The 144,179-nt window shown below is 39.1% G+C and overlaps 6 protein-coding genes and 1 long non-coding RNA gene across 24 annotated transcripts; 3 read left to right on the top strand and 4 right to left on the bottom strand.

The window, feature by feature from the left end:
• The first annotated feature begins 4,125 nt into the window (after positions 1 to 4,125).
• On the top strand, positions 4,126 to 4,347 carry LOC122015563. The gene is made up of 2 exons (XR_006120926.1): positions 4,126 to 4,175; positions 4,241 to 4,347. It is a non-coding gene; the product is annotated as an uncharacterized LOC122015563 (long non-coding RNA).
• A 3,934-nt stretch (positions 4,348 to 8,281) lies between these two features.
• Positions 8,282 to 11,244, bottom strand: LOC122017778 (pentatricopeptide repeat-containing protein At3g13880-like). The gene has a single exon (XM_042575468.1). The coding sequence runs from the start codon at positions 10,868 to 10,870 to the stop codon at positions 8,426 to 8,428; it is 2,445 nt and encodes an 814-aa protein (XP_042431402.1). The 5' UTR covers positions 10,871 to 11,244; the 3' UTR covers positions 8,282 to 8,425.
• A 595-nt stretch (positions 11,245 to 11,839) lies between these two features.
• Positions 11,840 to 19,244, top strand: LOC122014595. 9 transcript variants are annotated; one of them, XR_006120713.1, is made up of 8 exons: positions 11,840 to 13,358; positions 13,447 to 14,310; positions 14,392 to 14,492; positions 16,428 to 16,458; positions 16,651 to 16,723; positions 18,350 to 18,392; positions 18,494 to 18,701; positions 18,957 to 19,244. XR_006120713.1 is itself a non-coding variant. In XM_042570897.1 (4 exons), exons 1-3 carry the CDS (start codon positions 12,102 to 12,104, stop codon positions 14,419 to 14,421), a joined length of 2,151 nt encoding a protein of 716 aa, XP_042426831.1. In that variant the 5' UTR covers positions 11,840 to 12,101; the 3' UTR covers positions 14,422 to 14,431; positions 14,538 to 14,806. The 9 variants fall into 9 exon arrangements, 3 of the variants coding, with proteins under 3 accessions (XP_042426831.1, XP_042426832.1, XP_042426830.1); XR_006120714.1 differs by having other exon boundaries at positions 16,428 to 16,574; XR_006120712.1 differs by having other exon boundaries at positions 16,651 to 18,392.
• Positions 19,245 to 56,933: 37,689 nt separating this feature from the next.
• On the top strand, positions 56,934 to 63,286 carry LOC122014565. 8 transcript variants are annotated; one of them, XM_042570834.1, is made up of 6 exons: positions 56,934 to 57,226; positions 57,762 to 57,864; positions 58,609 to 58,776; positions 59,060 to 59,475; positions 59,547 to 60,520; positions 61,383 to 63,286. In XM_042570834.1, the coding sequence occupies exons 3-6, from the start codon at positions 58,676 to 58,678 to the stop codon at positions 62,964 to 62,966; spliced, it is 3,075 nt and encodes a 1,024-aa protein (XP_042426768.1). In that variant the 5' UTR covers positions 56,934 to 57,226; positions 57,762 to 57,864; positions 58,609 to 58,675; the 3' UTR covers positions 62,967 to 63,286. The 8 variants fall into 8 exon arrangements, with proteins under 8 accessions (XP_042426768.1, XP_042426767.1, XP_042426764.1 ...); XM_042570833.1 differs by having other exon boundaries at positions 56,935 to 57,226; positions 57,766 to 57,864; positions 58,654 to 58,776; positions 59,547 to 60,763; XM_042570830.1 differs by having other exon boundaries at positions 56,935 to 57,226; positions 57,766 to 57,864; positions 59,547 to 60,763.
• Positions 63,287 to 66,129: 2,843 nt separating this feature from the next.
• On the bottom strand, positions 66,130 to 70,927 carry LOC122017382. Of its 3 annotated transcripts, none has more exons than XM_042574980.1 (9): positions 70,756 to 70,927; positions 69,290 to 69,377; positions 69,059 to 69,197; positions 68,864 to 68,972; positions 68,701 to 68,786; positions 67,152 to 67,215; positions 66,953 to 67,070; positions 66,678 to 66,832; positions 66,130 to 66,331 (listed from the first exon to the last, which is right to left on the bottom strand). In XM_042574980.1, exons 3-9 carry the CDS (start codon positions 69,166 to 69,168, stop codon positions 66,269 to 66,271), a joined length of 705 nt encoding a protein of 234 aa, XP_042430914.1. In that variant the 5' UTR covers positions 69,169 to 69,197; positions 69,290 to 69,377; positions 70,756 to 70,927; the 3' UTR covers positions 66,130 to 66,268. The 3 variants fall into 3 exon arrangements, with proteins under 3 accessions (XP_042430914.1, XP_042430917.1, XP_042430916.1); XM_042574983.1 differs by having other exon boundaries at positions 68,701 to 68,783; positions 70,756 to 70,926; XM_042574982.1 differs by lacking the exon at positions 69,290 to 69,377.
• A 2,145-nt stretch (positions 70,928 to 73,072) lies between these two features.
• LOC122014353 lies at positions 73,073 to 77,641 on the bottom strand. Its single transcript, XM_042570569.1, has 3 exons — positions 77,571 to 77,641; positions 77,087 to 77,268; positions 73,073 to 73,490 (listed from the first exon to the last, which is right to left on the bottom strand). The coding sequence occupies exons 2-3, from the start codon at positions 77,266 to 77,268 to the stop codon at positions 73,304 to 73,306; spliced, it is 369 nt and encodes a 122-aa protein (XP_042426503.1). The 5' UTR covers positions 77,571 to 77,641; the 3' UTR covers positions 73,073 to 73,303.
• Positions 77,642 to 93,634: 15,993 nt separating this feature from the next.
• Positions 93,635 to 98,647, bottom strand: LOC122017147 (NADH-quinone oxidoreductase subunit B 1-like). The gene is made up of 2 exons (XM_042574683.1): positions 98,183 to 98,647; positions 93,635 to 94,072 (listed from the first exon to the last, which is right to left on the bottom strand). The coding sequence occupies exons 1-2, from the start codon at positions 98,593 to 98,595 to the stop codon at positions 93,838 to 93,840; spliced, it is 648 nt and encodes a 215-aa protein (XP_042430617.1). The 5' UTR covers positions 98,596 to 98,647; the 3' UTR covers positions 93,635 to 93,837.
• Between the last annotated feature and the right edge of the window lie 45,532 nt (positions 98,648 to 144,179).

The following is a 144,179-nucleotide window of genomic DNA, read 5'->3' as shown; positions in this document are numbered from 1 at the left end:
TTATTATGAACAATTCAATCCATATCAGAGGATGGTAATTGATGCAAGTTGTCAGAATTATATTCCCGAGACGCTTGGTGCAAGTTCTAGTTTTCCTCCAACAAGTGAACAAATGTTTGCCACTAATACATTGCCGTTGGAGGAGCCTGATGTACCAGGTCTGGATGAAATTTATTACAAATTTCAAGAAGTATTGAGTGCTGCAAATGAACCATTATATTTCGGTTGTGACAGTCAGACTAAATTATCTCTCACATCCAGATTATTAAATATAAAGGCAGATCATAATATGTCGCAAGATTGTTTTAATGATATTGTTCAAACGTTTGACGATACATTGCCACGTGATCACAATTTGCCTCTTGATTTTTACAGTATGAAAAAACTTGTGAAAGATTTAGGTCTTCCAGTTGAAAGAATTGATGTTTGCAGAGATGGTTGTATGTTATATTGGGGAGATGATGCAGATGTAGAGGTTTGTAAATTCTGTAATCAAGATAGGTATAAGACAACCAGAAGGAGTCAACAACGACGTAAAGCACACAGCCAGTTGTTTTATTTACCTTTAACTCCTAGGTTACAAAGATTGTATGCATCAAAGGCAACTGCGGAACACATGACTTGGCATGCAACTCATCAAACAGAAGAGGGTTTAATGTGTCATCCATCAGATGCAGATGCGTGGAAAAATTTTGATAGAACATATCCAGATTTTGCAAAGGAGACTAGAAATATTAGATTATGTCTTTGTGCTGATGGATTTGCTCCGTTTGGTAAATCAGGAAGAAATTATTCTTGTTGGCCAGTTATCTTAACGTCGTATAATCTTCCACCTGGGATGTGCATGAAAACACCTTATATGTTTTTAACATTGATTGTACAGTCCGCAAAATCCAAAGAAGTTAATAGATATTTATATGCAACCTCTGATAGCAGAACTTAAACAACTATGGGATGAAGGTGTTCCTACATACGATGTTCATTCTAACCAGATGTTTATACTGAAGGCTGCTCTTCTTTGGACCATAAATGACTTTCCAGCTTATGGTATGCTATCAGGTTGGAGTACTGCTGGGATCTTGGGATGCCCAATATGTATGGAGAGATCAAAGTCATTCAGATTGAAACACGGAAAGAAACCAAGTTATTTTGATTGTCATAGGCAATTCTTACCCACAAATCATAAGTTCAGAAAGAATAAAGATGAATTCACAAAAAATAGGATCGAAAGAACACTTCCGCCATTGAGATTGACAGGTCAAGATATTTGAGTGCATCACTTTCCTCTGTTATTGAACAACCATATGGTACAACATATGAATATGGGAGTACACATAAATGGACTAAACGAAGTATATTTTGGGATTTACCGTATTGGTTTAGTCATTTGATACATCATAATCTCGATGTAATGCATATTGAGAAGAATATTTTTGATAATCTGATAAATACTGTGATGGATATCACTGGAAAAACAAAAGACAATCTCAATGCAAGAAAAGATATGCGACTCATATGTAAAAGACCCACTCTTGATGTCGATGAAAATAGTAGAGGACCAAAGCCAAAGGCAATTTATACATTAAATAAGGATCAAAGACGTGTCCTATGTGAATGGTTGAAATCTTTGAAATTTCCAGATGGGTACGTCTCTAATCTTGGAAGATGTGTCGATATGAAAGAATGGAAGTTAATCGGTATGAAAAGTCATGATTGCCATATCATAATGCAAAGACTGATTCCTATTGCTTTTAAGGAACTCTTACCACAATTTGTATGGGGAGCGATTACGGAGTTAAGTATTTTCCTACATGATATTTGCTCAACAGTTTTGAGACGTTCACACATGGAGAAGTTAGAGAGAGATATTCCAATTATTTTGTGCAATTTAGAAAGGATATTTCCACCCTCTTTTTTTGACTCCATGGAGCATCTTTTGATTCACTTGCCATATGAGGCCAAAGTTGGAGGACCCGTCCATTTTCGGTGGATGTATCCATTTGAAAGGTAGAGTGTCTTATTTGTATAATTCGACTGTTTGAATGCAAAAAAAAAAATACTTCTACTCCTGGATCATTTATATATATATATTTAATATAATTTTATATATCTTCAACAGATTCTTATATCATTTGAAGAAAAAGGTGAAAAATAAAGCACGAGTTGAAGCCTCTATTGTTAATGCATACATTGTGGAGGAAGTCACCACTTTTGCATCATATTATTTTGAACCTCATGTTCAATGCAAAAGGCGAAGAGCGGGCAGAAATGATGAGGGTCCTATTGATCCAAATGTTACCTCATTTTCAATTTTTAACTACCTTGGTCGACCAAGTGGACCATGTAAACAAAGATACTTAACTGGTAAAGAATGGCGAGCAGCCCAAACATATATTTTACTAAATTGTCCAGAAGTATCATCATATTACGAGTAAGTATATATATATATATTTTTTTTTATTTTTTCAATTGTTTGTGTAACAATATGTTTTTTTTGAGTAGGATATTTACCAACTTATATTCTGAATTATCGACACAAGAGTTCGATCGATTTTGTGAAGAAGAATTTGCTGCATGGTTTAAATCATATGTAAGTAAATAATCTATATTTTGTTGATACATATGCATACTTTTAACAATTTGTGTTTTGACCTTAGGTTCAAGCTAATCAAGCTCACCTTGAGCAAGAATGGCTAATCCATCTGTCATGGGGTCCAAATTCATGCGTACGCACTTGGCCAGCATATTTCATAAATGGATATAATTTTCATACTCAAGACTATGGAATGAGCAAGAATACCATGAATAGTGGGGTGTGCGTATCGTCATCCAATGAAGGAGGTGCAAGCAGTGATTTTTATGGTTTGTTGGATGAAATTATAGAAGTAGAATACCCAGGACCACAAATGCAAGTTATATTATTTATGTGTCGCTGGTTTGACCCTGTTAGAGGGATGAAAGTGCATCCACATTATAATTTAGTTGAAATAAATCATAAGAGATTTTATAAGATATATGAACCATTTGTGTTGGCACAACAAGCAATTCAAGTATTCTATTCTTCATATCCGAGTTTGAAACGCGATAAGATTGATTGGTGGGCTGTTTGTAAAACTAAAGCACGAAAAAAAATTGAGGCACGTTGGGAAAATATTGCATATCAACAAGAGGAAGTTTCAAACACCTTTCAGACTGAGGAATATATTATTCCAACTTTACGAGATCCCACCGGTGTAGTAATCAACGTAGATAGAAGTGAAATTGATGATGATGATGAGGAGGAGGAGGAGGAAGGAGAGGAGGAGGAAGAGGAGGAGGAGGAGGAAGAGGAAGAGGAGGAGGAAGAGGAAGAGGAGGAGGAGGATGATAATGACAATGATGACTTTGATTTTTGATGATGGGTAAGTTTTGTTAGCTTATTTAAAGAAATTTTCCATATTTTTTTGTATATACTGTCTCTTTTATAATTTGATTTACTTTATCTGTTAACACATTGTATTTGTTCCTACAGTTTATCAGAGGTCACATTTCATAAATTTCCCCTCCACCATTTTCCATAATATTTACATAAAAATGGTAAATTTTTAATTATCCTTTGTTTTGTATCAGATCTGTAATTAACTTTATTAAATTATTGAAATTTTTAGCATATATTTCGACGTGGTGGACGTAGACGGCGACCACAGGACCAGACACATCCATCACCTGCCAGTGAACCTATGCCACCCCCTACTCAGGCAGGCCCATCCCATGTGTCTTCTCCACCGGCATCATATTCCCCTGCCAGTGTACCTATGCCACCCCTTCATCAGCCGGGTCCATCTCATGTACCTTCTGCACCGGTTTCATATTCGCCGCCACAAGTACCTTACCCAGAGCAGTTACCTGTCCACTCAGATCCTCCCGACTCAGCAAGAAACTCATTTGCTGAGTTTAGGAATGATAGAGCTCCTTTAGTCCCCATCGGTGATTCGTAAGTACTATAAAATATTTTATTTGTTAGACCTTTCTTAATTATTTAACATCGTTATTTTGTAATTTAATGCAGCTTTGAAAATCCGGTACAAGTTGTTCGAGAAATAAATAGAATTGTGAACAACCATTGGGGAGGGGATTCTTTGACATATTCAAGCACTCCATCAGCCACAAAACAACTTTGGTGGAGCGAGTTCAAAGTATATTTTCTTGAGTTTACTTCAATTTTATAGTGATTATATAATAAAATAAATTTCTATTTCAGCGCTTAAATAATTGGGACCCGAATGACGAAATGGAGATACGAAGAATATTTAAAAAGAAATGTGGCGATCACATTAGACATGTATTAAGCCACGCAAAGAGTCGGGGGAAAAAGCCAAACTTTATCACTGAAGAAAATTGGGAGAGGATCACTATATTTTGGGCAACGGAGGAAAGTAAACAAAGGAGTGACCTTAATAGAATGAATCAATTTCACAATTCTGGTGACTCAAGTGCTATATATGCGGGAGGCTCCATTAACATAGATGAGCATAGACGGAGAATGGTAATTGTTTCACTCTTTCATAAATTTTTAATATATATCAAATTATTTTATTATTTGAAATAATGTTTTTTTAGACCAAGGAGACAGGGAAGGAGCCTTCTTTCATTGATACTTTCACTCGCACTTTTAAAAAAAAAGATAATACATGGAGTGGGGCGAGAGCAAAAGCAGTCAAGGTAATATTTATTTTACCTTAATATATGGTTTAAATTTAATTAGTTATCTATCATTATTGTCTTAATATTATATGTGTTTCTATTATATCTAATCAATATCGTATGTGTTTTATAAAACAGGAAAAATATGATCAACTCGAGCTAGCTCAAACATGCTCACAAGCTGGTATCGATAGGCAGGGGTCGGAGGAGGCTGGTGGCAATAAGGTGAGTGTATGGTTAGAGGCCAGTGGGGGACCAAAAGGGGGAAGAATATTGGGGATGGGTTCCTTGAGTAGAACCCAAAGATTAGTTGGAACTTCTTCCTCCACATCAGCACTTACGACCCAAATAAATACCTTGACTGATGAGGTTAGCCATCTGAAGGAAATAATATCACAAAGAGACCAAGAAAGGGTGCAAAGAGACCTAGAACGGGCTAATTTGGAGAAAGATATTAGAGATATGCGCCGACAACAAGAATTAATCATGAAACACCTTCAGTTGAGCTCCGCTCAAAGTCAAAATCCTCCCAATGACGATGATGATGCCTACGATGATAACGATGATGGCGGTGATGATTTTTGATGATTTTAATAATGTATGATGAATTTTTTTTCTCATGTTTACTGCTTTACATATTAATCAATGGTTTTTTAACTTTTCAACTCTGCCATTTGTAGGTTAAGTCTGTTGTCTTCTTGCACTGTTCCACTGTCAATGTATGAGATGACTTATCTTTGACGTAGACTAATCTATATGATTATTAGTTGTGTACCAGTAACAAAATTAAAGCATAACTAGGCAATATGAATGGAGTCTCTAATACTCTGACTTTATTTTTGTCCTGATTTTATAATGTTGTTTGTGCAGGTCTCAATTTGGTGTGATCTCACTGTAGTTGAAGACAGCTGTATTTGTTCACTTCTTTTCGGTATTCCTAAGTTCATTAATATGCATTTACTGATCTATATATACAGTTAGCTTTAAATAATTATGTTATAGTTGTTTAATTATATAAAGTTAACTTTAAATAATTAAGTTAAAGTTAGCTTTAAATAGTTGTTTATTTGTGTTCCTTCTTTTTGATAAGCTGCTCTTTCTTGTTTTGTCTTCAATGATAATGATGCATAAAAGTTCTGAATTTGATATATCTACAATCTCAAAACTATATAAATACATAAAAGTTCTATATTTCATCTAGAATTACATCATACTATTCTAAAATTCTTTACTAGATAACGATGCATCCTTCTACTTTAATATTTTGTAAAGAGTTGTTAAAAATGTGCTAAAGTTATTCATATGAAATTGTCAACTAGTTAACACAATGAAAGGAACAATTATTTTAAACATCCTTTAGTTTACATTAAAATACCAACCAAAGATAAAACTATAAATTCAACAAATTAAAATGAAAAATAAAGTTAACTAAGTGAGAAATTTGAACCCTAATACCATACTTCACAAGATCTCTCTCTTTCTCTCTATATTATGTGCCAATTATATTAGGTTGTATCATAGTTACGATACATGTATTTAGTTTCAAAATAATTCTTATAATTTTATTTACCGTTGCTATGACATGGATGATTCATATCGTTGGTAAATTTGACTTTTATTAGAATTAGGGCTTTTATTAGAATGTTTAAGGAATTTCACATTTATGTTTTGTTTTTAATTATTCTTTTTACATGGCTATATCGTATAATATTTACAATCTTTCTTGTTACACATAATCTAGTTTATTTGTTTGTTATTATGTAGGCAAAGGAGATTTTATGGGGATCAAAGATTTTGTGGCACGAATATGACTTGGGTTGATGTGTTGGGGATCAAAGTTATGTATTCTTAGTGTTGTTAGATGGATGATGGACTTGGGTTGTTGAACTTGTAAACTTTGTTGAACAAGATGGATCTTGTATGTAAACTTTGTTGAAATCTTTATATTTCTTGAATTATGAGTTGATGTTAAATTAGGATGTGTTGAATGTTAAATTAGGATGTGTTGATGTTAAATTAGGATGTGTTGAATGCATATTATTTTTATGTATTTGGATTGTATTGCAGAAATAAATTGAAGCTGGAAAAAATATTTGATATAGGGACGAATTTGGCAACGAAAATGAGTTGTCCCAATTCTATCGTAATTTGGGACAAAATTATTTTCGTCCCAGAATTCGTCCCAGATTATGGGACGAATTTTGGGACGAATCCACAAAATTCGTCCCAAAATTCGTCCCAGAATCTGGGACGAATTCTGGGACGAATCTACAAAATTCGTCCCAGATTTTGGGACGAAAATTTATCATATGATTATAAAAAAATTTGGTAAGTTTTTGTTGCCAAATTCGTTGTCAATTTTGCAACAAATTTATTTTTCGTTGCAAAATTAGGAACAAAAATGGCAACAAAAAATCTGCGACGAATTCTGGGACAAATTAATCTGGGACGAATCACAAAATTCGTCCCAGAATTCGTCCCAAATTTCGTCCCAGATTTTGGAACGAATTTTGGGACGAAAATTTAATCAAAGAATTTGGCAACAAAATGTTGCCAAATTCATTGCCAATTTTGCAACAAATTTATTATTCGTTGCAAACTTAGGAACAAAAATGGCAACAAAAGAAATTTTGTCACCGAATTTGTCCCCAAATTCGTTGCAATATTAGGGACAAACTTGGCAACAAAATATAATTTGTCACCGAATTCGTCCCCAAATTTGTTGCAAAAATAGAGACAAATTCATTCGTCCCCAAATTCGTTCCTAAGTTTGCAACAAAAATAGTTTTCGTTGCTATTTTTTGCAACGAATTTGGGGACGAAAATTTTATTCGTCGCCAAATTCGTCCCCAAATTCGTTCCCAAATTTGCAACAATTCATAATTCGTTCCAAAAGTTGGCATCAACCATTTTGGGACGAAAAAATTTTCGTCCCAATTTTTGTCCCTAAAATTTTTGCAACGAATTTTTTTTTAAAATTCGTCCCCAATTTTGTCCCAAAATGTCTTTTTTTTTGTAGTGAGACCTTGCTACAAGGCTGTCGCAAAGCCATCGCTAAGAAAGGAGAGGGAAGGGGAGAGGATCGTGCATAGCGATAGGATGCGTGTCGGTGCCAAAGATCGAGAGGAGAGGAGTGTGCCGGAGATTAGAGAGGAGGTTGATTGAATAGGATCGGAAAGAAGAGGAAGATTTTAGGGTGCTGGGAAGAAAAAATCGAGAATGAAAACTTTAATTAGAAAGTTAATTAGTGAGAATTAAGTTTCCATCGCTAAAATAGAGGTAAAAACTTAATTTCGTTATTATTTTAGCAGCAGATTAAGTTTTCGTGACTAATTAAATAGGTTAAATAAGAATAGACATAAAATTAACAACATAATTCCATTGCTAATTCCATTGTTAAATTATTTGAGAGTTTTTGTAGTAGAATAAAAGGTATTTTGGATATAAAATATCTGATTAGATGTTTAGAATGACCTTTTAATTTTAATTTTTGTCCATTACAAATTAGAGAAATTTCTAATATAGTTTTTTCAAAATACCCCTGAGTTTTTGTTATTGTTAAAACGCATTCTTCCGGGATGATTAACTAAACAAATAATTACTTGTTGCACTTGGCTAGTGCATTCTTCACCAATTTACATTCCTTTTAATCAGTTCACAAAGTGTTAGCATCTAAAACAATTTGACTCAAATAAATGAACAAATACGTACACAATATCTACAAAACTTGATTGTTTGTGCTTCACCAATAGTCCCCACAAGAACAGCAACCATCTCTAAAATGATGAAACCGGAATGGATCTCTTAGAACAATCTCCCTCTTTTCACTCATCGAGAACATCTTCATCGAAGTGTGGCAGTCCATGCACACCCTCAAGTTTTTCATAACACAAATTGGTGCCAGTGCAGGTAGATGCATCATTCCAAATGCTACTGCCAACTTCTCGCTGTGATGATTCACAAAAGCTTCACACTGGTTGTTAGGAACTATCTTCTTGATCTTGGATAGCATTTCTTCTAGTTTCTCGTATATTGCAGGACTCTCGGGGTGAGAATTATCACCTGCAACAAAAGAATGGACAGATGCGCCAATCTCAATCCAACTAAGACCTGGTTCCTTCTTCACACCTCTTTCTTTCATCAAATTCCGAGTCTTCATGGCAAAGAATTTCCTCCCAGAATCGAGGTACATATTGTAAAGTATCACATATGGGCTAGAGGAATGAGGATCGAGCTCCATTATTCGTTTTGCGGCACTAGTTGCCATCGCAATGTGCTTGTGAATGCGACATGAACCTAGAAGAGCCATCCATAATGCGTGGTCATCATGAAATCCCGAGTCCAGGATAAACTTCTCAGCATCGACCAATCTTCCTGCCCGTCCAAGGAGGTCAACTATACAAGAGCAGTGTCTTGCATTTGGATCCAAATTATAATCGATTTTCATGCTTTCGTAGTATCGAAGACCCTCTTCGACCAGTCCTCCATGGCTACAAGCAGAAAGAACACCAAGAAAAGTGACATGGTTTGGCACAATTGGGCAGTCCTCCATCTCCTTGAAAAGCATCAGGGCATCTGTTGCGCAACCATGTTGTGCATGACTCGAAATCATAGCAGACCAAGACACTACATCACGATTCTCCATCTCCTGAAATGTGGTTTTAGCAGCATCAATATTTCCGGATCTAGCATACATGAAGATCTGGGAGTTATTCATGACGGCGAACCAACTGAATCCAGCTTTAACAGCATAACACTGGATTTGCTCACCGGACCTTGCCACTGCTAGATTAGCACAGACACTCATTAAGCATGATAAAGTGAAGTGATCAGGCTTTATGCCATTGCTCAGCAAGTCGTGGAACAATCTCAGTGCCCTTTCGAATTGTTCAGTTCGAACACATCCAGAGATCATGGAAGTCCAAGTGACAATGTCTTGCTTAGGTACAGAATTGAAGCATTTGAATCCATCCTCGATGGAACCTGAGTCAGTGTACATCTCAATTAGTGCACTTCCAATGAACTCATCATATTGGAGACTGTTCTTGAGTATCTGTCCATGTATTTGCCTTCCCACCTCAAAATCAGCAATTAAGCTACATGCTTTCACCATGCCCGACAATGTGAATTTTGAAGGCCTAATTCCTCGCCTTAGCATCTCGGAGAAGAGTCTTACTGCTTCAACTTCAACTTTATCTCTATCCATCTCTGACCTTGAAAACCCAGCAATCATGGAATTGAAGACGACGACATTAGGATCAGATAACGACTTAAACACCTCAAGTGCTTCATCCAACAAGCCATTCTTTGAATACAAGTCTATGAGTGCACTGCCCAAAAACACATTGGAGTCCAAACCAACTTTAGTTATGCATCCATGAATCATCTTCCCAAGTTCCACAGCATTGCTGATGTTTGAACAAGACTTGAGCACACTACCTAGAGCAAAAGGATTCATCTGTATTCCCAACCGATGTATCTGAGCAAACGTCCTCAATGTCTCCTCATCCCAACCAATTCGAACATAAGCAGAAATCAAAGAATTCCAAGAAACATCATCCACTTGAGTTGAACTAGCAAAAACCAGCCTCGCTTCACCAATTTTGCCACATTTTGAATACATGTCAATGAGTGAGTTAGTCAAGAAAACATGTCGGGATCCATTGACTAGAATCATCGCGTGAATCACTTTCCCTGTCTTCAAATCCTCAGTTCTAGAACACACATTTAGTGCACTGGCATAGGTGAAACGATCCAGCTTTGCTCCTGTACCTCTTGCCTTACAAAACACATCCAAGGATTTACAACAGAGACCAACTTGAAAATACCCAGAGATGAGTGAATTCCAAGAGACACTATCTCTTCTAGGCAATGTATCGAACAGCCGTTGGGCAAGTACCATTTCTTTGCATTTGCAGTACATGTTCAGGATTGTATTTTGCAAGAACAGACAAGGAACAAAGCACTGCTTGGTGATGTGCGAATGCACTTCTTTCCCATGGAGCAAAGATTGCGATTGTGTAGCAGAAATAAGGAGATCTGAGTACATAGCCTGAGATAGTCTGGGTTGGAGAGGAATTTGCTGTTGCGTTGGGAAGGAGTTGAAGTGCTGTTTGGGTAATCTGTAGAAGAAGACATGCTTCGAAACTTTTCTTAGGCGTGTATGAGTAGGATGCGCAGGTCTCATGGAGGCGGCTGATCGAACTTTATGGATCCGCTGAGCCGATCGAGGTCGGATGTCCTGGAAGTTATCTCCTTTCTTCTTCCCTCGTCGTTCTCGTTCTGTCTCCGGTTTGGACAGCCAGGATACTAGTGCCGAGGAGATATCGTCCCTAGTTTTCGTTCCTAACTCCCCGTAGAGGAAGCGACGCAGGGAGTTAGTGCCGTAGGTGAGTTGGACCGGCGGCGCGACCGCCAATGGGGGAGAGGAGGCAGGGGAAGCCTCGTTTCTTGGGAGTGCGGTTCCTCCCCCGGGGTGACGCGGCGGCCGCCGGCGCAGGGCGAGCGAGCACAGAAAGTAAGAGAGACGGCTCTGGCGGCGGTTACCGTTTTGAGCCAAGGGAAAGCAGGAATCAAATTTATAGCAGAGGCATTTATTAGGAGTTCTCTGTAAAATCCACTTGCGAGTCATTGGATTAAAATGTAAGATAATCTAAACCGTTGAACTAATCTCACTTAATTTATAATGAGTCCTATCGATCCAACCATGCAAACCCTTCGCCCAAGTTTTGTTTAGCAAAAAGGGCCTTTAGGAAGTGAAAACCTATCCAGCTGTATTTGACCAAGATTAAAATTCAACGATTGTAGGTCACCGGAAGAAATCAGAGGTCAACTCAAGAATAATCTATTAATTTATTTTTCTCAAAAATAAAGAAAAATAAAATTTCGACTTAATTAGATCTGTCTTAACAAATACACATCACCAACCTCGATATATTTCCCCAAATAATTAATAATTTCAATTAATAAGATGATTAATCAGGACATCCGTCTGAAAGCACAGCCCTGCTTGAATTATCGTATAATAACTACACGTCCCCAGCAATGCTCAGCCATGCAGCAGGTCCCCACATATGGTTGGTGACCATGTGGATGGTAAACTCTAAGTAAGCGCGTACGGGTTTCTATCTTGGCTATCTTCCTCACTCACACTTAGTTAGGTAAAGTCCCGCTGAGGACACTCCCAAACCACGAGGCTCTCCGCTTCGCTTTTCCTTCTTCCTCTTCTCGTCTCTCGAACGGTTCTGTTCTTCCATTCCGCCTCGCTTTTGATGTCAATTTGAGATTTGGTCTGCCCGCAAAGGTTTATCTGATATGTTTTTCGTTTTTGAGGGGATGATTTGATGTTTGTTGGATTGGATAGGAGGGAGGATTAGGGTTTTGGTGAAGATTGATGCGCAAGGGTGTTGAAGAATCCGATGGAGGAGAAGAAGATGGATCTCGAAGCACCGCTGCTGTCCGTTCGGAGATTCTCGGCGGGGCCGTCGGCTTCTCCGACGCTGCTACCGGAGGAGGAGGGCGAGGCGCGGCCTCCGCCGCCAAGGAGGGCATCGCTTCCGTACTACAAGTCGGATTTGAAATCGGGCCCAGTGCGTGTTCCAGGGGTCGTCCCGTTCGTATGGGAGCAGACTCCGGGGTTGCCTAAGAACGGGGCGCGATCGGCCGTGGACAGCGGTGGGAAGGTGATGAAGGTCCCCAAGCTTCCGCCTGGAAGGATCCAGAACGGCAAGGGGGGAAACTCGTTTCGGGATGCCTTGGCTCCGGCTGTGAAGGTTGGCAGCAGTGTGCGGACTCGTAAAGCTGTGACCTTTGCGCCCGATGCTGGAACTGCCAATTCTTACGAGTCTTCTGAGGACGTGCCTAAGATTGTCGTGGATGAGAGGGTAGAGAAGATTGAGAAGGAAAATAAGGTAGAAAATGCCGATAGGATTGAGATGCCAGTGAAGACAGAGAATATGGAAGAGATTGAGGTGGAGGAAACGGTTGAAAGTGAAGAGAGGATTGAGAAAGCTGAGAAGGTAGAGAAAAAGCTAGAAAAGCAGCCCGTTTCAGCCTCAGAGAATCATAATAAAGAAGACAATGTTGAAGAAGACGCCTTCTCTGATGCGCTTGATACACTATCACGATCGGAGTCATTCTTCATGAATTGTAGTGTCAGTGGCATTAGTGGAATCCCAGATGTGGCCAAGTTCTCGGGCAACTTTCTCAAGGATCCCGAGCTCAGGGATTTCATGATAGAGAGGTTCTTGCCTGCTGCACAGGCAATGTCTTCCGATTCACCCCATTATACCTTTAAAAAATCAGCTGCACCTCCACGAGCGGCTACGAAGCTTCTTGAGAGGGTTGAAACTAGTGATCCTGCCAAGAGGCCACCTATTCCCCTCCAGAAAAATTATGCTTATCCCGAACAGTATGCTAAGGAGTTGGAGGAAGAGGATACCTATGATGAAGACAATGAAGACGGTGAAGATGAGGAGTGCTATGATGATACTGGCCATTTTCCTTCTAAAGGTTGTGGATTGCTTCCTCAATTTTGTTTGAAGAGTTCATTCTGCCTTCTAAATCCAGTCCCAGGGATGAAAGTTCGAGGAAGACACTTGCCTTCAGCAAGGGGAAAGTCTGGAAGCCCACAGATCAAGAATGTATATCCAATATCTCTTGTTCAAGTTGAAGAGGTAAAGTATGGGCAAGATTATTTGTTACGGAATTTTTTTTTTCTTTGGCCTGTTATTGATTTGTGTTGTCTTAAATTTTCTTGTTTAGCTCTCATGGGAAGCTGTTTATGGAAAAAAATTGGGTCTGGAACATTCTCCCCAGAAAGAAGTGATAGGTAAATTGAGTGAATCTGATACTCTTACAGCTGATTGTTCATCTGCATTTGGTAATTCAGTGGCTACCGGAGGTACAACCCCTGATAAAAATGATGGCCATCCATCAACTGTTCATGAAAGGAAGGATTCTGTTGGAATTCTAAGCAGAGAAAGCAATTGTAGTAAGATTGATGGTTCTGATGCTGGCGAGAAAAGCAGCGGAAGCTACAGGGAAATAAATCACAGCAACCAAATAGGTTCAGAGTCCATGAGCTCTTTATTGGACAAAACTCTGCGTGTAGATTCAGGTAATAGACCAGGATCTTCGGACTCAAAGGCTAGTTCCTTCTATGCTGTCAGTGATACTAGAAGTATGATGAGTTCTGGTGAGATTGGTATAGATAGTTGGAGTAGAGAAAGTATAGTTGCTGGAGCTGATAAAAAAAATGCATTGCAACCAGAAGTCACCAAAGTTTCTATGCCCATTTCACTCTTCCCTTCAAAAAGATTAAATAATGGGAATATGGATGTTGATGATAATAGAAATCGTGGCAATGATAGTGAGCCATTGCATTTGAAGAGCGGCATTAATCCTTTGCTGTCACTGCTGCCTCCACCATTGCCGAAATCACCATCAGAGTCTTGGCTTTCTAGAACTTTGCCTTCTGTCTCATCAAAAAATCCAACTCCACAGTCATTATTAGGCATTCAACTTCAGAATAGGAAACAAACTGTGCAAACACCCTCTAATGACGTGAAACAAGAAACAAATATCAGGCCTTCAAGATCACGACGTCGACAGATTCGATTTGCTGAGGTAACCCTTTTAAAATCAAACAATAGTTATAATGAATTATGAATTTCATACGTTCTTTAATCTATCTACATATCCTTCTAGGTGCTGTCAAAACCTGACTCACAAATATAAGAAAAATGAGGTGTAAACTTACTTTTCTTCCACCATCACACCATATCTTATGATTACAGAGGATAGAGAAGGTAATACAGTTTAGTTTTTTTTTAACTCCCCTACTTTATTTATAGGTGGTTTGACCTCGTGGCGATTCTTCTGGCAATCTCAAATGCGCTTCCCTTATTAATTCCCGTATTATGCTGTATGTAACTTGAGCTATTGCTCGTTCAAAATATTTCATTCTTGTAAATTATAAATTGTTCAACAGGAGGACTAAACACATTGTCTTAACCACATGTCGATCACTTGTGCAGCAATATGCATGTTGTGTTAGTTCATTTGCCATTTCCAACAAGTGTATACATTCAATTAAAAAATGTAATATCATACTTTGCCATTAGTTCTTTATGTATTTATGAAGTATTTCATTGATCTATGCATTAGTTTTTTTTTTCCTACAGCAGAAACAATTTGCAGCTGTCTAGTAGTACAATTTATTAATTTTATAGCTGACTTTCATGCTAATCACAAACAATTCTTGTCTCGTGAGTGTTTTTATCTCTATAATATGATGCTGCATTATGTAACCATTTTTTATTGGTAGCTTTGGTTCAAGTTGAAACGAAGAATTTGATGATAGTTGGAGTGAATTTGTAAAACCACATTGGTTAATCTGCTGGAATATACTCCAGCTTTCTTTTCTTTGTCCTTTTGTAGCATAGAGATAAACCCTAGATCTTTTTTGTAATCTTCTTGATGTTTTATAAATGGAGTTAGTATATATACTTTTCTGTGAGCAAACTGTACAAATGTGCTGCTGACTCGTACAGTTCTACGTGCAAGTTTTGCATGTGAATATGACAAAGATTGCATGTCATGTCACTAATCAAACATCTGGCATTTCCTTTCTGAAATTGTCATTCCCGCTTACAATGTTCTTGTATTTGGTCTCCTTTTAATGATTGATAACAGATACTAGTCAAATTGTCTGTGACTCTGTATAAAACGCATGAATGCATTAGAATTGTTTTTGATATTTAAGGGTTCAGTATTAAACTCGATGAGAGGGTAAGTTGCTAAAAAGGGGTAGCTAAAATGAAGTCTAGGATATAACTAGTTTCTTTTTTTTTAATTTCATCATCATCATACCATATTTGTCCCAAGTTATTTGGCACCAGTTGAGGCTGGTTGCACGTATCTTATCTCATTATAGAACTCTTTGTGACACCATCATTAGTAATGTTCAAGTCTTCCTCTACTTTTCAACACATAAATCTTTCTTTGTTTGAGAACATGTCATGCAATCTTAGATATTTAATCTTTCTTATCTAACAAACAAAAGAATTTTTTTTGAATATTTACAGTATCCTTATGCAAGGCCTTTTTTGCCGCCATATTCTTGTTATTTAAAATAAAAATGTTATTTTTTTTTTACCAGAAAATGTATCTTTTTCATGTAAATTTGGCATTTAAATTGCATGATTATTGTTTCCATCATCTCATTTTCTGCCAGATATAAATTTTGAACTACCACAGAAACTTAGGCATAAAGGTCAGTGGTATTTTATGTGTAAGCTACACAACTCAATCAGATTTATGTCTCCTACTCTGGTTTCTTAGATTAATATTTCTTCAACCCTGGTAATGCTAGATTAACCCTACTATCTCTGTGTATGTTGTCTGAGTTCATATTGGTTGTTCCACATCCCACTCTGCTGAAGCTTCTAATAATTGAGGCTAGTTTAGTGTATCAGTATTTAGTGGCCACATGCCGGTTAGTAATACCCATGGCTGGAGTCAAGGTTGATTCCAGAGTTTGGTAGAAATCCTTGACTGTTTAAAATATTTTATCCATATCTTTCTAGTCAAAGGGAGGCATCTCACTGAGCGGTGTGGTAACTTAGACCCAACTTTTTAAAAATACTTATTTACTGGCGAATCTTATACATGCATCTTCGTTTTTTTAGATGTTCGCTTTTTGTTTTTCACACTGATATTGTACCGTGAATTTGCAATAGCAGGTATACGAAGGATCGGAATTGTGAGGGGAGGGTGAGTATCACTGGTCACAAATCGTTTCTTTTATCCTAAATCTAAGATTCATGATCCTTGATCGCACTGTTGGGTAATCAACTAGAATTTCTCTTTTCGAAATCTTTGAAAAAAAGGTAATTCGTATAATGAAGTTTACAAGGAGTATAAGATAAAGATTGTTGTAGCTCTTTGTTGATGTAACTTGCACAGATTTGAAGCATAGAGCAGTAGCAGCACGAACAGAGAGAAAGAAGACTAGAAGGTTGCACAGAAGTTCTTATCGGTATGTACTTTTATAAGCATTGTTCGATTGATCGAAAAAGTCGTCGATGGATCTTTTCGGTCGATCGATCTCCTTATCGGTTGACTGATCAACTAATCTTTCTTCTTCGGTGAGTTCCGATCTTTGTGTCGTTAATGTCATTTAATGTTTGATCGATCATCTTGATTGGTTGACTGATCCTTGTGTTTTTCAATTTTGCCGAGATCGAATCTGCCACTATGTTTATCAAATTAGGTTCGGTTGACCGATTCACCTAAATTCCAAATGTGTTCTGTGCGACTTGAACTTGTGTCATGTCAGCTTGGTTCAATCGACTGAACCTTCTATTCGGTCGGCCGATCCTTTCAATTTTTGCAAAATGGAGTTAGTTCGATATAATAATAATATTCTTGTATAACAAAGTTAGTATAATATTAAATAATGCATAAGTAAGAGAAGATAGTAAGACATGTTTGGATCTCAACTTGGAGACCTCCTGATTTCTTCAGTTGGATCAACGACCTAGGGTTTGTCCTTTCCTGGGACATGACCTCCCCATTGCTCCACTCTAGTTGCTTATCTCAACTTACAAACCAAACATTTATCCTCCAAATCTATTTTGGCTAAGATTGTTTTTGCAATACTAAATTAGCCAATAATAATAATAATAGTAATGTAAAATGTTATAGTAAAACTAAACTTAAGTTTACCGATCGGAAGCCTTTCGATCAACTTTGCTTGGAGTTCACTCCTCTAAAATTTTTCATTACCTAAGGTTGCCTCTTAGGGTTTTCACTTTTCACCACTTGATTTTACTTATCAGAACTTTTACTTAGACTTCACTCTTCCAAGACCTAGGATTATCTTCCCCTAAGGTTTTCCTCTTTACCTAGGGTTACCTCCTCCTAGGGTATTCTTCTTGCCAAGCATTAGTCACCTTTATCTGTTTGGATTTAGCCATTCGGTAGACTACTTACCATTTGTCAGTCATCTAGTCAACATTGACTTGATTAGACTCCATTTAATATATTGTCAAACAAACATCAAAATCTAAGATCTCGATTACACCAACCGTATACATCTATGTCCACATGGTTTAGGGTTTTAAGCATCATGGTCTCTGTTTCTCCAGAAAAGACTAGTACTAAGCTAGAATTTTATTCTCTTCTTTAAACTGTGTGCAGTCGCACATAGGCCGCCATATTTCTGTTTTTTGCCTCCACCATTAATTCAGTTTTTTGATCTTATACAAGGGATTTTTTATTTATTTAAACGGTTGGCCTGAGGCCTGGAACAAGAATACATTATGAGAACACTTAATTATTTTTCTTGTGGTTAGTTGGTGGTTGGCTTAGGATCAACACTAACATCAGCTTGACAAAGACCATCAAGCATTAATTTTGAGCAAATACTTAAACTGGTCCTTACCAAAATGTTTGGTGAAACAATTTGATGACCAAGTAGAATATTTTATTATAATAGGTGAGTGGATTTAAAGCGAATATTTTGAACTAGAAATTCTTCACTAGTAGGAGCAGATAAGGTATATATATTTGCCCATTAATTTTTGGTCTGGGGCTTGTTGGTGATTCTGATTAACTTACAGTATCTCTATCTTTTCCTCTTGCCTGAAAATGCAAGTTGCAGATTAGTGTCTACACCCATGCTGAAGATACTACCAAACCAGGAGGTAACACAAGACAAGGCTTATGCCATAATTTTGACCTTATATTCAACACAAATTTTGTTTGTTATATTTTGACGATTATGTGTGGGGTCGCATTATATCAGAGTCCAGCAAATGAAAGCGGCATAAAATGTTGCTATTGTCGATGGAGGTCTCTTTTTGTCAATGTCAAACTCATGAGGGGTCCATCTAGATGCTGCTCATTTCTAGTGCCTTTGACAAGCTTATGAACAGCCACGTATCTATCTCATGCCAAAGGAGAAAACTCTAGTTCTTGTCTAGTTGAAAGCGATCAGTAAATGGGATAACTAGGTGAGAAATTTTCACTTTACCTTCATTTTTTTCCCTTTTTTTATAAATACCTTTGAATTAAGGTAAACTTGCTCTAAAATCTCCATACAAATTTAAACATTTACATTCAGTCCCTACGTCAGATTTTTTTTCTTCCCGATACCTGACCAAACGTATTTGTTTGTTTCAACTCCCTAACCCATGCGAAATTACCAACTTGCTCTCTTATTAAATTAAAATTTTCAAATATTGCTTATTTCTCCTTTCTTTCCCAAGTGCCGACGCACTACCTCCCCTTACTTCGAGCCTACATGATTCCAAGCCATCGGCGACGCAGTACCCGACTTCCCCTCCAAATCATTGGCAGCGACTTGATCTCCCTTTACTTCAACTCTAAAGCATCTCCATCGATGTTGAAGACAAAAATCGGAGAACCGGTAGAATCCTACTTTCAGCTTCAACCCAAGAATCATCGGTAAGTTATAATTTTCTGTCCTAGATTTTGACTAATTTGTTATTCTTGTGTGAAAAATTGAAGCTTTAGGTCATGAGTGTTTTAGTTCATGGTTGTTTTCGATTTTGTGAGGTTGAAGTTGAATAAAATTCGATTTCTATTTTGGAGTTGTAAATTTATGAATGAATTTGTATTGCATCTTTTTCAATTCAAAGAAAGAATGAGATATGTGGGCATTTTGTAGTGTGGTATACAATGCACAATCTCTCAATCAACTTAAATTTGGATATATTATATATACCGAATCAAGTAGTGTTTTTAGTAGGGTGTCACAAGAGTGTCAAACCTTCGTACAAATGTACTCAATAGTTTGCAAATTATACTTATATTGTGCAAATATATATATACCTAAATTGAAGTCAACTGTACCTGATTTTTTTTTTATAATGACTTTTAAAGGAGCTTACTAAGTATGACAAAATCTCCATAAGCAAATGAGATGATCATATTCAGCTCCCGCAATCAAGAAAGGGTCAAGAAACAAGTTCATGCAGAAATAGTTATGGGTACATTCAGCCAAGTGTTTTCTATAAGAGATACATTCATCTAACTTAAACAAGTCTATTAATTAATCACTAACATGCAGAGAATCCAATTTGTTTATTAACTCTTCATACATGTCAACGATCTTAGATGCATTTTTACGGTACTCATAAGCTAACCCTAGCTGAATATTGATTAACTTAGATAGTTCTTTAGTTTGCTTCTTTATTTGACTAGAACTTGAAGAGGCAATTGAAGTTGACACTGAAGTTGAGCTCGAACATCTTTTGGAAGTAGGGGTGAAGAAAGCACATTGTCTATCCTTGTATGAATTAAAAGCTATCAATGCTTCCTCTTTACTCAGATATGATTTGTGCAATGCGCCGCTAAATTTGTTAACTTGAGCATGTGTTTCTTCCCAACTTTCATAAACACAAGGGTTTCATTCCAACAAAAACAACATACGTTTTCCTCTATATTTACAATAAACAAACATTTCAACCATAAATCCCTTCTAAATAGTATGTTGAAATAAAATCTTAGGGCTCACAATTTTAGCACTCAAATCTCTCTTTCCGTCGCCATCTATCTTGTTGTCATTGCCTCTATTGTCGTCGTCACCGTTTTTAGGATACAGATCGAAGTTTGCGAGAGGGAGTTGGGAGGGAGAAGATCGATTTTAGGGAGTTGGGTGGGAGGGTTTTACCGCCTCTGCTTTGGCTTTTAGGATTTTTTACCCACTCACGTGAGGATCATGTACACAACAACTGTTAAGTATTTTGTTTTAACAGCTTGGTAGGGACATATTTCAAATGAGGAGGTTGTGTACCTGGATACTTAAATCTTATATAATTATACTCAATTAAACTATATTTATACTCAATTAAACTACATTTATACTTTATTTAGGATAATTTGTACCTAATTAACCTAATTTGTACATATTGATGATTGATCAACTTATTATAGATAATGCTCAATTGGATAGAAAATATGCTTGATTTTGTTTAAATTGTTCTAAATTAATATGGAATTATAACTCCTTTTAGACATTTTTACCTAATTAAATTGTATTTATATGATTAATGGCACATAAATTTGGACATTTAATTATACCAAATTAACATACAATTATACTTAATTTTGGAAAATTTATACCTAATAAAGTGAAGCAATAGTGTCATTAACCTCTTCTAGAATTTGGTTATAAGTATATATCACATCATGTGAATATCCTATACATTTTCCTCCTCTATTTATGTTAATATAACTTTTGCCCTACCGATGGAAATAATCATCACTAGTGATGCTATTGACCACACTAAATGTGAAGTAGCAGATTCTACAACGTCCTAATTAATGCCTATATTGTGTCCAAATGTAACTGATGCTTTATAAATTGTACTAAAATTGTGTACATATATGATCAAGTGTGTACACAAGGTGATATAACCAAAACAACTCATAAACATTAATCTCTTCTAAAATTTGGTTATGGATGTATATCACATTATGTGAATATCCCATATATTTTCCTCTTCTATTTATGTTAATATTGACTCTCATATTGGTTCATCCATCATGTGGATATTTTGTGGATTTATACGTATCTTATACTAATAAAGTGGATTTATACAAGAATTTCTACAAGAAATAAGTTGAATTCATATCAAGTATGTACACAAGGTGATATGGTCAAAACAACTCACAAACATTAACCTCTTCTAAAATTTGATTATGGTTGTATATCACATCATATGAATATCCCATACATTATTATCTTTCAATACTTATGGACTCTCATATTGATAGTCCTATTGTAGATAATGCTCAATTTGATAGAAATTATACTAGATTTAGTAAACATTGGGTTAGATTTAGAAGGAAGTATACCTAATTTTGGACTTTTTGTACCTAAATTTTGTCACATGACTCTAATAAGTTTTGATAGTCCTATTGTAGATAGTGCTTAATTTGATAGGAATTATACTAAATTTAGTAAATATTGTGCTGTATTTAGAGGGAAGTATACATAATATTGGACTTGTTGTATCTAAATTTTGTCACATAGCTCTAATAAGTTTTGATAGTCCTATTGTAGATAGTGCTCAATTTGATAGGAATTATACTAGATTTAGTAATCATTTGGGTGAATTTAGAAGGAAGTATACCTGATTTTGGACTTTTTATACCTAAATTTTGTCACATGATTCTAACAAGTTTTAATAGTTTTATTGTAGATAGTGCTCGATTTAATAGGAATTATACTAAATTTAATAAACATTGTGCTACATTTAGAGGGAAGTATACCTAATATTGGACCTTTTGTACCTAAATTTTATCACATAACTCTAACAAGTTTTGATAGTCCTATTGTAGATAGTGCTCAATTTGATAGGAATTATGCTAGATTTAGTAAACATTGGGTTGCATTTAGAAGGAAGTATATATGATTTTAGACTTGTTGTATCTAAATTTTGTCACATGGCTCTAACAAGTTTTGATAGCCTTATTGTAGATAGTGCTCAATTTGATAGGAATTATACTAAATTTAGTAAACGTTGTGCTGCATTTAGAGGGAAGTATACCTAATATTGAACTTTTTGTACCTAAATTTTATCACATGACTCTAACACGTTTTGATAGTCCTATTATAGATAGTGCTCAATTTGATAAGAATTATACTAGATTTAGTAAACATTGGCTGGATTTAGAAGGAAGTATACCTAATTTTGGACTTTTTGTACCTAAATTTGGTCACATGGCTCTAAAAAGTTTTGATAGTCTTATTGTAGATAGTGCTCAATTTGATAGAAATTATACTAGATTTAGTAAATATTAGGCTAGATTTAGTAAATATTAGGCTGGATTTAGAAGGAAGTATACTTGATTTTGGACTTTTTGTATCTAAATTTTCTCACATGACTCTCACAAGTTTTGATAGTCCTATTGTAGATAGTGCTCACTTTGATAGAATTATACTAGATTTAGTAAACATTGTGCTGTATTTAGAAGGAAATATACTTGATTTTGGACTCTTTGTACCTAAACTTTATCACATGGCTCTAACAAATTTAGATAGCTCTATTGTAGATAGTGCTCAATTTGATAGGAATTATACTAGATTTAGTAAATATTGGGTTGAATTTAGAAGGAAGTATACTTGATTTTGGACTTTTTGTACCTAAATTTTGTCACATGGATCTAACAAGTTCTGATAGTCCTATTGTAGATAATGCTCACTTTGATAGGAATTATACTAGATTTAGTAAACATTATGCTGTATTTAGAATGAAATATACCTGATTTTGGATTTTTTTTGTAGTTATATTTCGTACCTAATTAATAGTTTCATCAATGACCATTATGTACAATTATGATCAATGACGTCTCTTAATAATATTTTGAGCAATAGTTAAGGTTATTATCGACCTATTGTTGATAATGCTTAATTGGCTACAAAATATACTAGAATTTAGTATAAATTATCCTAAATTTTGGAGGTGGTATACCTGATTTTTGACCTTTTGTACTTATAAATTGTGTGCTCAGGTTGTCATCACTCAACAGAATTTCTACAGAATAAAAACCATATATCTGTCATCATAATAGGACAAAAACCAATAGTACGAGAAGAATTAACCATCACATCTGTTTTTCCATAAACAACTCAGAGGACGAGAAAAATTAAATATTTTTTTCAATAATCCATTATCATATGATAATATCGTTGATGCAACACGTGCCCGATAATTGTTCATCTTCACGTTATTGGCAAATCTCCAGAAATCATCAGTGTTACGGGATGACATTAACCCACATGCAGGCATAGATACCACAATCAAGAGTGGCACCTTGATGACGACAATCTGCTCTGATCACCCCTGACTGCCTATGGCGAAACCTAAGAGATGAGCAATGCAACCAGCCAAAAACTGTGCCTACAAAATAGGAAATGCTTTAATACTCGGTCTTAAGACTTAATGTAGTAGAATATTGTTAAACTCACATATACTCTAGCTGCCCCAGCTGAAAAGGAATCATGGTTTGAATTCCATAATTTGAATTTTCCTTCAGATACTTCAAAAACCAATAGATACCAATGTCATCTATCATTAATAGGGAAAATTATATATTTGCATCTTGTAAATATATCTTCATTTAGATCCTGCAGTCTTCTACTGGTGGTCGATGTCAACCTGACAAGAAAAGGTTCGTATTCCATGTTCTGTAATTGTCATATACCTCTAAATGCAGCAACACTTCTTGCTAGATATTTAAAATAAGAGTACAAATGTTATCTTAATCTATCTTAATCTAATAAGAAGTACAATTAAATATCAACTGTGCTACAAACCTGCATAGTAGTGTCCATACAGTATATCTCAAACTCATAAGTTGGACTCTGTTTTTTCATAATCCTCATGTAAACGTTTATGATTTGACTATCAACCGGCTTACCAAATAAAAAAGGACATAATACAGGTCCAGTCAAGCTCAGGAAGTCATCTTGCCAAATGACAACACTAGATGGAGAGAAAAATTATTTCCATTACAAATATTGAGAAAGAAGTGTTAAGACAAAATTTAACATAATCAAATTAAACTTACTCCAATTCATCCCTAGACAAAAATTCTGTCAACACCTTTCTCTTTTCTTCTAATCCTTCTTTATGACCACATAAATCACCTCTGTCTTTATATGCATCCATTTTATTCTTGACAGGATTCTTGCCATCCTTCTCAACATCTACGATGGATTTTATCTATACGACAACATATTTAGTAATATAAGTTAAAATTCATACATGTTTAGCAATAATATATAATAACACACAAAAAATAGTAGACTTCAAAATAACCATTCTAGGTTATGCTCCATCTATCTATTTTTTTTCCCTTCCTCCTGCGTTTTGGTGTTGAGCTAGGGGGAGTTACAAACGTTGACGTCTTTCTTTTCGCGATACGATCAGCCCTATTTCTCACAGTATCCATAATAGAAGATTGAAAAAGACTGATCTTCTCTATTTTTGAAGTAGCAACGTCACTACCAGAAACATGCTCTTCACTTGAACCACTATTCTTTTCTACTTCCAATCCATCACCATCAGATCCTACCAATCTAGTGTTTTCTTTATTCAATTGAGAAATAACATCTTTTACCATCAAATCAACATTATCATCCAAGTTAGGAGTTAGATCTTCATACACTTCCACATTCAACTCAAATAACCCGGCAAGTTCAGTCTCACCACTGACTTGGACTTCAACTTTTTTATTCTCTTCAAACTTAAAATTTTCTGTCTCACCACTTATTTTTTCACTAACGGGTTCTGCTTCCACATCATCATTACTCTTTTCTTCACTGCTTGGTTCAGTTATTATCTTCTTATTAGCTAATCCATAACATCTCACACAATACTTTTACCATCAAAATAAGAGTAATGTAGTAAAAAAATGTCTTATCATCATTATTTAACATAAATATTATCATTATTTCTATATTTACCAAAGAACTTCCTTGTTTGCTGCTTAACAGAATCTCCTCATTTGGAAATAGTACTATATCCAACACCTTTTCATAATTATAAACAACAAAACATCACTTCTACAATCATATTTGAAAAAACATACTAAAAACATAGCAACTTACCCTGCTGAAATCAATACCGATAAATAATCTCTCGGCAGCATCACGTTGGATGGAAATCTTACTCCTTTCCCAACGAAACAACCGGGGAAAACACCATAACGATTGTGTATGGTCAAATGAAGGTATTCTTTCATATAACCAGGCATGAATACACAAAGATATTATTACAATAATATGAAATATATCATAATCGCACTTCAAAAAATTAAAAACTCACCATTATAACAACAGTACAACTATCTACATACTTTTTGCTTCCTTCCAGCCTATTGCCCTTATCGGCGGTATGTAAAATAAATTGGTGACACAAAAATCTATACGCGACATCTCCCTATGAGTAATCAAAGAACTTCGTCAGGTTACCAATGTAGGACATAATAAATCGAGGAGTGGAATAGTTACCAATAGAAAAAATAACACAATTAAATAGAAGATAAATAAACAGCCTAACAAAATCATCTACTTTAGAATCATTCTCTGATCCAGCTAATACAAGCATTTTATCATGAATTGTAGTCCTATTTACGTTGTTAACTTTTCCTCCAAATAACCGTGCCACAAATTTGGACTTCATGCTGACATCCAAATCAATAGGTTGGCCCACATGGGCCAAACCAAGGATGATTCAAAATTCGGTCTATGTGAATGGAACTACAATGTTGTCACCAAACAAGAAAGAATGCGAAGACTGCTGGAATCTGTTTAATACTAAATCTATTCTACTACTAATTGGCATCTCAGGAATCTCAAGCCATGGAGCAAGTGGAGTGCTTTTGATCATCTCTTTTTGCTTATTACCCAAATTGGGTAATACTTCATCCAACACTTCTTTGAAATATGTCGATGAACAACATGAACATGATTATTTACTGCTCTTGCTCTTGTTCTTCTCTACAGATTTTCCCTTAACCTCCTTTAATTTTATAGCTCTAGTTTTCTTTCCCATTTCTGTATAAAAATAAATTACTTAACAATTCATACCATAAACTATAATCCATGGAAAATATGGACATCAAAGCGAGTATATTATTCAGTTTATTGATAATCACTACACAACAACCACATATCTCAGTTAATCATTCAATTGAAGAAGATAAAACACAAACACAATCATAAAATAGGTTGCAATTAGAAATCCAGAACCCATTTTTATTCAAACTAACAAAATCAACTACACTCAAACAACAAGAACAATTTATAATTCATACCATAAAGTACAAGCTATGGAAAATATGAGCATCAAAGTGTTTAAATTGAGTATATTATTCGATTTTTTGCTAATCAATACACAAAAGTAACATATATCTTTCAATACTTCAATTGAAAAAGCTAAAATACAAACACATTCATAAAATTACAATTCGAATATCAAAACTAATTTTATTCTAGCTAGCAGATTGGACAACATTAAAAATTTAAACTATTTACCCATTCATATCCTAAAGTACAAATCCTAAACATTTTGGGCATCAAAGCGCTTAAATTGAGTATATTATTTAGTTTATTGATAATGAATGCCCAAAACTAACATATATCTTTCAATTCTTCAATTGAAAAAGATAAAACACGAACACACTCATAAAACTGTAATTCTAACATCAAAACTAATTTTATTCGAGTCAGCAGAATGGACAACACTAATAATTATAATAATTTACCCATTCATAGCCTTAAAATACAACCCTACAGATTTTGGGCATTAAAGTACTTAAATTGAATACATTACTCAGTTTATTAATAATCACTACAAAATTTACACATATTTCACATTCCTTGAATTGAAGAAAATGCAATAGAAACTCATTCATAAAATTACTGTTGATACAGTCTGACCTGGCTGTTGTTTTGATGTTGACACTGATTTAAGTTTGTATCAGATATTAATTAAACTCAGACTGATTAATGATCAAGGTTGATCATGTGGAGAGGAAAAGTCCAAGTACGGACACTTGGCACGCGAAGTCGGAGAGGGCTCGGTAGCTCGTTCTCCGGACTAGGTCAGAGAGGGCTCGGTAGCTCGTTCTCTGGACCGGACGAAGTCGGAGAGGGCTCGGTAGCTCGTTCTCCGGACTAGGTCAGAGAGGGCTCGGTAGCTCGTTCTATGGACCGGACGAAGTCGGAGAGGGCTCGGCAGCTCGTTCTCCAGACTAGGTCAGAGAGGGCTCGGTAGCTCGTTCTCTGACCCAGACGATGGAGTCGGAGAGGGCTCGGTAGCTCGTTCTCCGGACTAGGTCAGAGAGGGCTCAGTAGCTCGTTCTCTAGACCAGGAAGACGTTAGGGTTTAGGGCTGGGAAGCTAGAAAACCAACAGAGGCATTGGATCGGTCTGTTGACCGATCCAGTGATACTTTGGCTGTCTGGATCGGTCTGTCGACCGATCCAGTGATACCTTGGTTATCTGATCGGTCTGTGGAGCGATCAGTAACCACACAGAAACTTTCTGTGAGTTATCTGATCGGTCTCATGACCGATCAATAACCACACAGAAGCTTTCTGTGGGTTATCTGATCGGTCTGGTGATCGATCAGTAAGAAAACGATGAGATTTAGAGCAATAGGGGGATCAGTCTGTGGACCGATCCACCTATAAGCTGATCGGTCCACAGATCAATCAGCATCATCCCAGACCAATCAGGATGTCTCCTGATCGGTCCAGAGGGTTATGGATCGGTCTGTTGACCGATCCACAACGATGTCGTTTGTCTTCTGCTGTTTCTCTGCGATTTCTGATTCATCTGATCTAACCATCTGCTGTAAGCTTTTTGAGTTACAGATTGCAGGTGTCGTGCCAATGCTTGAATTCAAATTAAGCTCCATCAGAAGAATAAGACCAAGTGATCTTTCTGCTGTGTTTCGCTGCAAATTGTGCAATTGGAGCGTCAACGTTCACTGGCTGCGATCAGTTGGCAACAGCTTGACTCTTGCTTATTGGTTCGAGCTCAGAGACACCAGTGAAGACCATGGATGGTATTGGTATGAGTTCAGAGAACTAGATGAGGAGGAAGAGTGATTGGCGATGCCTGAGTTGGTCGCAGTGATTCGATACAGGTGACAGTGATTCGGCTCTGGCTGAAGACTGTGAGAAAGCAGAGGAATAAGAAGAAGGAAGAAGAGAGGTTTTGGAACAAGGATTTTGAAAAACTCTCTGTCGATCAAGCAAGGGGCTGTGTGTTTGAGCTCTTGGCTGAGGAAGCTTCTGTCTTTGCGCTTTGCTTTCATCGTGGCTGTAAGTTTATTGTTCATTCATTTTAGCCACTAAACTCTGTAAGTCTTGTGCTTCATTTCAAATCTTGTCTGAAACTTTGTGGAGAGGTTACTCCACCGAGAAGGAGAAATACTTAGCCGGAATTTGTCCGGGGTGTGATCTACCGAAAGATCAAGTGATCGTCCACCTTACGGACACGCCGATGAGTAGGGGCAAGTTATCCCCGAACCTCGTACATCCTTGTTGTGTTAGTGGTGGGTTGTTTCTTTCCTTGCATCAATTTTCCTCTTGTTTATTTCCGCTGTGCTAACAAATTTTTGTGAGGAATTAATTGAGTTTTTAGTGGAGGCTATTCACACCCCCCCTCTCTAGCCATCCGAAGGTCCTAACAAGTGGTATCAGAGCAGGGCGCTCTTCATCCGGATTAACACCCTAAAGAGCAAGAAGATGACTATGAAGGAAGGTTTTAGCACCAATCATCCACCCTACTTCGACGGAGCGGACTTCCAATATTGGAAGAGCCGTATGGAGTATTATCTCAAGATCGACATCTCCATGTGGTTCTCGGTCAAGGAAGAGTTCACACCTCCAAAGGACGAAGAAGGTAAGGAACTAGAGTCGTCAAGGTGGTCCGCCGAGCAAACTCGCAAAGGACAAGCCGATGCCAAGGCAGTGGTCACTCTACAATGTGGGATAGCCAAAGATCAACTTGTCAAGGTAGGTCCATTTGTGAGCGCAAAGGATTTGTGGAACAAGCTCATCGAGCTCCAAGAAGGAACCCGAGACTCTCAGATCGCCAAGAGAGACTTGTTCCTAAACCAACTACAAAATCTCACCATAAAGGAGAACGAAACGGTAAGTGAACTACACGGAAGGTTCAAAGAGATCATCAATGGTCTTCATTCCGTAGATGAACACGTAGAGAATCGTGATCTTGTAAGGTACGCTCTCAAAGCCTTTCCGAGGAATGCCTTGTGGTCATCTATGGTAGATGCCTACAAGGTCTCCAAGGACCTTTCAATTGTTAAATTAGATGAATTCTTTTGTGAAATGGAACTTCATGAACTTGCTAACAAGGGTCAAAAAGAGAAAGGTATTGCCTTAGTTGCAGGAGAAAAGAGCAAGGATGGAAGAAGGAAGAAAGAAAAGAAGAAGGAGAAAGAGATACCTACATCCTCATCCTCTTCCGAGTCCGATGATGAAGGTGGATCATCATCAAGCGAGATGGCCAACTTCGTAAGGAGAATCATGAGAAGGAGCCGGAGATACAAAGGGAAAGGTAAGTCTATTGATCAAAATGTTGATAAGACTAATGTTACGTGTTATGAGTGTAGCAAGAAAGGACACTATCGGAGTGAGTGTCCAAAACTCAAGAAGAAGGAGGAAAGGGCCAAGAAGAAGAAAGCTCTCAAAGCTACTTGGGATGAATCCTCCTCAAGCTCATCGGAGGAAGAGAAGGAGAAAAGCACTCGTCAATTAGCGCTCATGGCAAGGGAGGAATCGGATTCCGGAAGTGATACATCAGCCGCGGCTTCATCATCTTCGGATGATGAAGAGGTAACCTCTCCTCACTTAGAAAAATGCTATAAAACTATTGCACATTTATCTACTTTGCTTAAAAAATCAAAAACTGAAATCAAATCATTAAAAGATGAAGTAGAACACTTAAAGACTCTTAGGGAAGATGAGGTTGATGACCTACATCAAGAGCTTCTTGAGGATGAAAAAAAAGCCTTAAAGAGTGAAGTTGAGAAACTCAAGAAAATGCTTGAGAAATTCTCAACTAGCTCTAAGACCTTAGATATGATTCTAAATGCCCAAAGGGCGGTCTACAACAAGGCTGGGTTAGGATATCAACCTAAGGAGTCTAGTTTCATTTCCCTAGTGTCTAGAACCCAATTTCATAGATCACATGCTTCTAGGGTTCATGAGACTAGAAAGGGTTCCTAGATCACAACCAAGGCATGGATTCCTAGGTCTTTCATTGTAGATGCATTAGGTCCCAAGATTTGGGTACCTAAAACATCTATCTTTCGTGTCTTGTAGGCATTTGTCAAGGGGGAGCATCTATCAACTTGGTTTGTTGATAGTGGATGCTCCAAGCACATGACCGGGGACAAGTCACTCTTTACTACCCTTCAAAATAAAAATAGAGATAATGTGTCCTTTGGTAATAATGGTAGCCTTAAGGTTATAGGAGTTGGAGATATTCATATATTCGAATGTCTCCAAATCAAAAATGTCCTTCTAGTCAAGGGGATGACCTTTAATCTCCTAAGTGTCAGCCAATTGTGTGATATGGGTTACACAATTGAGTTTCATTCAAGTCAATGTCTGGTCAAACACATTGACACACTTGACACGGTACTAGTAGGCACAAGGGTAGATAACATTTATCAAGTATCTTTTAAAAGTGCTACTAATGTCTCTGCTAAGTGTTTCATGTCAAAAGAAGAAGAATCATGGCTGTGGCATAGGAGGTTGGCCCACGTAAACATGAAGAATATTCGAAAGCTGGCCAACAAAGGATTAGTGCAAGACTTACCGAGCATCAAGTACCAAAAGACAAAGTTATGTGATGCATGTCAAAAGGGTAAGCAAACAAAAGTGTCTCATAAAGGTAAAAGCGCTGTAAGTACATCTACTGCTTTAGATTTATTGTATATGGATTTGTTTGATTGCAGTAATGTTATTTCATTGAATGGAAGTAGATATTGCTTAGTGATCATTGATGACTTTACTATATATACATGGACTTTCTTTTTGAAAAATAAGGATCAAACCATAGATGTTTTTGTTTCTTTTTGTAGAAGAACTGAAAATGAAAAATCAACAACAATTAAAACAATTAGAAGTGATCATGGTGGGGAATTTCAAAACCATAGATTTTTAGAATTTTGTCAAGAAAAAGGATATAAGCATGAATTCTCTACTCCAAGGACCCCACAACAAAATGGGGTTGTGGAGAGAAAGAACCGAGTCTTGCAAGAGGCTGCACGAAGCATGCTCAATGAGTACTCACTACCGAGCTACTTATGGGCTGAAGCTGTAAATACCGCTTGCTATGTACAAAACCGAGTCTTGATACATAGGTTTTTAGGAAAGACTCCCCATGAACTTTGGTTTGGGAGAACCCCTACAATTAAACATCTTAGGGTGTTTGGTTGTAAGGTGTTTATCTTGAACACCAATGATCATCTTGGAAAGTTCACGGCTAAGGCTGACGAAGGGATACTAGTCGGGTACTCTCTTATCAGCAAAGTCTATCGAGTCTACAACAATAGGACTAAATTAATTGAAGCGTCCTCGGATGTAGCATTTGAAGAAATTCCTAAATCAAATGATCAATCAAGGGATGTAGGAGAAATTCAATTTGAACTTAGAAATCTAAGTTTAAATGATCAGAACATAGAAAGAGTTGAAATTGACTCCGATGATGATGAGCAAAGGCGAGAGAGGGCTCAGTCTGACCCTTTGCCTGATACTGAGCCCTTGCTTGTGTCTAGTGAGACCACTCATGAGGCACCGCCAACACCAAGGCAATCTAGGATAGCCTCTAGTCATCCCCAAGACCAGATTGTGGGAGACATTCAACAAGAGGTTAGGACTAGGTCATTCTTTAGAAATGAGTCTAATGAGGTCACCTTGATCTCAGAAATCGAACCAAAATTAGTTGATGAGGCATTGCACGATCCTGATTGGATTATAGCTATGCAAGATGAGTTAGGTCAATTTGAAAGGAGCCAAGTGTGAAACTTAGTTCCTAGACTTAAGAAGACCACCATTATTGGAACCAAATGAGTCTTCAAAAATAAGTTAAACCAAAAGGGAGAAGTCGTAAGAAACAAGGCAAGACTTGTAGCCAAGGGCTATAGTCAAGTCGAAGGCCTCGATTATGATGAGACTTATGCTCCCGTGGCTCGATTAGAGTTCATTCATTTAATGCTAGCTTTTGCTGCACATAGAGGCTTCAAGCTCTATCAAATGGACGTTAAATTGGCCTTCTTAAATGGTTTCATTAAAGAAGAGGTCTATGTTGAACAACCACCGGGGTTTGTGAATACCGAAGCTCCAAACCACGTGTACAAGCTCAAGAAAGCTCTTTATGGGCTTAAACAAGCACCTCGAGCATGGTACGAAAGGTTGTCAACTTACTTACTAGAAAAGGATTTTGTAAGAGGTCAAATAGACCCAACACTATTTCTGCGTAGAGATGGTGAAAACATATTTGTAGCCCAGGTGTATGTCGATGACATAATTTGTGGCTCAAATAATAAGGACTATTTGAATGAATTTATTACTCACATGGAAAGTGAGTTTGAGATGAGTTTGGTGGGAGAATTGACATTCTTCCTTGGACTTGAAATCAAACAAACTCGAGATGACATCTATGTCCATCAGACGAAATATACTCAAGAGATGCTCAAGAAATTCAAAATGAGTGACTCTAAGGAAGTATCCACTCCAATGGCGACGAACACTCGCCTTGACAATGATGAGAGTGGAAAACCAGTTGATCTAACGCAATATAGAAGCATGATCGGTAGTCTTCTATATCTCACAGCTAGTCGACCGGACATACTTTTTGCTGTGGGCATGTGCGCTAGATATCAAGTCTGTGCCAAGGAATCTCATTTAATTGCAGTTAAGAGAATTCTGAGATACCTTAAGGGCACAATTAAAGTAGGTCTTTGGTACCCTCGTACGGAGTCTTTTGACTTGATAGGTTATACCGACTCCTATTATGCTGGGTGCAAATTGGATCGGAAAAGCACTAGTGGGGGTTACCAATTTTTAGGTTCATCATTGGTTAGTTGGTCAAGTCGGAAGCAACATTGTGTTGCTCTCTCCACAACCGAGGCTGAATATATTGCCATAGGAGGGAGTGTATCATAATTGTTGTGGATGATCCACACCCTAGAAGATTATGGGCTTTCATATAAGGGAGTGCAAGTGTTGTGTGATAACATCAACACAATAAACCTAACAAAAAATCCAGCCATCATTCAAGGACCAAACATATTGAAGTGCGTCATTACTTCATTAGAGATCACGTAGCTAGGGGAGACATTGCACTCACATATGTTGAGTCAAAGTCAAACCTAGCCGATATTTTCACCAAACCTCTTCCGGAAAATGAATTTAGTCATTTGAGGAGAGAATTGAGAATGTGTTTGGCTCAATAGGTCATTAGGACCACGTCATGATCAATAAGGACAATTAAAACGATAAGAAAAAATGAGAAATTAATTTGGGCAACTTGGGAACATCTCACACAAATTATAAGGTTTAACAAATTATTTTTGTTTGCTAGAAATGGGGTGAGATGCTAGGATCAGCCGAATTATTCAAAATGTATCATGCATCCCTTGAATAATTAGGTTGAAGAGACATAAATTGAGTATGGGGAAGACCATTACATAATACATGTGTATTTGGTTCTTAGATCTTACTCATATATTCCAACCAAGGAAACTTGGTTGGACCTTTACCTAGAAATTATGTAACTTTGGTTGATGGACTGTTTGATACCTTTGATTGATACTTTTCATGATTTTGATTGAAACTAGGACAAGTCCTTGAAATAATGATAGCAATTTGGTTATATTTTGACAAACTTGAAACTAAACATAACAAGGTCAAAAATTTCAGTTTTCAAGCCTTGAGTTGTCTGCTTTTCTAAATGTCTGAAACTTTCGGGCTATAAACAATTTCAGACCATAATCTTTAGGAAATAGGTATGCTTGTAGATTGTTCAGGTCCTAGGTACTGAACTTGGAAGTTTTACTGGAAAAACTTCTACGAATTATCGAACACCTCTACGAATTTCAGTTACTGAAATTACTGGAGAAACTTCAGTATCAGACACTGATCGGTCTACAACCTGATCAGAAGAAGGTGGATCGGTCTGTCGACCGATCCAAAAATCTCTCCAGACCTTCTGTTTGTAATCTGATCGATCCAGGGACCGATCAGGTTCGTTTTGTACGCCAGGAAGGCTACTGATCGGTCTGCAGACCGATCAGGAGTTCCCTGATCGGTCCGGGGACCGATCAGGTCAGTCTTGTACGCAGAGAGGGCTACTGATCATCTTCTGATCGGTCCAGAGACCGATCAGGAGGTTCCCTGATCTGTCCAGAGACCGATCAGGAGGTTCCCTGATCGGACTGGTGACCGATCAGGAAGTTTCTGATATCTCCTGATCGGACAGCCGTCCGATCATTTCAACACCTGTAGCCGATCTCTCTTAAATCTTCCCGATCCTTTCTCTTCTCCTTTCACGCTGAAGCCCTAGCCGACACTTTCCTACACCTCAACTCTCCTCTTCTCTTTGCTCGCCGAAGCCCTAGCCAAAGCCCTAGCCAAAAGATACTTCAATGGGACCAAAGTAACTCCATACTTCCCTAGAACTACTTACCTTAGCTTTTCAGTTTCATTTCTCACCGTAGCTGTGCATTTTGTTTTGGCTTTCGGTTGTTGGTGGCTCTGGTGCTCACTTATTTGCCCCATTGTATCACATTGTTAAACCTTAGGAAGAAACAAGTGGGTGAAGGAACCTCTAAGTCACCTGAGAAGTCTAAGTCTAAGGCTCCCTCCCGACCTCAACCATCTGTCTCCGGGAGATTCCCAAACCACCATTATGAACAAGCCTTTAAACAACGGACCTTCAAATTGCTCCCTTGTAGATCTGTGGATCGAAAATTCATGGACGAATTTTGTCCGACTGTGTCTGAAATCATTGCCTATTACAAACTTGATTCACTTGTCTATTTAGAACGAGATATCAATTATGATTTAGTATCTGAGTTTTATAACAATCTTCATCAAACTAATGATGTAAGTTATAAAACAAAAGTTGCTAAGCAGACTCTTGATTTCAGTTTCTCAGCCTTCTTTGATTATCTAGCTTGCCGTAGGTGTTCTGGAAATGTCTTTTCCATATATCCTGACTTACCAGATCCCTTACCTTCTCCTTTTGATATCTCATCTGACTCCGTCTATGAGTATTTCTTCAGACATCCTAGACCGGGTGGGCTAGATGAATTAGATGTTGATTTTCCTACTTTTGCAGCCTTGAGATTATCTGCCCCAGATTACATTCTCTTTAAAATTGTCACCAACTGCCTTCTGCCAATCACATCTAAACCCTTGTTTGAGATCCGACCATATCATTGCCTGATGCTTTATGGATTGCGTCGGCGTCTCGACTTTGACATCATGTCTAGCATCTATTCTTCGATCATCTCCTATAGTGAGCCAAACAGCTTCACTGTTTATATGCCTTATGGGCATATAATTACATATTGACTCGAGACCCTTCAGATTGATGTCTCCAAGGGTAGAATAGTCAAGATGGTCAGGCAGGACTGCAGACTTGGGAAACGGGCATTTTCCAAGTCTGGCATCATAGGACAGAATGGGGAGGTTCGGTGGAAGGATGGGAGAGCACTAGGTGAGTTACCACGGACACCTCCACGACAGATTGCGGCTGCTCCTGTTGCTGCTCCTCCTGCTGCTGCTGCTGACGATGGAGAGGCAGATCCTGATCTACGCTGGCAGATCGCCGAGCTGGAGAGCCGCATTAATCAGCACGATGAGCTGCTAGTTGCTGAGCTCCACGGGCTACGCGTTCGGATTGACCAGCGCTACGATGATTTACACAGTCAGCAGTTGGCGACACATCAGGCGATTATGGGATGGATGGCCAGATACCCTCCTTCGCAGTATTTCCCGGGCTATCCATCCTCGAGCAGCGGCATGCCACCTCAGGGACCCACTCCTCCAGCTGATGATGCTGATGCTCCTCATGATGAGGAGGCTGATTGATACACATTATTCTATGCTGTCATTTTGATTATCTATGTTTTGGATGTTGTTTGTTGGATACTTATGTCTGACCTGGATACTTGCTGATTTCATATATTTATGCTGCTCAGTTTCTTGTTTTTCTTTATGTTTCACTTCCTATTGGCTATTAATATGTTGTTCATATGTCATGTCTTGTATGTCTCTTATTTCTTTATTACTGTCTTATAATGCAATTAGAGGGCATTCTAGGTGGATTAAGAAAAAGACAGTATGGGTTAAGGGGGAGTCCTTTAACGTTTTCTTACCTAATTCGCACCTTTTCGGTGTTTGACAAAGGGGGAGAAGATAACTAAGTTTAGAGATAAATGAAAGTTTGGTTTTAGGGGGAGGATCTTGATTCCCTTATCCTTACATGGTGTTGTATCTGTCTTAGGGGGAGGATCTTGATTCCCCTAAAATTAGGGAAATATGAACATTTCTGATCTAAACTTAAATCGTGTTGTCAAACAACAAAAAGGTGGAGATTGTTGATACAGTCTGACCTGGTTGTTGTTTTGATGTTGACACTGATTTAAGTTTGTATCAAATATTAATTAAACTCAGACTGATTAATGATCAAGGTTGATCATGTGGAGAGGAAAAGTCCAAGTACGGACACTTGGCACGCGAAGTCGGAGAGGGCTCGGTAGCTCGTTCTCCGGACTAGATCAGAGAGGGCTCGGTAGCTCGTTCTCTGGACCGGACGAAGTCGGAGAGGGCTCGGCAGCTCGTTCTCCGGACTAGGTCAGAGAGGGCTCGGTAGCTCGTTCTCTGGACCGGACGAAGTCGGAGAGGGCTTGGCAGCTCGTTCTCCAGACTAGGTCAGAGAGGGCTCGGTAGCTCGTTCTCCGGACTAGGTCAGAGAGGGCTCGGTAGCTTATTCTCTGGACCGGACGAAGTCGGAGAGGGCTCGGCAGCTCGTTCTCCAGACTAGGTCAGAGAAGGCTCGGTAGCTCGTTCTCTGACCCAGACGATGGAGTCGGAGAGGGCTCGGTAGCTCGTTCTCCGGACTAGGTCAGAGAGGGCTCGGTAGCTCGTTCTCCGTGTTAGAGTGTATACTAAAAGCCTAGCTTTTGGTATAAACATTTATCTAGAAAAAAGAATCACATTGGTCAAATGTCTACATTTATGATAAATGAAGTTGTTCAATTAATTTATATTGTAGATAACATGGTGTGTGGTGTCACACACAGAGGATCATGTTATCAGTACCTTATAAATTATAAACAGTAGCTCACGGCCATAATGGAAAGGAACAAACCATTGGAAGGTTGTAGTGTAATTAGGTATTAGTTTATCTTAACTATATAATTACACTAGTACACTTAGAGTGTATTGAGTAGGACCATTAGAGGTCGTTTCTTTTATACTGACTTTATAAAGAAACAAAGGCCTCAGTTATTATGGAAGTGTGTGCTCTTAATCTTATTATAATAATAAGCACATATATTTGATATTTATTTCTTTAATTTATCAATGGGTGAGATTTAGTTCGATGAATCAATAAACCCGATAAGTTGGGAAATGGTATCACTTATAGTGTGTGTTGTTGATTATAGAAGGAAACTGTGTCCTAGAGATACTAGGTTGATAATGTCCTCAAGAGGAGCTCATAAGGATTGTCATGTTAAACCCTGCAGGTGGACTTAGTCCGACATGATAATAAAGTTGAGTGGTACTACTCTTGGACTAAGATATTAATTAAATGAGTTGTCAGTAACTCACTTAATTAGTGGACATTCGATATCTTAAACACAGGGAGACTAACACACTCATAATAAGAAGGAGCCCAAAAATGTAATTTGGGATTGGTGCGGTAGTTCAATAATAGTTCTCTAGTGGAATGAATTATTATTGATAAAATTAAGTTGTGTGTTCGGGGCGAACATGGGATGCTTAATTTTATCGGGAGACCAAAACCAATTCCTTCTCTCGGTCCCTATCGTAGCCTCTTATTTATAGAGTACTATACCCACCTATACCCACCTTCTATACCCACCAATAGGGGGCCGGCCAAGCTAGCTTGGGAACCAAGCTAGGGCCGGCCTAGGTATAAAATTGGGTGGCCGGCCCTAGCTTGAACCCAAGCTAGTGGGGGCCGACCAAATTAAATTAAAAAGGAATTTTAATTTTAATTTTTATTATGTGGAAGAAATAATTTATTAAAGAGAATTTAAATTAAAATATCTCTCTTATAAAAGATCTACAAAAGATTAAAGAAAGAGATTAGATCTCTTTCCTTATTTGTAGATTGGTGAGATATTTTATTTTCTCTCTAAAAATTATTCACATGTTGTAAAATTAAAATTATAGAAATTTCCTTTTATCAACCATGAAGAGATTTTTGAAGAGAAATTTTAATTTTAAAATTTCCGGAGATAAATTAGGAAGTTTTAATTTATTGATTGAAATTCTCCTAATTTTTCTCTATTGATTGTGGCCGGCCAATACATGGATAAAAAGGAAGTTTTATTTAATACTTCAAATTAATTCATGTCAAGGAAAATTAAGGAAATTTTATTGTAATTAAATTTCCTAATTTGCCTAGGCCAAGAAATATAAAAGAAAGGGTGAGGGTGCCTTCATAGGTGATAACCTCTATTATTTTTCTCCCTCTTTTTTCCTTGGTGTGGTGGCCGGCTCTTCCCTTTCTCTCTTCTCCTCTTGTTGGCCGAAACCTATCTTCTTGGTGGAGTTTTTGTTTGTGGCCGGATCAAGGAAGGAGAAGAAGGAGAGAAAGCAAGTCTCATCTCTAGTATCCCTTGGAGCATTGGTGGTGGTCGAAATTCTTCATCCTTGAAGAAAATTATTGTGGCCGGCCATCCTCTTCCTTTCTTCCTCTTTTGTGGTGGCCGAAACCTATCTCTTGCTTGGAGTTCTTGTGGTGGCCGGATACTACTTGGAGAAGAAGAAGAAGAAGGAGAGAAAGCTTGTATCCCTTGGAGCTTGGTTGGTGTTTTGTTCTTCGTCCTTGGTGAAGCTTCTTTGTGTTGGCCGAACCTAGCTAGGAGAAGAAGAAGGTGCTTGGTGGTTTCTCATCTCGGAAGATCGTTGCCCACACAACATCCAAGGTTAGAAGAGGAATACGGTAGAAGATCAAGAGGTCTTTCTAGAAGGTATAACTAGTAATTTTTCTTTCCGCATCATGCTAGTTATTTATGGAAATAATACCAAATACAAGAGGCTTACGATTCTAGTATTTCGAATATGTTTTTCGAAGTTGTGTTCTTTTGTTTTATTTTTTCCTTGTGATTTGATTGTTCTTTTCGGTTAACCTAAAGTTATTTTAGGAAATTAAATATTAGATTTCTATAAAAGGTTTTGTCTAGTCGGTGGTGGTTGCTCCCATATCCAAGAAGGTCGTGTGCCTCGCCACGTCAGTACTGGGAACCAATTATGGAAATTAATATTTAATGGAATTAATAACTTAAAGCGATTCGGGTCGAACGTGTTAAGTTCCGCAGAAGATCCAAGTCAAAACCTAAAAGAACAAATAGATTAAGTTTTGGATCAAACGTGTTAAGTTCCGCAGGCGATCCAAAATTTAATTTAAAAGAACACATGGTAGCTAGGAAAAGGTTCAGACCTTTGTACAAAATTTTTGTACAGTGGAACCTCTAGGTTTTTCGAGTAGCAACCAACACTCCGGACTAGGTTAGAGAGGGCTCGGTAGCTCGTTCTCTAGACCAGGAAGACGTTAGGGTTTAGGGCTGGGAAGCTCTAAAACCAACAGAGCCATTGGATCGGTTTGTTGACCGATCTAGTGATACTTTGGCTGTCTGGATCGGTCTGTCGACCGATCCAGTGATACCTTGGTTATCTGATCGGTCTGTGGAGCGATCAGTAACCACACAGAAACTTTCTGTGAGTTATCTGATCGGTCTCATGACCGATCAGTAACCACACAGAAGCTTTCTGTGGGTTATCTGATCGGTCTGGTGATCGATCAGTAAGAAAACGATGAGATTCAGAGCAATAGGGGGATCGGTCTGTGGACCGATCCACCTATAGGCTGATCGGTCCACAGACTGATCAGCATCATCCCAGACCGATCAGGATGTCTCCTGATCGGTCCAGAGGGTTATGGATCGGTCTGTTGACCGATCCACAACGATGTTGTTTGTCTTCTGCTGTTTCTCTGTGATTTCTGATTCATCTGATCTAACCATCTGCTGTAAGATTTTTGAGTTACAGATTACAGGTGTCGTGCCAATGCTTGAATTCAAATTAAGCTCCATTAGAAGAATTGTTGGGGTTGCAATGTTGCAAACATAGTCCCATATTGGAAACACATGGGAAAGATCATGGGTTTATAAGAGAAAAGATATCTCCATTGACATGAGGCCTTTTGGGTAGAGCCCAAGAGCAAAACCATGAGGGCTTAGGCCCAAAGTGGACAATATCATGTCATTGTGGAGATATCTAAATTCTTTTCGATCCTGCAATTGGTATCAGAGCCCGGACTGCCAGAAGGTTTAACCGCCGACTGTGCACAAGAGCTATGGTCTGATTGAACCATGTGAGTACAATATTGACCTCGAACAAAAAAAAGTGGGGGCTCCTATGTTCGGATCAAGAGGACCAGACACCAGGCAGGAAGTCCTAGTAGGTCAGGTGGACCGAGGGGCAGGAAGTCCTAGTTGCGGCTAGGCATGGAAGTCCTAGTAGGTCGGGTAGACCGAGGGGCAGGAAGTCCTAGTAGGTCGGGTAGACCGAGGGGCAGGAAGACCTGGTGGGTCGAGGATCGAACGTGGGAAACCCATGGTCCTTTGTTTGAGGGGGGGATTGTTGGGGTTGCAATGTTGCAAACATAGTCCCATATTGGAAACACATGGGAAAGATCATGGGTTTATAAGAGAAAAGATATCTCCATTGACATGAGGCCTTTTGGGTAGAGCCCAAGAGCAAAACCATGAGGGCTTAGGCCCAAAGTGGACAATATCATGTCATTGTGGAGATATCTAAATTCTTTTCGATCCTACAAGAATAAGACCAAGTGATCTTTCTGCTGTGTTTAGCTGCAAATTGTGCAATTGGAGCGTCAACGTTCACTGGCTGCGATCAGTTGGCAACAGCTTGACTCTTGCTTATTGGTTCGAGCTCAGAGACACCAGTGAAGACCATGGATGGTATTGGTGTGAGTTCAGAGAACTAGATGAGGAGGAAGAGTGATTGGCGATGCCTGAGTTGGTCGCAGTGATTCGATACAGGTGACAGTGATTCGGCTCTGGCTGAAGATAGTGAGAAAGCAGAGGAATAAGAAGAAGGAAGAAGAGAGGTTTTGGAACAAGGATTTTGAAAAACTCTCTGTCGATCAAGCAAGGGGTTGTGTGTTTGAGCTCTTGGCTGAGGAACCTTCTGTCTTTGCGCTTTGCTTTCATCGTGGCTGTAAGTTTATTGTTCATTCATTTTAGCCACTAAACTCTGTAAGTCTGGTGCTTCATTTCAAATCTTGTCTGAGACTTTGTGGAGAGTTTACTCCACCGAGAAGGAGAAATACTTAGCCGGAATTTGGCCGGGGTGTGATCTACCGAAAGATCAAGGGATCGTCCACCTTATGGACACGCCGAGGAGTAGGGGCAAGTTATCCCCGAACCTCGTACATCCTTGTTGTGTTAGTGGTGGGTTGTTTCTTTCCTTGCATCAATTTTCCTCTTGTTTATTTCCGCTGTGCTAACAAATGTTTGTGAGGAATTAATTGAGTTTTTAGTGGAGGCTATTCACACCCCCCCTCTCTAGCCATCCGAAGGTCCTAACAATTACAAGGCAGATACCTAAACCTAATTTTATTTAACCTCAATCTTACAAAATCGAAAACACCCATGAACTAAAGCTTCAATTTTTCATAGAGGAATAACAAATTAATCGAAATCTAGGGCATACAAATTTTATTTACTAATGATTCAAGGGTTTAGTCGGGTTCTGCCACCTCTATGATTTTTGCCTTCAACGTCAATGGAGATGGTTTGGGGGCGAAGCTGGAGAGTGCGTCGTCGATGGTTTGGAGTCACAGAGGCAGAGTGTGTCACCGAGTTTTGGAGTCGCGGAGGCAGAGTGCGTCACTGAAGTTTGGAGTCGCAAAGTGATGCGTCGGACGTTGGGAGAGAACATATTCAATTAAGCATTTTAAATCCAAAGGACAATATAGTAATTTCGCCAGGGTTAGGGAGTTGAAACAAATAAAGTGACTTGGTCAGATACCGAAAACAAATATATACTGACACGGGGACTAAATGTAAATGTTTAAGAGGGTGTTTGGCTGAGCTTATAAGCTCTCCAAAACAGCTTATAAGCTATTTTAGAACTTATAAGCTTTTCAAATTTGTTTGATAAAAAAATTTTCAAACAACTTATAAGCTATCAAGATAAGCTGTTTTAGAGCTTATAAGCTGTTTTTAAAAAAGTATGGGAACCCTACTTTTTTTAAAAATATCTCATTTTAATAATTTTCTTCTCTAAAATATCCTTATATAATTTCATAAATCCCTATCTTATCCTCCATTAATTTTTATAAACCTAGCGCTTGTCATCGTCGACTTCTCTTCCAGCGTTTGTCATCTTCTCCGTTGACTTCTCTTCCCGCACTTGTCATCTTCTCCGTCGATTTCTCTTCCAGCGCTTGTCATCTTCTCTGCCGACATCTCTTCCAGGGTTGTGTCATCTTCTCCATTGACGCTCCTTTCCAATTTTTCTCTCTCCTGATGCAAAAATTCTCCAATGTATGGTTAGAATTTATTTTTTTCTATCAAATTTCTTTTATATGCTTATCTTCCAATGGTAGTTACAAGATTAGTAATCCTTGATTGAATATGCTTTGGTTCAATTTTTTTCTTGGATTTCAGTATTATTTTTGTCTTCAAATTTGTTTAAGTACCGATTTTTAGTCTTATGACTCATGCTTTGAAGATCTCTTATAGTTTGTGGTCAAAGTGTCTTTAGGTATGGATAAAAATATGAAGGTCTCTTCAAATTTGTTAAATTTTTTTCCATAGTCTTTGGTATCCAAAACATACTAGTGTGTTGAGAGGATTTCTCGTTGGGATGAGGAAATTATTTACGTGATCACCAATTGTAGATTTATCTCAGTTTCAAGAAGAGATGTCATGTAAGAACAAATAATTTCTTATAAAACAATTTGATACTATGCTGCTAAGGGAAATGCTTTAAATTCTCATCCATGACAAGAATTTCATTGAATATGCTTAATTTAGACCAACACATAAACCATTCATACACTATATTGTGGCATAGAAACATGAATCATAAATTAGCACAAATTAGCAATATCATCTTTTTAGTTTTATCATTCCCCTATCCAAGCTCCATTGTTGATTGTACTTCATCATTTATTTTTTTGGTTGTTGATTTATTTTTTTTAGTTTGGAAATGGAAAATCAAGACAATAGAAACAAAGGAGTCACGTCAAATCCAACTTTGAGTAAGAATACAAGTAAAAATTCAACTAAAATAAATCAACAAAGTGAAGGACGTTCAAATGCAAGGTGGACTACATTTTTATCCTTGAAATTTGTTGATTTGTGTGAAGAAGAAATTTTACTGGACAATCGACCAAATAGTCACTTTAATACGAATGGATGGAAAAACTTAATGAGAAAATTTAATGATGCGACTGGAAAAAATTATGTGTACAAGCAGGTTCGAAATCATTGGGATTCCATGAAGAAGGAGTGGTTATTATTCAAGAAGTTGATGCACATGGAAACTAAAGTTGGTTGGAATCCTACAAATAATTCAAGAAGTTGATGCACATGGAAACTAGAGTTGGTTGGAATCCTACAAATAATTCACTTGATGCTTCCGATGAATGGTGGGAGACAAAACTTAGGGTAATGTTTCTAATTTTATTTGCATAAAATTTTTTATTCGTTCATTGATAATAATATACTTTATTATTGCAGGAAAATGGAGAGCATGCCAAATTTAGAAATAAAGATTTATCACTCATGCGGTTTCAATGTGATAAATTATTTTCTGATGTTGTTGCCACGAGAGAAAGGGCAAGGGCACCAAGTCAACAAACTGTGCATTGCATTGATGACACTGAAGAGGTTATGAAAGAAAATGATGATTTTCCTGATTTTGAAGGGCATATTGGCATTGATGATAGTGAATATAACGAGGATAGGGGAATCGAGCATGATGTAAGCTTTGGAATGAAAGAAAAAAGTAATATGGATAATGACATTGTGTTTCCAGCTTTGTCATCGTTGAAGAGAAAATTTAATGGAGAATATGGTAAAGAAAGACGAAAATTTCTAGAGCAGTCTCACTAAAGGAAGATATTCACTCTCTTTTAAAGTATCTAGAAAATAAGAGCACGCAACTTCCATACCTTCAACAGAAAAAGACATTGAATATGCAATGGTGATACTAAAGAATATTCACGGAATAAAACATAAAACTGAGCTTTGGTGTTACGCTTGTAACTTGTTGAGCAAAAAAGAAATACGAGCAATTTTCTCAATCAACCTGATAATGATTGTCGTTTGGCGTGGTTAAAGTATAATCATGACATGAGCAAAGAAAATTAATGTCGTTGATAGTAGTTTGTACCCCTGATACGAGAAATTCAGTAGTTGAAGTTGATGAATTCTTTTCTAATTTTGTGACTTTATTAGTAGTTTTGCTATGTCTTTAATATTTAATCTTATTTGACTGGTAAACATGATGTAATATTTGTCGAAGTTAATCAATGTTTTTTGTTTTGGTATCTCATACTTGTTTTTTGTTCATTACTTCTATAGTTTAATGGAGTCTTAGGATGTTCGACACTGTGCTTTAATTGATTCAAATACATTTTATGAGGATGAACCAATTGAAGATGAAGATGGATTCCAAGACAATCTAGAATGGCTGATTGTATGCAAAATCATAGCACTTGGCATTTTAACATATTTTGAGACTTATATTTATAAAGTTTCATGTCGTACATCCGAGCGAACTGGTAATAAATTCATAGAAGAACTATTAAATGGTCATAGTAAACGGTGCTATCAAGCTTTTCGTTTGACAAAACCTGTATTCTTGGATTTATGTCATGAGTTAACCCAAAACTATGATTTGATCCCTAATAGGGGAATGTTTATCTATGAGGAAGTAGGAATATTTTTTTTTATGATTGTGCTCATGGTACAAATAATAGGCTATTGTAAGAGATATTTAATCATTCAGCTGAAACCATTTCAAGACATTTTCATAGAGTTCTGAAAGTTGTTGGAAAGTTGGCTGAAGATATAATTAAACCTCATCCTGAGTATAATGAGAGAAAAGGATACCACATGCCTCAACATCAACGATACAAGCCATTTTTTTGATGTATGTTATATTATTTTGAAGATAATAAACAACGCCACATGTTCATGTATTAAACTTATTTAGCGTTTGTAATCTATTAAATTGTTTGTTTTTAATGATTAATAGGATTGCATCGGGGCAATTTGTAACACCCCAAATTTCCTTGTTTTGAGTTCTAAAAGTGCTTATAAATATTTAGAAATATTCTAGAGATTTTTAGAAATTTTTAGAGTATTTTTACAGAATTTTCGAAGGTCGATTGGTATTTTTACCAAAAGAAATAAAGTTGCGGCAAAAAGTTGTCGAGCCAAGGTTCGACCCCAAAACCCCTTAGTAAGAAAAGTCTTAAGAATGTTTAGAATGACCAAGTGCCCCAGCAAGGGTGTGTTGAAAGAAAAGAGAGCAGAATAATTTTATGTAGAAATAAATACGTCCCTAGGCATAAATAGAAGAACTTAAGTGAAATAATGAGATTTCCTCGACTTAATCTTTCCTCTTCCTCCCGTGCGCCGACTCCTCCTTGGCTTGGGCAAAAAAAAAACAAAAGAAGCTTAGGGCTTCCTGTGGTGGCTGGCTAGGACGAGCTTCGAGGGAGTTTTAATTTGATACTTTCTGACTCGTCTCGACAAGAGGAACGCGTGGACTTAAGCAAAGCGCGAGGATCTCAAGTTTCACCGGAATCCTAGAGACGTTTCGCGTTAGTAAGTTCAAGATAACACTGTAAGTACTGCTCACTTGCAGTAAGAGGTGTTTTCCGTTAATTTCTCGTCGTAGAAATATTATATGTGCATATTTCTTTTGTGTTCTATGCATGATTGTGTGTTACCTAGTTGATTTCACTTGTAGATGCATATGGAAGAATACCCAATCAGTATTGTGGGTTTAGGAGAAGTATAAGAAGGATAAAGAAAAGAAAGAAAAACGCCAAGGCCTTAAGTAGATCCCAAAGTCAAGACTTTAGGGATTCTGGCACACAAGGTGTTGGAGGATCGGTGGCCGCTAGAGGGGGGGTGAATAGCGTCTCACCTAAATCGATGGCTTCTTACGTATTCGTTAGTGCGCAAGCGGAATAATACAATACAAATTATGAATACGAAAGCTAAAGATAAAGAAAAGAACAAGCAAACCAATGCACGTCGATGTAACATGGTTCGGAGATGATGCTCTTACTCCACGGCTGTTCGTAAGGTGGACGATCCCTCAATCCGTCGGTGGATTAGTCCCCGGAAACTCCGGCTAGCTCAAACCGCTCCTTGTGGGCGGAGAAATCTCACCACAACTTCAACCAAGAACACTTGGACACAAGAGATCCTTGAGCACTTTAGTGACTACTAATTAGGCTTTAACCAAGTCTAATTTCGTCACCTTGGCTGGCCATCCCAAGCTCCTTCTTATAGAGCTTGGAACAAATCAGTAAGCTGATTTGCCCGTTACCAGTCGACTGGTCCTTGCACCAGTCGACTGGTGTCATCCCAACGGCTCTCTCAGTGCACCAGTCGACTGCTACAGTCATCAGTCGACTGCTACAGTGCTGCTACAGTAACGCTACAGTATTGCTGCAGTACTGCTACAGTAAACCCTAATTTTAGGATTTTACCTCGAGTACATTCACTCAGCACTCGTTCTCGTCCGACCAACCTAGACCTAGCCTTCTAGCCTCCTCTATCAGCCTTGCGTCCCTCGGATGCCTCCCCATCCTTCATGTCTTGCCTTCTGGAGCTTCCATCGGCCTTGTCCATATTGTCGGGTCTTCCTTTGCCAAGAGGCTCCTCACCTCCGGGACTTCATCCATTGCCAAGTCACACTTGGACTTACGTTGCCAAGACTACATGCTTGGACTTACACCGCCAAGACTCATTCTTGGACTTTCCTCCTTTGCCAAGATCACACTTAGACTTTCCTTGTTGTACCTGTATCCTGCACACTCACAATGCATATCAAATACAACAATAAACCTAACTTAAACCTTTGCCCAAACATCAAAACCTAGGGCACCTAGATTGCTTCAACACGAGGTGCTTGTTAAAATACCAAGACATTTAAAGAAGAAGTAATTGAGATATTTTACTTTGAAAGGCCAGCACCCGACTTCCAAGGTTGTCGTACATAAATCCAGGTGTCCAATTCCAAGATCTTGGCCCTGGTATACCAATGTCTGCTCTTTTAGGATTGGTGGCTCGCTACCCCAACCTATTAGGGAACGCGCATAAGATGGTACTTACGCCTTAGAGATCCCAAGTGAAGCTATTTATTTTCAAGTATATGCTTTAGCAAAGTTTTCAAGTTGAAGAATTTCCAAGTTTCAAGTTAAGTTAAGAAAAAGCGAGTTTAAGGAAGTTAAATGCTTGTATATGTTTAAGAAAGTTAAATGCTTGTATATGCATGTTTCCTTGAGTTAAACCTGTTTTAGTTCCTCTATTAGTACGAAAGTATTTATGCATGTTTACATGTACCATCAGTGTAAGTAGTAGTAAAGATTCTGGGATGAAAAGTATTTTTAAAAACATACTTGCACATCTCGAGATTTTTGTGAGCTAGGTAGTACTTACTAAGCCTTGTTGCTTACTAGTTGCATTTCTTCTTACTGCAGACAAAGGAAAAGGAAAACAAATTTGAAGGAAGACGACAAGGGGGTGCGTGATGGTGTGTGTGATGCTTGGACTATGGAAAGCCTTGGGAATTTGCTAAGAACATATTAAGATTTTTCTTTAAATAACTAAGAAAATTTAGAGAGTTTACTTTCTATTCATTGTTAAGAAGATTTTATAAATTGTTAATTTTGCATATGTTGGATATTATTTAGTATATCTGTTGCTAGTGATGAAATAGATTAGTTTTAGTTAATGTTTGTTGGATATTATGATTCCATGTCTTTTAAGGAATATGCATGAGATTCTAAAGTAATAAAATGAAGAAATGTTTAATTAGTTTTACAGATTGATACTTTTAGCACGTGAGGTATGTTAATTGATGCATTGTATGTGGATTCATTTTAAAGAGTAAAAGAAATTCATTTAATTATTTTTTTATGATTGTGCTCATGGTACAGATAATAGGCTATTGTAAGAGATATTTAATCATTCAGCTGAAACCATTTCAAGACATTTTCATAGAGTTCTGAAAGTTGTTGGAAAGTTGGCTGAAGATATAATTAAACCTCATCCTGAGTATAATGAGGGAAAAGGATACCACATGCCTCAACATCAATGATACAAGCCATTTTTTTTGACGTATGTTATATTATTTTGAAGATAATAAACAACGTCACATGTTCATGTATTAAACTTATTTAGCGTTTGTAATCTATTAAATTGTTTGTTTTTAATGATTAATAGGATTACATCGGGGTAATTGATGGCACACATGTTAAGGCACGATTACTACAAGGAAAAGCAATCCCATATATTGGATGCAAAGGTTTTCCCACTCAAAATATTCTAGCAGTTGTAGACTTTAATATGTGTTTTACATTTGTTTGGGCTGGATGGGAAGGAGCTGCTCATGATAATAGAATATTTGGAGAAACTATTCGTAGGCCAAAACTTAATTTTCCTCACCCAAAAGGAAAAAATATTACTTGGTTGATGCTGGATATTCACATATGCCAAGATATATGGGTCCTTATAAAGGTGAAAATATAAGATATCATCTTGAAGACTTTCGCCGAGCTAGGACTTTACAACTACGTGCATCAAGAAATTTGAAAGAAAAATTCAACTTTTACCACTCATCATGTAGGAATTGTGTTGAATGAACATTTAGAGTTTGGAAAGCAAGATGGAATATTTTGGCTGATATACCTTATTATCATATTGATACACAAAGAGAAATTGTACGGGCAACAATGACCATTCACAACTATATAAGAAAGAAAAATATTTCAAATGAGACATTCCGAATAGTCGAGTATGAAAGTTATCAACCATCTACTGAACGCAATAAATTTACAGCAAACTCTATGGTGGAGAATGAAGATAATCCTGGCAATATATATTGGATGGTAGTGCGTGATTCAATTGCTATGGAAATTGCAAGAAGTGGACGATAATTTTAGTGTTCGATTTTTTTAGTCATGTATTTGCTATTCAATTGCTTAAATTATCCCGTCATATTTCACTTTGTTATTTTCATTAATATCATTTTTCTTTATATTGAAATGAGATTTTGTTCTGACACTGAATATTTATTAATCTTCGGTTGCATGAACTTGATTTTCAAGTCTGCCAAATTTTATGTTTAACTGGTTGTCCTTCATGATTATCTTATATGCTTAGCAAGTGTTTGAGCTGATGAGATTGAAGTTGGTCGTGGAGATCGTGAAAGCTAACAATTTGAAGCCCAAAACACTCTATTATCCGAAGGCAACGCAAGTGTTAAAGCAACGCAAATAATTAAGCATTTGTTGTGGTATATCCGAAGAAATCTAGTATATTATATAAGCCTTGGAGAATGGAGTTCCACATGAACGTGCCACGTATGGTTAAAGTAATATCTTTATTTTTTAATTATTTGTTGATTATTAGTTGTTATTTAACTTTTTAATTGTTTGAAATTTATGTTAACTTTATTAAAAAAATCGATGCTTAACATATGTTTAATTTAAGTTATTCCTTTGTAACTTTATTACATGCAATAATTAAAATGTACATATACCCTTTTTGATAATTTTATTAATAAAAAGATCTTATAATACCAAACATATTAATACCTTTAAGTTGATTATAATAAATTCACCCAAACATCTTAACAGTTTATTTTTAAAATAAAATCTAACAGCTTATAAGCTCCTAAAACAACTTATAAATTGTATGAGCTTGTAAGATATTTTTAATAAGTTTAGCTAAACATCCTCTAAATTTGCATGAGGATTTAAAAGTAATTTACCGTTGAATTAACCCGTCTAGTTGATATTTATTCTTTGGAGAATGGATAGTGCTGGAATAAATAGCTTGATTCAAAAGATAATGGACGAGTTATATTGCAAAGAAATTATCATTGCTAAAAATTTTTCAAAGAATAGAAAAAGCTACTGCCTTAAACAAAACACACCATTAATAGTTGCAAAACTAGGCAATAAAGTCATCCGAGATTTAAACATGGAATCAATTCATTCTTAAGCTTTGAGTCCCACTGTTATGTCTCATGTTTAGCCGTCACACTTAATTCCTTTTTCTGAAAATTGTCTCGAAAGCGCCTTTTGATGTCTTTCTTTTACTAACTCTCAAAAGTGACCACAAATTGCTCACTTGCTTAGGCTTCTTCCTTGGATATGCACCTTCCAGCATATACACATCCGGCAAGGAATTAGAGATCTGCGTCAAGATAGATAAGCTTGAAAAAAAACAAGAGGTATATTCTTTTCATCTCAAAAAAAGTTGCCAACCAAGAAGACTAATTACTACTATAGTTTGGAAAACTTTATTCTAATTGATATGATGAGCCATTGCTTTGCTAACGTTCTTGAAGAATACCTCGGAGTTGCTTGTAAAACAAAGGCGTGTTTGGTCTTGGTCTTGAGAGAATGGAAGGATCTTCAAGAACTCGGGCTACCTTACCAACCTCTGCTTTTGTTAGGAGGAATCACCTGGAATGAGATATAAAAATGGGGAAGAAATTATCTTCATCAGCATCTAAAATATTATGAGATCTATTGGTGGCAGAACATAACATACATGTATACCTAGTGAGAGGTAACGCAGATCATTTTGAGGGAATTTTATGTTCAGTTGCATGCTTGACAACTCTAGAGTTATGGCATTTTGTTGGCAAGCAAGAATCCTCTGGTTAATGAGACAAACCAACTCACCAGGTAAATTTTATACCTTGTTTTGATTTGATTAAATTTAGTAGCGTTTAATGAGACAATTTTGTCACCTGCTTCAAGCAATCAATCCTTTGCACATTCTGCTTAACCAGTGTTTCTGAAAGAACCCTCTGCTCGATCTTGGAAGATACACTTCCCAGATGGTCTACTACTGCCACAATTGCTTCACGTATGTAGTTCTTCGTCCCCGCCACCACTCTATTATTAATCAAGTTGAAAAAGAAACTCATCTTTAATTATTATGTAATTAATTAAATTAAATTGTTGTATATAAGTTCGATTGATCAGCAAGATTAAGTAGAAAAAGTGATTTATCAAATCCATAGCTGTAAATCTTTCTATAAATTGTTTTGATCCATGAATACAATAATATTATTGTGTTTTTCTTGAGTTCTTAGTTGGAGGGGAAGCTGATCACTAGTGTACACTTCTTTTTTATTTTCTCGGATGTCTCATTGATCCAACGAGCCGCCACCACCTCAACTTATCCACACCATCTTCTCAGTTGAAGCTCATTCTCATTGAAATGGAAGACTCCTAAGTGAAGCCTACCTTATGTCATTGTTAGCATCGCCACTTTCATGGTGGATCGACTCGCCTTTGAGCAAATCGACAACTTTTCCTACCAAGCACTACATTTGATTCACCTATAGATCAGACACACATCATCTCTTGATTATTCCTTTGAAATTGTCCCGTCATCTTAGACAAATCATTTGTGGACTTTTTGGATTCTCAAATCTGGTGTTTGGCGGCAATCTCGAATCTATAGATATGGATTAAATATTATCATCTTAAATAGTTAGGCATATGATTTGAGTTAGCCGGTGTCGTCTTCCCTTTTGTTTTGATAATTAATTATAGCATTTAGTGTTTGACATTCCTCATCATGCTTGATAAAAACTGAAGCTATTTTGACATCAAACGTGCCTACAAATCTAAGTGAAAGAAGAGACTTGATCAATTCTTTAACAGTAAATATTTTATGAATTATGATGATCTACAGATGCAAGAACATTTTTTCCTCCTACCATTTTACAGGAATGGTACAGAAAAATGGAAGAGAATGAGGTTCACATCTTCTGGTCAGACATGGAAAATGCATTCTCACAGTATTCTGCTGCATTGTAAAGCTGAGAGCCCTGCTCCTTCACTTCCTTCAGTGAATCAGATACACCAAAAACTTATCATCATCATCAAAATTCTCACTTATACAGCACAAACACACTTGTATTTGTTTTAGGGGAAAAAAAAAAGAAAGTTGCTTGCAACAATAAAAAAGTTGTCAATGAACCTTCAAGGCATTGTGGAATCGGGTCTTCCTCGTTCTCCTCCTGACTGAATGGTGATTAATTTAGTTAATGGAAATCCAGAGACTGCTGTTGCTGAGTGCTTCACATCTTTGCCTTTCTCCATTACTGATGTTAAAGAGGAGGAAGAACAGTCAATGGGTGAAGAACTGAGCACTTCGAGGGCAGAAGCAGATTACAAGAGAAGCAGAAAGAGGAGACGAAGAAGAAGACAACAAATGCAGAGCAACCAGTCACGTGATCACTCGCCCTGTTAGCTCAAAAAACTCTCCTGAAGCTAGAGACAAATAAACATAACTAAGAATGACAGTTCAAATTCTACTCTTTGCTTCACAACAATACTTCATCTGTGAATAAGGCCAGGGGCGTAGGTAAGTTGGGACGGGAAAGTGTGATTGCCTCCTTGAGATTCTTTTTTTTTTAAAATAATACTATACCTTATTGCTATTTTGACCGGCTAATTCTTCATCGTTCGTTGTAAGAAAAATTGAAATTGATAAAATCCTCTATCTAAGCCATTCATTGATATCATTTTTATGGAGAAATATTACGACTTGGGATGTTAAGTATTAAATTTTCAAAGTAAAATATATAATAATAAATGAACTAACTAAATAGTAGAACACGAAGTGAGAGTGCTAAATTAAAATTGAATTGGGTTCAATTAAATCTAATGGGTAGGTGCGGAGATAATGAATACGTCGGTTTAAATTGTGATTGATTTGAAGTTAATTTAGTTAAGTTATGATTAAATTAAGTTTAAGATTTAAATGAGTTTGATCAATTTAAAATGACTTAAAGTATTTTTGAATCTTTATTATTTTTTTTATCTTTTCTCTTATGTTGCTACAACCTTAACAGTGTCATATGCCGCCGTCGTGCTTTTATCTTTCCCTCCTTTTTTTTCCCTTTCCTCTTCTTCTTCATTTTCTTCTCTTCTTCTACAATAGTCAATTTGTAATTTTTTTCTCAAACACAAAAGTTCTCTTTTTTTTCCATTTCTTGTTCTAGCAATAAGACTAAAAGCAGTGATCTTCCTTTTATTTTTTTTCAATAAATAATTTTTTTTTCTTTTTGTCCAATCATAGCAACAACAAAATGAGTAAATTATTACTTTGTTATTTTATTAATTGAGAGATGTACATTTCCCACTCCTCTGACACTCTCCCCCTCATGACCACTTATTTTTTTTAACCCTTATATCCCTTTCTATTCTCCTCCACGTTTTATTTTATTTTGTTTTGTTTTATTGATTTTTGTTTTTAATCAGTTTTTTTTATCATTTTCTTAATCAATTTTATTCTTTTTAATAATTTTTTATTATATATTTATAATCTTTTATTTATTTTTTATTATGAATTTTCACATCCCTGACACACTCCCTTCCTAGCCCCTCAATTATTTACTTTTATACCATTTTTCTTATTCCATTTTTTTGTTTTTTTATTAAGTATTTTCTTGACAAGAATGTTATGTTGTTTTTCATATTTGTAATATGAGATTGGATCCTCTACCTCTTAATTTTCTATCCTTATGTCCTACTCATCATCTCCAGCTCACTATCGATTGCCTCCGGCCGTCGTTTCGACCATAATTATATTCTAGGGGAAAGGTGAACCAGGGGGGTCAGTATCGGCGCAATCGACATCGAAATTCGGCCAAATTTGAGAAGGGACTCAGATCGACAGTGAAGAAAAGTCTGCTCAGATCCGGTCGGATTTCAGCGCTGATTGCACCGATGATGACCTCACTGCGTTCATCTTCTCCTATGAAATAGTTTTAATCGGGACGACGGTCGGAGGCCACCAACGATGGGCTGGGATGACGAATGGGACACAGAGACAGGTAATATTGGGGCAGAGGATTCGATGTCTGGTAATTTTTTATTATAGATAAGAATGTCAAATATTATCAAAAAATAACATAAATATTTTTTTTTTTGATTTTGAGTCACAATAAATTTTAGGATTATTATTTCAAACATGACTAAGGGCTAAAATTTTTATATTTTATTAGTTTTTTATTTTATTGTGAAAATTGCCACTAAATAAGGCAAGTATTATTTGTGCAAGATCAAAGAATTTAGAACTTAGATCTTGTTCGAGCATTTTCCTTGATCCTTACAAAGTTTTATTATTTATTATTTTTTATAAAAGGGTTTAAATAAGCCTTCACGACAGCATGTTGCAGGTGTCGTGTGCCATTCTCTCCTATCAATTTTGACAATAAAATTATTTTCATGAGATAAGTAATTCATATAATATAAAATATGCATCGTCATTTTTTTTAATTAAAATATTTTGTATTTTTTTTCCCAAATCGATTAATTCTGAAGAGGGTCGATTTCATAAAAATTTTCTATCGATGACGAAAATAAATTAAAAAATACTTATAAAAATCTATACAAATAGTCAACGTTTTAGATCCGTTGTTTCTTACCGGAGGAAAAATATCCTATAATACGTAATTAAAATTTAAATTTATTTTTTTTAATTATCATTTATCACCATCACAATACCTACCATTATCCCGGACGGATCAACTCTTGGATTCGTTCCATGCATGCTATCTATTTTAATATTGTGGAGTTTGATGTGATATTAAATTTGCCCAAGTCCACTGGACCAGATGGCAATGGATTCCATTGAAATTGCTTTATTAGCTTTAATTATAATTGACAATATTAAAACAAACGAAACACAATAATTTAATTTGATATGATCTTAACACTGTTAGCTAATAGAGTTAAATTTGAAAAATCAGATAATTTACTTTTAAAAATATTAAATATTTTTTTTTGTCATGTTATCTAACTTTTAGATTGCATAATCGTTTAATTAAGGCTCACAAAGGACTTTAATTTGGAACATTTTTTAGATTTCAACTAAGGCTGTTTTGAATGTTTAGTCAGCACAAGAGAAAGTGATTGATGAACAATTAATAATATTTTAAAATCTTAATGTGTAAGTTCATCATGCTATAAATGATTATGAGCAAAATGTCTATAATAAAAATTCATTCACATTTATTTAACATGAAAAAGTAAAATAAATAAACTGAAATACTAATGAATTTATCATGCTAATTAATTAATTAATTAACCTCCATGAACAAGGAACTTCATCTTCATCTGTGGGAGATTAGTGCGGCCTGCGGCGGCAAGCATGCACAAGATCGATCATCCAAACCCTCACCTTGGCCGCCGGCCGCTAGCTGGTGACGGTGACCCACTGCCCCATACGCCATGCCATGCAGCTCGTCGGCAGAGATGTAGCGATGAGTAAACAGTTGATTCCTTGATTAGATGAGGGCCTTCTGTTTTTATTAAAGGGAAAATATCGTCATAACTGAGATTCAAATATTAGATTCTTTAGAGGATTTAATCATTATATCATTAACCCGGGCTACATTTTAATAAGTCTTTGAATGCCCACAATTTATATTTATAATCTTAATTTAAGATTAATAATTGTGTTGTGTGTTAATTAATTAATCGTTTGCAGTTTGCTTTTAATAATTTTGACAGAATAATGCATCAATAATTACTTTCCTAAAAAAATTATAGGTTGAATTGGGTAACATTTCCACAAAAATTTTCTACTGCGTACTGTTTAAAGAAAAATTCAGACAAATACATTCTAACTTGAGATCAAACCATAAAAGTTCAGCGACAATTTGTCACTCTTCCGCTTACTTTCCTCAAAGTTCAATAAATCGCATTCAATTGGACCAATACTAATATTTTTCGTTTTTTTTAAAAATTATTATTATCATTATTATTATTATTATTAATTCTGGAAAGCATTGAATGGATTTAACCATGGTGAAGCAGTGTATGCTCGATCTCCTGTGGTGGATTCATGCAGTAAAGGACGCGCACCTCCGCGTCAGCTACACGCATTTTGCACCACAGCTTTTGGCGCGGGGCCCACGGCACCCACGAAACGGGGATCTTTCCAACGGCGGCATAATCGCGCCGGGACCCACCGCAATCGCGGTCAAGATCAGATGCCATGGAACCGGGGTTGCGTCGGGTTGAGGTTAGGGTTAGGGTTAGGGTTTTTTTAGCTGCCTTGGGACCTTTGGTCACTGTTGCTACAGACAAGCATTTGTGTGTGTGTGTGTGGGGTGATGGGTGGAGGATGACATGTCACATGGACGTGCCCTAAATTAATCCCGCGGAGGAAGCACTAGGTCCTTTGCTTTTGTTGCACATGAGGTGTGGTGGTGGTGGAGGAGGAGCCCTAGGAAAGGTCGGGTTTTGGGCCTTTGAGATTCGCGATCGATCCGTCTCTGATCCCCAACTCCTCGTTTTTTCCCATCCGATCCGCGATTTGGGCGAGCGGAGCGGAAAGCCGTGACGCGGAGCAGCAGCATCTGGGGACTTCCTTTTCAGGTTTGGGAACTACCTTGATGGTAATTGAGTGGTGTTTGGGGTTAAAGTTTGGATTTTTATCGGTTTTATTCCATCTGTTTCCCTGTTTTTGCTCGAGAGCTGGGTTTCAATCGGGTTGGGAGTGGGTTTTTGTTTCGTGGGTTGTTTTCGTGTACGGTGTATAGTACAATTAGGTCTGATTTAGATATAACTGGGATGTCAAGGTGCTCTTTCCAAAAGGGGTTTGCAGTTTGGTTTTGGGGTTATGGTGTACATATAGTGAGGCCTGCTGCTGTTTATTTCTGGTTCTGTGGAATCAGGTACAAATAGTGATTATTTCTTTGCATTCTATCATTTTATGTAGGAAACTTTGGGTTGATTAAATATAACTTCTTTGCACAGGTTTGTCTTGGTTTTGTTGTTTATTATTCGAGGTTGAATACTATGAGAAGTAGAAAGAAAACCTTTGTTTGGAAACTTACAGCTTGCTCTATAGCTCGAAGTAACTTCTTGCGTTATCTTTTAGACCTGTTATTTTATGTTCAATATTGTGCAGATAGACCCTATTTGATGTTCGAGCTTATTCCTAGTTGCTGGTGGAGCTTCAAAACATTGCATTTCTTTCATTTCAAACTCCAACTTGCAACTTCGAGCTTCTGGTAACTAAAACGGAACCAACTATTATTGCTTCTGTAAGTGAAATGTGTGCTAGCTATTTGTTTGAGCTTAACCCTTGCTTGGTGCTAGAGACTCATACAAGTCCTTTCAGTAACAACTATTTATATTTTAAGACGTTTGTTAGTATAGCTGACATCTTATTAGCGTGACATATATGTTTTTTAGTTCATTTCTTTTTCTCGGCCTCAATCTATTCTTGAATACATGGACAAGCTGTTGCCATCTGGTTGTATATATGAGTTTCTTGCAATGATAATCTTCCAATGCTTCTAAGTGCATATTCTCATTGTTTTTTCTTGACTTTCGCATTCCTACTGATTTCAAGTCTTTCTCTACTCTATTAGAGAAACAACATTGCATCTATTTACTTCCTTGCATTAGGTTTATATAGCACTGGTATTGTTGTTGACTTCTTGCCATATATGTAACTATTTCTGAGTAATATATTGTTAGTGCATTGAATCACTTGCACTTGTATGTATATGTAGACACATTTTTTTTTCTTCATAATTTTGAAACATACTGTATCCCATGTTATAATAATTTTGCTAGATTTTTAAAAGGATCATGTACATCAACTAGCTATTTTTCAATCCTTTTATATGCCGCATCCAGCATATTCTGTCACGTGTCAATATGTTTGGAGTTTGTTTTAGCATTTTAAGCTAAATAAATTCATTATGAAATGTTAGCTTGGGTGCAATTTTGTCATGTTTGATGTTCAGCAAGAAGCAGTTACCTGATGCAACCACCTAAAACTGTCTGGACAGCTAATTATGATTGTTTCAAGTTATGGAAGCATCATTGAAAGAACTCCTCGATGAGGGAAAAGAATCTCTTCCTAGGACTGATAACAAGGAAGATTCAGACATTTGCAGTCATTTTACAATTCGGTAATAGTAGATATCTTTTCTGTGCATTTTGCTTCTAAATCAACTTTCTCAGTGCTTTCTTTCTGCAGCTTTCTCAATGTTAAGCTAGAACTTCTAAACTTTACAACAAGATACATTTCCTTCTTACTTCTCTAGCTAAAAAACTCTATGGACAATTAATACTGATATTTTAGACTGTGATGTTAAAGGACAATGGAATGAACCAACCAAATTTCGGATAGCACATTTGCCATTTTTTTTTTCTTTTTTGTAGACTGTTAATAATGCATTTTCATTTTTACAGTGGTTACGTTGCTGGTGTTCGGGAAAGAGATGTAAAAACCTGTTGGCCATTATTTATGCCCTACAATGAAAGTTGTAAGAAAACTACAAACAAGCTACCTCCATTACATGTTTTCAATTTCAAGCGATGGAATTGTGTGAACTGTCTTCATACAATTAGCACCTCTGAAGATGTAACTGGAAAAGCTGACTTGAGGGTACTTGAGAATAAAGAAAAAAAGAAAGAAAAATCCTTAATTTTTTTAAGTTCCAATTCAAAAAGATCATTTTCTGATCAAAAGCATTTTTCTGAAAATACCATACCTGGAGAGAGACTTCTGCCAGGTTCTTCTAATAACATCAGCCATGTTGCGTTCAATTCAGATCTGTGTCACAGAAAGCAACCGAACCAAACCATAACAAAAGATGTGCCAACGGGTAAGAGTTAATTTTTCACTAGTATTTTAATTATTATCATCCAATTTTGCATTTAATCCCTCTTTTTTCAGGTCTCCAAAAATGCCTATATAGGAATTTTAGATCCAAAGAGAATCAAAATTGGTTATGTAAACCTACCTCTGTTGTGGCAGGAGATGAATTTCAAGCCGGAAGAGATCTAAGAAGGAATACAGTTATCATCAAAGACAAATGGTTGTCTGCTTTTCTTTATCATGATGCTTCTCATACTGTCTGTGACAAACCAAACGGAGGTGCTAATGTTGGAGGTCCTGATGTATTTCTGAAATTAAGTGGTACTGATCTCACGGATCAGAGAGACAGTGAAGGAGTTACTATTAAAACAAAAGCAATTGTAAAATCTGACAGCAAACCCAAAGAATGTAAGATGTTTGAGGTTCAATTTGGTGCTTCAGAAGATAATGTTGTAACTCCTGTTGCAGGCAACATGTTTGTTCATGATTTGGTGAATTTAGAGCAGAGAAATCTTGAAGCATCATATTGTAAAATGGGTTTGTCGAATAGTAAGAACCGCGGTCCACTTCAGGACAGTGTGTCTAGTGATTCACTTGGAAAAGTGAACCATAAAAAGGTCCGAAAGCTACGCTTTATTGAGGATATTATGAAAACTGAAGAGTTGCACATATCTAAGAAGATTCGCACTTTCAAAGGACATGGAGAAACATGTGGTGTAGATAAAAACCATAGATTTGATGCATCAAAGTGTGAAGGTCAACTTGGAGACCTAAATTGCAGTTCTTATAATGATGGTTTAGAAGTTAATCAGAACAAAGAGGAGGAACTTTCTCTGATACATTGGCTTAAGAAGGTTTCAAAGAAATTTGTCACTAATGATTCCCAGAGAAAGAAAGCTCTGGCTGAAAAAGAATATGTTGAAATTAAGGAGAAGAAGAATAGTGCTGGGATATCCCACAGTAGATATAATGACAATGATGCAGATCCCCTTCAGCAAGGTTTCAAAGTAGATAAACGTAACAAAAAGCATATTGTTGAAAAGGAAAATAAGGTACTTTTAGTAAAATCAAGGGACAATTGCTTCATTCAACAACAAAAAGATTGGGTTTGTAGAGGTGCAATAATGAAAAAGATTCATACTGGACATGCTGTTCATAAAATGGGAAGAATACATTCTACAAATAACTTACTACCTTTTCTAGGAAATGTAGGCAATAGTAGTGAGAAAAGGGCTAGAAGGAAAATGGTGTCTCATGTCGAGAGCAGAGATTCTTCCCAAGTAAAATGGTCAGAGGTATAATGCAAATTCTTTCTTCTTGAGAGAAAAGAGGGAGCTTCTTCCTTCATAACCAATGCATTTGTCTGTGTGCTTATTATTTTCTTTGAAAGCCATTCCTCTTTGTTTCAATTTTATTGAAGTGCCATAATAACTAGTATTCTTATACCAAACCAAACGTTTAACATCAGATACCTCATCCTAGACCACTACATACATGTGAAAGAATCTTAAATCTGAATATTCTGTTTTATTGGTTGGTACATGATTATCCTTTCTTGTTCGTTAATGTGGAACTAAGCAGGAGCCTAACATGGAAATTTTCTGAAATCAAGTTATAAGTAAATTGGTGAAATACACTAGTGGATCAATGTGATAACCATCTTTGTAGAACATTTATGTACTACCTGCAGTGCTTGCTTCTGTCACTCCAAAACACACCTAGAATCACTTAATAATCAAACTTCTTAGTTTTTAGTCATGCAATTGATGAAATCATATTTCTATTTTCTCTAAGGAAAATATGATGCCATGAGGTTTTTATGGATTTTAGTGGTATATTTCTTCTTTGTTTCTGTTTTTTTAGTGAAATAGATGATTGTCTGTTCTAAGACACCCATACTTTCTCATTTTGCAGAAAGAAATTGTTAAGAAACGAAAGATTTCAACAACAGTTGACAAGGAAACTCTTGATGATATTCCGATGGACATTGTTGAACTCTTAGCAAAAAACCAGCATGAAAGAAATTTAGTGAATACTGATGTCACTTGTAAGAACAAACACGAATTATCAATGGCACAAGGTGAGATACGGCATGGATATGAATCATATGTTTCAGGACATTGTGAAGACAAGGTTTCAAATGCAAAGTATAAGAGCTATTCCAATCCTAATGATATAGGATATGATATCCCTACTGCTTCCTGCAGTACTCAGAATGCTGAATGTGGAGGCAGCAAATCTGAGCATAGGAAGCAAATCCTTATTGATCTTAATCAGCAAGCTACGGAGTTTATGACAATTCCTCAATATGATGGACACCAATCATATGCAACTGACGATTCTAAGAAAATCTACCCTTCTCAAAGTTCTTCATGGGACCAAATGAGGCTACACAATTTGGAATCATACCAAACATATCAGGGATTTTCTGTTCCGTGTTCAAGCAGAGCTACACATCATGTTTTGTCATCACCATTGATAGGAAGAAAATATAGCACTGACATGGGGAACATTGATCCTTGTTGTAATCATGGGAAAATGATTCCTTCTGATTCATTGTTTGATAGAAGTCAGAAGACAGTTCCTCAAGAGTCTGAGGTTTCTGAAAGAATGAATCTCATAGGCTCCTATTTTGTAAGTGGGGGAGGACCATCCTGGCAATCAACAAACGGAACTCAAATGGCCAGATCATATTGTATGGATGGAAGAAATAGGCTTCATTCAGGAAGTATGGTTCCCATGGAGTTGCATACCAATGAAACTGTTCCAGCACTGCATTTGCTTAGGCTAGTTGATCAGGCAGCTCATCCAGTTGCCTCATGGGATTTAAACTTCACAGGAAATGTCCAAAATTCTTTGTTAAATCAACCCCCTGAGATGCTTGGTATGAAAGTTGGTCTCAAAATTAGAGAGACACCTGAAAATCCATTTGCAGCTCCATACTCTACTTGTGATCAAAATGATGGAAAATCGAGCAGACCTTATCGCCCAGTTCCCAGAGTAGGCGATCTTGGGTCTTTGCTACAAAAAGAGATCATGTCTCAATCAAACTATGCATCATTGGGTTATAAAGATTGGTGTTATAATAAACTGCCATCTTGCTGCATCGGTGGGATAGAGAAAATGCATGCCCCTTCAGAAATTACCAAGATCAATCTCTCGTCCATTGTAAATAACAAGAAGAATACAAAATGTGGTGATTCTTTTGTACATAAATTTGACATGGGTCAGGCCTCGATCAGCAAAATGGATGGACTAGTCCAGTCAATGAGGCATCAATATGTTCCTGTAAACTGCATTATCAACCAAAACCCTGCTGACTTCAGCCTACCTGATGATGACAATGTTTACATGCGAGGAAGTGAGGATCAAAGCCTTATATGCATATTTCCCCAGCTCGAAAGTGAAAACACCTTTCCAAACAGAAGCTCGTGGTACCAAACTCATCATGATAGGAAGAAGTGGCCAGTTGCCAAGCTACCCACTGTTAAGGGGTGACACAAGAAGTGATCTTAAACGTTTCGTCTTAAGCTATATTCTGCATGACTATTGCTGCTAGATGTAACTGTATTGTGTATATTATCTAGATTATGGTTTGTATTGACTTCGGCAATGTCTTAAAATGCTTTACTAAAAGCATGGAGTGATGATGTTGATGAAGAATTTTTCTGTCTTTCAAGTTTGAATCTGAGGTTTTCCATGAAACAAGCAGAAAATAGTGCAATACTGGTATTTGTACCTGGAGCTGTTTTAGTTATATCCTCATTCTGGAATGTAATTCCAAATAAATAAAGCTGCTGAAAGACCTTGGATTTTCACACATTATCTTCTTGGCCTGATCTCGGTCAGCTTTCTTTTCTGCAATTTGTTTATAACTTAAGTGTTATTATTGCTTGCTTAGTTGTGTTCAAGTACAAATAAATGGTTGACATGCTCGATTCAGTGATTTGCTGTACTTCAGATAATATTTTTCTTTAAACACAATCTAGTGGCTTAGCGAGTTACCATACACAACTTCATGCCCTTGTTAAATGCACACATACATTATACTCACCATCCACATATGGTTAATAAGAGAATAACATTACTAAGGGTCCAGATTGTTTACTTCCTCAAGAAACAAGAATGGAACATCTTTCCTCTGATTTGAAGTGCATTCTGCAGGCTCATACATGAGATGAGGAAAGAGGAGTCAACTTGGAAAACCATCAGAGTATTTTTTTTTAGCTATATGAGATGAGTTTTTAATTAGATGCGGATCAAAATCAGAAACCTAAATCCATAAAAGTTGGATGATTTTTTTGTAATTATGTTCTTACAAGAAAGTTAATAGTTCTATAAATAACTCTAGCATTCATGAAGAGGTTTTATTCATGTCCGCTCAATATATACAAGGTCAATAAATGAAGAAGCTCAAATAATTTATTAAACTAAATGAAAAAATTAAACACATAATAGAACAATATCCACCAACAATGTCCCACGGATAAAATCTATGAAGCATATTAATAAACAAAGATCTTATTAAAATAATTAAAAAAAATAACTCTCATAAATAAATTTATAATATCAAATTCAGTGACCAACTAAATAAGTTTAAAATGTAAAAAAATTTAAACACTCAAATAAGTTCAAATTAACAGCTCAATAACATCTAAATCAATCAAGTTTAAGTAAAGTTAAACCAAACTCAAGATCATAAAAAGGAAATTAAGCCAAGCTTAAACAACCGTTTATTTTAGGTTCGACTTGACTTGATTCAGTTGCGTTATTAAACAAGTTTGAACAACACAAAGTTGCCTTGCTTCCATTACAAAAGTTCAAGCCAACGGAATAAAAAGTAAAAAATAAAAAGAAAGGGGCAAAAGTTGCTACAATGCAGACTTAATCTGTTAAAAAATATTTACATTGTAACAGTTACGAAATTGTAATTGCTACAACTGTTGTAGTAGCTACAAAACTGTAATTGCTACAATTACAAATTCAACTAAGTTGTAGTAGCTACGATTTCATAGCTACTATAATTACAAATTTAACCTAGTTATAGTAGCTACGGTTTCATAGCTGTTATAACTACAGATCCAATTATAGCATCTACGGTTTATAATAATGGGGGATAATAATGAAAATTTTAAATAGAAAGTAATAATAGAAATAATACTAGAGGACAGGAGGATAAATATGCATAAAACATGTATAACTGAACACTGGGAAGGAGAACCTTTTGATAAAAAATAAAAGTGTGGTACCTTTGATGATTTGGAAAAAATGTAATGCCTTTTTAATTTTTGCCAAAATAAAAAGTTAACTTTAGTAATTCATAGGAGGGATGTGATAAGTAAAAAAAAAAAGTGCTGTTGAATAAACCTAGTTGCTATTTTAAAAAATATGAAAATAAAGTAAAATAAAAGAGACAAAATAGCATGAAATAATAAATTTTAAGTAAAATTTTTAAGAGAAATCTATTTTCAGAATAAAAAAAAATTATACACCATGACTAATAATTTTAGAGACATATTTTTAAAATCTATACTTATATATTACAACAAAGAAATTTTAAACTCTCCTCGTGTTTCAAATGACCCTCTAAATTTGGAACCGACAATACTTTTTTAAAATATATTAACTTTTATAAAGTAATATATTTACTGTCGACTTATGAAGCATTTTACATTTGCAAATTGCAATGAATACTTCATGCAATAATTGCCACAATGTTGTTATGCATTGAGATATGAAGAATTCATGCCACGAATGCTGCTCAACTTTTAGTGTTAACTTTATTATTATTTATTTCTATATGAAAAAAAATTCACATTTAATATGATATAAAAAATATTTTATAATTAAGATGCAAATTCTAAAACAACTTCCCCATGGACTTGCTTAAATTTCAATTTATTAAAAATTACTTTCATTCTCCTAGAGTGGATAATCTCTTTGTTTTTCTTTGATTGTTCTATTGCGAACTTCCTTGATTGTTCTATTGCGAACTTCCGATGAGGTCTCAAGTTACACCGAGAGAGTGAGGTAGTCTCTTTGCTTTTCTTTGATTGTTCTATCACGAACTTCCGATAAGGTCTGAAGTTACATTGAGAGAGAGGTAATCTCTTTGCTTTTCTTTGATTGTTCTATCGCGAACTTCGGATGAGGTCTCAAGTTACATCGAGTGAGTGAGGCCCCTAACAATGTACAAACCGTCTAGGATATTAAAAGGCCGTCCTCCGACTCATCTATGAAAAGAATGGGGTCTCTAAAGCATGATCTAGGATACTAGAAAGTCATCCTTCAACTCATCTATGAATCCCTTTTAAGCTCCACAAGTTTTAAACCAAACATTTCCCCAACAATCTCTCTATACAATTGACCACCATGGTAGCTACTATACTCCAATTGGCCTCGCTTGAGATTATTTACAATCTTTCATCACTGTTTTTCTCACAAATGAAGGTGAAAACTATTGAGTCAATCTGATGCATAGGAAACTTATTGAGAAGCTCATCAAAACTCTACTAAGATTTATGTAAAGCTACATAATATTCAAGTCAAGTAATTCAAAATATTCAAGCAAAATAGACAAGTAGAAAAATGTAGATAATATTTTTTTTTAAAAAAAAATGCTTATTTGCAATCTTCCAGAGTAGAACATAAATGAACAAGCTACAAAAACACCCAATTGAAACACCAATGAGAATATATCGAGAACATTAATGTACATAGCTTAAAGAGAAATGACTATGAAATATTTACAAATTGCTAAGGGATTACCTATACAATAAATCCTATGATTTCCTTAAATCTTAAAGAGTTGATCCAGACTCGAGTTTGCAATCTGTTCCTAATGTAGACAACCATGATTCCACCTGAAACATGAGAATAAACCTGGTGCTCAATATCACAAGATGAATAGCTCGTTGCAATATCACTTAAGATAACAAAATTTACAAACAGATATTGATCGAGTTAATTGATTTGTCAGGAGAGTAAAATTTTGGTTGTGTTCAAGGTGCTCGAATGAGATGTCTATTCGATATTGTGATTGGCTTGAAACAGACAAATAGTAAACCAATCCCAATATCATTTGGAGCTCACAAATCAAACAAAAATCAATTAGTTTTTTGTTATCATATTCTAGATAAATGATGTCGATGTTGGGTGTTACCGTGTTAGAACTTCACAAAAAAAAAAAAACTCAAAAGCATAATTCACCTGTCCTCGAGAAATACTTGAGCATTCAAATCGCAATCCTTGATTGGTCAAAAGGTAAAAGGCATATCTCGTTTCTTTGTCTTCGTCAATGAAGCTTGGGAGCGGTCCCATTTCAACAATTTCAGATAAATTTGTAGTATCCTGAGGACTCATGTCTGGGGAAATGGTAAAACAAATAAAGATTTGAACAAGCATGAATCATTTGCTCAATTCTATTGATAAAAGAAAATAAGTGAAGACCAGATTTAAAGGAAATAATGCAACTAGAAAATTACCAAAGGATCTGACATAATAATAGATAGATGAACCGTGGAGTATAACAAATCGAGGAAGCCAATCATCTATATCATCATCATCTATTATAGGAGGTTCTCCAGGAAGTTGTGTCCATCTCTACACAAAAAGAGATTCAAGTTGCTATAGTCCTCATAAAGTTGGGAGAGAGAGAAAGGAAAAGGGGCCAGATAAACATACAGTTCGAACATAGAGATAACCACAAAGCCGTGCGGATCTCAAAATGCCATCAACGTGTTCCAGCCTGGTGTAAAAGGGAGAGTATTTTTACATCAGGCAGATCAAAGTGAAACCACAATTTTAGCTACTAGGTCACTAACCAGTCATAGAAGAAACAATGTAGTATCTCAAGTGATATCAAAAGGGATGCAACTATATTAGGTTTAATCAGTGACATCTATGTGTATCTGTCTATAAAATAAACTGATGCAGGATCTGCTGGATGATCATGCACTTTAGTATTGGGCTAGTAATTCTAGCCCTTTAACCATGGTTCAGATGTAGTCCATTAAGTTATAACCATAACTGCATAACCAACGAAAAAGCAACAACAGACTTCCAGGGTGTCGAAACAACAAAGCCGTATGTTCCAACATTTTTTAGGTTGGCTACAAAAATCCTATTCCAAACTAAAGAAACTGTTGAGTACAGTTATTGCCTGATTCTATGCCTCACAATCCATCTCTAATTAATACAATTTATTAAGATACACTATGAAACATTATGAACATATCCATACCATCTTTAATATATTGCCTTTTATTTTAATATCTATCAAGTTATATATACTAACTGCTGGAGAACAATTGAAACTATATTTTCTCCTAGCAACTCAAAACATTCAATTGAATTTCTCATTCTACTACGCCACATATAGGTAAATTCCAAAATATACAATTCATTGAATAGGTGAAATAAGATGAATTCAGTAGTAGGCAAAAGGAAGTTAGCAGCATTTAAAACAGAATCAGACAAGGCAAACATTTCAAGTCATTGGGAACTAAAAGGATAAAGTACTATAACGTTCCAGGTCTCAACTCTAAGTAGATATAGTACCTTAAATTGCATATAAGCACACAACAAAGCATAATATTATGGCTGAAAGGGAAACATGTGAACAAAGATATAACTCATATGTATATAAGGTAGTAACACTGAGATTAATATCCATATTTTAAGATAACACAATTTACATAGGCTAAGACAGCATCTTAGTATCTAGTTTTGATCAATAACAACAATTACCATATAAACAAAAGTCGTCGTCACTGATCTTCACTTATGCTTGTTCCAAAAAAGATTGTAGTTCAAGTTTTTAATATTAAATCTCTATAAAAGTAGAGTTACAAGTTATGTATCTATTTAATATTTTGGACTAGAATTTCCAATCTCAAAGCATTCTTATGTACTAGAGGTTGAAGACACCCCTGAAAAGATTTGTTACTTGAACTCATATACAAGTATCTGATATAGAAGTGGATTTGAATATGAACCACAAAAAAAAAATTACATGTGATGAATAAGGTGTCAATTGTGGGGTGTCCACTCTGATGTCAGTGTTGGAGTTTCAATGTCTGAAACAGGTCTAGAGGGGGTAAATTTAGAGTCCAAGTATTGAAGTCTTGAAGAAAAAGACAAGTAGAATACCAATTAGAATCCATACAGCAAAATTATTCTGAACTCTGAAGTCATGATAATTTGAGGTCATGGTAAAGATAATGGAACTTACTGAGCTTTTAGATGCATCTCTCTGTCCTCTGCATCCACAATTTCAGACTGAAGGGACTCCAGTTCTGCTCTAGTAAGTTCGACCTGCTAGCAAAAAAATTATTCTCAGTATCTTAATATGAACTTGACTCAAGGCACTTGGATACTAAAAACCATGTAGCAACCTTCTCGTCATCTTCGCCAGATCCCCATCGAAGACGAGGTAGAGAAAACAAGTTCAAAAGAGATGCAGCTCCAATCACCCTTCTTACAGTCCATGAATGACTTTGTGATCTGGGCCAATGAAGTAAACATGAAAAGTGATGATGTTTAAGTCCAACGGAACTGAAATAAATGTATATAGCAATGTAATATTTCACCTCAGTTTATGATCATCTCTTGAATTGCTTCCTTGCAGAGAACTTTCAGATGCTTTGATGGGCTGGAAGTGCTCTGGGAAAACATCTATCTTTCCATAAATATCATCCATCAAGCTGATTTACTTTATTCAAACCCAACCTATACAAAAGAATTGAAATGCAACACCAACTTAATTGCATATCTTTATGCCATTAGAAAAGTTAAACATTTGATTGCACTAAGATACTGACCTTAGCAACAATCATCAGTTAAGCAAAATGTTATATGAATATCTTTAATGAAACCTGAAGATACTATAATCAGCTATCAATATGATTTCTGCAAAAAGGTAGATCAGGAATTCAGATATTAGAGATTGTGAAAGGATATTTTAGTGGACTACCAAAAGAAGTGGCTATCCGAATAAGATTAATAGTACAATGCAAGGAATTAACTCATAACCAACTAGTATTGCTTGAATAGTATCTCTGGCCAAGGTAAAGTAACATATAAATTTATATGAAAGATACAGAAATTGGAGGGAATATACAATAAAGGAAAATATTTGTGCAAGATAAACACAACTAATACGCTGACTGGGGTGCTCAATTCAGCAAAACTACTAGAAACCAATAATGGCTTCCAGCTTAGAACTTTGGTGTCCAGTTCAATGTATAGTTTAGTAGGATAATACAGTTTTGAGGCCTAGGCAACTAAGATGTTTAACCAAATCTTTTAAAAAGTTTATTTTGCTTAGTAAAATTTTGCATTCAATGATCTTAAAGCAAGAAAAACATTTCTGCTAGATCAATTTGGTAGGATAATACAGTTTTGAGGCTTAGACAACTAAGATGTTTAATGAAATATTTTAAAAAGTTTATCTTGCTAGTAAAATTTTGCATTCAATGATCTTAAAGCAAGAAAAATATTTCTGCTAACTCAATTTGATTAAAATCATGTCGGCTCATAAAAAAAAACTATAGAACTAACTGTGTAGTAACTACTGTAAAATACAAAGTCAAGTAAGGAAATTGTGCAGCAGAGAAATCTACGCCTAACTATAAATATTACACGAGGAATTCCAATAATAGTGTTTTTAAATGATTTTATTTTAAAGAAATAGTCCTAATTTATTCATTCCCCATTGACGAGAAAAAAGAAGTGCTCCCAATTCTTACTGTGACATCATAACTTTTCTTTATTCTTCTCTGCTCCGAGATCTAGATCCTTGTTTACTATATAGAGGCATGGGATAAATAAACAATCTACGTACATATAATTCTATGACCAAATTCCTCTTGTAAATTCGTTCACTTGAGCATTCACAATATTCCAACTTTTCTTTGATTCTAATGTCAATGTCAGTTGCTTATTCCAGCACGATACTATCACACAACTCAACCTTCTTCGCAAGGATTAACTATAAGAAACATAAAATTGAATATCAAATTCCCGGACGAAAGAGATCGACGAGTACCAGAAACAAAAACCAGAATATTCAATAAACAAAAGAATCTATTTGGATAAGGATTTCGCATAGACTCATCTAGGGCAACAAGATGCCCCAAATCGCCAAAGTAGCAAGGAAAAGGGAGGGGATAGATCGACGCCATCATTAACATCAGCTAAGACAGAACAAGCGACAAAATTGAACGAAATCATTGAAAAGGTCAAAAAAAAAAAAAACTAAATTGAGAGGGAAAGGATCACGTCAGACCTCGGGCGAACGGGGTTCGATCGCACTCGTCGGCGCCGAAGCTCGTGGCGTCCAGTGTCCGAGCTTGCGGCGGAATCAAACCGTCTTTTTAGTTGGCTTTATCGTCGTCAAAGTCGAAGAGGGTAAGGAAGCCGCCTCCCCACTGCGAGTCCCTGTCTTGTCGGGGCATCTTTTAATGGCAATTCGGCTGCAGCTGGTGTTGGCTGTTGGAAGTAATCAGCTGTTCGAATCATCCATTTAACATTTATTATTATGCATATATTTAAGGGAAAAATACGTTTAACCCTTCTATTTTCTATAGGTAGTATTTTACTCCACTGTTTTTAAAAAATAACACTTAACTTCCTTTAATCAAAGTTAAATATGGAAAAAAATTGTAAAAAAATAATTATGTCATTATGTTTTTGATATTTTTTTCATAATATTAAGAGGAAAAATATATTAATTTATATAGAAAATAATTAGATGTTTTTTTTTTTGTCAGCTGTTTAATTATTGATTAAAATTGATGGATGTTGAAGAAAAATATATATATATAAAATATATATATATATAAGCATCCAGTGATGGTGCCTTTCGTCACTCGCTTGGATCTATGATTGATGTCGATTTGTCAATGCGTTCGCTCTCGATATCCTGCAATATAAAGCTACTCAGCTGAGGGTTGACATTATCAGTGTTACTCTCTTTAACAATCAAGTCAGTGATGAATTGAAATGTGAGGTTCGCGTGCATGCATGAGAAAGGTCCAGGGTTTCTCAGCCCAGGGCGTAGCACAGCTGGGGGCGCATGGTTTCGTGGCTGAAAGGTCTAGGGTTCGATCCTTGGGGTGTCATTGCTTGGGGTTAACATTCCGGTCATGCACTTTTAACTGTATACCTGCATTTACCTCCCTCCATATCCGTGGGATCGACTCTAGGGGGCCACTGATGTGGCGGTTCTACATTTTTTTATGAGAAAAAAAAAGCTCTTCGCGTAAGAAAAGAAAATTATACATTCACCTATTTTCACTTAGAGAACTTAACCTTATATAATCGTGGATAGGGGCAGATCTAAACTTTTAAATTTAGGGGAAGTGAAAAAAATAATTATTATATATTGTATTTGAAGGTTGTGCGGTCCACGAAAATATACATTTTAAACTACTTAATTTTATTTTATTTATATAATTAAATATTAATCTTTATTAGGGATGACAATTTTATCCAAATCCGATCGGTAATCCGACATCCGACGCAAATAGAGGAAGACATGAAAGGAATTTTTATATCCGATTATAGTAAATGGGTATTCGGGTATGAGTATTTTCGGGTATGGATATAGAGGTAGATGTCGTAAAATCCTACTCATACCCTACCCGATACTTGATTATATATCTACCTATATATATATATATATATATATATATATATAGGGAAAGAAAAAAATTTTAGCTCGTTTTATGTCTCGGATAAAAAAAGGACTTAGTTTGCCTCTTTATCCTGTCATTAACACATATCTCATCTTTTTTTCCACGAAAAATGTTCATCCGATCGAAGGAGCACGAGACAAGGAAGAGCAAACACACATATCTCATCTTTTTTTCTACGGAAAATGTTCATCCGGTCGAATGAGCACGAGACAAGGAAGAGCAGACAAATACATTGAAATATTTTAAAAAAAACGAGAATAGTAAGGAGTAATAGGATAATGAATAGGATATGGATACCCGAACCTCTGACTGGTATGAGGATGAATATGAAAGTTAATACCCGATGAGTATAAGGATGAGTATGGAGATAGATATAATAAATAAGGATAAGTACGAAGGGTATGTTATCATCTCTAATTTATATTATTAGAGATTATCTATAATTTATTGATTTTAATTAATAAATCAGTAAATTAAGAAATGGAAGTGAATGTAAATTATCAATAAATTTAGTATAAAAGTACTAAAAAAAACTCAGAAACATCACGCACGTAATAGCCTTTTATAATTTTTTTTTATCACATTTGAATTTGATTAGAGGAAGTTAAATGTTATTTTTTCAAATATAAGAATAAAATACTATTGATAGAAAATAGAAGGGGTTAAAAATATTTTTCCTTATATTTAATTTACTTGTTCAACATCCATTCTTTAAATATTTTATTGTCCTTTTTTATGTTTAATAATTTTTTTTATATAAAACATCATAAATTTGAGAAATAAACATTTTATTATAGAAAAAACATTCTTTTTTACAATCTGTTGGCTCACCAAAACCTTAAGATAGTTATAATCCATAGTATTTAATAGTTAAGAGGCGGACTCGCATATTAAGAATGAATATGGTTTTGCTGTTTCGTTTAGATAACTCTGATGACAAAAGAAGCCTCCAAATTATTCGAGAACTTACAATTTCGTCTAGCTGATTTGAAGCTTAATGAATTTACAGCCAAAATCAATGACTGAGATGAAAGGAAACCCCATTATCCACCATCAAAAACCTAAACAAAAAACAAAAAACAAAAACCAAAAACCAAAAAACAAAAAACAAAAAACAAATGGATCTTGCATTAGATTTTAGACGTAGTAACCTGTGAAAGTAAATCCTCTTCCCACTATCTCGCCAACACAGAACCACGCATACAACTCGAGCCCGAATAATGCTGCAATCCCTGCATCCTCGATTTTGAGCTCGTTTCTGTTTCGCCAGATGTGCTTCACTCCATCAAGTTCCTTCCAGAATGACTCATATCGCCCAGGAATGCTGTAACAAAACCATGTAACATAGCTATCATGACTGTTGAAACATGATCCTGCAATTTAAACAATCACTCAACTTGCTCAATGTTGTGCCAAAGGATATCCATATATCTCCATAATGATATAATATTGTCTATTTTGGATCAAGACCTTCATGACTTTGCTTTTGGACTCTTCCCAAAATATCTCATGCCAATGAAGATATCTTGCATCCTTTTATTCCCATGATCTTTACCAAATCTTTCCAATGTGAGACTTTGATTGAACCCCAACAATCCTCCTCTCAAATGAAGGACCACAATTACTCTCATGGTCCGGGCCTCCCCGCGAGCATCTGATCACTTTGACCTGCTCTGAGCCTCCCCATAAGCATCCACACCCGGTCACCTTGACCTACTTCGGGCCTCCCCGTGAGCATTCAGCCACCTTGACCTGCTTCGGGCCTCACTGCGAGCATCCGATCACTCTGACCTACTCGTCTCCTCGCGAGTATCTGGTCACCTTGACGGCTTACCTGCTCCAGGCCTCCCGCAAGCATCCAGTCATCCTGACTTGCTCCAAGCCTCCCCGCGAGTATCCGGTTACCCTGACCTACTTCGGGCCTCCCTGCGAGCATCTGGTCACCCTGACCTACTTGCTTCCACATAAGTATCCGATCACCCTGACCTGCTCCAGGCCTCCCACGAACATCCGGTCACCCTGACCTACTCCGAGCTCACCCTCAACTTCGTTCAAGGCCACCCCACATGGTATTTGGTTCGTACCATGGCTCTGATACCATTTGTTGCGCCCAAAGGATGTCCACATATCTCCACAATGACATGATATTGTCCACTTTGGGTCTAGGCCCTCATGGCTTTGCTCTTGGGCTCTACCCAAAAGGCCTCATGCCAATGGAGATATCTTGCATCCTTTTAACCCCATGATCTTTATCAAATCTTTCCAATGTGGGTCTTTGATTGAACCCCAACAATCCTCCCCTCAAACGAAGGACCACAATTACTCTCATGGTCTGGGCCTCCCCACGAACATTTGATCACTTTGACCTGCTCTGGGCCTTCCCGCAAGCACCTGATCACTTTGAGCTACTCCGGACCTCCCCGCGAGCATTCGACCACTTTGACCTGCTTCGGGCCTCAGTGCGAGCATCCGATCACCTTGACCTACTCACCTCCCCACGAGTATCTCGTCACCTTGACCTACTCCAGGCCTCCCGCAAACATCCAGTCATCCTGACATGTTCCAAGCCTCCCCGCGAGTATCCGGTCACCCTGACCTGATTCGGACCTCCCTGCGAGCATCTGGTCACCCTGACCTACTTACTTCCGCACAAGTATCCGATCACCCTGACCTGCTCCAGGCCTCCCACGAACATCCGGTCACCCTGACTTACTCCGGGCCCACCCTCAACTTCGTTCAAGGCCACCCCACATGGTATCTAGTTCGTACCATAGCTTTGATACCATTTGTTACGACCAAAGGATGTCAGCATATCTCCACAATGACATGATATTGTCCACTTTGGGCTTAAGCCCTTATGATTTTGCTCTTGGGCTCTATCCAAAAGGTCTCATGTCAATGGAGATATTTTGCATCCTTTTAATCCTATGATTTTTACCAAATCTTTCCAATGTGGGATTTTGATTGAACTCCAACAATCCTCCCGCAAGCATCCAGTCATCCTGACCTGCTCCAAGCCTCCCCGCGAGTATCCCGTCACCCTGACCTACTTCGGACCTCCCTGTGAGCATCTGGTCACCCTGACTTACTTGCTTCCGCACAAGTATCTGATCACCCTGACCTGCTCCAGGCCTCCCACGAACATCCGATCACCCTGACCTACTCCGGACTCACTCTCAACTTCGTTCAAGGCAACCCACATGGTATCTGGTTCGTACCATGGCTCTGATACCATTTGTTGCACCCAAAGGATGTCCACATATTTCCATAATGACATGATATTGCCCACTTTGGGCCAAGACCCTCATGGCTTTGCTCTTGGACTCTCCCCAAAAGGCCTTATGCCAATGGAGATATCTTGCATCTTTTTAACCCCATGATTTTTACTAAATCTTTCCAATGTGGGACTTTGATTGAACCCCAACACCCAACATTCTTAGAGTCATGTAGGGCTGTAAATGAACCAAGCGTTCGTGAACAAGCTTGGTGTTCATCTTGGTAAGAGCTTGTTTATGTTCGTTCAATATACATAAGATTAATTAAACAAACAAGCTTGAACAACTTGTTTAGCTAAACAAACAAGCTTGAACACATATGTGTTCAGCTCGTTAATGTTCGTGAACAATGTTCGTGAACAATGTTCGTGAACAATGTTCACGAACCATATTTATTAATAAAACTCTTTTCAATATGATAAATAAATAATAAAATAAAATAAATAAATAAATAAATAAATTTAAATTATCAATATTAATAACCAAACAAACAATTAAAAGTTTCAAACAATCAAACAAGCTTGAATTGAGAGCTTGATAACATCTAAACGAACCAAGCTCAAACTAAACTCAAACCAAGCTCAAGCCAAGCTTGAATTGAGAGCTTGATAACATCTAAATGAACCAAGCTCAAGTCAAGTTTCAAACAAACTCAAGCTCATAAAAAATAAACCAAGCCAAGCTTGAACACTCATTTCAAAAGCTTGGTTCATTTTAAGCTCGGCTCGACTATCTTATCAAACAATCTTGAACACCCCAAAGCTCGGCTCGGCTTGGCTTGTTTACAGCCCTAAAGTCATGTACATTCTATAGTGGAAGTTATTCGAGTCTAGCTGCATGGTTAAACAATCATTCCAGGGCGACCATGAACGATTAGGTTTATCAATTTACTATAGAACTTCCAAAATATACAGAAGCATAATAGTTAAAAGAAATTCAAGCCGAAATTAAGCTGAAACCCCTTCACCTTGCTAATTACCCACTCAAGTAAGTATCAAGATAACAAACTGAAAGATTTAAAAAAGATAACATTCACCACATCAGAATAAGGATATATTTCTCTCATAAGATTTCCAGATGAAGATCCCTCATAGTTGCAAGCTATTTTGTCAGTAAGTAGTAGCTTTGAGCTTCCATTATGTAAAAGCACCAAAATCCTAAAGAAATAAGTTTCAGAGTCTACAACAACTCCAAACACTTAAAACTGGCAATTAGTTGAAATATGTTTGCAATTTACAATCTTTGCATTAAACACCAGTTCTTCACAAAGTCAAATTCCTGACCTAAATCCTTTTGCTTCAATAGAGTGTTTCCTCGTATAAATATTCCAAAAGGTTATGGCAATCAGCTATAGGGGCAATATGTATTTTGTTATAATGTAGTCATAAGATGAACTAACATATAAGAGCATTTTACTAATGCCATCCAGTTTTTCATCAAGATAGTTGTACTGCATGATAATTTTTTCATTTTCAAAACAAATCAAAATAATCTAAGAAGAAATCTACAATTGTTGGCTGATGCCTCGCTCTAACAGCTGATCAACACAGAAGAGCAATCCAAAAAAAAAAAAAAGTTTTTACCCATTCACACAGTTCAGGCCTGACAGAGCAGCCAAGCAGGGATAATGTATAAAGAGGCGAACCTTGCAAGACGAGTGTAAAAGAGCTGCTTTGACAACTCTTGGCACTTTTCGACGGTCGGTGGCTGCACAATATGATGCTTATTCTTCTCCATAATCTCCTTGTAGTAGGCGCATCCGTGCTTAGACACAAATTCAGAGGCTTGCACAGCCTTAGATCGCAGCTGCTGAAGTCTCGCCGCCATCTACCAAAATTTGTAAACAAATTCTATCAGCCATCCATTTCTAGCACCAAGCAGAAACAACTACAAAAGCATAAATTCGAAGAAAAAAATGGGGAAGCTCAAAGATGTGTTTAGTGATCGATTCTACCCTTAAAATCAACCGCGATATTAACCTTTAAAAAAGTTAGATTACGATCAAATCAAGCGCGATTGGCGCGATGCAAACCTTAGATCACAATTAAGGCAAAACAAAATCTCGAATTTTAAGTACAACGTAGTGATGGATAGCGCATATGATCGCAGGGAAAAAACAAGGAGATCACCTATCAAACAACTCAGGAGCGAAGAGAACGCAGAGTGGAGAGGCAGCGGAAGCGCTTTGGACCAAGATATCGGGATCGATGGGGGTAGTTTGGGTATTTCAAGTGACTACTAGGGTTGGTCATGGGCAATTTGATAATTATGCTGCGTAAAACCAGGAAGATAAAAAAAAACGGGAATATCGATCAGTTCTATTAAATTTTTTTTTTATAGATCATCAAAGTGCACGGACGGCTAACTTAGAAATCTTCTCGAATGAATCTAGTAGTTAACGCATGAAATATTATCATTATAAAATTTAAGATTTGAATCTTAATAAAATTAAGGTAAATATCTTCCTTATATATTAATCATTATTCTAAAAGTTAGTAGTCATCCGTGATTTATCTCCTATATGTTGGTCCTGAGACAAATTGACGAGGACGTTGAGGACGAACGTATTCATCTTTTTACCATCGACCACTAATCTAGAAACTCAATATCTTTTAATTATATTTTCAAAAAAATTTCTATAGATATACTGTAGCTAGCTGGAGATCAATTATAGGTACAGTAATAATTGATTATTACGCAAAGGTCACATGGAAAGTTTGAGAATTGATTAAATAGCGAACCGTATTTATACCAAACCGCCATACTAATTTATCTGTTCTTTTCTTCCTAACCCTCGTTTTACTCATTTCTATATCATTTCCATACAATTTTATCCTCTCTTTTATCTTTCTTCCTTCCTATTAAAATTTTTATTTTTTCCTACATTATATTCGAAAGCCTGAAATAAATAAGAAAAATTTTATTTTCACTCCCTAACAAAACATAATAGATACCAATTTACTTAATTGTCCCTCATATTTGTTAAGTACAAAAGTCTAAAAATAAATATAATTTCTCTTAAATTTAGTACATTAAATTAGAATGTATGACTCTTTTTTTACCTTAATTGGATGAAAAATATACTAGATTATCTTTAAATAATATTCATTTGGATATAAAATATACTATATTCTCTTTAAATGATGCTGAATTTAGAAGGAATTATTATATTAAACGGGGAAAAAACCGTGCTCAAATTGATAGAAAATATACTCGATTATAGTTTAAAGTATTGAATTTAACCAGAATTATGCTCATTTTAAAATTTTTTGTATATAAAAAATCTGATAAACAATTTTGATAGAAAATATACTCAATTCTAATTTAAAGTGTTGAATTTAAGAAAAATTATATTCATTTTTAGATTTTTTTTATACTTAAAAAATATGAGGGACAATTAGATAACAATGTTTGCATGAAAAAGTTGAAGCAAACAAAATTTTACATGTAGAGAGTGGGAATAATATTTTTTTAGACATGGGGACTATATACAAAGATGGAGTTATGATTGAAGATTTTTATCCAATTAACCGAATAAATAATATTAGAAATTCATAGGACTAAAATGAGTACAATTTGAGCTCTCTAGATTGGTTAGTAAATTTTGATTGAAATCTATTAAAAAAACTTAAGCTATTTGGATTTTTATAAACATGCATCATCAAATAAAATTGAGTGAGAGGAAGATAGATATGACATGAAATCTTAGTTCTGATCAAAGAAATACTATGAGCACATAGGCTTGATATGAAAGGATCAGATCCAACATAAACCTAATCTAAGAGATTTAATCCATATTCACCCTAGTCTCTAGGAGACGAGGCTCAAATATTCTAACGGGAAGTTAACGTAATTACGAAGCACCTGTCAGGTAATTCCTGACAAAATGCTAGAAATTTTGTGATGCAATTTACCTCACAGACTTCTTTTATTATAATTTTTATATAGTTCTAAATCTTCAAAATAATCCGTTAGGATCCTTCGTATGGAGGCTAGAGAGGGGGGTGTGAATAGCCGACCCCAAATCGTCGCGTTTCTACAAAACGTGTTAGCGCAGCGGAAAATAAACACAGAAACAAAAGGGAAAGAAGACAAACCTCAAACAAACCGATGTAACGAGGTTCGGAGATAAACTGCTACTCCTCAGCGTGTCCGTAAGGTGGACGAAGCCTATCAATCCGTCGGTGGATGAGTCCCCGGAGAACCGGCTAATAAATGCTCCTTGTGGGTGGAGAAACCTCGCCACAATACTTGTAACAACAAGAAAGGAGTACAAGGAAAACAAGAAGCAAATACAAATAACAATATGAATGCAACACTCGCTTGCCTTCTCTGTCGATCGGAGGCGATGAAGCAGCAACTTCAAACCAGCGGTGATCGAAGCTCACGCGAAGCTTCGAAGCGAGCTCAACAAAGCTCGAACCTCGAGCACGAGCGAAGCTTGATCCAAGGAAGAAGAAGAAGGAAGAAGGAAGAAGGAGGAGGCTCGCAGCAGCAGCCCTCCTTTTATAACTGCGAAGAAGCGAAGAAACACGGAAGAAATCTAGCTGCGTCGCAACGGCTAGTGCCTGAATCGATCGTGGGTGATCGGGCTATGTGGATCGGTCCACGACCGATCCATTCCTAACCGCTTGCTTCGTCTCGATCGGTCCATGGACCGATCGGAACCCCGATCGGTCCGTAGACCGATCAGCTTCTTCTCCCGGACTTCTTTGCGCCTCGATGGTTGTCGATCGGTCTCGGCCGATCGATAACCTGATGAGGCTCTTGGATGGTTACCGATCGGTCGGTGACCGATCAGGCTATCCAGTGTATCACTGGATCGGTCCCCAGACCGATCCAAACTCCCCAGCCCTAAACCTCAGGCTTCTACACCAACATCCGGTCAACCTTGACCTGTTGGTTCATCATTCCTAGCATCTGGTCACTCCCTTGACCTGCTAGAATTCTCCACCAAGTGTTCGGTCAATCCCTTTGACCCACTTGGGCTTTCCTCTTCGTGCCAAGTATCCGATCACTCCCTTGATCTACTTGGACTTCCCAACACCAGATGTCCGATCACCCTTGATCCATCTGGATTTTCCCTTGCCCGGCTTCACTCACCAGGACTTTCACCTAGCTTCACTTACTAGGGTTTTACCAGCTTCACTCACCAGGATTTTCAATCTGCGACTTCACTCACCGGACTTCAAACTGCTGGCTTCACTCACTAGGACTTTCCCGCATGCCCGGCTTCACTCACCAGGACTTCCACTTTCACCTAGCTTCACTCACTAGGATTTTCACCTGGCTTCACTCACCAGGATTTCCCGACTGCCTGGCTTCACTCACCAGGACTTCTCCGACTGCCTGGCTTCACTCACCAAGACTTTTCCCCGTGCCAAACTCCCTGTTTGGACTTTCCCCATGCCAAGTCTCCATACTTGGACTTTCCGCGTGCCAAGCTACCTGCTTGGACTTTTCCCCGTGCCAAGTCTCCGTACTTGGACTGCCTAACATCCCAGTTAGGACTTTCCCTCGTGCCAAGCTCCCTGCTTGGACTTTTCCCGAATCAGGTCAACCAGGTCAACCTTGACCTAAGGTTGCACCTACAATCTCCCAAACACCTATTCTTGTCAGACATCAAGAATACAACTCTCTTCTCGTCAAACATCGTCAAATATCAAAACACAACTCGAGTCAGGTCAACTCGAGTCAGGTCAACCAGGTCAACCTTGACCTAAGGTTGCACCAACAATCTCCCCCTTTTTGATGTTTGACAAAATCCAAAATCAAGTTAGGTTAACCCGATAACCTAACTTAGGTTTTCCAATGTTCTTCCTTGAACATTCTTCCAAAACCTACATTTTCTCTCCCCCTTGGGACATCTCTCCCCCTTTTTGACACACATCAAAAAGAGGGAATCAAGGTCAAGAGTTTCTTCCTAATGAAAGTCTCATACCTTTCATTGAAACCCTTAATTTCCCCCTTGATACTAAACTCAACACTCAACTTAGTGACAATCTCATATCACTAATCCTCAAAAATCTTAAGGAGTAAAAACTCCCTCTAAAAGTCAACTCCCCCTTGACAATTAGTTAAGACTCCCCCTAAAGGTCAACTCCCCCTTGACCATTGCACCAACAATGTCTTGGAGAGTTTCAAACCTTTAGAAACCCGAAACTCAACTCCCACAGTTGAAATTTCAGACCACAGTCGAAATTCAGCAAATTCAGCGCGCCTGATCGATCACCGGACCGATCAGGACCCCTCTGGATCGGTCCCCAGACCGATCCAAGTTCAGATCAGGCGGTTTCTGATTTCTTCTCTCCCGAAATTCAGAAACTCACAACAAATTCCAGAAAATTCAAAAAATTGTGAAATTTTGAGGATACATTCCTCATACCATATACTATCAAGGAAAAATAGTTTTCTATGAAAATAACTTCCATTTTCAAATCTTGATACAAAGTTCAAAAGTCTTTGAAATAGTTCAAAGTTTAGCTCATCTTTGTATCATCTTGCTCAATGATGAATGCTATCACTAGAATGACTTCATCAAGGTTTTTCAAATCAATTTTGAAATGATTTTTAACCCTTTAATTTAGGACCACAATCTTAGGGCTAAATGTACATGACTTGTACATAAGCTTTCCCTATGATCCTCCTTCTTGAATTAGTCTCATCTAGGTACAAGAACTATGCACCTTGATCCTAACTCATGATCCTAATATCTCACACACATCTAAGGTGTATCAAACACATCCAAGTCAATTTTGATGTGAGATATGGGTTTAGGTTATCTTAGGCTAGATTCTCATGCATTTTCTAAACATCAATTTGATCTCAATATCAAATTGTGTTTCTATCCTTAAATCAATTTAAATTGATCATTAATGCAAGAGATGATGACATGACATGAAATAATATCATAAATAGAAGCATGTGCCAATGTCATGATGTCATGGCATAAAGTTTGAAACTTAAATAAACATGACATAAATCTAACCTAAGCATTATCATGACATTTCAAAAGATAAACTTAAATATGATGTCATGACATGTGAGTGCAAACAATCATGGCAAGATTTAGCATGAATAAGACATACCTAGATTACCTATCTAAGTATCCTTAGCCTTAGCTAATACTTAAGCTTTAACCCTTGATTGCCCTAATATGCCAAAATCCTAATTTTGACACTTCTTGAACTCTAGATTCATTCATACCACTTAAAGATCAAATTTATCCTCAAATCTTGGCATGTTTCATTTTCCTCAAGAGTTCTCTAGATTTTCCCAAATTGTGCCAATTGAAATTAACATCATCACTTTCCATGATGGCACATTTTACTCTTCCAAGGAGTAAATATTAATGATTGTTCCATTTCATTTTCAAAGATTCCCAAAAACCTTGAAAATGCTCCTTGAGTGTCAATTTCCTCAAAGTTGGGTTAACTACCCTTCTAATCGGAGTTGACACTCTCTAACCCATCTATGGGATAGAGAAGATGCTCCTAGGTACCCAATACCTATTTGAGCTCATTGGGTTCACTAAATATTCACTAGGGATAACTTCCCTAGCAACCCTCCTAATGACCCTCTTAGGCTTTAAAGCCTTGGTCATTTGGGACTCATCAAGATCAACTCTAGGGGTGACTCCCCTTGTGACCTTGGTGGTGGTCTTCCTAGCCCTAGATTTTGTTCCATAATCGAATGGAACATTATGATAAGTGGGCTTGACCACTTGGGACTTAGGTTTGTGACCCAAACCTCTCTTGTCCTTTGACTTGGGTTTTTGACCCTTTGACCCTAGAGTTGACTTTTCTAAGTTCTTAAGAGCCTTTTCCAAAGTATCAAGTCTTGACCTCAAGACTTGATTCTCCTTCTCTAATACCTCAAGTTTTAATTTATCATTATTCCTTGAGGTATTTCTAGGCATATGTCTAGATGATTTGGGATTTCTACCTAGGTTCTCCTTAACCTTAGATGAGTTAATCCTAGTGTTATCATTTCTAGCATTGTCCTTACCTAGACTAACATGCTTGGCACCTAAGCACATATAGCGATTCCTAAGATTATCATGCTTATCATTCTTGACAATTGCAATAAAACTACTAGCATGAGTCTTATTATTATTGCAAGAATGTGCCTTAAATGTTACCTTAGGGTTTGCCTTAGCTCCCCCTATCGACGTGCTCGGTCTCTTGTCCTTGTGAGATTGCCTCCCCCTTGGACATTGACTCCGATAATGTCCCATTCGCTTGCATTGGAAGCACACCACGTGTTCCTTGCCCTTGCGTGTCGGGACTCCGGCTTCCTTGACCTTTGGCGCCGGTGGAGTCTTTCTAATCCTCTTTGGACATTTGCTCTTGTAGTGCCCAAATTCCCTACACTCAAAGCACATTATATGCAATTTATTTGAACTTAAATTGCTTGAGTTACCTAGGGTTGAGGATGGATGAATGCTCTCTTCTTCATCCCTTCCGGAGGTAGAATCTTCTTCCTCTTGCTCCATTCTTGAAGAAGAACTCTCCTCCTCTTCTTCCTTAGATGCTGAGTAACCCTCAACTTCTAATTCCTCTCCTCCATGATGTGAGCTACTTGGCTCACTTGACTCCTCTTCATGGCTTGAAATGGAGTTCCCCTCATGGAACTTTGCCAAGTTGTTCCACAACTCCTTGGCATTGTTATATCCTCCTATCTTACACAATATATCATTAGGTAAAGAAAATTCAATGATTTTCGTTACCTCATCATTGATGGTTGATTGGTGAATTTGCTCCTTGGTCCACTCCTTCTTCTCTAGGGTTTCTCCTTTCTTGTCCATCGGAGACTTGAAACCTAATTGAACACAACTCCAATTTTCAAGATTAGTCATAAGAAAATACCTCATTCTTACCTTCCAATACGTGAAGTCGCAGCACTCGTAGAATGGTGGAAACGTGATGTCTTCTCCGAGTCGATCCATTCTCTAGCTTGTGCTCCTCCGGGTGTTAATCCGACGAAGAGCAACCTTGCTCTGATACCACTTGTTAGGATCCTTCGTACGGAGGCTAGAGAGGGGGGTGTGAATAGCCGACCCCAAATCGTCGCGTTTCTACAAAACGTGTTAGCGCAGCGGAAAATAAACACAGAAACGAAAGGGAAAGAAGACAAACCTCAAACAAACCGATGTAACGAGGTTCGGAGATAAACTCCTACTCCTCGGCGTGTCCGTAAGGTGGACGAAGCCTATCAATCCGTCGGTGGATGAGTCCCCGGAGAACCGGCTAATAAATGCTCCTTGTGGGTGGAGAAACCTCGCCACAATACTTGTAACAACAAGAAAGGAGTACAAGGAAAGCAAGAAGCAAATACAAACAACAATATGAATGCAACACTCGCTTGCCTTCTCTGTCGATCGGAGGCGATGAAGCGGCAACTTCACAACGATCGACGACTGGAAGCTCACGCGAAGCTTCGGAAGCGAGCTCAACAAAGCTCAGAACCTCAAAGCACAGAAGCAGAAGCTTCAATCCAAGGAAGAAGAAAAAGGAAGGAGGAGGAAGGCTCACAGCAGCAGCCCTCCTTTTATAACCTGCGAAGAAAGCGAAGAAACACAAAAGAAATCTAGCCGTTGCGTCGCAACCGGTAGTGCCTGGATTGGTCTGTGGACCGATCAGGCTCCATGTGGATCGGTCCACAGACCGATCCATTCCCTAGCCTTCGCTTCTGTTCCCATGGACCGATCAGGAACCTCCTGATTGGTCCACAGACCGATCAGAACCTCTGATCGGTCCGTAGACCGATCAGCTTCCCTCCGGATCGTCACTGATCGGTCTCCAGACCGATCAGATAACCTACAGTAGGCTACTGGATGGTTACTGATCGGTCTGGTGACCGATCAGGCTATCCAGTGTATCACTGGATCGGTCCCCAGACCGATCCAAACTCCCCAGCCCTAAACCTCAGGCTTCTACACCAACATCCGGTCAACCTTGACCTGTTGGTTCATCATTCCTAGCATCTGGTCACTCCCTTGACCTGCTAGAATTCTCCACCAAGTGTTCGGTCAATCCCTTTGACCCACTTGGGCTTTCCTCTTCGTGCCAAGTATCCGATCACTCCCTTGATCTACTTGGACTTCCCAACACCAGATGTCCGATCACCCTTGATCCATCTGGATTTTCCCTTGCCCGGCTTCACTCACCAGGACTTTCACCTAGCTTCACTTACTAGGGTTTTTACCTGGCTTCACTCACCAGGATTTCCAATCTGCCTGGCTTCACTCACCAGGACTTCCACACTGCCCAGGACTTCCACTTTCACCTAGCTTCACTCACTAGGATTTTCACCTGGCTTCACTCACCAGGATTTCCCGACTGCCTGGCTTCACTCACCAGGACTTCTCCGACTGCCTGGCTTCACTCACCAGGACTTTTCCCCGTGCCAAACTCCCTGTTTGGACTTTCCCCGTGCCAAGTCTCCATACTTGGACTTTCCGCGTGCCAAGCTATCTGCTTGGACTTTTCCCCGTGCCAAGTCTCCGTACTTGGACTTTTCCAGTGCCAAGTCTCCATACTTGGACTTTTCGCGTGCCAAGCTCCCTGCTTGGACTTTTCCCGAATCAGGTCAACCAGGTCAACCTTGACCTAAGGTTGCACCTACAATCTCCCAAACACCTATTCTTGTCAAACATCAAGAATACAACTCTCTTCTCGTCAAACATCGTCAAACATCAAAACACAACTCGAGTCAGGTCAACCAGGTCAACCTTGACCTAAGGTTGCACCAACAAGGATCAGATCCAACATAAACCTAATCTAAGAGATTTAATCCATATTCACCCTAGTCTCTAGGAGACGAGGCTCAAATATTCTAACGGGAAGTTAACGTAATTACGAAGCACCTGTCAGGTAATTCCTGACAAAATGCTAGAAATTTTGTGATGCAATTTACCTCACAGACTTCTTTTATTATAATTTTTATATAGTTCTAAATCTTCAAAATAATCCTTATTTTTTATAATAAAATTACAAACGATTTTCTAATACATTTACAAAAAAATTGAGAGGAAAATTAGAATTATAGGAGTATTTTTAACCATATTTTGTGCTTTCTTATTAAAAATGAAAGAAAATAATAGTTAAATTATCGACAATTTACTAACTCAATCAAACTTCCGAAATATCCATGTCATGTAGATAAATTTTAAAATTATAAAATTAGGTACCAATACTCATTTTACTCCTTTTGGCAATATTATATGATGATGAATAGTTTTCTCAATCGATTGTATTATTGACAATCAATCGATTTTCATCTAAAAATGACTCTTTGACCTAGAGATCTCAGAATGACATAAAACAAGAACATATATACTTGGGTAGTTCTTCTGAATGTATTCATACTTTCTCAAACACCATTTTGATATATCGTATTAAGCGCAACGATTTTTTCAACTTGATTAAGGCATAATAAATGATATCGGAAACTCATTTTAAATGATATGATGATGATAGTCACTGATCGACACCACGAATGAGGCTTTGGACTCTCCCTTTTCTAAAGGTAGATCCGCTACCTTAGCGGCCCCCCTAGTGCCGGCCCCACGGATATGGAGGGAGGTTCATGCAGGTACATAGGCCATAGGCGCATGGCGGGGTAAACCCTAGGTCGTCAGTTCTTGAGAATCGACCCCTGACCATTACGTCAGAGATACCATGCGCCCACCGTCTATGCTACGCCCTGGGGGCTTTGGACTCTCCCTTTTTTGAACATATGAAAGTTTGTGCAAAAATCAAAAGGGCGTCTCTTTTTTAATGAATCGTCAAAGGGACATCCTATGTTGATTTATTATCAAAAGGATATACATCTCTCTTAAAAATGACTAAACTGCCTTCCACTATAAAGTAGTAGTTTATTCCCATTATTATTTCTCTTTTATTTTTTCCATCTAAATTGCCACGTTGTAGCAGCTACGGGTTGATAACTATTATACAGTTATACCAGCTATGGTATTGTAGCTGCTACAATTGAGCTTTCACATAGTTGAAATAACTACGGTTCTGTAGTTGTTACAACATAGAAAAAAATTAAGACAAATTTTTTGGAGCCTTCGAAAAAAATTTAACGATATTTTTTTAGCCAAAAACCTGGTCGTTATGGGTTTTAACTCATAACAAGTTGTAGATATCTGAACGATCTTCAATTTAATATATTGTACGTTTCATGGTTTACATTCATGTTATGACCGACCTTCAAGTTTCAATTTTAGTCTGAAGTTATGACTTCTCAAAATTTAAGGTTTAACATTCATGTTGTAGTAGCTACGGTTTCAGCTACGAAACCGTAGCTATTATAACGTGAATGTTAAATTTTAAACTTTGAGATGTTATAACTTTTGACTCTAAACTAGGAGATGCATAATATATTAAATTGAAGCTTATTTAGAGATATTTGATTTAACATATTGTATATCCCATGGTGTAACCTGAATCAAAAGTTATAACCTCTCAAAGTTTAGCATACATATACATTTTAGCAATTACGAAACCATAGCTATTACAACTATAAGTTTAACTTTAAAAGATTATAACTTTTGATTTGATTTGAACTATGAGATGCATAATATATCAAATCAAAACTCATTTAGAAATTTTCGATTTGATATATTGTGCGTCTTGTGGTTCAATCTGAGTCAAAAGTTATGACTTCTCAAAGTTTGTCCAATATATATATTGTAGTAACTATAAAATTGTAGCTGTTACAATAGTTATAATTTTAAGAGGCCATAACTTTTTATTAATGTTGAACCATGAGAGATACAATAAGTCAAATCAAAGATATTTGAATGTACTTTAATTTGATAAATTATGTGTCCATAGTTCAACCCAAGTCAACAGTTATGACCTCTCCAAATATAAAGGTTTAACATTCAAGTTGTAGTTCCTACAACTGCATGACAACACAGCTATAGCAGTTACGAAATTATAGTTGCTACAACTGCATGACATTTTAATTATAGCAATTATGAAATCGTAGCTTTTACAACGTGCATGTTGAACCTTAAACTTTGAAAGGTTATAACTTTTGGCTCCGGTTGAGCCACAAAACTTTAGAATATATTAAATTGAAGATTGTTTAGATATCTACAACTTGTTATGAGGCGGAACCCATAGTGGCTAGGTTTCAGGCTAAAAAAACATTTTTAAAATTTTTTTTGGAGGTTTCGAATAATTTTAATCCTACATTTTTTTTGACATGTTATAGCAACTATGGAATCATAGCTGCTACAACTATGTGACAGCTAAGTTGTAGCAACTACAATACTGTAGCTGCTATAACTGTGTAACAGTTATGAGTTCGTAGCTGCTATAATGTGCCGATTTAGGCAGAAAAAATTAGGAGAGATAAAAATGGGAATAAAATGTTATTTTATAGTGGAGAATAGTTGTGTCATTTCACAAGGGGGTGAAACACCCTTTTGATAATAAATCAATATAAGTTGCTCCTTTTACGATTTGCTAAAAGAGAGGCACTCTTTTGATTTTGTCCCTAAAGTTTTGATTTTTTGAAATGACTAAGGTTCATTAGCCGATTTCATCCAAAAGTGGTTGATGGATCTAGAGAATTGGAAATGATATAGAACAAGGACATATGTGCTTGGCTAGTTCTCTTGAATGTATCTATGCCCTAAAATGCCATTGTGATGCATCATATTGAGTGTAACGATTTTTTTAACTCGATTTGGGCATGAGAAATGATGTCAAAAGCTTATTTTAAATGATACGATGATGATAATCATTAGCTAACACCACGAATGAGATCTTTGGACTCCTTCTAAACATATAAAAGTTTTGATTTTTGGAATGGCTAAGGTCCACTACAAGAAAAAAGGTTAAAGACAATAATTTTTTACCGTTGTCGTAGATAATTTAAAACTGTTGTTAAAGACCCTGTTGTTAAAAGCACACGCTCAAAGACAATAGTGAAAAACCATTGTCTTTTCTCTGAGTGTGTGCTTTTAACAACAGTTTTATACTGCATATGACAACGGTGAAAAATCGTTGTCTTTTTTTAGATAAAAATAAAAAAAATAATTCTAGTATTATAAATCATTCAAAATACTAAATTTGAAAATAAAATTTAATATATAATTTTCTAACATTCAAAAATAATATTTACAACACGAGATTTTTCTGCTTAGATGCTAATGAAGAGGTGGCACTGTAGCTCCCAATGTTCCTTAACCTGCTAAAGTCTTTATATTTTTCGAATTTTCGACATTCTTCCCAATACTCTTGAGGACACCTGCTCGAATAAAGATATATATTACAAATTAGAAATCAAAATTGTACACCAGATTATAATTGCACGGCCTAAATGTCACATAACCATCAAATAATTGAAATGTAATATTATTACATTTCATGCATCTCAAGATAAGCTTCTAAGAAAAAATAGACCTCAATAGAAGAATAATTGTATGAAAAAAACAGACCTCTTGTAACTCTCAGCAAATTTGAAGGGCATAAGTGACAATAAAAGATAGATTTCACATCAAGATTCAACCTTTAAGAAAGAATCATGTAAATCATGAGCATATGCAGTTGTGACGGGAATAAAACATCAAAATTCAAAAATCTGCAAGAAAAAATTGAAAAAGAGGGACACAATTTGCATTAAGAAGTGATTGATCACACAGTATTAAACATTTATCTATAAGGAATCTGAACTTTTTACACAATTAATAACGAAAACAACCAAACTATTTAGAACTATTATGAACACTATGTAAAAGAGTTAAAATTTTCAAAGTATATGTATTTCATAGACAAAATGAACTATTATGAACACTGTATCATTTTCCTCAGCAACAGAAGCTTGCTGAGATTCATTATGAACGAGAAGTTTGATTTACATAATTGGTAGTAACATGTATGCAAAAACAAAACAACTAAAGATTGTAAAACAATAAATATGAAGGTCAATACTTGAGTTACTCAAGGAACATGAATACTTGCAATCAAGCAAGAGTTAGCAACTAACATAGAAGCTCAGTAAGCTGAGAGAAAAAATATCCCTGATGACATAGTTCAAAGCCAGAAAAACTGAGACAAAACAGTTTATCAATACAAGACAATATAATATCATGTAGTAGATGAAGTTTGGAATTGGGTGGTCTAGAACATCCAAGTCGGCAATTTTATCAAAAGCATTGATGAACATCTACAAAATCAATAATTAGGATTCCATGCCAAGTCTCTATTGCATTTACAAATCATGACAATCAGAAAAGGCATTCTTATAGTTAAAAGTCACCATAAATTTGACCAAATCAAAAGGAGCTATAATAATGAAGCATTGTGCATTCATATAAAAGAAAGTACTGTAGCATCATACAAGGGTTTTTTCCCCTCGAGATGGTTGGAAACATTTTGACACTTTGCATGTTTGGTTATTAATTTTAGGTTGCCCATAAACTAGGAATTGGATGTGGGTCAAAACCAACAAACATGTAAACACAAAAGACTCGAAAAGCTAAGACCCAAGCCTTGACTTGACTAAACTAGATATAGGAGTAACACATGCAAACTAAATAACTAGAGGCCAGAAAACAAATAGTGCATCTATGACACTAATTAAAATCCCCAAAACACGTTACTGAAAAAATAATGATATATATTTTTTAATATCTCTAGTTCACATATGACAAAGCGTGTTGATGAGACTTAATCTCCAAAACATGTTATAGGAAAAGAATGATGAAAACAAAAAATTGAATATCTCTGGTACACATCTGTGAAAGTGGAAAATGTTTCCATAATACATTAACACTCGTAAAATGGAGAGTTAAAAATACAGTATCAAGCAAACCTGCAAAGAATATCTTGGCAACAATGACCATGGCTGAGACTGGCATCCACAACAAAACCAACCATAGAGAGATCTGCATACAATTGAAATAAAATGCTATAACTAGAATGCATAAAACTGTGAGATCTTAAAAAAGGAAAAGCTAATGAACAGCTGAAAATCATGAAAAATGAAAAAGGGTAACTATGAATAACACTACATATAAGAGATGAAGAGATCAAGCAGGACAATGAAAGTTACGCTATCTAAAAATTTTATCCAAAAACTAGGGTTGTTTAAGAGAACAAAAAAATTGAGGCCTTCAACCTTACAAAATAATGAATCAAGGAGGATCAGAAAAATAAAATCAATGAGCAAAAAAATCATTCACATCAAGGCACACAGTTCGAATCACCTAGAATACCAACAACTGGAAGTAGGAAAACCAACGACAGACAACGTGAAGAATTACGAAGGGGGACGAAGAAAAGTAAGGAGGATTGAGAGGATAATGCCTTACCCTCACCCACCTGAGAGCTTTGGGAAGGAGCGGCGGCAACAAGGAAGGTGTTGTGCTCCATCGGATGATGGGGATCTAGCGGTAGTGAGGCCATGTGAGATGGTTGAGAAGGCGAAGGGAGAAGGAAGAGCAGTGGAAGGGAAGAACCCCGTGAGGTCGCAAAGTGAGTAAGAGAGGAGACGGAGGAGAAGAGGTCGACAAAGGCAGCTGTGGCTTCGATAGGTGTCGGTGAAAATAGTCACACGCGACTGAGAGAGGAGGTGGGGAAAAAAGTTAGGGTTATAAAATAATTTCCGTTGTCTTAGACACCAAAGCACATACATACACAATAATTTAATAAAATTATTATCTATTACTATACAAACAACATTAATAGTTAGTTATCAACCACAGTTGTACCAAAAAAAAAAATCTAGATAATGATTTTAAAAAATTATTATTTTTGACATATATAAAATAACAGTTTATTAAAAACCGCTATCTTTTATAAAACAAAAACATCCAACAATAATGATTTTTAATAAAACTGTTGTTAAATGAAAAAAAATAATAATTTTTTAAAAAACTATTGTCTATTGAGTGTGGTTGTATCTCAAATTTCTTGTAGTGGTCCATCAATCAGTTTTATCCATAAGTAGCTGATGGGCCTAGCTAAAATCTCATAATGACATGTAACAAGGACCTATGTGCTCAACTAGTGTTCTTGAATGTATTGGTACCCTCAAACACCATTGCAATACACAATATTGAGCACATTATTTTTCAATTCGATTCGGATAGATATAACATCAATTCTTAGTAGGTTTATGAAAAATCTCCAAATTTAAATGTAGATATAATAAAATTACTCAACCTATAATCATTTCTCATCCATTACTATTAATTAAGTTTCTATAATTAAACATAATCTAGCAAGTCCACTTAGTTAAGATGATGTAGTTTGTTTGCACTTCAACTCTAAACATACCTAACCTACACATCCATTATTATTAATAACAAGAGAAATCTTAAGTTGATAGTTTTCTTTTCTTTTACGCAACAATATGAGAAGCAAATATTCAACTACACATTTTAAATTTGACCAGTTGCATAAAAACATATAACATAGTTTTATTCTATAAAAATGTTGGCACATCTTATATACAATATTTTTATTTTTATTTTTATTTTCATATTTTTAAGTATCTGATCATATCATTTAAAATGAATTTCTAATATGATTTCTCATATCTAAATTGAGTTAAAAAAATTAGTGTGATCAATACGACATATCACAATAGTGTTTAAAGACATGGATATATTTAGAAGAACTAACCAAGCATAGTCATTGTTTCATATCATTTCATAGTCTCTAGGTCTATTAACTATTTTTGGACGAAGCTGGTGATAGACCTTAGTCATTCTAGAAATCAAAACTTTTATAAGAAGAAGTCCAAAGATTTCATTTGTAGTGTTGGTAAATGATTATTATCGTCGTATCATTTAAAATAAGTTTCTAATGTTATTTCTCATCCCTCAATCGAGTTGAAAAATTGATGCGTTGAATATGATGTATTAAAATGGCATTTAAGAGTATAGATATATACAAAAGAATTAGCCAAACATATAAAATCCTTATTTCATTTTATTTTCAATTAATTGCTACAGTATCACTATTGAATGAGAAATTATTAAATTGATTGTTAGAGTATCTCAATCGTTTCAGAAATCTATTCAATAAATACAGAAGATTATAATGGATATTCAATAAATACAGAAGATTATACTGGATATCGTTTCAGATATCTATTCAATAAATACTATAATGGACGCCATATTCTGGCTTCAACCTTCTCATAAAAGGCCTGACCAAAAATATTTTAACAAAAATCACAACATAATTAAAAAGTTTGTTTTGCACAAAATCACAGGACATTGATAAAGTATTCAAGCTAATGCAGAAACTGCATTGACTTATTTAGTGGAGACAGTTGAAATCTTGACTTCATAACATAACAATAATCCATAGTCTGAGAAATATGATTTACGATCCTTTGTGAAGGAGTGTTTGATGGAGTGTTCTACTTGGTCCACCAGACAAGGAAATCCTTGCGCCTGTTAATCTTCTTCTGGAGCTGAAGGACGCCATAGAGCAGTGCCTCAGCAGTGGGAGGGCATCCAGGGACGTAGATGTCAACAGGGACGATCCTGTCGCAGCCGCGAACAACAGAGTATGAGTAGTGATAGTAGCCTCCGCCATTAGCGCAGCTGCCCATGGAGATAACCCATCGAGGTTCAGGCATCTGATCATAAACCCTGGATGAAGCGCAAAGGAGAAGTTCAGTGAAGGTGTGAAGCATGGAGATATTAAATTTTGTTTTCAATTGCATAATTAAGATAGAATTGCAAATAACTAAAGTGGATATGAACTAGCTGTCTATAGGTAGCCATCTGCTCTGAAATATCATAATCATGATGTCATTTACATAATTCAAATCTAAAACTATGATGATAAGAAAAATACTTGAGCTTCATACTCTGCTAGTTAGTATTTTCAAGTTTCAACCTTCTGGATACTCAGTACGCCATTTTCATAAAAGATCAAAGCATAAACTCATGTCATCTTTACAAAGTAAAAAGACGCATCATGTTTCTATATCCTGAATCTTCATTACCTTGGCTTATGCTTTTAGCCAAACAAAAAGTTGGAATGGCAATGCTAGAATTTTGCTTGATAGCAGTTGAGGTTTACAAAACATCCGACACCCTTTTCTGAATACATTCTTTTGTTAAAAGCGATTAGTGAAGCATATGGTAGAAATCAGTCAGGTCACCTCGGGCAAAAAACACAATCAAAGAGAAGGAAATTCTGGCTTGACCTTTTAATTATTATTTGGCTTGAGTTTATTAGCTTCAAAATTAACACTCCTTTTTTTTTTGCGGCAAAAAAAAAAAAAAAAAATTAACACTCCTTGGTTCATCATGTTGTGGTAGCATACTTCAAATACTTGCTAAATTGTAATATCTTTAATGCTTCGACAAATCAGTAGGCTTTATTTTTAGTGCATTGTCACTGATAGTTGATTCTTTTTATTAATGCCTTTACCACTTACTATAGATTTAGTTGATGAACCAGAAATGAATCATAACCTAAGATGAGATGACACTACAAAGAGATGCTAATGATGAGTTTAGACCTTGACTTGCTTGTTGGAAGATACGTGAGCATTATGCCAACATCACATTCAATCAGTTGAATATGCAATGTCAGCTTGCTATTATTGCAATAGTCATACCCATCTTCAAGTGCACAAGGTGTCAGTGTAGTGCTCAACCTATATATAGATTGTGTTAATGATATTAACATATGTCATTTTACATTATTATTTGTTCTTACTATTTATCCACAAATCCTGCTACATTCACACTTAGCTCTTCGAAGCTAATATCCCCCTTTGTTTTTGCCTCCAGATCCACTCAAGGGGAGTGGTTAAAGTGAGTCACTAGATGTTCTTAGATTTGTTGTTGGTGTTTCAGGACTCTTTGAACTTATGGAGCTTCTGCTTGTTGATTTACTTTCTTTTATGATTTCAGAACTTTACAAACATTTCAGTTGATTTCAATTTGTTTTTTTTTGGCTTAGTATGTACTTATAAAACAATTTTAATCAATTGTTCTTTTATCATCTCTTGCTGTGTCCTGAATTTGAGAATAAAAGGTGGAACAGGGTGGCACAGACAATTTGGTGCACCTGCTAATACAGGATTATTTCTTTGATAGAATACTTTAATTTATCTACCATTTTATTTGGTTAGTCTTTTATTCCAAGTTTAATTGCGTCTTTTAGCTATAAGATTATTTCTTTGTTAGAACATTTTAGTTTATCTCCAATTTTATTTGGTTAGTCTTTGAAATAGATCTTAATCCCCTTATGTTACTCATCTTCTTCATAATAGTATTTGAGTTTTGAGAATTGGAATTTGGTGCTGCATCACAAATACTAACATATTGAAGAAGCAACCAATATCAGCTATTTAATTGTTCAAAATATATGAGCTTTGTATGCATCTATAACAATATTAAGTGTCACTCTACAACAAAATCAAAAAAAGCATTAGCAACAAGTAATAATTGATCTTACCTTTGTGGTAAAACATTTTTTCTTTTAAACAATATTGTTCAATTGACAAGGTTCACAAAATAATTTTTATTAAATGACAACTAACAAAATAATAGCTAGATCAGCAAATACAATCGAACCAGGTTACCTCATTTAATATCCTAGACACAGAAGAAAGTGAACAATAATAAATATAATAATTAACATCAGCAACAAGTAACAAAAAATGCATTGAGGAATAGCTAACGATTGATGGACATGAAATTCCTGAAAGAACTATGATAAAGATACCATTTGGTATTTGAAATGGAAATCTTATAGAGTAATCACCATTTATCACTTAGACTCGAAGGAACATGTACAATTAGAAAGCATCACAAACAATTGATTACAAAGAAAATATATTGAGATCATATAGACATTTTCAAAGATGACCAATTCAACAATTAGAAGTCTTAATCCAATAAGAGTGGAAAAATGTCAGAGATAGAGGTAGAGGAAGATAAAAGAAAATATTAGTAAATTTAATAAAATAAATAACTTACTTAATTTGAATATTATAAGTAATATAGCTTTGCATGGAACTCAATGGAGAGATAAGATTGCTGTAGTTGACTCTGAATAGTTGGAACATACATAGCTTGATCATAATGGATGATGTTGATGGTTGCAAGCATTAGCAAACAGAAACTGAAAATAATAATAATAAAAAAAGCAATGGCAATCCAATGACATATACGCTTACGTGAATGCAAAGCCTACCATATTGGTAAGTGGTATCTCAAAGATGAAGGTGAAAACTAGCTTAGTTGTAAGGACCTTGGAAATTATTTTCAAGATATTGAATTTGGCCTACCTTCATCATTCAGTTGGGTATATCTCTTATGTCCTCTTCAAACAGATGTGATATCTCAAAAAGGATCACCTTTTGTCACGCAAAGTCTACCTTGGAGTAAGGTTTACTAATCCATATATTATCTCATGTAACAAACAGTTGTCTTACCTTAATCACCTAGGTCTCATTTCATTACTTTTTTTGAATCATCCTTGGATCACAGACCAAAGATCATCAGCAGAATCTTGTCTCATTAACAAGAGACAAACAAGATAGGTGCATATAAAATTCCAGAAAAGGTGGGCCGGAAGTTTGCATGCAAAAAACTATCAATTGGACCTAATTAGATCTCAATGGAAGAGAGAGAGAGAGAGAAAAAAAACAATGGAGCCTACACAATATGTTGAGACAATATGACTGGTATACTTAGAGGCCACTAAGTAGAATATAATGTACCAGTTCCACTATGTTGAAAGGACATAGTGAAAACTTTCTTAAGCTAATACGGACTGGAAGTTGCAGGCTTCCAGCCTCTCACTTTCTCACTCATTTTCTCATGCTTGAAAACTAACCAAATCATAAAGCCACAGAAGGGATGAAAAGCATTTACAGTTGATCAAAAAAAAATTTGATAAAGGTACATAGAATAGAAGTGATGGTAGTGCTAATAAGCGGTGAAATGGAATGACAAGATAAAATGAACAAATATATAGAGAGAGAAAAACAATGAAGGATAGCATGACCTTTCCTGAAAAATTCCCCTAACTATTTTGAAGAATGGTGTTTGCTATGAGAGATTAAATCAACATGGTTATTTAAGATTAACAGGAGAGAATCACCATGGTAATTTAAGAAAAAATAGCATATGATTTAACCAAGAATATACAACATTAAGCCTACGATCAATACAAATGAAAATCTGTTCCACTCCTTAGATAGGCACTGCAATGTCTCCTCAACAACAATCCAATAAACCCACTGAAATAATTATACACCTAGAAGAAGAATGCAAATAAGCAAATGATACAGCATAGACAATCAAACAAAAGCAATCAGTAATCACAATATTCTCACATATTAGCCAGTCATTTTAGAGGATGTGATGATATAACCTATTAAAGAACTAAATAGCATTGTAGAGCAACTATACTTGCACACAAACTTATATAGTAATAATTCATTCAAAGCAATTTTGAACCACATCTAAAGATGATAGTGAGCAAATTAATTCCTAAAAGGGTAGTATGTCGATAGAAAAACCTAAACTGGCCGACAATAACTTTCAGGTTAAGTACTATTAAACTAAATTTCCAGCAAAGACTATGAAGATTCATATCCACCGGGATTCCATAATTTTTTATCTAAGGATCTGAGGTATCCATCTCCAGACCCACCAAAAAAGCAGGCTTTGTCATCAGGAAAAGATACATGAGGAGATTGTAAATGGGATAAAATTGTTAATGGATCATACTTGCGAAGAGCTGGTGCCATCTTGTTGGTGAGTGTTCCCGCGACGATCATGCAGTCAGATTGGCGAGGGCTCGGACGAAAAATGACACCGAAGCGATCGAAATCATAGCGCGCGGCGCCGGCATGCATCATCTCCACCGCGCAGCAGGCGAGCCCGAAGGTCATCGGCCAGATGGACCCACGGCGGGCCCAGTTCATCAGATCGTCCACCTTCGAGATCACGTACTCCGCCGTCTTCGAGAGTCCCGTCGGCGATGACGCCGAAGGGGGAGGCGGCCGAGCATACGGCGCAGGGGAGGGCGAACCCGACTGGTAGGATCCGGCGGCGGAGGAGAAAGGGGCAGCTGCAGGGATCGCGGCCGCCCTTTGGGCGGAGAGTAGGGCGAGGCGGGCGGTCCGAGGGAGGAGAGCCATGGCGGATCGGTGAATCGATGCGGCGTTGTGATTCGTGAACCACCAATTTCTTGTAAATATTTACATTTATTTATCTCAATTTTGGCATATTTTCACTCGTGGCCCATCAAGTTCACATTATATCATATGACCACTATACTTTCATTAACAGAGCACTAAAATATTTTATTTCAATATTATTTATAATAATTTTAATCAAAACTACTTTAATTAGTAAATTGTTTAAGACAGTATTAATCAATATTAATTAAAATTATGTAAAACAATTTTACTAGCAATTTTAACTAAAACTATATTACATTACAACAACAACAATCAAGCCTTTTTCCCAATAGATGTGGTTGGCTGTATGAATCCTTTTACGCCATTGAGCTCTATCTCCTATTATATCATCATCTATATTTAAATAAATTTTATCTTGTTTTATTGTTGCTAACCAAGTCTTTTTTGGTATTCCTCTTCATCGTTTGATATGCATGTTTATCATAGTTTCACATCGCCTAACTGGAGCATTTATTGGCCATCTAAGTACATGTCCGTACCATCTTAAATGTGTCTTTCGGAGTTTTTCCTCAATAGATGCAACTCCGACTTTCTCTCTAATGCTCTCATTTCTTATTTTATCCATCTTCGTATGTCCACACATCCACCTTAACATCCTCATCTCTGCAACTCTCATCTTCTGCTCATGCGCTCGAGTCATAGCCCAACATTCAGCTCCATATAATATAGCAGGTCTAACTGCGGTTTTATAAAATTTACCTTTAAGTTTAAGAGGTACTTTACTGTCACATAAAACACCCGACGCTCCCCTCCATTTCACTCATCCTGCTTGTATTCTATGTAAGACATCTCTCTCAATCCATCCCTCTATGATTTTGTAAAAATGATCCTAAATATTTAAATCTCTCAGTTCCGGGCAACTCGTCCTCTCCTATCTTAACAATTGTTTCATTACTTCTAATATTGCTAAATTTAAATTCCATATATTCTGTCTTTAATTTACTAAGGTTAAAACTTTTCCCTTCTAGTGTTTCCCTCCAAAATTCTAACTTAGCATTTACTCCTTCACGTGTCTCATCTACCAAAATAATATCATCTGCAAACAACATGCACCACGATACTATATCGGATGTGTCTAGTGAGTTCGTTCATAATTAGTGTAAAAAAGTAGGACTTTAGGGTGATCCTTGATGTAACCCTATCTTTATTGGAAATGCTTGAGTTATTCTACCTAAAGTTTCTTTATGGTCATTACATCCTCATACATATCCTTAATTAGTTCAATATATGTTACGCTAACACCTCTCTTTTCTAAAATTCTCCATATAAGTTCTCTTGGGACTCTATCATAAGCTTTTTCTAAGTCAATGAATACCATGTGTAGATCTTATTTTTGCTCCCGATATTTTTCAATTAATTGTCTAAGGAGATGTATAACTTCTATTGTCGACCTTCCAAGCATGAACCCAAATTGATTTTTTGTCACTGTGGTCTCCTTTCTTAATCTTTTTTCTATTATTTTTTCCCAAAGTTTCATAGTATGACTAATTAGTTTAATACCCCTATAGTTTGCACAATTTTGTATGTCTCCCTTGTTCTTATATAAGAGAACTAGAGTACTTATCCTCCATTGATCAGACATTCTTTTCATTTTCAATATCATGTTAAATAATTTTGTAAGCCATTCAATACCTTGTTTCCCTAAGCACTTCCATACCTCTATCGGAATATCATCTGGTCCAACAACTTTTCCATTGTGCATCTCATTTAAAGTTTGTTTTACTTCTGAAGTTTGAATTTTACGATAAAAATTAAAATTCCTATGCTCATTTGACCTAATTAAATTACCTAAGTTAAGTTGGTCACCTAAGCCTTCATTAAAAAATTGATGAAAATACCTCTTCCACCGCTCTTTTATTTCTCCATCGTTTACTAATACCTTATTACATTCATCTTTAATACATTTTATTTGGCTAAGATCTCTTGTTTTCCTTTCTCTCACTTTAGCTATTCTATAAATGTCTCTTTCCCCTTCTTTTGTATCCAATTTTTGATATAACCATTCAAAAGTTTCATTTTTTGCTTCACTCACTACTTTCTTAGCTTCTTTCTTGGCTATTGTATATTTTTTTAAAGTTTTTCTCGTTCTTATAAATATATAATTTTTTATAAGCTATTCGTTTTTTCCTTCACTTTCTCTTGTACTTTCTCATTCCACCACCAAGATTCTTTACTTAGTGGTGCATGTCCCTTTGACTCACCGAGTACACTCTTAGCTACTATTTTCAACTTTGATACAATCTTATCCCATGTTGTATTAGAGTCATCGTATATTTCACCTAATGCTTGTATTTCTACCTTCTCCTTAAATATATTTTGTTTCCCATCCTTTAACTTCCACCACTTAATTCTAGGAATTGTATATATTTTCTTTCTATTGATACTATGTTTGAGGCGTATATCCAACACTACTACCCTAGGTTGGGTAGTTAAGCTTTCTCCAGGGATGACTTTGCAATCTTTACAAATCTTTCTATCCTTCTTCCTAACCACAAGAAAGTCAATTTACGATTTATATATTATTCCCACTTTTGAATGTGACTAAGCGTTCTTCTCTTTTCTTGAATGTCATATGCTATCGCAAAATCTAATATAGTTTTCCCTTCCTCATTCCTCGTTCCAAACCCATAACTCCCATGTACTCTCTCATATTCCTTATTTTTCACTCCGACATGCCCATTTAGATCACCTCCTATTAAAATTATTTCATTTGGTGGAATATTTTGTAATATTTCATCAAGTCCTCCCAAAACCTTGATTTGGTAGCTTCATCTAATCCTACTTGTGGTGCATATACGCTAATTATGTTCATAGTTTCTTTCGTCACTATTATCTTAAGGGCTATAATTCTATCCCCTTTTCTAACTACTCCTACAACTTCATCCTTTAACAAACTATCTACAATGATACCCACTTCATTTCTTGCTTTACTCTTTCTAGTGCACCATAACTTAAAACCCGAGTTCTCTATCATCTTTGCCTTCTCGCCTGTCCATTTTGTCTCTTGTACACACAAAATACTAATTTTTCTCCTAATCATCATATCTACTACCTCCATTGATTTACTAGTGAGAGTTCCTATATTCCATGTTCCAAATATTAGATTATTAGTTTTCCTATCATATTTGTTCTTATCTAACCTATGGTGTGAGAACTCTTGCCTATTTAACACTACACCCAAGTTCTCATGGAGATGTAGCGGTCCTTGCTGAGACGTTACAGTCAAACCCTATAACGTGAACTCTTGCATATTTATCACTACACCCGAGTTATGGATATGTAGCGGTCCTTGCCGAGACGTTACAGTCGGACCCTGCAACGCGTTCCTTCCGAGGAACAACCTAGCATTAGCACAATAGTTTAATGGATTCATTCATTGAATATTTGCCATAGATTGACGCTGGCTGGCAACCTAACGCAATCCTCCTTCTTTATCCGGGCTTGGGACCTGTTGGTGCGGTTTGCACTAACGATTTAACCCAGGTTTTGATGAATGACAAATCAGGTTAAGTTAGTTTGTTGTTGTCTAACACTCTGATCGAGCGTGCAGGAGAAGTCCAGACAGGTCGACGGGCTAACCGGATGTCTGGCACGAAGCCCAGCTAGGTCGACGGGCTGACCGGATAGCTGGCACGAAGTCCAAGCGGGTCGACGGGCTGACCAGACGCTTAGGCACGAAGTCTAGCTAGGTCGACGGGCTGACCGGACGTCTGGCAGGTAAGTTAGGTAAGTCACTGGAGGGGAGTGACTGCGAGGACGCGTTCCCGGGAAGGGAACATTAGACGTCGATCTGGCTTAGATTCATTTCGGATATCTAAGTCGAGATCGTGACTAGATTCCGGTCTCGGAAAGACGGAATCTAAGTCATACTTCTTATACTGAACTCATAAACTGTGCTAACACTTTATTTTGCAAGATCTATTTGTCTCGGACTAACCTTGTTTTGCAGGAAAGCTGTTTGCAGGAAAAAGGTGGTCCGGGCGCCCGGGAGGCACCCGGGCGCCCTGGAGGCAAAAACTATCCTGATCGCGCGTCGCCACTTGGAGCTCGCTGGTTGGACTTGCCACGTCTCACCAGGGCGCCCGGAAGGGATCCAGGGCGCTCCGAGCTTCATATAAAAGATGGGGCGGAGGCAGAGCTGAAAACAACAATCAACTCAGAACTCTCAGACTGCTTGCTCTACTGCTCTGCGCTCCTGCGACGCTAACGAAGATCCGACGATATACTCCTTTCCTATTCTTTAATTCTTGTCGGTATTTTCTTTATTTTGCTAGCATTACTGTACCTTAAATTGTAATCATTTTTGAACTGCTAGAAATTGCCCAACGAAAGTACTCACGGAGTACGGGCCTTCGAGTAGGAGTCATCACAGGCTCCGAACGAAGTAAAATTCATTGTGTCCAATTTTTATTCCGCTGCGTTTATACTCGTTATTTTTCGAATCGATATTCACCCCCCCTCTATCGACGTTTCACGATCCAACAAGTGGTATCAGAGCAGGTACCGCTCTGATTTGGTGCAACCACCAATTAGACAGGGGGTGAAAATTTTTTTTACGCTTAATTCTAATATGATATTATTATTATTAATCTGGGAAGTTTTTTTTTCCTCCGTTGCAATTAAATCCATATTGGTGTAACACTAATTTAGATATTCTTATTATTTTTCCCGCACTGCTAATCCAAGACCAAGTCTTGGGATATTCTTTTTCGTTGTTTACTTGTGTGCAGAATGTCTCAACTAGAAGGCTTTAGCACAGTACGTCCTCCCCTATTCAACGGGGATGACTTCTCGTATTGGAAGAAAAGAATGGAAGTATACCTAAAGACGGATTACGATCAGTGGTTCAGCGTTATAAAGGCCTACCGAGCTCCAACCGACAACTCCGGAAATCCACTAGATACGGAACAGTGGACTCCGGACATGAGGAAAAAGGCGTCGACAGAAAACAAAGCGATCAATACGCTACACTGCGGTCTAACACGAGAAGAGCTGAACCGGGTTGGACCACATCAGAATGCTAAAGAATTGTGGGACAAACTGATCGAGTTGCACGAAGGAACAAGCGACGCAAAGGTAACAAAAAGAGACCTACTTTTAAATAAAATATTTAATATAAAAATGCAGGAAGGGGAAACGGCAAGTCAACTGCATGCAAGAATCAAGGACGTCCTCAACGGACTCCACGCGATAGACCACCAGATGGAAAACAGAGATTTAATAAGGTATGCTCTAAATGCTTTTCCTCGTAATGGCTTGTGGGCATCAATCGTAGATGCCTACAAAATTTCGAAAAATTTATCTAAGTTAAAATTAGACGAGCTTTTCTGTGAGTTAGAATTACATGAACAAACTAATGCTGGAGCCGAGAAAGGTATTGCTTTATTTGCAGGCTCATCCAAAGAAAAGAAGAGCAAGCCTGAATCTGAAGAAGATTCTGATCAAGATTCCGAAGACGAAGAACACCTGGTGAACCTGGTAAGAAAAATGTTCACCAGGAGAAAAAGAAGCTTCAGCAAGAAGGACCTTCAAAAGATCAGTTCTCCCTCGGAACAAAAGAACGTGACGTGCTTCGGATGCAACAAAAAGGGGCACTACAAGAACGAATGCCCAAGATTGAAATTCGACAAACCGAAGCCAACCAAAAAGAAGGCCCTCAAAGCAACGTGGGATGACTCCTCGGACGAATCGGAGGGAGAAGAGGAGAAACACCAGAGCCACCTCGCGCTGATGGCCCGCGAAGCTGAAACAGAAGACGGGTCTGAACCCGAATCAAGCCACGAGTCCGTACTCGTTTCCGAAGGCCTGGATGAGGTATATTTTAATTTAAACAAAAATTTTTTTAAAATTATTTCTTGCTTAAATAGTAAGTTAATTAAAATAGAAAATGAAAACAAATCACTCCTTGAGGAAAATCAAAATCTCAAGGAACAAATAAAAATTTTAAATCCAACTCAAGATCCAATACTTGAAGAGAATTCATCATTAAAATCAGAAATTAATAACTTAAAAGAAATACTAGAAAAATTCACTACAAGCTCAAAAAATCTAGACTTAATCTTGAACAATCAAAAAGCATGTTATAATAAAACCGGACTTGGATACAAGTCGAACTCAAATAAAACCTTTAAGTCATTAATAATCCAATACAAATCAACTAATCAAGCTTGGGTTCCGAAAGCGTGTTTGACCACGCAAATAGGAATTAATCAATATTACATACCTAAAGAAAAAATATATTATATAAACTCGAATAAACTAAATCAAAAACCAAAATACAAATCAAAGAAATCAAAATTTAAAAATATTAAAACTCAACAAAATATAAATTATCACCAAGTTAATTATAACTATAAAAGGAATCGACACAAACCTAAAACCAAAATTTAAATTAATGGCCAATAATTCAGGGGGAGGCTCCAGAATAGCTGGCACCTCCAAAACTAACTTACCCGACAGGGTAACCTAAACAAACTAACCCGGTAGGGTAATTAGGATTAGTTAAAAAGAGACCAAGTTTAACTTGAATCATGGTACTGGTGAAGTTTTTGGATGATAGTACGTTAGGGAAGCTTGGGCATCACATGTCTAGAAAGATATGGTTTCGATCTGGTGCATTTAGCCAAGCGGAACTGACCGAAGCTACCCTTAAATGAATCCCAACCAGTTAGACCAAGGTTTAGTACTAAGCTCCGTGGACAGGACTATTCGGAAAACCTCGAAAAGTTGGTTACTTCTAATGACGTCCATGTGACTCACCAAGCTTAGAAGTTTATCCGAAGAATGTCTGTTTGTAGAGACCAAAGCCAAAACTGAATCTAACACAAGTTAAACCAAAACTCCATAATTAAAAATCCAATCCATCTCACAAAATTACAGGATTCCCTGATTGACAACTTAGATCGGGTGAGATGACTAAGAATCAAAATCAAATTTCAAATTAAAATTAATTTTCAAATTCAATTAATTTTCAAATTAATTAAATTTCAAATTAAATAAATTAAATCTCAAATTAAATTAATTAAATTAAATTTCGAATTTCAAATTAAATTTCGAACTGAATCAGTTAAATTTTAAACTAACCAAATTTTGAATTAAATACCTAAAATGAATTACGATTAATTTTGATTCTAAAACCAAATTAACTTTAAAAATTATTTTAAATTGACTTTAAAAAATATTTTTTAAAAATTAAATTAACTTTAAAAATTATTATTTTAATTAACTTTAAAAAATTAAATTAACTTTAAAAATTATTTTAAATTACCTTAAAAAATATTTTAAAAATTAAATTAACTTTAAAAATTATTTTAATTAACTTTTAAAAAAAATTAAATTAACTTTAAAAATTATTTTAAATTAACTTAAAAAAAAATATTTTAAAAATTAAATTAACTTTAAAAATTATTTTAAAATTAACTTTAAAAAAAATATTTTAAAAAATTAAATTAACTTTAAAAAATTATTTTAAATTAACTTTAAAAAATATTTTAAAAATTAAATTAACTTTAAAAATTATTTTAATTAAATTAACTTTAAAAATTATTTTAAATTAACTTTAAAAATTATTATTTTAATTAACTTTAAAAAATTAAATTAACTTTAAAAATTATTTTAAATTACTTTAAAAAATATTTTAAAAATTAAATTAACTTTAAAAATTATTATTTTAATTAACTTAAAAAAATTAAATTAACTTTAAAAATTATTTTAAATTAACTTTAAATTTTTTTTTAAAAAAAATAAATTAACTTTAAAAAAATTATTAAATTAACTTTAAAAACTATTTTTAAAATTATTAAATTAACTTTAAAAACTATTTTAAAAATTATTAAAAACTATTTTAAAAATTAAACTAAAAAAAAAATTTATTTTAAACTATTTTTAAAGACTAACCTTAAATCCTACTCATTGTAGGAAACCAAGTGGATTTTGGACAGTGGTTGCTCTAAACACATGACTGGAGATCACACCAAGTTCACTCAACTCACCTACAAAAGCTTAGGAATAGTTGCCTTTGGAAACAACGGCAAACTCAAGGTGATCGGAATAGGTAATATTGAACTAAAAATAGATTTCATAATTACAAATGTTTTACTTGTCGAGAATTTTAAATACAATATCCTGAGTATAAGTCAATTGTGTGATACTAGGTATAAGGTTAAATTTCTATCCACAGAGTGTTTAATCAAACATCTAGATAATCCTACTATAAGCCTAAAAGGTTTTAGAAAAGACAACATCTATGCTATCAACTTAACCACCTCTTCAATTAAGTGTTATTTAACACAAAAAGAAGAGACTTGGTTATGGCATAGGAGAATGTTTCACACCAACTTTAGAAATATAAGCAAATTAAATGGACTAGTAAGAGGCTTACCGAAATTACCTAACCTATATTCAACCATATGTAATGCTTGTTAACAAGGTAAACAAACAAAATCCACTCACAAACCAACCAATCAACCACAAACCTACTCGATATTAGAACTTCTACATTTAGACCTTTTTGACTCCCATGGGGTTAAATCCATAAATGGAAACTTATACTGCTTAGTAATAATAGATGACTATTCTAGGTTTACTTGGGTTAAATTCTTAAAACATAAAGACGAAACTTTTGAAATCTTTGCAAACTTTTGCAAACAAATTGAAAACGAAAAAGATATTAAAATTAAAAGAATTAGAAGTGACAACGGGGGAGAATTTAAAAATCATAATTTCAACAAATTCTGTCTTGAGAATGGCTACCATCACGAATTTTCGTGTCCTAAAACCCCCCAACAAAATGGAATTGTAGAAAGAAAAAATAGAACTTTACTAGAAGCCTCTAGAACTATGTTAAATGAATATAACCTACCTAAATATTTTTGGGCAGAAGCTGTAAGTACAGCCTGCTATGTGCAAAATAGAACAACATTAAATAAAAGACATAATAAAACCTTCTTTGAAATATTCTATAACAAACAACCCAACATAAAATATTTCAAAGTATTTGGATGTCCAGCCTACATCTTAAATACTAGAGAACACTTAGGAAAATTTACCTCTAAAGTAGAAAATGGAATTTTTGTAGGATATTCTCTAAACAGTAGAGGTTACAGAATATATAATAAAATTACGCTAAAAATCGAGGAAACCACAAATGTAAAATTTGAAGAAACCCGAGAACAAACTCAACTTCAACCTGTTGAAAATAATAATACTGAAGAAACCAATCAATCCCTAGATCATGAAGAAGACGAACACACTCAAGCAAATCAACCTCCTAGAACTATAAGAATCAACCCTAACCATCCAACTGATCAAATAATTGGTGACCCAGACCTAAGGGTTCAGACCAGATCATCATTTAGGAACCTAAGTCAAATTTCCCTGATTTCAAAAATTGAACACAAAAATGTAGCTGAATCCCTACTTGATCCAGATTGGATCATCGCTATGCAAGAGGAACTAGCTCAATTTGAGCGTAATGAAGTTTGGGATCTAGTACCACCACCTACAGACAAGAAAATAATAGAAACAAAATGAGTATTTAGAAACAAATTAAGTGAATCTGGGGAAATTACTAGGAATAAAGCTAGGTTAGTTGCCAAAGGGTTCAGTCAAGTGGAAGGACTTGACTACGATGAAACCTATGCCCCAGTAGCCAGATTAGAATCCATTAGAATATTACTAAGTTATGCAGCCCATAAGGGATTCAAACTATATCAAATGGATGTTAAATCAGCCTTTCTCAATGGACTAATAAAAGAAGAAGTTTATGTAGGTCAGCCTCCTGGATTTGAAAATCTAGAACATCTATTTAAATTAAAGAAAACATTATATGGACTTAAACAAGCACCTAGGGCATGGTATGAAAGGCTGACATCTTACTTAACATCCAAAGGATTCAACCAAGGTCAAATTGACCCAACCTTGTTTGTTAAATTACTAAAAAATGACATATTTATAGCACAAATATATGTAGATGATATAATATTTGGTTCAACTAACTCAGACTTTTTAGAAGAATTCATCAACCTGATGGAACAAGAATTTGAAATGAGTTTAGTAGGAAAATTTTCATATTTTCTAGGATTACAAATTAAACAAACAAATGAAGGAAATTACATTTATCAATAAAAATACACTAAAGAATTACTTAAAAAGTTCGGAATGGAAAATACAAAAGAAATAAAAACACCCATGGCAGTAAACACAATCTTAGACAATGACCCAAATGGAAAACCAGTATATCTAAAATATTATAGAAGTGCAATAGGCAGTCTACTCTACTTAACTGCAAGTCGACTTGATATCTTATTTACAGTTAGTATGTGTGCAAGATACCAAACCTGTGCTAAAGAATCCCATTTGACTCAAATCAAAAGGATTTTTAGATATCTTAAGGGAACAACAAACGTAGGAATTTGGTATCCTAGAACCAGTGACTTTGAATTAATAGGATATTCTGATTCAGATTATGCTGGATGCAAATTAGACCGCAAAAGCACAAGTGGTGGATGTCAACTACTAGGCCCATCACTTGTTAGCTGGTTTAATAGAAAGCAACATTGTGTTGCACTATCTACAACTGAGTCAGAATACATAGCCATAGGAGAATGTGTAGCCCAATTATTATGGATGATGCACACCTTAAAAGATTTCAACTTAAAAATCACAAATGTAAAAGTTTTAATTGACAATATTAGCTCAATAAATTTAACAAAAAATCCAGTGCATCATTCAAGAACCAAACACATTGAAATCAGACACCACTTTATCAGGGATCATGTTACTAAGGGTGACATTGAGCTCAAATACGTTGAGTCCAAGTCAAACTTAGCTGACATATTCACTAAACCACTCCCTGAAAATGAATTTAGCCATTTACGTAGAAAACTAGGAATGTGTCTAATAGACCAGGAGTTTCAAATTTCAAAAATATTTTAAAAAATGATTGTTTTCAAATTATAGGATAAAACATATTTCGTTTTCAAAACTTTCCTATTTTTAGATTTTTAAATATACTTTTAGCCTTAGACTAGTTCAAAATCCTTAGAAAGCATGTACCCATAGGACTAGTTTTGAGCATCTCACCAAAACCCTAGGCTTACCTTGCTTGTGTTTGACGAACATAGAAAGGGGTGAGATGCATAAGCCACTTGCCTAAAGACTTAAGATGCTTATTTCAGTGCATCGACATAAGTCTGGGCGTTAAATACAAAATATACATTAATCAAGTTTTAGTTAAACTTAACTTGACTAACCAAGTGAAAGCTGCTATCTTCTGATAAGTCAGTCAGTAACAAACTGGTTAGACATTTGATTTAATGTCAGGTTCAGGGGGAGAAATAAAACTACTTCGGTTTTTCAAACTTAATTTTAAAAACCAAACTTCTTAAGTATGTTAAACCATGTTTTAAAAAAAAAAAATTCTACTTTGAATATCTTTAGCAAATACTTTCAAAATTTTATGTCAAGATCAGGGGGAGGAATCAATTAAAATTTTTCTGTTATTTAAAAATATTTTTTTTGTTTGAAAGATATTTTCTTAAAAATTTCTTAAACCTAGTTTTTAAAAGCCAAGCTGTTTTCCTTTTTATTGAAAATTGATTAGACCTAGTTGTTGAAAATTGAACTTAAAAAAGGTAAAAATTAGTTTTAATTGCTTTGTTATTGGATTTTGACAACTTATGTTTGAAAACTTGAATTTTTAACTTTGACCTTAGCTAGTTTTATCTTTCAAAATTAGTTTTGGAATTTTGATTTTGAAAACTTATGTTTGAAAACTTAGTTTTTCTTCAAAGATGTAAGAAATAAAAGCAACATAATCTATGTTTTAAACTCCCCCAGATTAACTTGACATTATTTCTTACTTTGTCTGAAGTCTATGTTTATACTTACTTACTACATGCTTATTTTTGATGAATGCCAAAGGGGGAGGGTTAGGTGGATAAGTTAGCTAGACCAAACTGAAAATACAAACTAACTTAAAAACCACATTAAATACATGTTGTTTTATGCATATGTTTACACTAACTTAACCAGGTTGTCATTCCATCAAAAAGGGGGAGATTGTTGATGCGGTTTGCACTAATGATTTAACCCAGGTTTTGATGAATGACAAATCAGGTTAAGTTAGCTTGTTGTTGTCTAACACTCTGATCGAGTGTGCAGGAGAAGTCCAGATAGGTCGACGGGCTGACCGGATGTGTGGCACGAAGCCCAGCTAGGTCGACGGGCTGACCGGATAGCTGGCACGAAGTCCAAGCGGGTCGACGGGCTGACCGGACGCTTAGGCAGGTCGAAGGGCTGACCGGACGTCTGGCAGGTAAGTAAGGTAAGTCACTGGAGGGGAGTGACTGCGAGGACGCGTTCCCGGGAAGGGAACATTAGGCGTCGATCCGGCTTAGATCCATTTCGGATATCTAAGTCGAGATCGTGACTAGATTCCGGTCTCGGAAAGACGGAATCTAAGTCATACTTCTTATACTGAACTCATAAACTGTGCTAACACTTTATTTTACAAGATCTATTTGTCTCGGACTAACCTTGTTTTGCAGGAAAGCTGTTCGCTGGAAAAAGGTGGTCCGGGCGCCCTGGAGGCAAAAACTATCCTGATCACGCGTCGCCACTTGGAGCTCGCTGGTTGGACTTTCCATGTCTCACCAGGGCGCTCGGAAGGGATCCAGGGCGCCCCGAGCTTCATATAAAAGATGGGGTGGAGGCAGAGCTGAAAACAACAATCAACTCAGAACTCTCAGACTGCTTGCTCTACTGCTCTGCGCTCCTGCGACGCTAACGAAGATCCGACGATATACTCCTTTCCTGTTCTTTAATTCTTGTCGGTATTTTCTTTATTTTGCTAGCATTACTGTACCTTAAATTGTAATCATTTTCGAACTGCTAGAAATTGCCCAACGAAAGTACTCACGGAGTACGGGCCTTCGAGTAGGAGTCGTCACAGGCTCCGAACGAAGTAAAATTCATTGTGTCCAATTTTTATTCCACTGCGTTTATACTCGTTATTTTTCGAATCGATATTCACCCCCCTCTATCGACGTTTCACGATCCAACAGGACCGACCATGACTGGTCATCATGGGCGGAGTTTAAAACTATATTACACTAAGAACATTTTTTGAAATAAAAAATTAACATTGAGAGCGTTTTTATATTCTTTTGACAGGGCATTTTCCATTTTCCCCCCTAAAATTTATCTAAATTTTATATATCCTCCCTCAAATTTAGAGATTTGAATTTAAACACAATAGAAGATAAAGGATTTTATCACCTGACCCTACTCATGCACTTGCCAATTTAGATTCTTACTGAACTCCCTCACATAACGTAGAACAATCATGAGAGGGCTGGTAACATAGTGCTACCAAAATCTTATTCTTTCCTACACCTATCTAAATTTATAATAATAATATAAATTGCGTATAGATCAATATTAAGCCAATAAAATTGCACTTTTGTCTGTGTTTTTGGGTAAAAATAAGAAGTGTGTCATATTTTTTTTTAGAATCATCAAAGAGATGCCTCTTTTTGATTTCTAATTAAAAGGCACCCTACCCCACCCATAATTCATGTATAATTACTCAATCGCTCTCCAATATGTTAGATCGTGAAGAATGTTAGAGGGGAGTGAATAACGATCGTTGAAAATAGAGATAGAATTAAAGTGCACAACGGAAGAGAAAAATGAAAACAACTCTAACAAATCAAGTTTTACTTGGTTCGGAGCCTTCGTCGACTCCTACTCCAAGGGTCACACTCATCGAGTGCTTTTGTTGGGTAATCCACTAACAATTCGCAAATCTTTACAAGAGGAATATAACGGATCTATAATTTAAGTGTAGAAATAAACAAATATACCAACAACTTCTCAGAGATCTGGAAGGTTGTGCTTTTAGTTGTTGGAGTTGTATCACTCTGTCGTCGGAGTTGTGTTACTCAGTCGTCAGAGCAGAGTCATTCGGCCGTCGAAGCAGCGTCACTCGACCTTCAGAGTAGCATCACTCGACCGTCGGAGTCGCATCGTGGAGTCGAAGGAATGTCTTTGGAATAATGCGCAAGAAAGTGATCACAAAAGAATGTTGTTTTTTCTGCTCCTGGTGGAATGCTGCTTATATAGGTAGTTCCGGGCGCTTAGATCCCCTCTGGGCGCTTGGACCGTGATGTCAGCCAGCGAATCAGCGAGCTTCAAGTTGGCGACAAGATAAGCTTCGGCCATTCTGGGTGCCCGGATTCCTTCCGAGCGCCTAGACCTCCTTTTCCACCAAATTATTTTCCTGCAAGAAAAGGTTAGTCTGAGACAAGTAAAAATTATACTACTCTGCAAAACAAAGTTAGCACAACAACAAGTAGAGTAGTAATTAGATTCTGTCTCATCGAGACCAGAATCTAGTCAAGATCTCAACTTAGATTTTCAAAATGGATCTAAGTTGGATCGACGCCTACTGTTCCCTCAAACGGGGAACACGTCCTCACCAAGTCAGTCTCCTCCAGCGACTTACCTTAACTTACCTCTTTGCCAAACATCCGGTCCACCCGTCGACCTATCTGAACTTCGTGTCAGCTATCCGGTCAGCCCGTTAACCTAGCTGGACTTCATGCCAGATATCCGGTCAGCCCATCAACCTATCTGGACTTTGTACCAGCTATCCGGTCAACCCGTCGACCTAGCTGGATTTCTTGCCAGATATCCGATCATCCTGTTGACTTATCTGGACTTCTCCTACACACTTAGTTATATCGTTAGATCATAACAAACCTAACTTAACTTTGTCATTCATCAAAGCTTGAGTTAGACCGTTAGTGCAACCTGCACCAACAATCTCCCCTTTTTGATGTAATGACAACCTGAGTTATGTTAGGGAAAATATGCAAAAAAAATGACATGGCTTAAGTTAGTCATAATGTTTGATATTTTGCTAACTTAACCTACTTAACCCTCCCCCTTTGACATTCATAAAAAAATAGAAATAGACAATTCATGAAAAAATTTTCTAAGTAACCCAAAAAAAATTTGACAATAGAAAATTTTTTAGGATTACTTGGAGAGTTAACTTAGAAAATAAGTTAATTAACTTTAAGAAAATATTTAAAGACATCTTATAAAGTGATTTTCAAGAGCAAAAACTTTATGTCAGGATTTCCAAAAATAAGGTAATTTTGAAATTATTTTCAAAATCTACTAAGTTTTCAAAAAAAAAAAAAGATTTCCAAAAGATATAAAAATTTGATAATTCTAAATTTTACAAAAATAACTTTAAAGATTAAAAAATTTGAAATTATTTTTAAAATCTACTAATTTTTCATAAGGTTTTCAAAATAAAAGTTTTTGCAAAAATAACTTTAAGGTTATAAAATTCAAAATTATTTTTCAAAAAATATTTTGAAAAATAGCTAGGTTTTTAAGATAATTTTTGAAAACATTTGAAAACCTTTTTCAAGAAATGGAATTTTTGAAAAAGATAAAGGGATGAGTAAAATGGTAAAACTGAAGTAAGATTTCCAAACTCCTTGAAAACTGTGCCAAGTTGGTTAAAAATATCTTTTAAAACAATATTTTAAAAACTTAAATAGTTGTCAAACTGATTTTTAAAATTTATCTTTTTAAAACATTTTTGAAATTTGTAAGGCTAAAACTTTATTGCTTTGAAAATGCTAATAAAAAATTAAGCAAAAAAGAGCAGCCTGGTGTACGAAGTTCCCATCATTCGGGGTCCTAGAAAAGGATCCATTGTACGCAGTCTTACCCTACTTTTTACAAGAGGTTGTTTCCAGGATTCAAACCCGTGACCTTTTGGTCACATGGCAACAACTTTACCGTTGCGCTAAGGTTCCCCTTCCTAATAAAAATTTAAGCAGTTTTCAAAAAATTCCTTAAAAAGATATTTAAAGTTATTAATCCTCCCCTTGAATCTAACATTATTTCAAAATAATCAACGAAAAAGTGTCCTTAACTGTCTAACCATTTGTTACTTACTAATTATCAGAAGATAACAGTTTTCACTTGGTTAGTCATGTTAAGATAATTTATCTAGTTAGTGTTTGACTAAGCTGAAAAACTTAACTTGATTACTGTTAGTTTGGTTTTTTTAATGCCCAGACTTGTATTGATGCACTGATATCAACATCTTAAGTCCAGGCAATTTGTCTATGCATCTCACCCCTTTCTAAGTTTAGCAATACACAAACAAGGTAACCCTAGTGTGCTGGTGAGATGCTCAAGTTCTAGATCTATAGGAACATGCTTTCTAAGAGTTTGATTTAGACTAAGGCTAAAGTAATTTTGAAAATTCTAAGAATAAGGGAAGTTTTGAGAAAAATAAATAAAAAATTTTACCCTAGAATTTTAAAAAATTTTAAAAGCAATTTTAAGAGTCCTAGTCTATTAGGCACATTTTTAATTGTCGGTGCAAGTTATTAAATTCACTTTTAGGGAGGGGTTTAGTGAATATGTTAGCTAGATTTAACTTGGACTCAATGTATTTTAGTTCAATGTCGCCTTTAGTGACATAATCCCTGATAAAGTGATGTCTAATTTTGATCTGTTTAGTTCTTGAATGATGCATAAGACTTTTGGTTAAATTAATTGAACCAACATTATCAATTAGTACTTTTATATTTGTAAAATTTAAGTTGAAGTCTTTTAAAGTGTGTATCATCCATAATAATTGGGCAACATATTCTCCTATAGCTATGTATTCTGCCTCAGTAGTAGATAAGGTAACACAGAGTTGCTTCCTATTAAACCAGCTGACAAGTGATGGGCCAAGTAGCTGACACCCACCACTTGTACTTTTATAATCCAGTTTACAACCAACATAGTTTGAGTCAGAGTTGCTTATGAGTTTAAAATTGGGTGTTTTAGGATACCAGATTCCTACATTCGAAGTCCATTTGAGATAACTAAAAATTCTTTTGACGTTAGTCAAATGTGGTTCTTTAGCACAAGTTTGGTATCTAGCACACATACTAACTGTAAATAAAATATCAGGTTGACTTGCAGTTAAGTATAGAAGGCTACCTATAACACTTCTATAGTATTTTAGGTCAACTAGTTTTCTATTTGGGATCATCTAAGGTTGTGTTAGTTGTCATAGGTGTCTTTATTTCTTTAGTGTTTTCCATTCCAAATTTTTTAAGTAATTCCTTAATATATTTTTGTTGATAAATGTAATTGCCTTTATTTATTTGTTTAATTTGTAACCTTAAAAAGTAAGTTAGTTTACCTACTGATCCCGTCTGGAGGCTGAGTCGGACAGAGGCCGGTCGCGGTGGACTGGGCGTTGACGGGAAGTCGCGGGCGATGCAGGCTCCCCACGGGTGGCTGACGCCGCTACAGGACCCCTGCGCACACTCAGACGATCTCCCCTTCACGTTAGAGACCGAAACCCAGGGAAAAAGTCCCGGATTTTTCCCCAGAGAAGCAGAAGAAAAAAAGAACAGTTGTGGAAAAAGTGACGAGAGAGTGTGTGCGGCGTACTGCGTCGAGGGATTTCTCCCTTTTGCGTCCTCCTGCGAGAACGCCTCCGCGAGCGTTAGGCCGGCTTTGTCCGCTAGTCCAGACACTGTCGCGTTGCTATTTGTTGTGAGAGCATCTTTCTGTTAGGAACCTCCGCCTTCGCACTTGGGTTTTGTCTCGTAATGAGGGGCAGTGCTACTACTGGCTATGAGGGCATCTTTTCATTTCAGGAACCTTCGCCTTCACCCGCATTGTTGGTATGTAATGATTACCCCTGACGGGCCGTTGAGATTCTCCGCTCCCTTATCACTTAGCTCCTCCGATTCATTGTGTCCGCGCACCAGCCTGCACCAGTGGTTCGCATTTCCAGGCCTCTAACTTGCAAACCTGCAGCCCTAACTGCCTAGACCTAGCTACGCTGATCTTCACCCTGCATCCTGCGCTTTGTACTTTCTGGCCCTCAACCGCAGGTCTGTAGCTCGGGCTGCTTCTGATCAGCTCTGCCGCTCCTGGCCCATTGGCTTATACTTCCAGTTCTTGGCCTCTGCTTAGCTCTGCCGACCTCGACTTGCGTCCTGCACTTTGTACTTCCTGGCCCTTCCGCAGTGCAGCAGCAGTGACTCGCTCAGCTCTGCAGACCACGACTCGTTGGCCTATACCTCGATTCTTGGCCTCTGCTTCGGCTCTGAGCCTCGACTTGCGTCTGCACTTTGTACTTCACGACCCTCCACCGTAGATCCGGCTCGGGTGACTCAGCTCAGCTCTGCCGATACGACTCGTTGGCCTATACCTCCAGTTCTTGGCCTCTGCTCAGCTCTGCCGACCTCGACTTGCGTCCTGCACTTTGTACTTCCTGGCCCTCCACCGCAGGTCTGTAGCTCGGGCTGACTCCGCTCAGCTCTGCCGACCCTGACTCGTTGGCCTATACCTCCAGTTCTTGGCCTCTGCTCAGCTCTGCCGACCTCGACTTGCGTCCTGCACTTTGTACTTCCTGGCCTTCCACTGCAGATCTGTAGCTCGGGCTGACTCCGCTCAGCTCTGCCGACCCTGACTCGCTTTCGCCTATGCTGAGCCCTGATTGCCCTGTCAGCCTGCCCTTTTTGAACGCCAAGTCGCCATGACTATTGACCGTCACCTCCTCGTGACTTTTGACCGCCACATAGCCTGGACTTTTCTAGTCCTTTCCTCTTGGGCCCCTCCATCACTAACCGTATCACAAGCCTCCCCCACAAGTCTAGTCGAAGGAGGACGACAGTCTGACTGACTAGACCTCTGCACATTTCTGTGACTTCGGCCTATCTTTGTGACTTCAGCAGATCTCTGTGTATCTACCTCAGCGTATCTCTATGATCTCCGCATATCTCTGCGCACCCTGCTTCCTGCGTCACGCATCAGCTTTTGTGTCGCGTTGCTTGGGATACCATGCCTTCTTCATTATGTTGCCAGTCGCTTGGGGTGTCGCGCCCATGCCTTTGCTTTGACTTGGCCCCCCGCCTTCTTTATAAAGAGCCTCACGGTCACTTCTTTGCTCTATCCTTCTTCATTCCTGCTTCCCTACTATCTCTTGCTCACCCGCGCTTTACCTGCTTCTTTCCTCTGAAATGCATTCTCCTTCTTTGGACGAAGTTACTCAACTACCTTCCCAAATGTGGATAGATCAGCTCACCTCACAACTTGCCGAGAAAGAACGCGAACTGGAGCGCCTGTCCAGGGATCGGGCTCGTCTGTTGGCTGCCTTGCATAACATGGACGCCCTGTATCGTCTCACAAAATCTCGCGTGCATGCAGAAAAGGCGATGAAAGACGAATACCAGTTTGATCTGCAGCACCAAATTAGCCGCCAAGACCGTTTGCAACGAGAGCATGAGACAGAGTTATCTCTCCTCCGTTCAGGCCTTGAGGATAAGCAACGTACTATCACTCAGCAGCAAGCTGTCATCAGCTCTTTGCGCGCAGAGCTGGCTCAAGCTGTGAACGCCCCCGAATCTCCCGACAGGTCTTCACGCGGAAGTGCTCATTCCCCAGGGCCCATCTTTTCCCCGAGTTCAAGCTGGCCTGGGGAATAGTTGTCGCGGTGGCTCCTTTGCCAAATGGCGCTTCTGCTTGTGGCCTAGGCTGTATCCATCCCTTGCTGAACGGCGTTGCTGCGCTCGTCGATCCGTCCCCTTTTGGCCCAGTTTCTCCTGCTCAATTTTCATCTAGCAAACACGTTTTTAGAAATTGGCCCTTGTGTAGGAGCCTAGAGTCGCTTCATGATTTCTTTTCATGCATGTGTTTTAGATGATAAAGTCAATGTTGTGCTTGAAAATTGCAACTGTGATGAACGTGTAAAACCTGATTTCGTAGTCAATATTGGCGCTGTAGGAGTAGGGTAGATGGCCTTTCACGCCCCTTGCCCTTTGTATTTGCTGCATATTTGCAATTTGCATAAAATAAATCCAGATACAGCTGACCTGATTATGGAAAACGTTCTGCTCAAGGTGAGGCGCATTTCTCGGAAAGGTAGTTAGGCATATGCGAGTTCGGTTAGTTTCAGCAGAGTTGCGAGTAGAGCGTGGGGCCGACCTGAAAGGTCGTTGGGCGTGAGAGCAGAGCTCACTTATAACTCGCACTGGGGCGAGAGTCTGGGATTACCGACCTAAAAGGTCGTTGGGCGTGAGCACAGGGCTCACTTTTAATTCTCGCATGGGAGCCGACCTAAAAAGGTCGTTGGGCGTGAGAGCAGAGCTCACTTATAACTCGCACTGGGGCGAGAGTCTGGGATTACCGACCTAAAAGGTCGTTGGGCGTGAGCACAGGGCTCACTTTCAATTCTCGCATGGGGGCCGACCTAAAAGGTCGTTGGGCGTGAGCGAGCTCACTTATAACTTCGCACTAGGGCGAGTAGAGTCACCGACCTAAAGGTTGTTGGGCGTGAGCAGGGCTCACTTTAATTCTCGCATGGGAGCCGACCTAAAAAGTCGTTGGGCGTGAGGCGGAGCTCTCTTATAACTTCAGGGGCGAGTGCAGGATTACCGACCTAAAGGTCGTTGGGCGTGGGCACGGGGCTCACTTTAATTCTCGCATGGGAGCCGACCTAAAAGGTCGTTGGGCGTGAGCGAGCTCACTTATAACTTCGCCTGAGGCGAGAGTGCAGGATACCGACCTAAAGGTCGTTGGGCGTGGGCAGGGGCTCACTTTTAATTCTGCATGGGAGCCGACCTAAAGGTCGTTGGGCGTGAGCGCAGCTCACTTATAACTCGCACTGGGGCGAGTCTGGGATTACCGACCTAAAGGTCGTTGGGCGTGAGAGCGAGCTCACTTATAACTTCGTGAGGCGAGTGCAGGATTACCGACTTAAAGGTGGTTGGGCGTGGGCACAGGGCTCACTTTTAATTCTCACATGGGGCCGACCTAGAAAGGTCGTTGGGCGTGAGAGAGCTCACTTATAACTCGCCTTGGGGCGAGTGGGATTACCGACCTAAAGGTCGTTGGGCGTGAGCACGGGCTCACTTTAATTCTCGCATGGGAGCCGACCTAAAAGGTCGTTGGGCGTGAGAGCGAGCTCACTTATAACTTCGCCTTGGGCGAGAGTGCAGGTACTCGGTCAGAGGCCGGTGGCGAAATGATACTCGGTCAGGGACCGGTGGCGATGGCGCTGGTCCGAGACCCGCTGGACCCTCCTCGCCAGTAAGACAGATGTGATGCTCTCTTCATCCTCCATCTGCCCCATCCGAACCGCCTTAATTGCTTTTACCGGGCCGGGCGTTATTCGCCAGTTTTGCGCTCGCTCTGCCGTGTCCCTCGTCTTCCTGCAAGCATATCACGCATAGTATAGGACGTGGGCGGGAGAGAGGGAACATGAACCTTATTCGACCCTGGGTACGTGACGCTCTTCTAGCTTGTGGGAGCTTCGCGTGCCTTTGCACGCTGGTGTGGTTAACGAACCGGCCTGGGGGCTGTCTCCACCGAGATGCTTGCCTAGCTACTTCGAGTAAGCAGCTCTCCTGATTGCCAACCCGTGCCTTCCTAACTTTCGCTGATCAGCCCTGTTCCCTGCGCGACCTCTACTGGATTACCTGACTTTTGCAGCTCTGTAAAATATCCCGCTTGACGCTACCGAGGGATGCCTCTTTTTTAGAGCCACACCTTGTCATGATTACCCCGCCACGCTCATCTTTAATAGGTTTATTCTTATGCTGACACCTTTCCGTTGCATTTATGGTCTACGCTTCCTGACGTCAGTTTCCATACCTTTTTCGTACGCCTCCGTGCTTACTTCTCCTTAGACGGCGCGGGGCGGGTTACCCAAAAAGATACTCGGCCCGATTCTCGATGCTTCCTAGGCCTGAATGGGCTTTATAAACCCTAAAGGTCATCTGCCGCTTCCTTTCCAACGCTTCGTTCTCCCCCTCTCCTCCTCCGTGCTCGTCCTTGTTAGTGCAACTTGCCATCTTCCGGCCTGAGCTCGCGACCCCTCTGCCCTTCTGATCGTTCCTGGCCTGTGATCCTTCTCGCCTCAACCCTTCTTGCTTGCTTCTTCCCCGCGATGATGGATGGTAAGGACCTCCCCTGGTATTCATGCTATCTTTCGGATTTAGACCCCCATGACCTGTCGGTAGTACAATCCCTTCTGCGATTGGATCCCTCCTATGAGCTTCGACTCCCATCACCTAATGAACATCCTTCGTCCCCTCCTGAAGGCTGTATCACTGTCTTTAAAGATCAGATTATGGGCGGTCTTCGCTTTCCTTTGCATCCCTTTATTTCAGACTTGTGCCAGTATTGTGGCATCGGCGTCTCCCAATTTGCTCCCAATGTATTTCGAGCTATCTGTGGAACCGTCATCTTATGCCGTATCTATCGGATTCCCTTGACGCCTCACCTATTCCAGCACTTCTATTCTTTCCGGCGAGCCGAGGCGGGGATATTCAACGTTCAGGCCAAGCCAGGCTTTAAGTTCTTTGACGGCCTACCTTCTTCCAATAAGGGCTGGAGGTCCCGTTTTTTCTTTCTTAAACCGCCTTCCCCCTTAGCTGGGCCTTCTCAGTGGCGCCCCCTCCCGGCTTTTCCCCCACATGTTCATGAATCTGCCTGCTTTACAGCTGCGGACAAGTTGATCGGTGTTCTGGTTCGCTTGTCTGTGTTGATGCTGGAAGGCATCTTATACACCTTCGGTCTTAGTCCCGTCCCTGCAGAAATCGGCGCTCCCTTTGGTAAGTTGTCTATTCTTGCACGCCGCTCTTCGCTAACTGAGGTGCCTTTTCTTTTTTATTCTTGTAGCGGCCGCTATCCTCCGTTCCTTCGCCTGCCAAGAGACGCCCACAGTTGCTGTCCTTGAAGCCCTGCATCGGAGCCGACACCAGGCCTACCTTCCGATCCAGCTGCTGCCTCAACTTCCAGCACCCCCGACCTCTGATGTTGTGATTGTCCCGCCGCTCTCAGTGCTACCTTCCCCAGCGCTGCAGACCCAGCATTGTCCCACACCTCCGATCAACCGGCGACTGCTTCCTCGCCCACTAGACAGGCTCCTCCTCTCCGTCCTACTCTGCGGCTGCGTGTGACGCGGAATAGCAAACGGACGGCCCCGGTTACCGCCACTTCTCCTCCACCTTCACAGCGCCAACGCGTGGTGGTTCTTTCTTCCCCTTCCAAGTCTTCGGGCACGAGCTCGGCTCAGGAGCCAAGCTCGGGCCAGGAACAGGCCTACGACCTAGAGGTGGTAGGCCCGCCCTCCGACCGACCTACTACGGCACCACTCCAGAGTGTGCTACCTGCCCCGCCTTCACCTTCTGGTGGCCAACCCTTGGATTCGCTGACTCCTCCAGCCTCCTCCCCTCTGAAGCCAACGAGCTCGACCGTGCCTATTTCTGAATCGCCCTCCCCGGACTGGGCCTTTAGGGCCCTCTGGAAGCTTCCTTCGGCGACTGACCCAGCGAACGTGCCGGCTGCCACCTCATCTCCTTTTTTTGGCAGGGTCGATTTCCACGGGGCCTTGGCCAACTCCTGGCAATCGGCTCATCGGCAGTTCTGGGAAAGTGAATACCCTCTGGAAGAGCTCGATCAGGTTGCTTGTTCTCTGGTCGCGGTGAGTCCCTTCTTCCCTTCTTTCCTTCTTCTGAGTGTGCGTGTGTGTTTCCATAACCTCCTTTCCCCCCCTATGGGCACTTGCAGACCTGCTCGGCGAGTTTGTGCGTAGTCCAACGAGCGGCCGAGCTAGAACGGGAGAATGTGGCACTCAAGGCCCGTCTCCGGGAACTGGAACCCCCCTCATCTTTCACAGCTCCTTCTGAGCCCCCCCTGGAAGGCCTGGACTCCTGTCTGCATGCCGCTGGGGAATCAGCGGCCTCCGCCCGAGCCCTTTCTGACGCCGCAATCAACAAATTGCGGGCATTGGAGGCGGCCTTAAAGGCGAGTGAGTCCTCTCTGGCCTCTGAAGTGGAACGCCATCAGGCGGCGACCTCTGAACTGAAAAACCGAGAGGCAGAGTTGCTTGCCCAGTCCAGGGAATTGGCTCTGCTGAAGCAAGGTCGGGAGCTCCTACAGATGGGGCTGGCTGAAGCCCAAACCGTGTCCAGTGCTGCTGTGGGTCGGGAAACCACCCTGTGAGCTCAGTGGGAAGCTTGCCAGGCCCAGCTTCAATCTTTGCAGGCGGAGCTTTCGCGGGCCCAGGAGGCAGTGTCTCAGGGTCAGAGTGACCTGGCTGCAGCTCACGCGGAGGCTACCCAGGACAAGGACGCCCTGGCAGAGTACCTGGCGGGAGAGCTCGGGCGGCTGAAGGCCTACCGCTTGGCCTATGTTCGTTCTTCCTTTTTCCTGCAGAAACTGGGGCGCTGGATGGTCCTGCTGCTGAGTTACGGGGCTGCTGAGTTACGGGGCTGCTGGCGGGGTGAGACAACCTTTCGAGCAAGGTTATTTGCGCGCAGCGCCCCCCGCCACTTTCTTGGATACTGCTCGCCTGGCCCGGGAATTGCCGCAGGACACCTTCCCCTCCTTTGAGGCGGATGACGGGCTCTTCTTCCAGACTGCTCCTCCTCCTGCTGCTGTTCCAGCCCCCGTAGAGGTGTCTCCCCAGAGTCTTCCTGCCGCCCTCCCCGAAGCTTCTGAAGCCCGTGCCCCTCCTCCTGCTGAACCAACCGACCCGGTTTCTCCTCGGTCGGCTCCTGATAACTTGTCCCCTCCTTCTCCGAATGTAGTGTAACTAAAACTATGTTATGCCGCTTGCCTTTTGACGCCTGGCTACCGGCTCTTCTTTGGTGGTATTTGTATAATCGTACTGACCTCGGTCTGCTTATCTCCGATTTCCCCTGCGATCCTACAACTGTGCCGCGTCCCCTTCGCGTGCTTGTAGCTTGTTTTCTGTGGCCAGTCGTTCGTTGATTTCGGCCGAGCTTTGATGATCAGATTTCCCTTGTCTATTTTCCTTCGCTACGTAGCCTCTCCCCCCATCGTTGCCCTTCTACTGAGCTGGCCCAGGCTAAAGGCTACCTCGCGTGTCCGTGCAGCTCGCTGGTTTTGACTTATCCGCCTTCTGGTGAACCCTCCGTACACTTCTGTCCCGTTTGGAACAACTTCCTAGGGAGGCGCTTCGTATATCGAGCCCTTGTCGTTCCCTTAATGCCCCTTGTTTATCTTCTCGAAGCTCATCACAGAGCGTTCCTCGTCTGCTCCAAACCCTGTATCTACCGTCCGTTGCTGACTTACGAAAATGTCCTGCACCCACCATACCTATAAGTATCGTCTGAATCTTTCTTTCACCCTCACAGTAGAGCACTCAAACGTCGCCGCCGCCGACTAATTTCCTCCGAGACCTTGCTGTAATCCATCCCTTCTCCTTCGGCGTTCCTTTGCGATTGTCCTCTCCACCCTCTAAGGTGTTATCTTCCTCCATGGCCTCTCCTTCCTGGGCCTCTCTGTTGGCAGAGCATTTCCCAGGCGTTTCAAACTTCGCCGAGTTAGATTGGGATGACCTACGGTACACTTATGAAATCCCGGCAAGCTTCCGCCCTATCATCCCCACTGTCGCAAACCTTTACTTTGATCCTCCGCCGGGTTCGTGTACTTTCTTCACTGAGCAATTTGTCTCTGGCCTTCGTCTACCTCCACATCCTTTCCTATCTGGAGTGTGCCGCTACTTCAACCTCCCCTTAGGTCAGTTAACTCCCGACTCCATAAAGATTTTATGTGGCTTCGTGATACTCTGTGAGGTTTGCGAAGTTTCCTGGTCTGCTCCCCTCTTTCATTGCTTCTTTGCCCTCGCTCGGCATGCCGATGGTCTTTTTGAATTTCAAGCTCGCAGTCAAACTGCCTTTTTTTCCCGTCTTCCTCCTCCTAACGCCAACTGGAGGAAAAAATTCTTCTTTCTCCGGTTTCCTGAAGAGACAGGCTGGCCTATGTGTTGGCGACCCGAACTTCCTCCGCCCCCGGCGTTGGAAGAGTATCATATGGACCTCTCCTATGCTGCAGCGGCGACAAGAATGGAGCTTTGGCGCCTGGATCTGACGAGACTGTTATCTGAAGACATGCTTTCTTTTTTCCGTCTGAATCCCTCCTTCTCTGGGGCGCCGCGCTCATTGGGTAAATCCGCGCTTGGCTCTTCTCTCCTGTTTACGCTTGTTTTATCTGCAAAGATAACCTTCCGTGTTGACGCCTACAGCGGAGGCCCTGTATCGTGCCTCCGAGGTTCTGCCCCTGCCCCTAGACGATCTGGAGATAATGCGGCGTGGCCGAGTAATCTTAAAGAGGAGGCTACTCCCTTATCCCGGCCCCGTTTCGCCTGGGGTAGCAGTCCAACCCGTTTCCGCCCCCACTGCGCACGAAGCTCCTCCTCCACAGGTCGCCCTGAGCGGGAATCAGGGTCACGCTCAGGCTAGCTATCGAGCTAGGCGGGTCTTCCGAGGAGCCCCCCGGGCCTCCCGAGGAGCCCCCCGGGCCTCCCGAAGGGGTCGCGCGACTCTTCATCGCGCGGGTCAAAACTTGTCTGGTCAAGACGTTGCGGGTGGCAATGTCACGGCCCCCTCTCAGGGCTTACCGCGTTCTGAAGACTCTGGCTCTGATGATCAGCCCCAACTTCAAAGACGGCGCCGAAGACCAGGTCTGACTTCTCGCAGACTCGATGCTGTCCCCTTATCACTGCGGCGTTCCCTGCCGTCATCATGGCTGGTTCTAACATCATTTCCTCTTGTTATTGTTGCGTTATTTCCATGGCAGCCTCCCCCAACCCCTACAGGGGAAGACCCTCTGCATCTCGTTCCACCCCTATTCCTCAGGAGGAGGACAGCCCCGGTGAGCGACGTAGCCCGGCATCAGGGAAGCCCACTCCCGAGTCGCCTCCTGCTCCTCCCGGCTCGGACGCAGGCCCTTCTCAACCTGCCCGCCATTGTTATAGGACCACTATCCCCTCTGAAGCAGCTCAGGCTCGACGACATGATGTCTCTACTAGCGTCTTGGCGATGAAAGGCTGCCTTGGCAGCTTGTGGGCAGAGAGCATGAATCAAATGGGTAGTTTGTCGCCCTTAGCTCAAATGGATAGGTTCTCGAAGTCTTGGGCTAAAGTAAGTACCTTGTTCCTTTTCCTGAACGTGAGTTTGTTTTAACTGAGGGTCATTATTCGTGGTCCAGACTCACGCAGAGTCCCTGGTGTTGAACCAATCCTTCCACACCCTCCATCATGAGAGCAAAGATCTCCGGGACAAAGTCTCTGAACTAGAGCTACAACTGAATGATCCTGATCAAGCCAGCCACGCCCTACGAGCCGAGATTCGAGCTCTAACCAATCACACGGAGCGGCAAAAAAGGTCTCTGACGCAGGTCAGAGATGAACTCCGAGCTGCGTGTGAAGAAAGAGTTGCACGAGAGGCGGGATATCAACAACAGCTAGCCCACCAGGTTGGGGAGATTCAGTCCAGAGATACCCTGCTTCGGGAGAAGGACAATAAGCTGGAGGCTCAGGCAGTTACGTTGGCAGCCCAGGAAGCAGAGCTGCAGGCCCTAAGGGAGGAACTGTCCCAGTCTCGGGCGACTCTGGCGGGAGTGTCTGCCGCCTTGTCAGCCTATCAAGAGGGAGAAGGAGCTCGTTGCCTGCGAAGTCGAATGTCGTATCTGACTTCTCCTGAATTTCTATCCCAGGCTGGGGCACGCTTTGCCATGACCGTGCCATACACGGCGGCGGGAGTTATCAGGCAACTGAACGCGCAGGGCTTCTTGAGCTCCATCCCCGCGGCAGATTTCTTGAATCACAACCTAATCATTCAAGGCCTTCTAGATGAGATTTTTGCTCCTTTCAAATGATCTGTACTAGCCACTTAAACTGGGAAATCGTTACATGTACATATGTCTTTTCGAGTTTTCACTTGAATATCTTACTGCTTCTACGCCCCTCGTTTGGTCCAGCCTACGTCCACAAAGCCTGCCCCTTCAAACTCGATAGGGCCGCAGGTAATTAGCACTCCAAGGTCCAACTTCCTTCCTTGAGCGTCTTGTAAATAATAGGCTCCCGATGCCAATCTCTTGATAACCTTGTACGGTCCATCCCATTGAGGAGCCAACTCGTCACTTCCCTAAGGGCTTTATCTGCTTCCAGGAATCACTCTAGAACCGAGGATCACCTTCCTATTATAGTTCCGTCTCATCCTCCATGCAGGCTTCCAACTGGCAATTGTTTGCTCACAATTTACTGATGAAATCCGATTCGGCCGGTAAGCTCGTGTTCTCTTCATCGTACATCATCCTTCTCACAGACGGTATCCCAACTTCCGGAGGAACCACCGCTTCATTACGTAGACCGGATGGAATGGTGTCGGACACATGCTCTCTCGGGCGTCGTGCGGTGAGCCCACAAAATGCCGGAGCTCATCTACCCACCGCCTCCCATGTGATCCAACTTGACTTTAAGCCGCGTACTATCTCGATTGACCACCTCGGTGCGCCCATTACTTTGAGGATGAGCCACGAGGTGAAGGCCCGAGTTATCCGAACCCCTTGCACCAATCGTATCCTGTGTCCCAGAAATTGTCGGCCATTATCCGACACTAACTTATGGGTAGGCCAAATCGCAAAGATATTTTCCATAGGACGGATCACGCATCTTGATGATTCCGGCTAAAGCTCGCTTCTACCCACTTGGAGAAGTAGTCTACTGCTACCAACAAGAAGCGCCTCTGCCCGGTAGCCATCGGGAAAGGCCCCACGATATCCATACCCCATTGGTCGAAAGGGCAGGATACTGTAGAAGTTCTCAGCAGCTCTGTAGGTCTGTGCGTCAGGTTCTGGTACTTCTGGCATGATAGACAAGTATTCACCAACCTCTGTGCGTCCTTCTGCAAGGTAGGCCAGAAATAACCAGCAAGCAATACCTTCCGAGCCAGCGTTCTTCCCCCAGCGTGATTACCACAGCACCCCGAATGTATCTCTCGCAAGGCCTGGTCTGCTTCCTCCATATTCAGGCACTTGAGTAGAGGTCTGGAGAAAGACTTTTTGTACAGCTGATCCCCAATCATTGCATAAGAGTGGGCTTGCCTCCTGATCATACGCGCTTCCTCAAGGCTGGTGGGTTGGGCTCCTTGCTGAAGAAAGCTCATTATGGGCGCCCTCCAATCAATTACTTCTCCCGCGTTATTCTGTAAATCTATCTGGGCTACCAGGAAGGTCTGCGCTATAGATCGGTCGAGCGTCCATGTACTCAGGGAACTAGCCATTTTAGCCAACTCATCCGCTATTTCGTTTTCAGCTCTAGGAATCTTCGTGACTGTGACCTCCTTGAATTCTCCCTTCATCTTTTCATAAGCCTCTTTATAAACTTGCATCCTCTCGCTATTCACCCCAAATTGCTCGGTTGCCTGCTGCGTTACCAGCTGGGAATCGGAATATATGATGACTCGGCTCGCCCCCACATGCCGAGCTTTGTTAGTAGAGCTTCATATTACGCCTCATTGTTGGTGGCTCGAAATTTAACCGCGACCAAGCGCATGATATCTCCCCTGGGGATATGAGCGGTGCCCCTCGCCACTCCCAGATGGGTAGCAGGCCGTCACGTAAATTTTCCGGACCTCTTCCGAGTCCATTGGGTATATACGAAATCTGCGGAGCACATGCCTTGATTGCGGTTCGAGGCGATATTGTATGTCATACTCCCCTAGCTCGGTTGCCCACTTGATAAGCCGACCGCCACTTCCACCTTGGTGAGAGCTCGGCCCATTGTACTGTTCGTCAAGACGGTAATGGGGTGCGCTAAGAAATACTGATCGGAGACGCCGAGCCATGAGAACAAGTCCATAGACCAACTTTTCGGGGTATCGAGACTCGGCCCCTTCAATAAATATTGAAAAAATACACCGCCGTTGTACATTATCCGCTCCTTAACTAACGGCCCCCAACGGCCTCGGGGTGGTTGACAAATAGACCCAAAGGGCCTCCCAACAGGCTTGAACAGTGATGGCAAAGACTCTAGGTATTGCTTCACTCTTCAAGGCCTGTGCATTCTTCCGTCCACCGAAACTTGGCGCTTCGAGCACTTTGAAGAAGGCGCCGCTCTATCTGCAGATCTGGAGATAAATCGGGGCACTAGCTTCTGCGTCTCCTTCAGATTCTGAGGGCTCTGCATGTTCAAGCGCTTGCACCTTCTCGGGGTTGGCCTCTATCCCTCGTTCGGTCACCAGATAGCCCGAAACTTCCCTCCTTTGGCCCCGAACAGACATTTCAAGGATTCAACTTCACCCCATATTGCCTCAAAGTCCCGCAGGTTTCTTCTACATCTTTTATCGATTGGACGCTGTGGGGACTTGATCAGGATGTCATCAACATAAACCTCTACGTTCCGCCCGATCCGAGCCCGAAAGACTTTGTCCATCATCCTTTGGTAGGTAGCTCCGGCGTTCCTGAGTCCGAATGGCATGACGGTATAGCAGAAAGTACCGTCAGCCGTTATGAAGTGACCTTCTCCTGGTCTTCCCGAGGGTATTTGATGATATCCCGATAAGCGTCCATCATGCATATCCTTTCACAACCAGCAGTTGAGTCCACCACCTGATCGATACGCGGGAGAGGATAACAGTCTTTGGGAGTGGCTTTGTTGAGGTCGCGAAAGTCTATGCACACCCTCCACTTGTTGTTTGGCTTCTTTACCAACACGACGTTAGAGAGCCAAGACGGGAATTGCACCTCCCGGACGTGTCCAGCCTTCAGGAGCTGCTCTACTTCAGCTCGGATAATTTTATTCTGCTCGGCAGGGAAGTTTCTCTTCTTCTGCTTGACTGGCTTAGCGTCGGGTATAATATGCAATTTGTGTTCGGCTACTTCTGGTCTGACCCCGGGCAACTCCTCTGGCGACCAAGCAAAGACGTCTCGGTTGCGGCTCAGACACTGTATCAGCTCCGCCCTAAGCTCCGGAGGTAAGTCACTGGCGATGCGAGTGATGCTCTCTGATCTGTCGGGGTGTAGCTGGACCTCCTCCCAAGAGATCGGTTCTTCAGTAATATGTAGCGGTTCCTCTTGGATAGCGTGTACTCCCCCATCTTGAGTCCTCCAGCTTTTGCGCGCCTCTACTCGGACCATGTCTATGTAGCAGCTACGAGACACTTTCTGCTCCCCTTTGACCTCCCCGACCTGCTCGCCGACCGGGAACTTGATCTTCTGGTGAAAGGTGGAAACGGCAGCCCGGAACTCATGCAGGGCTGGCCTTCCCAGGATGACGTTGTAGGAGGAAGGCGAATCCACCACAATGAAAGTGCTCCTCCGCGTGCGCACCAATGGCTCAGTGCCCATGGAAATGGCCAGCTTGATCTGACCCATGGGTTTGACTTCATTACCTGTGAATCCGTACAAGGAAGTGGTTACAGGCTGGAGCTCAGCGGCGTCGATCTGCATCTCCTCAAACGTAGCCCTGAATAAAATGTTGACCGAGTTCCCGGTATCCACAAAGACCCGAGCCACTCGGCTATTAGCAATGACGGCCCTGATTATGAGGGCGTCATCGTGGGGCAGCTCTAAACCCTCCAAGTCTTGGGGCTCGAAGCTGAGGACAGGACCAGATGCCTGCTCATAGCTGCATCCTACGACCCCCACATATAGTCGCCGGCTATGTGCTTTACGAGCACGGCCTGAGTCCCCGTCAGTGGGCCCTCCTGAGATCATACCGATCTCTCGCACAGCCACGTTGCCCCGATTATCCAGTTCTCCGGCTTCTCTTCGGTCTTCGCCGGGGCCAGCTTGGCTAGATGGGCCGGCTAGGTCGGGCCGGGCCTGCCGAGCACGTCCAGCTGCAGCCCGTTCTTCCTCCATTCTCTGTATTTGAGGCGCCAGCGCCGGGGGAGGCAAGCCTTGCTCCGCAGCTCGCCTGGAATCCCGGGCGAATTGGAAGCAGTTGCTGAGATCGTGCGTCCTGGACCGATGATATGTGCAATATGGTGCTCCCCTTGGTCCAAGCCTGGGCGCTTGTATGGCGGCGACTCGCGGAGTTGGTCTGGCTCCCTGAGCGGGCTGGGGGGCAGGCCTGGGTTGAATGCGCTGGAAGGGCTGGGCTGGCTGTGGTGCTCTTCTTTCAGGTCGGTTGCCTGGTGCCACCGTCTTCTCGGCTTTCCGCCTAGCGGCCTGCGCTTCTTCCACTTTGATGTAGCACGAAGCTTTCTCTACCATATCGTCAAAACTCCGGGCGGGGTTTTTGATGAGATCCCTGAAGAATTCCCCTTCTCACAATTCGTGGGAGAAGGCGCTCATCAGTATCTCAGAGGTGGCAGAGGGGACGTCGTTGGCCACTTGACTGAATCGATTGATGTAGTTTCGCAGGGGCTCCGTTGACTCCTGCTTGAGAGCAAAAAGACAGTGGTCGGTTTTCTGGTACTTACGACTGCTGGCGAAACGGCGCAGGAAGGCCGTTTTGAAGTCCCTGAAGCGGCTGATGGATTCTGGGGGCAATCCGTCGAACCACTTTTGCGCCGATCCAGACAGAGTGTGCAGGAAGACTCGGCATTTGACGGCATCGCTATATTGATACAATATAGCCGCGTTCTTGAATTTTCTCAAGTGCTCTTCTGGGTCCTTGCTCCCATCATATTCTCCAATGTTTGGGGCTCGGTAACCTCGCGGCAGGCTTTCTTTCAAGATCTGGGCAGAGAAAGGTACCTTATCGTCAGGATCTTCGGGCAGCTCTTCAGCCAGGATCACGGCCTTCCCCTTTCCTGAATCCCGAGGCGGGTGCAGAGAGCTTTCCGCAACTGAGGCTGGCGGCTCCTCCTTCTTTGGACTACGCCCGCAAGGTCCGGCCCGATGATAATCGTGGCGAGGTTCTCGGAATGAGGCACGTGGAAGTTCTTCCGGCTGCTTCCTCTTTGAGCTCCTGTCGGAAGCGGGCGCTAGTTCTTTGGACACCTCAGGGGCTAGGCGGGGTCGTGAAACTGTGCCTTATCTTTCGGAGGCGGCTTGCTTCCTAACCTCCTTGAAAAGCTCGTATTCCCTCGCAGTCATAGTCACGTTGATCCTCCGGCTAGAGCTTCGACCGGAGTCCTCCATCTTCACGCTCCGGAACAGGTTCTTGTGTTCCCATAGACGACGCCAAATTTGATCCCGTCTGGAGGCTGAGTCGGACAGAGGCCGGTCGCGGTGGACTGGGCATTGACGGGAAGTCGCGGGCGATGCAGGCTCCCCACGGGTGGCTGACGCCGCTACAGGACCCATGCGCACACTCAGACGATCTCCCCTTCACGTTAGAGACCGAAACCCAGGGAAAAAGTCCCCCGGATCAGGCCCTCCGACGCTCAAGTCAGGTCCTTTTTCCCCAGAGAGAAGCAGAAGAAAAAACAGTTGTGGAAAAAAGTGACGAGAGAGTGTGTGCGCGTACCTGCGTACGAGGGATTTCTCCCCTTTTATGCGTCCTCCTGCCAGAACCTGCCCTCCTGCCAGAAAACGTTAGACGCCCGGCTTTGTCCGCTAGTCCAGGACACCTGTCGCGTTGCTATTTGTTGTGAGAGCATCTTTCTGTTAGGAACCTCCGCCTTCGTACTTGGGTTTTGTCCTGTAATGAGGGACAGCTGGCAGGCTACTACTGGCTATGAGGGCATCTTTTCGTTTCAGGAACCTTGGCCTTCACCCGCATTGTTGGTATGTAATGATTACCCCTGACGGGCCGTTGAGATTCTCCGCTCCCTTATCACTTAGCTCCTCCGATTCATTGTGTCCGCGCACCAGCCTACACCAGTGGTTCGCATTTCCAGGCCTCCAACTCGCAAACCTGCAGCCCTAACTGCTTAGACCTAGCTACGCTGATCTTCACCCTGCATCCTGCGCTTTGTACTTTCTGGCCCTCAACCGCAGGTCTGTAGCTCGGGCTGCTTCTGATCAGCTCTGCCGCTCCCGGCCCATTGGCTTATACTTCCAGTTCTTGGCCTCTGCTTAGCTCTGCCGACCTCGACTTGCGTCCTGCACTTTGTACTTCCTGGCCCTTCACCGCAGGTCTGTAGCTCGGGCTGACTCCGCTCAGCTCTGCCGACCCTGACTCGTTGGCCTATACCTCCAGTTCTTGGCCTCTGCTCAGCTCTGCCGACCTCGACTTGCGTCCTGCACTTTGTACTTCCCGGCCTCCACCAGATCAGAGCTCGGGCTGCCTCCGCTCAGCTCTGCCGACCCTGACTCGTTGGCCTATACCTCCAGTTCTTGGCCTCTGCTCAGCTCTGCCGACCTCGACTTGCGTCCTGCACTTTGTACTTCCTGGCCCTCCACCGCAGATCTGTAGCTCGGGCTGACTCCGCTCAGCTCTGCCGACCCTGACTCGTTGGCCTATACCTCCAGTTCTTGGCCTCTGCTCAGCTCTGCCGACCTCGACTTGCGTCCTGCACTTTGTACTTCCTGGCCTTCCACCGCAGATCTGTAGCTCGGGCTGACTCCGCTCAGCTCTGCCGACCCTGACTCGCTTTCGCCTATACTGAGCCCTGACTGCCCTGTCAGCCTGCCCTTTTTGAACGCCAAGTCGCCATGACTATTGACCGTCACCTCCTCGTGACTTTTGACCGCCACATAGCCTAGACTTTTCTAGTCCTTTCCTCTTGGGCCCCTCCATCACTAACCGTATCACCTACTAGGCTCATTTCAAATTCTTGTTTTATTAGGGTTATAAATTTTTATAAAAATTCTAAATTGGTTGACCCATAGATTATATCATCTACATATACTTGAGCTATAAAAATATCTTGGTTGATTGATTTGACAAATAGAGTTAGGTCAATTTATCCTTGGTTGAACCCTTTGGAAATTAGGTAAGAGGTTAACCTTTCATACCATGGCTTAGGTTCTCGTTTAAGACCATATAAGGCTTTCTTAAGTTTAAATACATGATCAGGATGATCTAAACTCTCAAACTCAGGTGGCTGACCTACATAAACTTTCTTTTTTATTAGCCCATTTAAAAAGGTAGATTTTACATCCATTTGATAAAGTTTAAATCCTTTATGGGTTGCATAGCTAAGTAGTATTCTAATGGACTCTGGTCTGGCTATTGGGGAATATATTTCATCATAGTCAAGTCCCTCTACTTGATTAAATCCTTTAGCAACTAGTCTAACCTTATTTCTAATAATCTCTCCATTTTCACTTAATTTATTTCTGAATACCCATTTTGTTTCTATTATCTTTTTATTTTTAGATGGTGGTACTAAGTCCCAGATCTTGTTTCTCTCAAATTGAGCTAATTCTTTTTACATGGCTATGATCCAGTCTGGGTCAAGTAAAGATTCATCTATTATTTTGGGTTCAATTTTTTAAGATTAGGGATATCTGACTTAAATTTCTGAAGGATGATCTAGTTTGAACTCTTAGATTTGGGTCACCAATTATTTGGTTAATTGGATGATTTAAGTTGACTCTTATGGTTCTAGTAGATTCATTCATTTGAGGTTGATCTTCTTCTTCTTGACTTAGATTTTCACTGGCTCCCCCTTGACTAGTGTTACTTTGAACAAAATTAATTGGTTGAATCTGGGTTTGTTCTAAGTGTTGGAACCCCAAGATTGTTTTGGTGTGATCAACAAGTTAAGTTAGGTCCTGTGTGTTTCTAACCTTATATCTAAGTGTGCAGGAGCTTAGGAGCACAGGTAGTCGAGTAGAAGACGCAGCTAGTGAGAAGGACGACACGCGGTGCGTTCGAGGGACGAGGCGCTGCGGAAGAGTACACCGGCAGACGAGAAGGAAGCGTGCAGTGGTTCCAAGGGACGAAAGCCGGAGTGGAAGACTGCTCGAGGAGCAAGAGACGCAGCTAGCGAGAAGGATGACACGCGGTGCGTCTGAGAGACGAAGACTGCGGATGAGTATGCCAGCGGACGAGAAGGAAACACGCGGGCAATTCCGAGGGACGAGAAGCCGGAGGGAAGCCCGCTCGAGAAGACCGGAAGTTGGGTTCGGGTGAGCCCTTTTCCGGATGGCAGAAATCACCCAAGTGAGCGGATCTGGAATAGAAGACCCAGACCAAGGCGGACCGAACCGAAGCAAAGGTCCCGACGGAGAAAAGTCAACACCGCCTTCTACTGATTAAACTATAAGGCCGGGGGTTACGGTTGCTAAACTATCCTGTGCTTTCAGTGAAATATAATGTGCGGGTAGCTGAAGTAATTTAAATCCTCTGCTAATTGCTATAAAATCTGGAATTTATATTCGAAATACACTTTTATTGTTGTACATATGCTAAAGAAGGGAACCTAAACTTTTTATTTGATCAAAGAGCTGAAATCAGACTTTTCAATTGATTGGCTGATCGATTGGAGTTATTTGGTCGATCCACTGATCGATTCAACGTGCTACTGTGCATGGAGATCAATTCTGAATCGATCGGCTGATCGATCCAGCCTGGCCAATCGATCCGATAATCGATTCAGAGGCTCTATGTTCGCGGAAATTAAATTCCCGATCGATCGGCTGATCGAACCATGGCCAATCGATCAGCTAATCGATTCATCAGCTCTCTGTACGCGGCAGATCACTTCCTAATCGATCGGCTGATCGATTAGGGACCCTCCAATCGATCGGCTGATCGATTGGAGCTCAGATTTCTGCTGCATTTCAGTAATTTCGTGTACAACACAAATATATCAACCAATAACCATTAGAATATTACTAAGCATGACATGATTCTTAATTTACCGACTAACATCAAGGTAGCTAGAAGTCTAGGCATAACCTGGTGCATACTTTCACGATTCATAACATTTAGACATTCAAAAGGTGCAGAAAATAAAATATAAGAAGTTCTAATCCTTTAAACTTGCTAGTCTCCAAGGGTCTTTATTCCAGGTTCCTTCTCACACACATCTTGACACATTGACCTCCAGCCTCCGCTATTCATCTTCCCTTTACCTTTATCTGCAGTATAAGGAAGAGGAAACTATAAGCTTGGGAGCTTAGTAAGAACCATCTACCTCACAAAACATGCATTCGATGAAATGCTTTTAAAAGATGCTATGCTGATATACATGATGAGAATCATACTAAAATACTAAAACATGGCAATCAACTACTAAACATAAACTATTTGTTGTATCAATAAGAAAACTAAACAGATACATAAGCTAAGCTAAAATTAATGTCACGCCCCAGGTAGTCCCTGTCCGAAGAAATTTCGGCAGCATCTCCCCTGTACGGGTGACAATATAAATCCAGAATACATATATCTCTATACCTCGGCCACACATGGCCGGAATAATACAATACAAATAAGAAACAATCCACGCAGTTATATTCAACATTTCCACACAGATATAATATGTACAATCCATGCAGTTATATAAAGAAAGAACGATATAGAATCCTCGAAGATATATGTAAACATCCTACTCCACTACAACGAAGAAAGACAAAATCCACGAAGTAATGAAAATATATCCGCAGCGGAAAAACAAAAGTAGTAAACCCAATGTGCGTCATAAAGTCCACAATACAAACCCACATCACAAGTATACGTATAAAAGCGAATACAGAAAACGATATCTAGAAATCCTCGTGACCAAGGGGCTAGCGACTGGAATCTATCCTGACGGCCTCAACCTGAAAAATAGTAACAACGGGGTGAGTTCAAAGAACTCAGCCGGTAAACCAATAGACATGTACAACAATATATATCCACCAGTAATAATCTAAGGTACAGTCTCCTAAACCATAGGATCAATAGTACAGTTCTCTAACCATACAACCTACGGTATAGTCTCCTAACAGTTCAACAGATATGCAAAGCTGAAATAAACTGTAATAACCAACAATAGGCATAAAGCACAATCTATAGCAAGAATAATAAGAAAATGCATAACTGTAATAAATTGTACTCACCTGCGAGGCTTGGGCAAATGACTGTGGACATACACAGACAAAGATAGTCAGAGCAAATAAGCATGTATCCTGTATGCATGTTAATCATATGCAGTCACCCAAGTGCATCATCCAATATGCAACAATCACAATAAATGCAATATGTGCATATGATGCAATATGACATGGTCACCCCCGACGAGTCAGCGTCTCACACGCGATGGCGAGACCGAGTAGGTAGGGCTGACCGCGCACTCTGTCGTCACTACCCTTGATGAGTGACCGAATGGACGGGATGCTGGTCGGAGTACACCTATCCTCCTACCTCAAACATAGTGAGGGGCGTAACGCTCTCAACTCCCGATGACGCAATGACGGGGAGGGATCCTGTCTGCTACCACAGCTGCATCACACTACCCATGGCGGACCAACGGAGCCTAACAGCATACACACCCCACTCTGCTGTGCCACTACCCATGCAGTGAAATACGTTGTGTGCAGGCCTATGTAGCCGACCGACGAGCTCAACAATAATGGAGTCGTCAATCGCCCAGCATGCAATCATGCAGGATGGTGCATGATGCTACAGTATGTCATACCTGAACATAGCCTCCTCCATATATGTGTGTGCCCAAAAGGTAAACACATATATATATAACCATGATAAAAACAACATAAATCCAAAGACATCACATATAACAATGATGTAAGTATCATGAATCCAAGAGCATGTATCACACATGTAAAGCAACTAATCCAGTAGAGTAGAGCACTATAGATATGCATCTCTATGAACATATATACACATGGCAAGAGATAAAAATATCCAATCCTGAAGTAAGGCAACTGGCAGATGAAGCATGTGATAGGTATCAACTAGCTAAGACCAAGAGAGAGAATAATCTACTATCTACCACTGGTAAGTATATATAAGCTACACATATCATAAGACATTATCAAAAGATAAGTCAGAGGGTACCCGCCTCTAATAGAAGGTACAAGTCAAACAATCCAAGGTCGAGACGCCCGTCTCAAATCAGAATCCTGTGTCAACAAACCATATATATATTTTATTTAGCTAAATCAAATGAATAGCTGAATAAAACCCCTATAACTAAATTAGGGCAAAACTCTAATCATACAACCTCAATCTACATAATTAAATCTAATGGTAAATTAGGATTAGTTACCTAATCCCTAATCACCAATTAGATTAGAAATCCAACCGTTGACTAGGGTTAATTACTTTAACCCTAATCATTCCATTAGATAAATTCAAACTAAACAATTCTACACATAACAACTGAATCATACCTAATACAACAAGTATCAACTACCCTACACCTTACCTCAAATTCAAATCTCTGCTCTTGATCCAAAGCCACTGATGATGCTGGTTTGAGTGCTGCCGGCAAGATCAATCCACAGAACCCAACCAAATGGAACAGAACCTCCTCTCTGCCCGGTTCAAGCTGTTGTCCACCAACCCCACAACACAACCTACGGGAAACCATCTCATGGCTTGAATCACGAACAGAAGATCCAAATTCATCAAGGCAACCTAAAGAAAAACCTAATTGAGAAGCTTACCGTGTGCGAAATGGAAGCTAGAATCCAAGACAATAGATCCAAGCCGGCGATGAAGAGGAAAGGTCTAGGCTAGGGCTAGATCTACTCACATGAAGCAGTGATCCGAATGCAGAGCACCGGCGACGGACCTAGGGCACGGTTCGGAGAAAATCAAGAGAACAAGAAGAAGAACCACCGACGGCGCTAGGGCATGAGTCGTAGGAAATCCAGATAAGAGGAGGGAAGAAGGATGAAGGTTCGGTTGCTTACCCGTGGAACCCTAATTGCCCCCTTCACGCCGGCGATTGGCGATGGCACGGCTCGAGCCAGCGGCGTCGAACCAACAAATCCTCTCCCAGATCTGGTGGACGGTGGTGGAAGGAAGTGCTCAGCCGCCGGCGATCAATTCCCCTGGTGGCGTCGCTGCCCAATCCAGCCTCGGCGTCGCGTCGTCCGCGAGATACAGAGAGAAGAGGAAGGGAGTCGGGGAAGAAGAGAGGAAGAAGTGTCGGCTAAAGGATTAAGTCGGGTTCGGGAAAAAGAAATAAGAAAAGTTTTAATTTATAATTAAAACTTTTCCTCACTTAAACGGGTATCCCAAACAGGCTTTATCCGCGCTCGCCGATCGATCCCCTGAAAACCCTCCGTACGAGCTCCGAAAAATTCCCTGAAAATTTCTAAAATTTTCGGAAAAATTCTATAAGGCTATTTCTCAAATAACCCTATTACTTAAATTTTCCGAGATCTCACATCCTCCCCTACTAATAAAAATTTGGTCCCCAAATTTTGCTATAACCAACAGCAAACACTAAAATATAACCAAACAGTATAAATGCTGAAAGGAACTCTAACCCACATACCTCAAGTAAAAAGATGAGGGTATCGAGCTCGGATCATATCTTCCAGCTCCCAAGTAGCCTCCTCGTCAGAATGATGCTATCATCCGACTTTAACCAGCCGGACAATCTTGTTCCGTAGCTGACGCTCTCTGTGGTCCCGAATCCGCACCGGAACATCCTCGTAAGTAACATCAGGCTGAATAGGAACAGATATATCTAACAGAACATGTGTCGGATCGGATACGTATCTCCTCAGCATAGATACATGGAATATATCATGAATGCCAGATAGAGATGGTGGTAGCGCCAGACGGTAAGCTACTGCTCCAATCCTCTCCAAGATCTGGAATGGTCCAATATATCGGGGAGCTAGCTTACCTCGGAGACCAAATCTCTTCACCCCTTTTGTGGGTGAAACTCTAAGAAATACATGATCATCAATGGAGAACTCCAGGGGTCTCCGTCTCTGATCGATATAACTCTTCTGACGGTCCTGAGCCTTTGACATCCTCCGTCTGATAGTGCGAACTAACTCTGCATCCTGCTGAGCTCTCTGAGGTCCTAACAGCTGAGCCTCACCAACCTCCTCCCAGAGGGTGGGTGCCCGACACGGTCTACCATACAACACCTCAAACGGTGCCATCTGGATAGCCGAATGATAGCTGTTGTTGTAGGCAAACTCCACCAAGGGCAGGTGGTCCTCCCAACTGCCTCTGAAGTCCATAACACAAGACCTCAGCAAGTCCTCCAAAGTCTGAATGGCCCGCTCTGATTGTCCATCTGTCTGCGGATGGAATGCCGTATTGAAACGGAGCTGTGTGCCCAAGGCCTGCTGCAGACTCTGCCAAAACCGGGACGTAAACCGTGGGTCTCTATCCGATATAATGCTCAACGGTACACCATGTAATCTGATAACCTCACGACAGTATAGCTCTGCTAATCGATCCAGCGAATCGGTCTTCCGGATCGCTATAAAATGTGTGGATTTGGTTAATCGGTCAACGATTACCCAAATCGCATCATGGCCTCGTCGAGTCCTAGGCAATCCTACCACGAAATCCATAGTAATATGCTCCCACTTCCACTCTGGAATAGGGATCCTCTGAAATAACCCAGCAGGTCTCTGGTGCTCAGCCTTCACCTGCTGACAGATAAGACATCTAGCAACAAACTCCGCGATGTCCTTCTTCATACCGTTCCACCAATAGGAACGCCTCAAATCCCGATACATACGGGTCCCGCCTGGGTGGATAGCAAATCTAGAGCGATGAGCCTCCTGAAGTAACTCCTCCATGACCGGGTGAGACTGAGGCACACATAATCTGCCTCGGAAATAAACAATACCCTCGTCATCTCGTGCAAAATCGGTCTGCTGTCCGGAAGCTATCTGGCTGCTAATGAACTGTAAATGCTGATCTCCGGCCTGGGCCTCTCGAATCCTCATCCTGATCGACGACTGAGCAACCATGGTAACAAGAATACCCTGCTCTGTCCGTCCCTGCTCCTCAAGGCCCAACTCGGCGAATCCCTGAATCAAGTCCGTGACTGTAACTCGATGACAAGCTAAAGTCCCTCTGGACTTCCTGCTCAGTGCATCAGCAACCACATTAGCTTTACCCGGATGGTAGCTAATAGTACAATCATAATCCTTCAGGAACTCCATCCATCTCCTCTGTCGGAGATTGAGTTCCTTCTGGGTGAAAATATATTTGAGACTCTTATGATCAGTAAGAATCTCAAAAGTAATACCATAAAGATGATGCCGCCAAATCTTCAAAGCAAAGATAATAGCAGCTAGCTCTAAATCATGTACTGGGTAGTTCTTCTCATGCTCCTTCAACTGATGAGAAGCATAGGAACTACCCTACCGTGCTGCATCAAAACAGCGCCCAAGCCCTGAAGAGATGCGTCTGTGTAAAGTACAAATCCGTCATCACCAGAAGGTAAAACCAAGACTGGTGCTGATACTAATCTCCGCTTCAGCTCCTGAAAGCTGGTCTCACAAGCCTCTAACCACGTGAATTTCACGCCTTTCCTAGTCAGACGTGACAGCGGCATAACAATACTGGAGAAACCCTCAACAAATCGTCTATAATATCCAGCCAATCCCAAGAAACTACGGACCTCCTGGACTGACTTCGGCTGCTCCCAGCTAGTGATAGCCTCGATCTTCTGAGGATCTACTGAAATACCTCGGCTAGAAACCACATGTCCTAGAAAACCAACTGAGGGAAGCCAAAATGCACACTTGCTGAACTTCGCATACAGATGATGTCGTCGAAGAGTCTCCAAGACTATGCGAAGGTGCTGCGCATGTTCCTCCTCGGAATGCGAATAGATCAATATGTCATCGATAAATACAATAACGAACTGATCTAGATACTCCAGAAAGATACGGTTCATCAAATCCATAAATACTGCGGGAGCATTGGTAAGCCCAAATGGCATTACCAAAAACTCGTAATGTCCGTATCTGGTGCGGAAAGCTGTCTTCTGAATATCAGAATCTTTGACTCTCAGCTGATGATATCCAGATCAAGATCAATCTTAGAATACACTGATGTATCTCTGAGCTGATCAAATAAATCCTCGATCCGTGGCGAAGGGTACTTATTTCTAATAGTCACTGCATTCAGCTGCCTGTAATCGATGCACAACCTCAGAGTACCATCCTTCTTCTTGACGAATAGTACAGGAGAACACTAGGGCGGAATACCGTGGGGTTCTCCACAAGAACACCGGAATGGTCTTGCCCATGCATACCATATGCAGCTGCTACAGGGGGAGATGTCCTCTGCTGACGATGCGAAGATTGGGCTTCCGACCCACCTCGCTGAGTCCCGGACTAACCAAACTATCCTCCTGGAACAGAAATCCCGGAGGCTACCTACTGAACCTTCAGCGAACAGTCTCGGCTCAAGTGCCCAGGCAGTTTGCAATAATAGCAAACTGGCTGTCCCATGGTGCACGCAGAGGTGAGGTGATCTCAGGATCCACATCTGGTGCCGAAAGGGTCACCAGCGGACTGTTTCCGGTTCTGCTGGGTAGACCGAGAAGGTCCAGATGAAGATAGTCCTGACTTCTGGGGTCGACCAGATGACCCAGAAGTACCTGACCCGTCTGAGTACGACTGCTCTGCTGCTGTCCGGTAACCTGTGACTGCTGGATCTGTCCGGAAGTCTGATCAGTCTGCTTCCTCTTCTTGTCTACTTTCACTCTCTGATGAGCTACCAAAACCGGCAATCTTCACTTGAAGATGTTCGTCCAGTCCCTAAATAAACTGGAACATACGAGATCTATCCTCGACAATCAACTCAGGACAGAATCGGGTCAACCGATTAAATTCGGCATTATACTCCACCACTGAGCTGTTTTTCTGCCGAAGACTCAGAAAATCCTGCCGACGTGTCATCTGATACGCCCGAGGAAAATACTGACTCTCGAATGCTTCCCTAAATCTTGCCCAAGTAATATTCTGCTCGCCTATAATCGAGCGCTGCGTGTCCCACCATATCTCTGCCTCATCTCGTACCTCAAGTACGCAGTAATAGGCACGACTGGAGGGGGTGCCGGGTATACTGAAGATGATACCACTAGTGGTATAGTCGAGGTATGCACCTCTGAAGTCGGAACCGTCGGGGTCTTATAATCCGACGTGCATATAATATCCTGACGAGTTTGTCCCTAACGAACAAGCTCGACCCGAGCAGATCTCTCCGGAGACTCTATCTCCAGAGAATCTATCGACCTCTTACGTGGACGACCACGTCTCAATACCGGTACACGTGTATGTGTCATATCTGTAAACAAAGTGTTACCCAGATATCACTACAGGTATAAAAACTATAAAATTACCTCATTTACCTATTTGCCGTCTGGAGATATCCTGTCGCTGCTTAGCCCCAAATAGAACCTCGTCAAAATACCTCGGAATTCCGAAACGAGAAAATCGACGGAAATCCGGACAAATCCGAAAATATCCAGATACGCTTGCAAACTCCAGAAAACAAAAAAATCCGAAATCGGAGCCTAGCTCTGATACCAAATAAATTGTCACACCCTAGGTAGTCCCTGTCCGACGAAATTTCGACAGCATCTCCCCTGTACGGCTGACAATATGAATCCAGAATACATATATCTCTATACCTCGGCCACACACGGCCGGAATAATACAATACAAATAAGAAACAATCCACGCAGTTATATTCAACATTTCCACATAGATATAATATGAACAATCCACGCAGTTATATAAAGAAAGAACGATATAGAATCCTCGAAGATATATGTAAACATCCTACTCCACTACAACGAAGAAAGACAAAATCCACGAAGTAATGAAAATATATCCGCAGCGGAAAAACAAAAGTAGTAAACCCAATGTGCGTCATAAAGTCCACAATACAAACCCACATCACAAGTATACGTATAAAAGCGAATACAGAAAACGATATCTAGAAATCCTCGCGACCAAGGGGCTAGCGACTGGAATCTCTCCTGACGGCCTCAACCTAAAAAATAGTAACAACGGGGTGAGTTCAAAGAACTCAGCCGGTAAACCAATAGACATGTACAACAATATATATCCACCAGTAATAACCTAAGGTACAGTCTCCTAAACCATAGGATCAATAGTACAGTTCTCTAACCATACAACCTACGGTATAGTCTCCTAACAGTTCAACAGATATGTAGAGCTGAAATAAACTGTAATAACCAACAATAGGCATAAAGCACAATCTATAGCAAGAATAATAAGAAAATGCATAACTGTAATAAACTGTACTCACCTGCAAGGCTTGGGCAAATGACTGTGGACATACACAGACAAAGATAGTCAGAGCAAATAAGCATGTATCCTGTATGCATGTCAATCATATGCAGTCACCCAAGTGCATCATCCAATATGCAACAATCACAATAAATGCAATATGTGCATATGATGCAATATGACATGGTCACCCCTGACGCTAGTCAGCCGTCTCACACGCGATGGCGAGACCGAGTAGGTAGGGCTGTGACACCATGCACTCTGTCATCACTACTCCTGATGAGTGACCGAATGGACGGGATGCTGTCGGAGTACACCTATCCTCCTACCTCAAACATAGTGAGGGAGCGTAACGCTCTCAACTCCCGGTACGCAATGACGGGGAGGGATCCCTGTCTGCTACCACGCTGCAGTCACACTACCCATGAGCGGACCAGCGGAGCACTACAGAGCTACTGCCATACACACCCTACTGTGCTGTGCCACTACCCATGCAGTGAAACACGTTGTGTGCAGGCCTATGTAGCCGGCCGACGAGCTCAACAATAATGGAGTCGTCAATCGCCCAGAATGCAATCATGCAGGATGGTGCATGATGCTACAGTATGTCATACCTGAACATA

Source organism: Zingiber officinale, chromosome 8B (assembly GCF_018446385.1).
Source record: "Zingiber officinale cultivar Zhangliang chromosome 8B, Zo_v1.1, whole genome shotgun sequence".
Lineage (NCBI taxonomy): Eukaryota > Viridiplantae > Streptophyta > Magnoliopsida > Zingiberales > Zingiberaceae > Zingiber > Zingiber officinale.
Note: the sequence above shows the minus strand (reverse complement) of the source record. Positions and strands in the feature narration are given on the sequence as shown.

Coding starts and splice junctions, on each gene's coding strand:
- LOC122017778 (XM_042575468.1), bottom strand. CDS start 10,870: ATGAGACCTGCGCATCCTACTCATACACGCCTAAGAAAAGTTTCGAAG.
- LOC122014595 (XM_042570897.1), top strand. CDS start 12,102: ATGGAGGAGAAGAAGATGGATCTCGAAGCACCGCTGCTGTCCGTTCGG. Junction 13,359..13,446: donor CTCTTGTTCAAGTTGAAGAG/GTAAAGTATGGG, acceptor TTTCTTGTTTAG/CTCTCATGGGAAGCTGTTTA. Junction 14,311..14,391: donor GACAGATTCGATTTGCTGAG/GTAACCCTTTTA, acceptor ATATCCTTCTAG/GTGCTGTCAAAACCTGACTC.
- LOC122014565 (XM_042570833.1), top strand. CDS start 58,676: ATGGAAGCATCATTGAAAGAACTCCTCGATGAGGGAAAAGAATCTCTT. Junction 58,777..59,059: donor TGCAGTCATTTTACAATTCG/GTAATAGTAGAT, acceptor TCATTTTTACAG/TGGTTACGTTGCTGGTGTTC. Junction 60,764..61,382: donor CCCAAGTAAAATGGTCAGAG/GTATAATGCAAA, acceptor CTCATTTTGCAG/AAAGAAATTGTTAAGAAACG.
- LOC122017382 (XM_042574980.1), bottom strand. CDS start 69,168: ATGGATGATATTTATGGAAAGATAGATGTTTTCCCAGAGCACTTCCAG. Junction 67,071..67,151: donor GTTATCTCTATGTTCGAACT/GTATGTTTATCT, acceptor CTTTTTGTGTAG/AGATGGACACAACTTCCTGG. Junction 66,332..66,677: donor CAAGTATTTCTCGAGGACAG/GTGAATTATGCT, acceptor CTCATGTTTCAG/GTGGAATCATGGTTGTCTAC.
- LOC122014353 (XM_042570569.1), bottom strand. CDS start 77,268: ATGGCGGCGAGACTTCAGCAGCTGCGATCTAAGGCTGTGCAAGCCTCT. Junction 73,491..77,086: donor TTTTACACTCGTCTTGCAAG/GTTCGCCTCTTT, acceptor GTTTTGTTACAG/CATTCCTGGGCGATATGAGT.
- LOC122017147 (XM_042574683.1), bottom strand. CDS start 98,595: ATGGCTCTCCTCCCTCGGACCGCCCGCCTCGCCCTACTCTCCGCCCAA. Junction 94,073..98,182: donor ATGGCACCAGCTCTTCGCAA/GTATGATCCATT, acceptor CGCTTCATCCAG/GGTTTATGATCAGATGCCTG.